This window comes from Cheilinus undulatus, linkage group 5, assembly GCF_018320785.1.
Source record: "Cheilinus undulatus linkage group 5, ASM1832078v1, whole genome shotgun sequence".
Taxonomy (NCBI): domain Eukaryota; kingdom Metazoa; phylum Chordata; class Actinopteri; order Labriformes; family Labridae; genus Cheilinus; species Cheilinus undulatus.
In genome coordinates this window covers 12,909,537-13,031,432 of record NC_054869.1, presented here as the reverse complement: position 1 = coordinate 13,031,432, position 121,896 = coordinate 12,909,537, and the positions used below count along the sequence as shown (strand labels likewise).

The window sequence follows — 121,896 nt, the reverse complement described above, 5'->3', positions numbered from 1 at the left end:
GTGCTGTATTATACTTTGGCCTAATCTCTGGGGAGTTGGGATTATCCTGCAGTATCATTTTTTTGGCTGTCTCAGTGAGATGGGGCATGTTGCTCGGGCCAATGAAAGCAGAAAAATGTGGCAGAGAGGAGAGGGGGATGTTATATCAGTAAGTCTACTCTATATGATGTAAATAAATTATTTAGGAAGTGTTTGATACTGATAAAAAAAAATGCTTTCACATGTTTAAAAATTTGCACTTATTAAAGGTCGAGTTTGAGATTTAATTTTGTGAAAAGTGAAAATAAAACAGTTGTTATTTTTCGATTTTAGGGGCCCTCAGGCCTGTGGGGCCCTTCGTGTTATCCCTTTTTGTTATTACAGCATTACACTGCCTGTTTGCCTGCAGTAGGAATATGCATTTTTAAAGTAGGAAAGCAAGTGAAAAAGTGCAGAAAACAGAAAGACTCAGCAAAGACGGATTGAATTACAGCAGTTGCCGATGTGCAAACCTTCAATAAGCTGATCCAGGAGCGGTCAGTGGGTCCGAGGACTGCAGGACGATGATCTGCCCTCAAACCTTCTGACAGCAGCAGGATTTCAAAAAAAAAACTCCAGTGGGAAAAAATAAGATTATTTATATATAAAAAGTGTTTAAAGCGCTAGAAAATGCTCTGCTGCTGCTCAAGAAGCTCGATTCAACTCTGCAGCGAAAACATCAAGTAGCTTGTGTGTTTTTTCTTCTAAAAGAAGCATCATGGAGAGCTCCGAAACACTCATTAAAACATCAAAGTGAGTTAACTATCAAAGTCCTGCTGCCCTGCAATTTAAGGAGCCATTATGTCTTTGCTTCTCCTCTGAGCATGAAAAGAGTTCTACCCATTTTTAACAAGGTATTTATTTTTTAATACTTATCTGTGCGCTTTGATTGTAAAGTGTCATAATTTGAAGCTCCCAAATTATAGATACGAAATAACTTAAATAGAAGTTTGTTTCAGTCCACATACTCGCTCTGATATTTGAAGGGTTTATGTGGAGGATTATTTCTCGGTGCATTGATCAGCCTGAGGCTCTGAGGCCTGACTCACTCTGAGTTATGTGTTTTTTCTCTGAGCTGATAATGAATGGATCCTACGTGGCTTGTAAACAGCGGGAAGTTAATGTAATTAAAGCGGATAAATTGTCTTTAAGTTTATATTCTAATTTGATTGATGCGTTTATTCAGACGAGGCATAAATTTAACGAATTAATTATTTGGTTTATATACTGCAACAAATTACCTAGGCTTAGTTGGGTTTTGTTTATGCAGTATTTCAAAATAAGTCAAAAGGACAAATTCAAACATACCTTAAAACATAATAAGACTCGTGAATTTTCGTACATTTCTTCGTTGTCTTGACACCTCTCCAAACTCAACTTCAAATCTGTCAATTTAATAGGCTAAGCAGGAAAAAATAGCCAAATTCACGCAGTTTTTCCGTAACAACCTCTATATTATTTAAATATACAATTTCGCCACTCCCTTACTCCAATTCCCCCCTGCGACCAGCATATTATCTTTATCAAATCTTATTTTGAAAGCGCGTAATCCAAGTGCAGCTGTCCGCGAGACTTCAGGATCAGGAACGTTGGCAGCTTTGTCAGCGCGTGCTCTCTTACCTCTCCGACAGACGCGACAGTTCTGCTAACTTTAAGCTAAATTGCTAAACTTTAATAGAGTGTTTCTTTCTTGGTTCACACCTGCTAATAGGCCCTATGTGGTGTTTTTTTCCGTCTCGTGAAGAGGTAAGGTATAAGGGGAAGGAGGGGGTGTCACGTAGAGGCTCATTAAAAAGCCCGCGAGCAAAAGTTGGCGGATTGATTTATTGAATGAATGTATGATGTCCTCATTCACACAAGTGACCCGGCTGATAACTTATCAGTGAATGAGAGAGCTTAGGGAGGATATGAGGGGTAAGACGGGCTTAATATGTTTTAAAAAACTGTATTGATTATTTTGTATTGATATTGTTCAGCTCATAATGCCCCTTATTGGTATTAGATAATCCAATATAGTGCGCCGCGGAGGGAATTGACCCCATGCTGATAGAAAAGCAGGAGATGGAAGAAAAATCTAAGCCGGGGGAGGATGACTTCATGACTGTCAGGTAGCCTATGGAGTGATTTTAGCTAGCAGGGAAAGATTGGCTTACATCTGTGTCCTTCCATGAGCTTTTAAACCTCTAATTGTTCAGCACTCTGTGCTTCACTTTTCTTTAATAGCACCATCCTTTTAAAATGTGACTTTTCAAGTAAAAAGAAAAATTCTGTCGATGTGAAAACACTGGTTTCCTGTCTGTTTAGCGCCTCTGTATCTTTGCTGACCAGCAGGGGGCGTAGCTAGCAGTGGGAGCTGTGTTGTCAGATCTGGGCTACAGGTCATCGCCTGGATGCTTCACAAAGAAGATCAGAAACAAAACAGGCAGGCCTCATAGAAGGTAAACAGTGATACAAACTCCATATTAATGTATAGAGAAAAAAATATTATCATCCCATCAACTCTGTTACGGTTATTATTTGTCATGTTTAGAATTTATACTGCCTTTATATGTCACATGAATGCCCCCACCTATTATTATTATTTGTATTGTTATTTTTAATATTGTTATTGTCTTGTCAGTCACAGCCATCCTTTAGAGTCGGTTTCCTTCTTACACGTGTGCCATTCTGTGTTTAGTTGAGCAACTTCTGTAGTTTAGTATGAAGGCTATTTGTCCTCAAAGTCAATGAAAAAAAACCTTCAATGATCATGCAGCATTTATAGTTTCTAGCTATCATAATCTGTGCATGTAAAAATATATATGTTGTATTTATAATAAGTAAAGGTAACAATGAGTCTGTGGTGCAGCCTGTCAGTGAAGCTGTGCACAGTCCCGTTAGCAGCCTTGTTATTTCAGACAGGCCTCATATCAATGCTAACATCTCGATTACATCATGAGAAAAAAATCCAGACTAGTGATAAAATTTCAAACCATAGTTATTTTTCCATTCGCTATTTTACAGATTTAAAAAAATATAACAAACAGGCTGGATGTAAAAACTGTGTGCACGTAAATAATTCCACATAGGGAGATTCAAAATAGCTGTAAGAAGATCTTAAAGAGGGCTGCTCTGCGAAATACATCAAGCACGTGATCATCAGTAGTATATATTTTTATCAGCAATACTTTACATCGTTATGACAACCGAGTAAAAACAGATAGCCCAGACGTGCATGTGTCCTACTGGTCCTGCTGGTGCTGCACAGAGCGCTGTTATCACTCTGATCACCAGGTGCATCAGCTGAAAGGAGACAGCTTCTAATGAAAACAATACACAAAGAGAGAAAAAATGCATGAGGTGTACGTCTTAGTTTCACCACTGCGCCAAATCAAACATTTTATCAATAACAAATCAAGATATTGTCTATTTATAGGCGGCTCTCATTAGTGAGTATTTTTGCTAAATACCCATGTCTCCAATAAATGCACCTTTTTTCACTGAAAGTATAAATATTGGCAGTATTACTTTGATTAAGTTAAGTTTGTTCTAATCGTTGATAAATTTAGAATTTGTCATTATAATTGCAGTTGTTGTTATTGTTATGATGTGATTGCATTGCTGCTTCAGTATCTGTTAAATATCATTTTTCTGTCTCTTTTCTATTGACGGTCGGTTGCCTCGGTGTGTGTGTTGTTATTGGACTGTGCGCAGCGCACTGTACTCTGCTCCAATCGCATCCCAACGGCGGTGAATGGGGGAATGAAAAAAGTGAAGCCATGCATGCAGGAGTGGGAGGATCCACCCGCTTCAATCTCGATCTCAGACTTTTGCAGCGACAGGAGGCACAAACCAACCAACCGTCTGCGTTACTTCCATAGAGTTACAGCCGGCTGGGACATCCACGCTCACTCAGCTTTAGATATATATTTTTTTTTTTGCGGGGGGATTTGTTGTCAACTTTTTCTTCTTTCGTCTCATCCTTGACAAAAGTGTTATTCCGTGAAGAAGTGCCCCGCTTTCTTCGGTCGGCTTGAGGAGAGAAGATAGAGCTTCCTCAGTCTGTAATCATAACAGGTGACTGTTCACAGACTTTTACACCTTTATTGTTTGCTCTCTGTCTCTCCATGCTGCTCCCACACATCTGGGATTTGTATAGCAGGCTTAAACTCTCTTTACTTTAGACCTAGGGTGAGATTAAAGTCGTCCTTTTTTTGCATTTCTTCCACTAAAGTTCATTTTCCATTTTCCTCCTCCGAGCTGCAGGCTGAGTGTGTCACGCGGAACCCAAACGGTTTCAACAGGTTTCCAGCTCGTCTTTTTTACGCTTTTCTTCCTCCACACAGACAACCAGGCAAGATTCGTGGATATTTTTTTTTATTGTCAAGTCTGACTTTTTCGTCCTCTTATGGATATTGCAACAGGTCTGGTGTCACTGGAGCGCCTCTCCGCGGGAGAACAGTCCGAGACGTGCATCATGTTGGACGGCATAAAAATTGAAGATCATCCCCTGCGCTCGGGACAGGCAACGCTCGGAGTCATGCTCGGTAAGTCTTTTATTCTTTTGAAAAACTACACATGAGATTTTTGAGTGAAAGAAGAGTGTTATTCCTGCATGGCTTCAGCCAGTTTGCATGCATGCTCACCAATGGTTTGTTTACTGATACTTACGCACGTAAAAACCAACAAAAGTTAATTTTACGCATGCAAATGAATAAAAGATCAGAGATATTAAGGGCAATTGCGGTTCAATTTTTAATGCAGTTGTCAAGGAAAGATGTAGCGTTTCAGTAACCTAAACACTGGATGAGTGATGGAGTCTGCAGGCCTTGTTGGGAAGAAAACATTAAATTCATCCATTATAATCTGCAGTTTTAGTGTAATTAAATACCACAAACCTCTATTAATTTATTCAAGAACCCAGTTGGAAGATATGTTACACTTTACGGCATTTCATACCAAAATTACGTCTCTGGTGAAGGCCTCTTCTCATCCATAACCCCTGTGCCTTTTTTTCCCAGGGAACGACTGTCATCATCCATCCGTGTGTGAAGGATGCCAGCGTCCCATCTCCGACCGCTTCCTGATGAGGGTCAACGATTCCTCATGGCACGAGGAGTGTTTGCAGTGCACCGTGTGTCAACAGCCTCTCACCACCAGCTGTTACTTCAGAGAAAGGAAACTTTACTGCAAACACGACTACCAACAGTAAGCACAATATCCATGCTCTGCTCCTTTCTCTTTCCCCTTCCTGCATTTCTTCTGACGGCTCTGGTTGGTGTGCAGTGATTTGAGAAGACATTGTGATGGCCCTGGCTGGCCTCGAGGCCTCGTGCGTGTCTGTAACTGTGAGTGTGTCATTCTGAAAGTGTCAGCAAGTGTGAAGTGTTTGGATTTTTAGGATTTGATCAATGAAGGAAATAAATATAGAAAATACGACAACATGGAGGCATGATTTAAACCAATTTACTTTAAGTGAGGTTTAGGCGAATTTTACGGTTGAACATCTTTTGCTTTTCGTCAGTGTTTTAAATTGATAAAATGACGTTGCAGAAATATTACATTTAAACATTGTACGGTTATGTGATTTTATTTTTTTAAATAAAGACAGGAAATGTGTGCAGCAGAGTGCTCACGCAGCAGGATGCTTGCATTAGCGTCCATTTATTATTGTCATGTGTTTGTTTTTTATTATTGTCACAGTGGCCCACGACTTTTTCCACATTTGTTTCTGCGGAATCAGAAAAAAAGCTGTGATGCCACAAAGGCCCGAGAGTGTGCAGGCGTGCAGTGTCGGGTTTTATTCCGCTCTCTGACATATGTCTGTCTTTCTATTTCCTGGGTGCGACTTGTGGCCTTTCCCTTTCACTAATATCCGCTTCATATCTACTTAAATATGCAAAACTGTGTTTTGTTTTTTAGGTTGTGATTGATAGTGTATCCTGAATATCTTCTACATTTACGACAAGCACTTTTTAATTTGAAAACCTGATACTTGGCTTTTGCTGAAATTTTAAATTTACCTTCCTGTTCTCCACCGGTACTTTTTTAAAAAGCGTTTTTTCCTCCTCATTTTTAAGCCAATTTTATTTTGTCTCTCTTCATTGTATTTATTATGAGGAAATTTTATTTCAATATAAATCACTTGTTTAAGCACGCGCAATTGAAAATATGGCAATAATTCATCGATTTAATGCAAATATCTCCTTGCGCAAACATAGCAGCTAGCTTAAAAGGCTAACGTTAATAAACGGCATAAATAATAAGCCGCGGTACAGGCATTTGCGCACGCGCCACGCACGCACGTATAATACGTTGAAATAATTTTACACGCATTAATAATTCAATTTTAAATTACAGAATGACTTCGAGAAATTTCCTTTCTATTCTCTGTAAGTGTGATTACAGCAGCAGACTAATATAGTGATGAAATAAAGTTTTTTTAATTCAATAATTTACTCGTATCAAATCAAAACAGCACTTTAAATAAGCTTAATAAAACAGTATTATAAATATTGTAGCTGCTAAAAATAATTTTGTTAATTATAGATACATGATAATAACTTAGGAGTTTCCCCCTTGAGCATATAATTTAATATTGAATTTAAATAAGGTTTAGTATTCCAAATAAAGTCTCTGACAGGAGGTCAAATATCAGCCATTATCTATTTATTGAGATAAATTAGTAAAATTATTGAGTTAATTATCACATAAAAGCAACATAGTGCAGATAAAGTGGACTGAATAGTGTAACAAAAATAGTGAGGGTGGCTGTTTGGCCTGCAAGGACCCTGGGGTGCCCCTGTGTTTCTCATCGCATGAGTGCTTTTCATGCTTGTCACTAAATTTTCAGCTTTTTGTGTGCGGCCTTTTTAACAATTCTACTTCGATTACCGGGACATTATGGCTCTCTGCTAGATACCTTGCGAGCAACAAAGAGTTACATCTATTGCCATGCGTGCCATTCATCCGGCTCTGTGACGGGAGTGTAGTTGGCTGATAACAATGGAAAAAATTCATAGCGGTAACTCAGGGATACCGGCGTCACGGCGTCACGGCTCAGAGGTGGCTGGAAGCTGGGAGTGGGATCTCTTTCTCAGGCCTGTTGTAGCACCATCCACTTGAAGGTTGTTTTTTTTATTTCTAAGGCATGTAGAAAGAGAAGACGGCAGATAAAAACCCCACAAAGATATAAAATAAGTATTTTCACGCATGTTATTTTCTACCTTTCTTCATGCTTTTAAAGCTCCATATTTAGTGCATAAGCTCTTCTCCTCTGCTAAAATCCCTCATTTGAATCCTGTGTGTGAGCTTGTGTGGCAACCTGGATCACCCCATCCAAACACAACAACCTGCTGGGCGACGGCCTGCTCTCACACTCTGTTATCCATCACATCTTTTAATTCCTCACCTCCTTCTTCTCACACTTTTCTTTCCCTTTTCACCCCTCCCAGGTTAAACGCTAGCTGCAGGCTCCCTCCCATCACGCAGACACAAGTATCTCTTTTTTCCTTGTTTATTCCGTTTGCATTGATGGGATACTTAAGGATGTAATTGGCACCTTTTTGACTTTTATGACACCCATTTAAGATGCATTTGTCAGCCCACAAACTGCTTTGGGCTGTGAAGAGAGCTCCTAGCCTTACAGAGGTCTTCGTGCCTAATTACATTCCTACAGCAACTGATTCATGCCCCGTAATCAGCTCTCACTGGCTATAATAAATCAAGGAATTGGCAAGCAGTCTTTTTTGGCACCTTTGGAACAGGTTTAAGTGCAGACGGGGGAAAACAATTGTGTACTGTGTTATTAAACCTCCCACCAACACAGTTCAACACATCCCGCTCCATACAGTGCAATTATATAGTAACAAGATTGGATTTTATTAGCCTTTATCCCATATGTTTGCCTCCTTTTTACGCCGCACGGCTGACCTGTGTTTATCCTTGCTTTGTAGGTATTTTTGTGAATGAGGAGTGTGTTAGATTTAAGGCCTAGAAAATAAATCAAATGTACAGTTGTCAGGTATATTTTCCAGAGGGGGTTATAAAACAAAATTTATGCTAAAAGGGGAGAAACGCAGGGATCTAGAGGAGCTTTTGTGAGAATATTTCAGAGCACATTTGATAAAAATTGAAAGCAAAAAGGCAGAGCTGTCAGTTGGACAGGAGCCATAGCCGTAGAGGAGGAACAAGCTTGAACGAGACGGGCGGTATGTAAAAGGTAGAGTGGAATTACACCACCCCGAGAGAGCTTGTTGTGCCCTGGTGTTTGGAGGTCAATTATACATCATTAGAAAGAGGGAGATCTTTTCCCCAGGGAGAGCTCTCCTCTAACCAAGCAGATGCTTTGAAAGGGGGGCGAGTGTAATAAGGCCTATCTCTGGACAACACCCCTGTAATGGACTGCCTTGTTAGAAAGTGCCACGAGCTCCATCTATAAAAAAACACAACATTAACTAAAATATATTATACAGCCTGCTTTATGCATTCCTCTGTGGATATTTTTCCACGCTCTATAAAGTTTTACTGTCCGGCAAAATGTTATTTTTAAATGTTTCGTTTGTAACTTTTCCCAAACACATCACCATTCACATTTTTTTTCTTAAGAATTTTTTGATTCACGTGCTGTAAGCAGAATGAAATCGAGGTCACGGTAGTATGAGTAGTAGGAAAACACGGCAGTGATGAAACCATAAAAAGCAGCGCTCCCAGAAATCTGTCTCACCTCCCATGCATGCTGCTGGACGATCCCCTGGTGTGCTGAGAGCTGCTTTTTAGAAACTGTTTGGAGTGCCCTCCTGTGAAATTGTTGTTTTTTAATTAGCTGTGCTTGGGACGCTGCTGCAGCAATGTGTGTGTATGTGTGTGTGCTGGAGAGATGCTGACGGCTGCAGGGTTTCTGTTTTAGCTCGATGTGTGCGTATGTGCGTGTTTTACTCGCTCTAGGACACTCCCGCGTGGCCTGGCACTTGGTGAGCACTCATATGCACACCAAAACAAAAAAATGGAAAAAAAGTAAGGATGTAGTTTGTGTTGTCAAGCTCGCCGGGCAGTTTTGCAGTTAATTAAAGACTGTCCTCGGTCCTGCTAAAGTATTTAAACAGCAGCTCTGTGCTGTTCTCTGGGTTTGCATTTCTTTCCTGCAAAGCTTTCTAACTTTTAGCTACACTTTTATTTTTATAATTCTCTCTAAAAAGGATAAAAATGAGTCTTTAGCTACCGCTCTTGGGTAAATAAAAGAGGACCTCTACAGAGAGACAAATCTAATGTTAGAAACACTAAGCTGGATAATATTGCTTCAGCTTGCTGGGATTTTTTTAGTGCTCGGCGAGGAGTTGGCTGGAGCTGGCCCCGCTCCTCTGTAAGGAAGTATTGGGTTTTATGTCAACATGGCTCGGCCTGTCCCTGCAGCATATGAGGATGCATCATCTGTCATCTCATGGTTTTCTAACTCTTCCCCTCCACCCAACCAACCCAATGTATTTACCCATTAAAGGACCAGTTACAGTCGTATTTACTTGCACACTGCAAAACTCAGATCTTACCATATGTATTGCCTTTGCCTTATCAAAAATTATCCCATTACACTTAATGTAAGCCACATTTGTCCAGTGAGTCCACATAAACATCTTATTCCAAGATACTATAAGCTAAAAATAAGGCCTGAATGCTTGTAATGAGAAAGACTAACTGTAAATGCAGCAATCAAAAAGCACTTTTCAGTGTTGTTTTTAAAAATAAGATTTACTTCCAATTTAAAAGAAATCACTGACACGTAAATTTTGATTGCTGCATTGGCAGCCACTTTTACTCATAACAAGTCAAATAAGATGAAGGCTGAGTGATATGGACTAAAAAACAGGAACTTGGAAAATCAGGGCATTGTTGTTTAAAATAAATTTTAGTGATTTCCATTACCGATGCTGATGATTTTTTTCATTACTTCTGTTTTTTTAAGACTCCTAAAATAACAAGATTTTCCCTCATGCTCGACCACAAAACATATCAGGCACTTTCACTTTTACTACCAGATATAAAAACCCTTCAGTAAACCACCAGTCAGGTTTCCTTGATGTCAGCATTGAATTGACACTACACAACAGATAAAAATCTGCTACCGATATCAGTTTATGCCTCATTATATTCCAGTGGGCTGATATCTGTCAGCAGAGCTGGTATGGTCGATACCCATGCTAGACTGATGCAGCTGTGGACCCCTACTAAAACAGTATATTTATACAGTATTTTTAGCTGGATGTTGACATGCAATACACAATATATTTTCTTGTGTGAATAAATAACAAATGATTGTCACAATGCCAGAGCTATACACTTTGATATGTTTGTCACAAAAATGGAAAAATATTAAAACTTGTTTGATACCAACAATGACAGAAGCCCTAGACACTCAATACAGACAAACTTTTCATTTCTCATTATCAAAACATTGCAGACAAACTCCCACTCTTTATTTAAATAAAACAGTTCCACTTTAACTTTTAACTCATGCATGCAACTATCATGTAAATATTCACAAGTGATATTAATATTAATAATAAAACACCAAACTGTTTTGTTGTGATTAGATTATCTATGTATCTAGCTCCACTTATAATGCAGCTGTAACATTTTGTACTATTGTATTATATAGCACTATGTACACTTCTGTGGAGATAACTGGCTGCTAGTAGCATGTCAGTTTTCTTCATTATATGCCACTTTATTTACTGAACAGAATATCAATTATATATACCTCCTATATTTTGCTTTATTGATGTCACCTACCCTTATTTGAATTCTATTGTAGTTTAACCACCATCTTTTTTTGTCTTGTGTTGCTGCAAAGTCAGAATTTCCAGTCTGGGCATATCTTGTCTTATCCTACCTGCTGATATCGGTATCAGCTGATACTAGCTTTAAAAAGTGAAGTTTAATATTGGCAGATATGACCATTTCTGCTGATATTAACAAAGGATTTTCTGGCTGTAAAATCTGCCTATTTCAGCTGTAAATATTGGCCACAAGAACAAAAACGTTAGTGGAGTTTTCAGCTGAAGTCTTTTTCTTTATTTATCTTTAGATTTCCTTGCATTTTAAGATGTGTTTTATGGACTGAACTTTGTTCATCCTCAAACTTTAAATTCTTTGTGTTAAGGACTGAAGTTTTAGGTCTGACCTACATTTGAATATCATTATCAGCTAGAATTATTATGTAAATATTGGCACATTGGATATCAACTGTAAACTGATATCTTGCATCCCTTCTTATCTTATCATCTTATCTTATTTCTATGTGATGAGGTTGTCAAACATAACGTGTTTCAAAATTTTAAAATCTACATTATTTTATTGATTGGTGGCATTGAAAAGTACAGAAACGTAATGATTTTCAGTCATATTTTTAAACCAAAAGAGAGAGCACTGTTTATCTCGCACAACTACATTGACAACATTTGGAAAAAGTGGGTGGAACTGGAGAGATGCAAGGGACATCCTGCAAGTTTGTCTGCATTTTTTATGATAAAAATGAAAAAAGTCCCAACACTGGGTGTCAAGGACCCCTGTATTTGTTGCCCTGGTATCAAACAGACATCAAAACAACTTGATTTTTTTTCTGATGATATAACTTAACTATAACTTAATCTAACTTAAATGCAAAAAAAGAACAATGACAATTCTTCATGTAGACGAAGCATTTCAGCAGATTTTATAGTGGTCAATAAGCATATTATTGTCAGTACTGTAAGTACTGCTGTCTATATTGTCTTTTGCTATACCACATTTGAAAATATATCAATATATCTTAAAAGCTTGATATTATTACCCAGCCCAAAGTCCGACCTATTTTGTGTTTGTGATATTAAAAATTAAGATGTTTGGATGCACTTTTTGAGTAAAACAGAGGCAAAGTGGCTCATGTTTAGTGTAATTTGATGTTTTTGATAAGGAATAGGAGAAATACTCTTGGTATCTTAAGCTACATCTTGACTTTATTTTTTCTTTCTGGCTGACTTGGTTTTGATTTAGTCTGATATAAATTCACTCTAAATTCGTGCATGAAGAGTTTACCAGTCCACTGTTTCTATTGACTGCCTGTTTGCTGGGATGCTGCCCGTAAACCTGAAGTATTATCAGGTGAATATGTGAAGGTTTATTTTTGTAAAGGCATTTCCGCTGTGTGTTTAAACAGAAATGAGTGGGTGTGTTTGGGAGGGGGTTGGTGGGGGGCTATAAGCATACTATAGTGAAGCAGTTGGAGCACAAAGCACTTTGCAGGACGCTCCGGGAAGCCGCAGAGGCTCAGCCACGGTAATGCCCATCACCACTTTAGAGGCCAGACTGGTGGCGAGGGATGTGGAGCGAGGTCTCTGCGGCTTTGTGTGTGTATGTGTGTTGGGAGGGGGGAAGCCGTAGTGCCGGGGAGGAGAAGGATCTGCACAGGGATCTGCCTGGTGTGCTCACATTACACTGGATGATAGCAGAGGGGTGCAGAGGAACTCAAGCATGCAATTTGTTGGTAGCCACAATTTAACCTCATCTCCTAAAGCCGGCTGTTAGGCAGCCAGTGGGACATGTCAGTCAATCGGGAATGCTAATCAGTGACGCTGGAGAGAGAGAGCCATCGGCCTCGGCAGCGTACTGATTTTCATTACTGGCTCCAAGTCCTCAGGCCTTCAGGTTTATTTTCACAGCGTGACAACTCTTCAAAACAAAAAGGAAGCCTACCACAAACCATTAACGGCAATTTACAAATTAGATTCTGGCTAAATCTGTGAAAGACTTTAATAGGCTTCTTCTTAAAGCAGACGGCCGAGGAATATACACACTCAGCAAATGTTTTCTATTTCAATTTGCCAGATAACATGTTTGAATCAGAAGAGTGTAACATTTTTTAGGTGGCTGGAGCTTGGCTAGGATGAAGTTTTTCATTTTGAATGCCATTTACAGTGGTAGTATGATTATCTCTGCACATTTTTCACATATTCTTAATCATGTTTCAGATCTGTTTGTCTCATTTTGGCACTGTACTTTGGAAGTAGCCCACACTTGTTTCTCCAGGCGGCCCCCCGGTCGAACGTGCATGAGAAATTGAGACATGGCCTCTGCTGCTGGCTCGCAGTATCGCTGCTGGCCCCAACTGTGTATACGTGATCCCACTCTGGAATGTTTTTCCAACACGTAGGCTTTTCACAGATACACTAGAGAGGACTGGCATCATAGTGGCAAGTGCTGCATTCAGACTGTTGTGTGCCCAAGGCTTACTCTCACACTCACGTCACACATTCTAGCTCTACATGGGAATGGGCAGAGCCTTGTGTTTGTCTACATACACCCCAGGTTTTTGTGAGGGTGTGGGCACATGTGTATGTCTGTGCGTACACTTCTTTGTCTCTAATCTAGGCTTTTTCCACTGCCTCACATTCACTCTCTTCATTTTAAAGACACATTTCAACACCTATTTTTGCTGCTGCTTGTCAAATTTGGCCAAATTTGAAAGATTTTTGTACCCTCAGAGCATTTCTTTGTCTTTTTTACCCCTTTTAATCTTCATCAAATGAGATTAGCCCCCAAATACCGGTATTCCTGCCCAAAGTGACTGACAGAGATTTGCACTTTTATCATTAAGTGTGACACTAAGCTGGTCAGAGCTTTGTCTTGAATGGAGGGTCTGACGGAAACGGGGGCTCCTAATCCTTTTATTTGTGTCAGGCCCAGAACAGGGGGAAGAATGGGGTCGGGGTAGGATGGGGCTGCAGAATGCCATGGCCCTTAGTCCCCCTCCAGACCCCGGCCTCCACAGCCAAGTGAGCATGAGACTCATCTTATGTGGTCTATGCACTCGAGTGGACGCATACACAGGCAGGCACACAGATTTGTGCATCTACAGTATGTTCAAATGTTTGCTCAAGCACATGCACACAGCCATGACACATGCATATGCTCACCTATAGATCCCTACACAATTACAAACACACAAATGCCTGCATTTGATGCATTTAAGAACATGTACCTGTGCACAAAAATTTATATTGTGTGTATGAATGCAGTGGCATGAGTCAGAGTCTAGGATGAGATTAATAAAGTTTGCCGGTTTCCCTGGTCGAGGTCCAACGCTAGGCTTTTGTCCGCAGCTCACATCAGGGTTGTGGGGCTTCAGCTCCTTTTGTGTGTGCACCCTTGTGGTAATCCATCTCCAGCGGGAGTCCCCTGGGGCACTTTATTTACTCATTCAACTGTTTGGAAGTCTGTTAGACTGCAGATCAGATGCAGTGAAACCAATGTGATTACTTTAACCAGAACTTCCAGATTCCTGCCCAGCTTCTCCTCTCACTCTGAGCTGCTGTGCTCAACAGGAGGGAGGGGAAGGTCCGTGCTGCTCATCCCTATCTATCTGTCTGTCCTGTTTACCGGCCTGCTTTGAGGACCAGTCCAATATTCTGCGTTATGAAAATTCTGCCGTCGCTGCTGAACCTCCTGTGCCCACACACTGTAGAGCTGCTTTGATTCTTTCATTATCTTGTTCTGTTTGACTTTGTTATTTCCTCCCCTTGCGTCTCCAAAATACAAGTTCCAAATCTGGCGTCTGACTAAGTTTCTGCATTTGTCAGGTCTCTTTCCCCGCTAGATCATAATTCAGCTCCATAGCAAGTGTGGTGTCACAGTGTAAAAACTAACATCTATGTTTTATTGCAAACAATGAGAGGGATTTGGTTATCCATCCATCAACATAAACCCAGAGCTATGTATTTGGGGCTAACCCCCGTGTTAAACCGTTGCAGGCTGTCAGGCTCTCTGAATTTACTCTCCGTCTCTTCCCGCTGGTGCGGCTGGGGAATTATGGTCGAAATCAGCTGCCAGCACCAGCATCCACAGCCAGGGCTCCCTAAACTCTCTTCTGTTTAGACCCGGCCGCTGATTGGTGATGGCTGTCTTGGCAAGAAAAATAACCCCCGTACGAAAACAGTGCAGATTGGGTTTCTATGTGTCTGACTCGCCCCTGTCCTCTTTGACCGGCCCCCCCACGGCAAGCCAGCATGATTTGTGCATGAGGTCCCGTGACCCATGGAAGCTTCAAAAAGCAGCGAGGGGAAATATTTGGATGATCCTGATGGGGGGGAGTGGAGACGTGGGAGGGGAGGCGGAGACGATGGGGGCTTGGTAAGAGCAGGGCTAAGCAGTGTAAGGCGAGGCAGATGTGGAGAATCTACAGTGATGACAGGGGAGTGTGTGCAGAGGAGACCACTACAAAACACCCACCTCTACCACCATATCCACTAGTGTCCCAGGGGGCTGCTGATAACACAGACATCATGTTTTGCATGAAAAAGGTGGCAAACAGTAGAGAAGACTGTTTGAAAGAGGCATTTTATCACCAGGTAGCTTTGCCATGATACTGATCGGCTGTACCGCACCCCCCTGCTCAGCCCTCTCCTCTCCTTTTACCTTTCGTCTGCTGGCTCTGTATTAATATTTCCCAGAAAGCTCCTACAATACATCTTCTCTGGGAAATTCCACGACTCCTGAGCGCTGCAAAATGATCTGGTGTCTATGAAAGGGATGGATGGATAAGGGGATAAAACATAAAGATTTTTCAAAGTGTTTTTTGTGCGTCTCTCGGTGCTCTCTGGATGGAGATTTCTACTCGCTCGCCTTTGATAAGAAAAATGTGTTGCTGCAGGTAAAGGCTGTGTTGTTTGCTCCATTCATCTAAATTTTCTCCTCCAGCCGATAGTGTTGTTGGATTCAACCTCACAGCACATTATTTATGCACAGGATCTGCCTCTGGGGTCACTTCACCGAACAGAAATAGCAAACCCAACCTCAGCGTTTAAAAAGCAAAGCTTAGGACAGAAGCAGTGTTAATTCTGACAACTGTTTTTACTTTCTCTTGGTCTTAAGGTTGAACTGTTGTTAGTTTTAGTCAGATTTCGGTCATTTCAGCCCTTTCATCTAGGAACACTTGTCACATATTTTAACCATTTTATCGCAAAATGGAAGAACAGTTTTACTTGGCAGAGAAGGCTCAGCACAAAAGATGCTCCCTGGGTTAGTCAAGCTGCATGCTTTGACCCTCCAGGGCCAGAAACCCCCATATAAATAGATACAGTTATGACCATGTGTGTTAAATACAATAGAACTGGTTCAAAAGCAAATAATCCATAGTAGCATAAATCTGAATATGAGGGTGCAGCAAGCATATTGCTATAAAGGAGGAGGCTGGGGTGGAGGAGGTTAAGCTTTGCCAGCAGCAGAAGCAGTGTGATGCATCAGCATTAATGCAAGCAGGGATTAGTGAGGAGGGCATCATATTGAAATACACCAGTGTGTTGAAAGAAAGAGCTGTGATTGGCTGTGGGAGCTGGGAGGCGATAATTGGGATCAGCTGGCTGTCAGCTGATCTCAGCAGGGCGTATGACTGAGCTTTATTTCTCAAAATGAAATGTGGCCCGTGTTAGAGTATGAAGCTTGTGCTTGACTGTATTGCACCTAGTTGGTTCTACCATCCTAATTCTGCAAACAAAACATTTTGACAAGAGGAATGCTTTGTGTTTTTTCATAACTAACTTGAGACAACACTGTCAATGGTAAAAATAGTAACAGCCAAAATCATGACAGCATCTTGATCTCTCACACCCTGAAGGATAACAGCTACAAATAGCACCAATGGTGATTTATAAAGCATATAAGGCCAATCATCTTCAAGCCCCAATACATCTATAAAGTTTAGCAGCTTTGTGAAGTTAGCTCTTGTTTTGTTTGAATATGGAGATGAGCTGTCAGCATCTTTACTCTTTGATGCATTGACCGTCATTCTGGTTGGCGTATGAAATATCATTGACCACCCCAAAATCCTTAAATGATTGGCTTTCCATTTAAAGAATATCTAACCACTATCTAAATCTTCACCTAAATTGGACTGATTCTTCTAACTCAAATATCCTGAAAGTTAAGTATATTTAAGTGGGCCCCACCATCATAATATTTGTCTGTATGTGGCCACCAGTAGAAAAAGTTTGGACACCCCTGCCTTATAGTTTCAGTCTAGTTTTAGTCAATAAATAGAGATTACATTTAGTCAAAACCTTTACATTGATTCTCTTTGCCTGAATCTGGTGCCAGGTCACTTGTTAGCCATCAAAGATCTATTTTTAGGGAGTCCTAGACTTGTCTGTCTCATGATAAAAAAGTTTAGTCATAGTTTTAGTTGATGAAATCACCCCTGCTCTGAAGCAACCCCTATCATTCTTTGGCCTCTACGCTCGTTGCTGGCCTCCCTCTGAGAGTGGGTGGGTTGACTGACCCCCGGGGTGTCCGTCTGCCTTAACGCTGGCCCTGCAGGCCCGGCCTCAAAGGAGGAGCGCGAAGCCCCGCAGGCCGGAGTCGTGCTCTGAAACCAGAGCTCCAAAGTTGTGTTGTGATCCCAGCTGGAGAGACAGCTCTAGCTCTGAGCTGAGCCCTCTCACAGCGTGCGGCCGGGGTCACCGCTGGCCTCTCAACCTTCATCGCTCCACTGTGCTTCTGCAAGACCATGGCGGCGTTATTTATTGGCCCACGGTCTTTTTCTTCTTCTACAACTCGCAACAAATATCAGAGAAGTGAAGTTTTGATGAGGTCGTGTTATCAATTACTTCTGGCTCGGGAGGTTAAACTTCACGAAAATGTTGGTTCGGCTGTAGCAATTTTCTAGATGAATGTTTCGAATGACTCGCACTGTCAGTAAAAGCACTCAGTCAGTGAAAATACAGCGAGGCCGTCATCTGTTATGTCTATGCTGGCCGGTTTCATTTTTACACTTTAATCTGTAAAGTAACCAGAAAATCTGGTTTGAGGAAAAAATGCCACTTTGAGTGTTTGTGGTGTGAACATGTCTTCATGTCTGTTTCTTAACACAGCATGTTTATTTGCTCGCTCATAGGTTCCAGCTTTACTTTGCATTTAAGTGTGTTTTTAGCATTCCTGTGTGAATGTGCCTGCATGCGTGTAGCCATATGTGTGCCCACTAGCATGTGTATGTGTCGGGTCTGTCACCGGGCCAAGCGTTGGACATGCATTTGGCAGGCGACACAGTCTGTGGAGTCTCCTCTTGAGGCAGAAAGCGGTACATGCCACCCAAACCACCATCCACCCCCACCTCCCCCTCCACCTCACCGCTCTCTATCATCAGCGGGCCGGCCCTCTCCCTGTTCTCCTTGCTCTCCTTTTCCTGGGCCCCAGAGCCTGGGCTGTGGCCTGTGGATGAGTGCTACATCCTGGCTGTCAGCACAGGGGTTAGCTGGGGATTGGCCTGTGGTGGAAGCGCAGTATCAGGCCCTGTCTGTCAGCTCCTCGTTCCACTTCCTCCCGCCCCTCAGCGCAGGCTGCCGTCAGTGGCACAAACATACAGTGAGCGGAGACTGACTCAGATCTCAGGCTTGAAAATGAAAGGATCTCCCTCAGAAAAGGCATATTCATAGCCATGCCAATGAAAAGAGGCTGTTTAAAACCCCTAAGTGCTCGGGTGTTGTGTTTTTAAACAGACCGCGAAAGCTTTGACAGAGGGTTTACTATTTCACCCTGTATTTCATTTCAGGTACTGTTAACTGTCGCTTCCGAAGAACGACCACTCACCCACAGCGTGTATCTGCGTACAGTTACAGCTGCCATAAAAGCTTTTTTTCCTGGAAAGACCCATTCACATTTTTAATAATGATGAATGCTTGCAAGATGTCACTTTATGTTCTAATTTTCTATTTGGCTCTTTAACACAAAAAGTCAAGAATATGCTCCTTTTTTTGTAGAATTCTTTATAAACCTAAACGAGCCTCATGTTCTCTAACAGCTGCATGTTTATAAGAATTTTCCAAAAGCATCAGTAGCCCAACAGACATTACAGGTTCAAGTTCTCAATTTGTAGGTTTTTTTTTTTAATGTGTATTTCATCGTCATGTATAATGATTTTAACATAGTTGGTTACGTTTGCAGCGTAGTCCATGAATCCCAGCCAAAGCTCATTAGAAAAAACACATTTTAAATGTAAAACTGCTTTTAAGTCCAGCAGGTAAATATTTTGTAAGGAGGTTATCTCCAAGATAAAGTGGCAGCTAGTAAATTTAGAAAGATGCAGCTAAAAACTTTGTCTGAAACTTTGACTCATTAATGTATGACAAGCCTTTGCCTTCAGGGGCATTATGCTGATCTCAAAGGTTCTGATTTTCTGCAAAGACTTCAACCAATACCTCCACTTTGCCAGTGGATCACATTATCTGATGCACACAGGTACATACATGCTTGCACACACATGGACGCACATCTGTACTGCACATGGTTACAGGCAGGCTTACACATGTCGGAGGATTTGCGACTATAATCAGATTAATTGGTCCATCTCTCCTTGGAAACATCACACACGCACTTGAAGGCCTCTGGTAGCTTTCAGCTGGATGCTGCTTACACTAACCAGAGGCCAGGCAGCAGGCTCAGGGTCGGCAGGGTCACAGCACGCTCGCTGGCATCAGCATCGCTTTATGGCTGACATTTTAGAAAAATTATTACAGCCTCTTTCTCTGTGACAGAGAAGGAATTTCTATCTTTTCCTCCCGAGAGTCCCGGCTTATTTAGGCTGCGCTTTTTTCAGTTAAATTTGACACAGAGAATTTTTTTCACAACATAAACATGAAGGTTGGTGTTGCTTGGCAGAAAACTCAGCCTCTTCAAAGACAGTGGGAAAACATACTTAGCTTCTGCCGTGTATATTATAAGTGTATTAACCATAATCCTTATTAACATTCTCCCGGCTGCATGCAGGTCCTGTGACTCAGAACGCAGTATTTTTCTTTTTGCCCACAAGTATGTCTATGTGAGGGACTATCTACACACATGCTGCCATCTGTGATTTCATCATTACGGCTTTGAGCTTCACCACAACTTGTACTGAGGAATGAATCACTCTTTTTTTCTGTCTGTGTTTCTCCTCTTTTAAAATAATGTTAAGTGATCTCCCATTATGTAATGTAATCTCTTAATAACTTCATTTTCTTCTGTTTGTATGTATTTTTTATTATTCACGTGCTGAGGGTACTAAAGAGTCAACGTAAGTGGTAGTAAACAGTGTTAAGGGTCATGTCACGGTGCTTTAGATCAGGGCTTCCCAACCAGATGTGGGTCTACTTGTACCCAGGGGGTACTTCCTCAGTCACCCAGGGTTTATGTGGGAAGACTGTGGTGAAGCTCATGTAATGCAATAAAATATAAATAAGAGCCTGATTTGAATGAAGTTTCTATCCACATACTGAGTCGGCTGCAACATTTGAGCTGAAAAAGTAGAGAAAACAGTGTGGATGGACCGATACAAGGCCAAGCTTAAGCAGGTATTAAAAACAGCTGAAAGAAATTAGTAAAAAGTAACAATAGTTGAACAGTTTAAATAGATGTATATAGTTAGATAAATATTAAATAGATATTAAATTGTTAGCTCAAAGTTATGACTAAATCATTAGCATATACAAGCTAGTTAGCGATTATTGAAAAATTATTGAAATATATAGCTGAAGTTAGTGTGTAAATACTAGAGGAAAAAGGGTAATTTAGCTATAAATTGATAAATAGTTGTAACAGGAATCTACATACTATTAATAAAGGCTAACTAGAAACTGATTAGAATAGCTAGCCAAAAGGTTGTTTAAATGGTTGAAATATACATTTTTAGCTGATTAATGGTCAAAAAAGCCAAATGTCATGGATAAATGTTTAAAGCATTTTGCTGCAGGGTTTTGATAATAGTGTCTTCAGGCCTGTTGGCTCAAAAAAATTAATACTTAAAAAAAAATAAAGCTTGAAGTGGTTAAAATAGATTTATAAGCTATAAGATAATAGTTAATGGTTAAAAGGTTGCCTAAATGTAATGTCTAATGGTTCGAATATATTTGTAGTAACAAAAATATGGCTAATTGGTTGAAATTTTTGAATAAAAATACAAGTATTTAAATGGTTAAAATAAGGGTACAGATGGCCTGCTGGTTAAGCCCCGCCCCTTGTACACAGTCAACCGGGATTCAAGTGTGGCCTGAGGCTCCTTTCCCTCGTGTCTCTCCCACTCTCTCATCTCTGTTTTTGGATCTATCCACTGTCCTTCTCTCTAAATAAAGGCAGAAAAAGCCCAAAAATATATCTTAATAAAATTAAATAAAAAAATGGTGACAGTGACCTAAAGAGCAATGTACAGATACATGCTAAAAATGCAAATTTTATTGATAAATGGTTGAGATAGGTTAAGCCTGTTATAAACTACTAGATTTTTAAAACCCATTTTGGCGGTGAAGATGGCCTGGTGGCCTGATGGTTTGGAGGTAGGGATGCATGATATTGGGTTTTAGCCAATATCCGATATGGCAATATTTACAGATTGATTTTAGCCCCATGACACCGATATTTAAATATGCTTTTAGACAAGAAATTTCAGTCCATTTGGACACACAGTAAGGTTTGCGGATGACCAAGGAAACAAACTTTAGTCCGGCAGAAATTTCGATATCTGCTGATACTGATACCAGACCAATAATATCTTGCATCCCTAGTTGGGGTGTGCCCCATGTGCGTGGGCGGCCCGAGTTTAAGTCAGATTCTTTCCACTGTTCTCCTCTGTAAAAAACAAATAATGACAGATTCGACTGTTCTTGTCGTAAAACAAAGCACACCACACACCAATAGACAAACTCGCCACTTTCAGACTCAAAATCTCACACTGTCATATGCGATTTAAGAGCGGTGCGATTTTGGTCCAACTCCCCACTTTGTCATTTGAATTGTGGTATTTTTTACGGGACACTCAGTAAAACCCACCGTGTTAATGTGGCAAATCAACAAGTTGGTCCTGCATTTCTGACGTCCATCTTCTTGTATGCCCTACGTTTACTGTCATTGCTGTGGCTGTGTTTGTTGTACTTCCTCCTTCTGTCAGCCTGCTTCCTGATTGGCTGTTGTTGTGACCTAAAATTGGATCAGCCATCTTGTGTGCCCTGCTTTAGTTAGCTCAATCGTCATGAGAATTGGTCTGGATACATAATTACAAGAAAGATAATTAATAGTTTAAATATTCATCTTGATATTTAGCTAAAAGATAGGGGTGGAAATAGGTGAGAACGCTAAATAATAGCCTATATATAAATGATTGAAATAGCCTATAAACAGTAATGCATACAAGTATGCAATGGAGTAATTACCTTAAGTCTGCTGCTGCAAGCATTTGTAAATGTTTTGCCAGCTAAACCATCTCAAACAAGGACAGATTGAATATCTGCTGTTGTGTTTAAAGGTAACTAATACTCAGTTTCATTTTCAAATATGTACCTTGAGAACATGCTGTCCATGACTTTGAACAAGGGTTCATCTGACTTGACTGTGAGTGTGTCTGAGTATGTCATGAACCACTGAGTTAAGGAGTAGAAATGTGATATTTCTGCACACAAGCACCACTTTCCTTCCATAAAATAATAATAGGGCTACGCTTGTATAAATTTTGTGTAGTGTCAGTTATGTTATCCATCTCCAAATAGCGGTGGGATGTGGTATACCAAATCAGAAAACTCATAATATTAGAAAAGCTGTCGATCATGAAAAGACATAATTAACCTTCACATTCTTTTTTGGGATTGTCCAAAGTTTCTGTCCGCCTGCTCTGCTTCATGTGGTAAACCCCACGTTTCTGGCTCTTAAAACTAGCGCAACAAGCCATAAAAAGTGTATTTCATGAATACTGTTCTACCCAGCTCTGGTTTTTTCACACATTCTGGTGCTAATAAGCTCTGACACACCCTAAACAACCACCCTCTCAAAGAGTACATCCAGTGTGGAGCGGCGGTTTGGTGTCCAGGGGAAGCCTGTGGTTCTGGAGCCAGAGTAGGAGTCGTGCCCTGCCGTCCCACAGAGATGACAGGAAGATAAGAAAGAGAGGTGGCCTCTCTGCACAAAAACATCCCACCAGGAGCTAACCTAACCTGGGGGAGAAGTGGAGGGCTTCAGGAGTCTTGTCAGAATCTATCCTTAAGGGAAGAAAAACACAGAAAAAAGTGTTGTTTCTGGGAATGTCAGTCCAGTAGCCATCACTGTAAGAGGTTGTGGTATCGCAAATATCCATATCGAGTTTAGACTACAACAACATGCCGCCATATGTCACAACTTTGGCTTTTTGACATGGCTTCTTCAAACCAACAGCCACAGAAATAAAAGAGTCGAGGAGAGAGGAGGGGAGGGTGGGCAGACTAAGTGCAAGCGACAGACTCTTGGCAGACTCAGCCCCTGCAGTTACAACTCTGAAAACCGCTTATAGTTTGCAATATTTGAGAAGCCGAAGTGAAAAGGTAGCCATTTCTCCCGTAGACGATGCGTAATGAGGGAACCATAGGGAGGCAGAAACAGTGAGCGGTTTTGTAGAAGCGGCACTAACACAGGGATCAGCGGCATTAAAAGAGATTTACACCCCCGGCTCTTAAACAGTTTTCTTTTGCTCAATGGTTCCTCTTTTACAGATATTTCAAGGAAGTAATAAACTGCACTGACAAGCGTTGGAGTGGCTTTGAAACATCCCTCATGGGCAGCACAGCTCCATCACTTCTATCACCGTTCCTTGGCTCTGGATCACTCTTTGTGCACGAGTCAGCCTGTTTCTCTCCGTTAACAGCACTTGGCCTCGTCTTGATATTGCAACCAGCTTGTTGTTGTTTATATCAAAGAAAAGTTGCGTAACTACCTTTAATACATCAAGCATTACGATTCCCCTAAGGGTGACTCAGTTCAGCATTTATCTGGTGGTGAGTGTGCTGTGTGGTTCAGGCCTACAGACTGTTTTCCCTGACGGTTAAAGTCTTTTGAAGCTGTCTACATGGCTCACAGTGAGGCCCTGCACAGTGTAAGATGTCATACTCCCACTGTGCTGACCAACATGCTCTGTAGGCCCTGATGTGCCCATAACATTTAATGGTACTTTGGCAAATACTAATGGAAAATCTTACTTTGCATTGCAATCACGTCTTGTTCTCATCTCTGGTTGCTCTCTTTTTCTTATTTACCATAATTATCCATTTGGCTCTTTGATATAATAAGTATGAACCCATGGCAGAAGGAGAAATATGCATTATCTGCTAATTATTAAGATTAAGGTTTGGATAGATAACCAGAACGAAAGGGAACATTTGTCTTCAGTTCCCTAGAGCGTTGATGTTTGTTGTCTCGCTGGGATAGCTGAACATCACAGAGAGAGCGTCCCTTTGGATTTGGACCCATGTTGGCAAGGTACTAAAGAGGAGGGGGCTGGGGGATAGGTCATGCCGTGGCACGTACACGTCTCAGTGTGAGATGAGGAAACATCTCGACCTCGCACAGGTTCAAGAAGAAACAGCCTGCTTCTGATTAGTCGCTCTGATCTCCAGCGATAAACAATTCCTGTGGTCTCCTGCTCACAGAAACATCGCTGGCATTGACTGCGTGTTCACGGGTGGTTTGTGTGTGTTTGTATGTATGCTCAGACATGCAGGGTCTGAGTGTGTGTTTAGTATCTCACCAAAAATGGCAAGAGTTTTGATGGATCTGTCTGGTTGGATACATGCATCATTTCTATTTGTGCAAGTTTGAAATGGAACAAATTGATGTCAAGAATGAAATACTAGATGAAAAATGCCTTCAAACCCCCCAGAATGTGAAAATAGCAAGATAGGCATCTGTCAAATAAGCATAAACAATAAAATCCCAAACCTACATTCAAAATAAGTCCAAAAACATAACCTAAGGTCGTTCAAGGAGTTTTAAAACTTTACTCTAAGAGGCTCTGTTGTCCTCTGTGCCCTCGCTGGGAACTGGCAACTTTATCCGTTGCTCCACTTCCGTGCAGATGCCTGGCATCGAGCCCCCAGGTGATAAAAACGTCTTCAGAAGGTAAGTGTTTATGGTGAGGATCCATAAGGTTAGCAGGATCAAAGCTCTGTTGAAAGGGCATTAAGCAAAGACACAGGAATAGTAAACAAAACAGCCAGTTAGTCATACCACCAGATTTATGACATTGAGAAAACTTGTCTGGAAGAGGCTTTGTTGCTGTAAAAAACAGCCTTTAAGTCTGAGAAAACAGGCCTATTAAGTAAAAAGAACAATAGCTGCTAGGAAGGCAGGATAGAGTTTGAGATTTCACAACACAAATACTCAGTGGATCTTTTTGTGTGTGTGTTGTTTTCTCATCTTTGCCCAGGATGGAAAAAAGTCGCTGATTGGATGAAAATCGTGTTTGACTTTTTCATTCTTAGGGAATTTTCCCCGTTTGTGGAGGAAACGCTCCACAGCCTTGTGTCTTTCTTATAAGGAAAACTATCTTAGCTTTAGACAAGAGGCTTGTGTGCTGCTTAGCTTGGGTTCTCTCTGTGAATAAGGACGGCTGATTGAGTTGACTTTTTGCTGGGTATGTTTGAAAATGCCACCTGAATCCCTAAGTCCAATTATTTACCTCAGAGCCAAATTACACAGAGGGAAAAGGTAATGAAATTTCCAATTTTTAGACTCTAGGGAAGTTAAATTATAAATTTACTTTGTTTTTCCCCCCACGAGGTGTTTATATTCAAATTTGGCCAGTTTGAGCTTTCTCTGGTGGTCAGACATGCTTTTTTTAATCTTTTCAGTGATAGCCTGTAGGAGTCCTGCAGCAGTGGGAGTGGTGTACCACCCGGGCCTGCCATTCCCGTCTTGTCCACTCATTTGCTCCAGGCAGCAGCGTTAAGTGGGAATTATTACTGTGGAGATAAGTGAGGAGATAAGCCGGCCTTTGCCTGCATGATGTATGAGGTGTCTGGTCAGTGCAGGAGGTGCACCTGACCTGGAAATGAATGGTATGAGGGTACAAGTGCAGCGCGTCGACATCTTTTTTCATCAGACCCCTGACTTGTAATGCAAGTCAGGGGTATCGAATCACGAAGATGCAGATAAAGACTTGAAGAGATTTAAAATTAGATTAAAATAGAAACATTTTGTCTTATTTTGTAGAAGTTTAAAAGACTGTATAAAGGAGTGAATGAAAACACTCAGTGTTTGTAGTAGGGCTGTTAACATTAATGCACAAATTGTGACGCAATTATGATGCATAATTAGTACATAAATATACATATATATATATAAAATTTATCACATTAATTGTATGCTTTATTGTCCTTTTCAGCACACTTTGGTTAAGCCACTGCAGCATCTCCATGCAGCCACAGTGATGTATTATAAGTCCCCCACTGCTCTTAACGTCTAATTTTACTTTGAAAATCCCACAGATGGCTCAGTGGACAAGGAGTCCCTTGCACCTAAGCCCCTCCACAGGTGGAGGTCAGTGCTCTCAGAAAGGGTACAAAGGGTTTTTCAATGCATACTTTCTCACAAGCAAATCCAAAGAAGAAACTGGAGCACACAAGTCACTTTCATGCAGTTTAATCAGGTGCATAGGACTAACGTTTCAATGTGTACTGCGTCTTTATCAGAGTCAAAAACTGGTGCGCATCAAAACGTTAGCCCTCTGCACCTGATTGAATTGCATAAAAGTGACTAGTGTGCTCAATGTCATATGCACCTTTTATCAAACAGCCCTCCTTTTCAATCCATATCAAGTCCCTTTTCCATGGTTAAGTTAATCGAATACTCTTCAATCTACAAAAAGCTCATTTTTTTTCAAAATAAAAGCAGGTACGTATCCAAACAGGAAGTCAGTTACCCATGAGACAGTACAAAAACATAAAATGAAACAATAAAGTTTTCATGCAAAATAAAGGAATTTAATAAAGGAGAAAAATTGCCATTAGCTATGAAATGTTGAGATTAAATTTGGGTAAGAATTGCCATCATACGAAAGCCCTACTTTGAGTTTGACCCTTATGTTTTGCTATATAATTTTTCTGCATACAAACTGTAACCCTCCATGGATTTTGTCCACTCCCCTCCCCTGCTTCATAATAATTGTACGGCCCCTAAATGCTATGTTTATCTTACTGTTTAAAATGTAAAATTTCAACTAATCTTATCTACTTTTTGTTATGTCCAGTCATGTCTAAAAATCCCTAATTTCTTTGGTAATAATGATCATATTCTCCATAAAGGAATGAGATTTTTTGTCCTTTTGTTTTCACAGAGCGAGAAATTGATCATGTTGCAGCCTCACTAAGGTGTGTGGGAGAAACATTCCTCCTGCCTGGTATGTTAATTCACAGCTCGGGGGCCTGTACCAGCCGTCATTCTTTTGAAGTTTCTCCTCGCATTGCCTTCTCCCCATCAGCTGAACTTGTGGCCTCTTAGCATTTTTATTTATTAGACAATCCCTCACATGTAAAAGATGATAAAGTTGACATTTTACAGGCAGCTGACGCCTTCGCACGTTGAGAAGAGCGCTTTGTTATACACCCCAACAAATTTGAGCTTTAAATTTGATGACACTTACATGCCAAAGGAGTTTGCTCATTGGACGGCAGCCAAGGCACTCGAAAAAAGAAGCCAGACCAGATCATTATGATCTTACAGTGTCAGTGAAGCAAAGTACTTACAGGATCATTTGGTATTTACCTATCTCTATCACTTCTTTGATTTACAAATCCCTTCAATTCATTTGATTCATTGTTAAAACGTGTTTCAGGGCATACAGCACATTTCAGCTGGTTAGCTACCTGGAACAATTCCTCTCATCTGCCAGAATTTCTTTATTTCCCTCTTCGGCACTAAGAATCATTGTCAGGCAGACGGCTAATGTCCAAAAAAAGGTCACCCGCTGTTATGATTGAAGCGAGCAGTGGTGCTTTGACCCGGCGCACGAAGAGTTATAGGTGGCCGGTCAGCTTGTCAGTCAGGTTGGGTGGTTTTTTAATCATTTCATCGTTGCTGGGGGGCTCTCCTGAGACCCCTGCAACGTTTAGCAGTCTGCGGCTCAGGACCCCGGGGCTCGTCTAAGCCCTGCCTGTATCCGTGCTGCCATTATTAGCTCTGCTCTCCAGAGCACACCGCTCATCTCTCCCCTGAGAGGGCGGCTGAGAAATGAAGCGCCGCTGCTGGCTGGCTGGGCGCGGCAAGCGGAGGGCCAATAGCCCGACATGGAACAGTAATTACTCCATTGATATTCCTCGCACAATAACACTGTCATCTCTCATTTGCATAACCTCGCTCGGGCTCGCCACAGCAGATGAATGCATATGATCTCTTCAGGAGGCTGCAGGAGTTTTCTGATGGCAGGCAAGCGTAGGGGGTTTTCACCTCCTTTAGGTGCCAGTTTTGTTTTGAACACACGGGATAAACTGTGTGATTCTGATTAGGGAAAGCACCTTTCTATTCTTCAGTGGCTGTCTTTGTACCATTAGAACATAAACAAGAAAATAGGAAGGGGGAAGAGGCTGTGGTGTATCAGGTTTGTATCGGTGTGTGCATGTGTGGGTCCGCCTGAGAGAATAAGAGTGTATTGAGGGGGTGGGGGTGTCAGTGGATGTCATAGGGCCCTGTCTCAGTCCTCGGTTAATGGCCATTGGTCATAGGCTGTCTCCCCTTTATTTCTTTTGCTCTCCTGCTCTATCCTTCCAGGTCTCCCACTGGAGCAGCGCCCTCAGGCACCGCATCATTTATTGCTGTCAGGAGTCACAGGGGAGAGGAGGAGGAGGAGGAAGGGGAAGAAAGGGGGGAGAGAGGGAAGATGTGCTGCAGAGAGAAGCCAACAGAGGCGATGGGGAAAGGCAGGCACACTCGACTGTCAAATCTCAGCCGTTGAATATTTAATGGAGCCTGGAGTGTTTATTTAGTTAGCCTGTCGATTTTTACCGCTCTGTCAATAGCGGCTCCCGTGTAGCCTGCTGATGATCTTTAGTGTCTCTTCCCCCAGGAGAGGCCAGGCACTAAATGCAATTATGGATTTTCCTGCACCGCAATGTGTTTGATATTTTTACTGATCTAATTTGCAATCTGGTAGTTTATTGTTTGGCATTTTAGTGGCGCTCAAGTGGCGAGGCAAATTTGATTTCCCCTCATAATTCTTTATAACTTCATTAATGCTGTTAGCACATTGGCACAGATCTTAAATAAAGCAAGAGGATGATCGCATGGATGAATGCATTCCTCATTTTATTGTCTCCATGCCCCATTCTTTTTACTGATTCTGGTTCTAATTAAAAATCATCCTAGTGGTGTGCTGTCTTTGTGAAATATGAAATCATAATCCGGTTTGAATGGCTCCCTTCACAGAGGCATGCACATTCAAACCAAACGCCCAGATCTGTTGTGGGCAAGAGGAAACAGAATCAAAACAACTTTCTTCCAGTGGCATTCAGCATCTTCCGAGACAAATGAGCGTATTAGCAACAGAGCAACAGAAGTAACAGAGGCGAAATAAAGCGGCTGATTGTCTCCTAGAGAGACAGCTCAGTTCCACGTGTTTCTGCAGAGCCGTAGGATTTCTAGCCCCTATGACGGATGTGTTAGTTAGAGGGGCAGCATTAGCTGTAATGCTGTTAGCATGTAGCCGTGTGAGTGATGTGCTAGTTAGATGCCCAGCAGTAGAGCTAATGGTGTTAGCGTGTTGAGCCTTCAGAGGGATGCAATCGGTTAGGCCGTGATGGATGAGTGTCGTGCCGCTGAGGCCTGCGAGCCTCCTCATTCGCCGAGCTGTCAGCCTCTTAAGTGGACGCGCACAATTAGCGCCGAAATCAGAGACTGCCTAATCTGATGGTAGGCTTAACGTTCGGCAGGAAGAAGTGGCTCATCTAGCCGGTGGTGAGTGAATGATGGCGGCTGTAAAAAGAAGAGTCAAAGCAGTGCAAGAGAGAAGGTTCTGATACACATCTCTCTCATCCGGTAAACTTACAGTAAGCAGAACAAGACGCTGAAACGTGGTCGTGGTTCAGAGGGCACTGATAGAGGACAGCTTTATCCTAAAGCCCTGCTTTCTCTCCATTTAAGCTTAAAATACAATCATCCTTAAAAGCCTGCTTTGGAGAATTGAATGATCTCGCAGCGCTGTAGATCTTTAGCAACTGACTGACTGACAGACAGACTGTCATGTGTCACAGAAAGTAGAGTTCTACCTCAGGGATAATTAAGAGGGCACACCTCAACAAACTCAAGCATGGGACACTTTCACGCATTGTTGAGTTTCCTAAACAAACAGAGGAAATATCAAAGGCAGAGGTGCTGCTCAGCCTCTATCACCTCCTTTAGATCAACACAACCTGTGCGTGTCTGCCCTGGTGCTCTGCTTAGACACATCGCTGTCATTACTGCCAAGATTAGCAGCTTCACTCCACTGTGATGAGAGCAACCACAAATTACATTAAACTGTGTTTGTGATATCACATTTATTCTGCCTTGATCTAATGCTAAACTGACATCTTAAAAAGAAATTATTGTTTTGGATAATTTAATTAAAACTCTGTGGGGGATTTTTATTTCTTGATTACTCTTTCATCAACCAACTAATAATTACTTTGTTGCTTTTCCAAACGATAAACAAATAGGATCTTAGAAACTGTGTGAAGAGAAATGGGATGATTTATGTGCTGAGGCAGATTTGAGCATTTGGAAGTTTGAGGTTTAGTAAGACAGCATTTACTGTCTACTTGAGCTATAAATTATGATAATCCTAAATCAGACTTTTCAAATATTCATTGAAAAGCAATCTTTGAGAACTTTCTGCAGTTTCTCCTTGTATAGTTTGCAACACATTGCTTTTATTTGCAGTAATCCCCTCTAACACAAACTTTCTATTTCGTAAAGATTTTCCTGACAGCACAGATCCCTCTCTAACCGAGAGCTGTCATCAAATCAGCTGCGACTCTTGCCCTTCCCCTCTTGCGTCACTTGCGGTTTCAGAACAACACAAACCCTTTCGGCCATATCTTGATGGCATGAGCCGAGGAGAGAGATGTTTGTGTTCAGGCTGTGCATGAAATCCATCGTCCTTATCAGCTGAAGGGGGAGCGAGGCTGAGGAGGATTCCTCTCTGAGCAGGAAATGTCATTTCTCTGTAATAGTTTATGATTCATCCCTCCACCTTTGACTAAATAATGAGGGATGACAATTAGAGCGGGCCATGGGAGGAGGAATCAAAGGGCTGAGATTCCCCCCTTGGCAGAGTCAGGGCCTGTCTGAGTGCGCTCCCTGCAAACTGGATCCAGATGTCGGGTCTGTGCTGCCATAGACTTCTGCTGCTGCCACACAACAGGCTCTTTCTGCCAGCTAGCGAGCTAGGCGGCCAATCTCTCAGGCTCCATGCTCACAAACATGACAGGAGACTCTCCCAGTGAGAGGCTGGGACAGAGGCCCGGCTTTGAATAAAAGAATACCGACTCCAGGGGCTGCAGAGTATCATTTCTTTGCATGCTGTGATTTATCTAACCCTCAGTTTGTGTCTCTATCGCTTCTTTGTCCTCCTTGATCCTATAGTGTGGGTTTCTTTCTACCGACTGTGCTTGAAGAGGGACAAATATTGCAAATAGACTTTAAGCGTGCATAATAGATAGGCTTGAAATTGTCATCCAAGTACCCACAGATAGTAAATGACTTTGTCATTTAAAGTTGCTGCAGTACTGATGCCTCCAAAATGCTACGATGAAGTATGATGTTACAGTGTCAAACAACAACTCTCCAGAGCTGGCCCAGGGTTTAATGTAAAATAGGGCTATTAAAATGTTTAAGTACACCATCAAAGTGTACTTTTTTATCATGCTGATTGACTTTAATCAGTCAAAGCTTCAGACCAGGTGTAATATTCATTATCCAGATGGAAAGGATGTATTGGAACATCTTAAGTGTATCTGTGTATCTGAGATGACTAAAACTGACAAAAAATAACTTTAGTTTTCGTCAGAATGACTAAAACTAGACTAAAATGTAACGTAGTGTTCGTCGGACATTCAAAATCCATGACATTTCTACACTGTGGGTCAATCTGTCAAAAAACAATGCAGCTGTAGCTATTCTGCCTTTCAGCTCTAGAAAGCAGGGACCCCAGGTTTGGCAGGGTGCACAGAACACACTACCATGATTTGGTACCAGATTTAGGCAAGAGAACAAGTGCTTGGACTAAAAGTAAAGATGCATTTGATAAATGAATTTAATTTAAAGACTACAATTAAAAATAGATGCCAAAATTAACACTGGAATAAACAAGCATATTTATCTGTAAAGAGGAGCAAAGGCTGGCAAAACTAGCTGCTAACCTTAACCACACTCTATTCAACAAACCAACATTACATCATATACATACTAACCAGTGACCCTGTGATGATTTGGACTCTTTTCTGAAAATTTTCACTTTAACTAGTCAGTTAAATGCAACTTAAATGTGTATTTAGCCAAACAGGGAAAAGCCACCTTGGAACATCCCTAGTAAAATAAAAACAGTTTCTTAATTAAGTGGACATTGATGGTTTACTTTGATCAGCCAATAATTCTGTGTATTATAATCTATATCCTAATCAAAGAAAAGGTTTAGAGACCTCTTGAAATCAAAATTTGTTGTTGTCCCACAGATCTACAATGACTTTGTATGTTACAGTTGTTTTTAATGCTGGCAACAGTGTCTGTATCAGCCTCCAAACTTCAGATAAACTACAATGTGACAATGATAAACAACAACACTCTGAAACTGACAGAGAATGTCATGTGAGTTAAAGCTAGCTGGCAATGATGCACAAGACTGGTGTTAGCAGGGAGTGTAACTTAAAGTGAAACTAATATTATAAATCAGTGTTTCACACCAATAAAATACGTTGAAGGGTTACTCTAAACAGCCAGTTCTCAAGTCTGCATATTCTAATCTGTACATAGACCATAGAGAAACGGTTTATTCTTTTATAAGAACTTATTGTTGTCTTATTTCCAACAGGTGCATGTATTTGTTACAGTTTTTCTGTCACTGATATCAGTGTTGGTGTTGTCCTTTAAAATAATCGCCCATGAATTTTTTCTGATTTTGAGAGGATGACTGAAAGTTGCTTGTTATTGCAGTAAAACTGGTGCTGTTATCTAAATCTAGATCTAACATGGTACTGGATCATCTGAAAGATATTTAAGATAATTTTTCTTGCAAAAAAAGTAGAGACTCTTGTACCAGGATCCCTGTAGATCACTCGTAATCAGATGTGTGTTGGTGTTGAAGATGAGGGCTTGAAGTCGTGGGGGGTCGGCTGTTGTCACTCATCACAGCGGCTGAATCAATGGTCCACCATGGCAGAGAAAAGGCCAGCAGCGGCAGCAGCTATTGATATGTTTAACAAATTAGCCCTGATGACGGCAGGTGTGATTGTGAACGCCGCTCCGGGGTCAGCTCGTCATATGGCGGCTAACAGACACGATATTGCTGCGTGTCCTGATCTCTCCATTCCCTCACAATGGCATTAGGGGCACCCCAGGGAAATAAAGAGTCCCACTCCCCTATCCCCAGTGCTCTTCAAATTAACTCCCCAGAAGGTTAAGCTCCCTGATTCATAATTATTCAAGCCCACCACCACCACCACCTCCACCAGCGGCACCAGCAGTCCTCTCCGCATCCACTCTCTCCCTCTCCCTGCCACTTCTCCTGAGTGGCACTTGGCTTTTTGTGGGAAAAGCCCAGGAATTAGATTAGCTAAGCCTGACCTGAGCAGCCAGATGACGGGAGCGGGATTGGACTTGATCTCTGCCTGTCTAGCTGTCTCTCTATTCAATCTAGCTGTCTGTCTCTCATACGCTGTGTTATTGCTTGTGAGCGTCCCTATGGATGAGACATTTTCAAGCCGCAGCTATTCTGCCAATTGCATATATAGCTCTCGGAGGAGCGGCCAGTGTCAGGAGTACATCTCACTTGCATGGACATGATTTGAATGATGGGAGGTGCGATTGGCCTTCAGTTCTCCCTTTGTGGCGGTGACGGTCTCAGTGCTGGTCGGTTCATTAAATAAGTGCCAGCGTCAAACAAAACAGAGTGAAGGAAGAGTGAGAGTCTGCTCTGCAAACAGTCAAATCTACTTTGGGCTCTGGATTCTCTTTTATTAGAGTATTATTAGGTCTTAAAATCTATGATCTTAAGGGGGAAAATTGGTGTCCAAAAGCAATGTAATGTGCTGCTTTAAAGGTGTTTTCTTTTAAATGAAACACCAGGATAATCCATGGTTTTTAAGGAATTGTCATACTAAGTCCTTTGAAATGAATATAAAGACGGTAAAATCAAAAGTATGCAAAATTCACAAGTCCAATTTGTTTGACCTGTGGGAGTGCGCCACACCTTGCTCAGCACGGGACAATTTCCTGGTGCCAGCATGGATAGAAATGGTGGGATTCAGTATGGTACGATTGCTTGTGCTTGTGTAGAAGCACAGGTGCACAGTGTGGATGTGATGTATTGATGTGACCCTCCACCAAAACAATTGTTTTAAACCAGTGGTTCTCAACTGGTCTTTCCTCTAGACCCACCAGCCTCTTTCATGACAAACTGCGACTCAAATTTCCAAAAAACTTCAACAATAGATAGATAGATAGATAGGTAGATAGGTAGATAGGCAGATAGGCAGATAGATAGGTAGACAGATACTTTATTGATCCCAAAGGAAATTCAGGGCGTTTATTTGATAACAAATATTGCAGATTAAATCTTGGATGGAACAAAATATTTGACTTAAAAAAAGAGATGGGACAAAATTGTCACATTTACCCCCCTTTTTTTCATGATAATGTGTTAATTTTTGCCGAACTTACAGACCTCTTGAGGAATTACCTCATTATCATGGGAAAAGCAGCTTAGTGTCTCAAGAAAAGGAGATAATGAGTTAAAATATTAAGAAAATAAATACAGTTAAACAGAATAAAATAAAATATAAGGATGCATGTTCACCAAGGACTTCAGTATTTCTTAAACTTTCTGCCACAAATCCGTGAACCACTGAAAACGGCTTTGTTACCTACTTTTGGGTCCTGACCCACCTATTGAGAACCAGTGTTTTAAACAATAGCAGAGTGTTAGGGGGCATTTTTTACTCAAAATAAGCCAAGAAAGAAAGTTAAGTCATTGTCATACTGTCTGTATTATTCCATTGTGATGATTCTGAGAGATCTTGTAAACTGCGTGTCTCATATAACAACATCATGATGTAGCCATTCCCAGGCTGGGTTGGGCTTGGAGCAATGTGAGCACAGACAGGGGGGACTGAAGAGGGGGGGACAAGCATGCTTCAGCATGGTACAGGGCATCCGGCCCTAGTGTGAGTACGCCTTAAATGAGCTCTTTCCTAAGATGCAAATGTGAAACATCGACTGTACAAACTGTTGTACGGGCATTTGGTTACTGAAAGGGCTTCTGCCATATTGAAAATGCCATCTGTGACTCTCTTTAGATAAACTGAACACAGACAAAGACGTGGCGATGAGGCAGGTCTTAAGTCTCCTGGCAATCATATCAACCATGCCCTCCTTATTATGCATAACTTGTATTCTTTAATGCACAGTATGTAAATTACACCGCCAGGGTGCTCTCAATCAGAACAGTATCACAATATGACAAGTAGAGACAAGTGCTCTTCAGCTCCTTTTACCTCCACTGTGCTGTGTTCAGCAAAAAAGGCTTTCGCTACAGTTTATGTACAGTTAACCTATGTTTTGGTTTCATTGATGTATTTCACATAACGAGGGAGAAAGTGGCCTTCTGGTTCCACATTATGAGTAATGCATCAATGAAACAAAAACGTTTTTTTTTTTTTTTTTGTTCTGTAGATTCAATGTATGGAGTACCTTAAGGCATTGGTTTTCAACCTATGGTTCAGGACCCCCTAAGGTGGGGGGGGGTGTATTTGAGGGGGCTTGGCATTTCTCAGATACAAGTAGGGGGGCTCAAGAAAAATTGCTGGGAACCACTGCCTTAAGGTAATGGTGATGGGCTGAGCGGTGGGCCTGCTTCTACTCAAACTGGAAATGCCAACAATTGTTATGCTTTTTCAATACCTTGTAATATTAATTGATACATCCTCCATTATTTTAGTGTTTAAAAACATCCATGAGTACTGAAACTTTGCTGACCTAGCTCCTTTCCATAAAACAGGTGTGCAGGAATGAAAATAGTCCACCAAAAGTTACAGGCATGCTTGTGTACTTTGTCCACATTGCACAAATATTGACACATTATCAATCTGTTTGTGCAATTAAGACTGCGTACAGGAGTTTGCCTGCAATTTTTATAGTTGAAAAGGAGAAATCAACATCCTAGGACTTCAATTATAACTGTTCAGGGATCAAAACAGTTATCCATTGATTTTTACAAGTATCTCATCAAAGTTTCATATTCTCCTATCAGGATAACTCTACACTAGGGCCTTGCTGACTCCATGCATAATCACCTGTTAATAGTTGTCATAACCTCTCAATCAGCATGGCTCTTCTGTGTTGCAGCCCTGTGCCTCTGAAGTCAATTGGTCTCCTCTTGAGGCTGAGGTAATGTAATGAGGGACCCTTCTGACTGAGGGGCCGGGCTCCTCTCTCCCTCTCTCTCTGCAATCACATAATTAATCTCCTGATTCCACCACTCACCATGTCATGACAGATACGTTTGTGTTTGGTGCATAATGGTGAAGTGTTGCGCCTCTGTTTTGGAAAATGGGTTATAAAAGCCTTTTCCTTTCTGGCCTGCAGAGGGTTACGCACAAACCAATGCTCCCTTTGGGCCCTATTAGAAGACAAAGAGGAACACATACACTTCTCAAACAGGTACCCTAATAATATGTCGGCAATTTAGATAATGACTGGGAGAGAGATAAACTGAAGTGTGCATTACAGGTAATTGGATCTTTGGTGTTGGCTACCTAAGCATATATGGGGTTGTGTATTGTGGGCTGGTTGTTCGGCTCACTAGGAGATGGACTGTCAATGGTAAAACTTCCTAGCATTATGCACTAATGATGGCCGATCTGAGATATTTTCATCCACCCACACCTACAAACATCATCAGAGCCTGAAGCGAATCAGAACCGGCGTCAGACATCTAGCTTTTACGAGGAAGACTTTACATCATTTCTCCTCAGATCCCTGTTTCTCGTCCAGTTAGTCGGAGGATGACAAATAAAGCACCCGCGGCTGTCAGAATGATCAAGTTGAGAGAGTTTTTCCCTCTGAGGTGAAGCCTAGAAAAGTTGGAGCCATAATGAGAGTTGTCAAGCCTGTGAGGTGAAGCGCAGCACATACAAGCAGCGCAGCAAGGGTGCCTTTGGGGGCCTGGTGGGCTGGATCTCCTCGGCCTTTAAAGAGATTACCTCGGCGGTGTAAGGAGCAGGTTTACCCAGAGGGTTCAGGAGGAGATAGGCCAAGTAGGCCATTACAAATACTGCAGAGGAGCCTCACATGCTTCATTAATAATCTGATGATGAATCACTTTAATTGGGCCTTTATAGCTGCTGTCTAATCCCAAATCCCATCTTCTCAACTCTCGTCTTAATGGGCAGGTAGTTTGTTTTTATTTCACACAATAATCATTTTTATAATTGATTAAGTTTTTGTTACTTACTCCATGAAAGATGAGCTCCATAAACAAGAACTGTGGCTAATGGGACAACTCTTTAACGCGGCGTTTATTTCTTTTTCACAAAATGCTTAATTTGCGCCTTTGTTCAGATATGTCCATCTGGTTCAAAGTCTGTTTTTAAGACTACACACAGGGTCAGATTTCTCCCACTCTTAATTAGATGAGGGATGGTCTAATTAAATCAAATTCATTATCCTCAGCTCCAGAAATCAAGAGGCTCTATTGGAAATAAGGTTAGGCTCCCCCTCATCCATCATGCCCTAACTAACCAATTTACAGGCCAGCCGTTTGCATGAGGCATTATTACCTTGTCATAAACACTTACCTTTAAAATCCCCGAATCAAGGCGTGATATGCGAAGCTTTTATCACATTAGTTTGTGCTACTGTGTCAGCCTCTTTCTGCCTAAGATAAAGTAGGCTCCCAATAATTATATTAGCCACATAAGGCGGAGACAGTGCAAACGACTGCTATTTAAAGCGGGCTGATAATTCTGTATAATTAAGACATAGTACAGTTGCTCACACAGACGAGGGAATGGAGGGCTTTTAAAACATGAAACAGTGAAAAACAGAACAAACAGCTCTGTGCTAAGGCTTTTCTTTAACGCAGAATTGCACTTAAGACTGTAAAATAACATTCATCTGCAGGATTTCTCTCTGTTTTGGGTTAGGGTTATTTGGCCGCGACATCATTCCTGCTGTGAGACTCTACATCCACTATCGAAAGAAGGTGGTTCTCAACTGGTGGGTCGGGACCCAAAAGTGCATCGCCGAGCTCTTTCCAGTGGGTCACAAATGAATGCCTGGATAAATTGTGGGAAAAGTGAATAATGTATGGCAACCTTTCCCAAACTTAATTATGCTCCAGTCCAATCTGAGGCCTTTAAATCTCCCAGGAGAAACCCTTATATGAACGTTACATAAGATTCAAACATCAGCCTTTTTATCATCATACTTTTGTTCCATTAAAAGGGAATATAATTGCAAATGTTTTCATTTCAGATACATTAACATGAATGGAAAGTGTTTGTTAGGTCACAACATGCAGTTAATGAGCCACTGACATTTATTTTGTTTTAATCAGGCATCTGCAAAGCTACCTCAATTTACTTGTTTCTCCATAAACATACCTTGTGGCCCAGCAAACTCTTCCTAACTGTATTAAAGTCAAAAGCAACTTATTATTCCTTAAAAGTAGGAAGGGAGAAGCATAGTAGAATGTTTAACAGAGTCACCAGGTAATCCAACCCCAGTTAAACCATGACACTGGTTGTACACACCACAGAAAAAAAAACTATAAAGACACGTGACTTAAAACTTCTGCTTATGTTTCCTCACTTCTGCGACTTAAAATAATAATATGTAATCACATATTTTATATAACTTGGTTTAATGTATTTAGTATTTATTATTGTTATTATTGTTATTATTATTATTTAAATTAATTTGATTTTTAGTTATTGTAAATGACCTCTAGAGGCCCACCTATGGTACCTCTGGGGCCAACCAGTGCCTCACACTTTTGGAAAGACTGATGTATGGAAGCCCTAAGTGGACACTCATCCGTACTTTTTATGTTATTTGATTTACCTGTGATGCGTATATTTCAGTCTCAAGTCTCATTTTGTTAAGATTTCCACTTATTTATCTGATTTTCTTCGGACAACAAAGATGGTTTTCACAAGATAACAAGGTACTTTTTTATGACAACTCATGAGTTTAGTTATATGGTAAAACTAATATAAATGCAGAAAAAACTTCTGTAATTACCTATGCTTTACTTCAAAACATACTAAAGAAAATCCTGTCATTGAATCTGCTTGTGGTTTTACTGATTATGCACAGAGTAGAGAAATATCATGGTCCAGCAGACCAGCACTAATATTTTAGTCTTGTTTTAGTCTCTCCTTGGTCAGAGTATTAATCAGACTAGTCTATTAGTCTAGTCTTCCTTGTGGGAAAAAGGTCATCGACAAACATTTTAAGTCGTAGTTTTAGTCGATTAAGTTACATTGGAGCAGTTGAAAAATGTTAAAAACTTGGGTGTCGATTTCTCATAAGGAGATGGTGGTAAATCCCAGCTCCCAACCAGTTGAGAATCACTGATCTAAGAGAAAAAAGCACTATGAACTTGATTATATAGATCCCAACTGATCTCCTAGAAAGAAGAGCAATTCATCACACGACTAGTCTTTGATATTACTGATGCTGAAAACTGATTAAAACTATATTTCAATAAACTGTCGCAGCACTCCTTCACAGTTTGGATCTTTGCATATTTACATCTGATTAGCACTGGTTTAGCATGCGAATAGTGCAATAGAGATGTGAGAAAGATGTTGGTTTAAATTTATATGGGAGGACCATCGGGACACAAGCCCCTTTAAATGCGGCGCAGTGTTGGAAACACATGAGGCCTGTCCTCTGATCTGTGTTGGAAAGTGAATTAGTAAGCTCCACTCTAAAGCCGCTGATCGCAACGGGCCGAGAGCAGTGATTTGTTGGCGGTGTATATTACAGCCCACGGTCAGGGAGGAAGGGATCTGTGAAGAGAGGGATAGGACAGGGGGCCTTATCACTCAGTGTTTACTCACAGTAAATTGAGTTGAAATAATAGTCTTTCTCTGAGGCCAAACAATGGAGCAGGCTGCAGGCCGAGGGCCCAGGCTGGTGCAGAGCCGGCCCGCGCCACTTCAAAATGAAAGGCTGAGGAGCCCGGGGCCATGAGGGGAGGGGGCACGGCGGGAGAGTGGAGGGGTGGCGGGGGGGACCTTTATGTGGACGGCTACACCAGCCGCAGAGTAGACACCCCTCTGACAGGCACCTGGGTAGGACAACAGGGAGCTGAGAGGAGCGTGAAGCTGGTGGAGGCTGGTGGGAGGAGGGGGGTGGAGTGATGAGGCCTCGGGCGCTGTCATTAGGGTCTGTGGTGAAGAGGAAGACGGCTGCCCTGAGGACAGAGCAGCGACAGGTCCCGGTGGGACAAGGACCACGACCTCTTAGTCCCCTGGGTTTGTACTGGGACTGGTGGGATGTGTCAGTCTGTTAGCCCGCCCTCTCTGCTTCAACACGCTCCTATAACCTCTGGCAGTGTTTGAGCTGCAGGAGTCTAACCTGAGGAGAGCGTGCAGCTGAAAAAGAGAACTGTTAATTTCGATGACTGAAGTATTACTAAGAATGATAGTTGACGCCTTTTTCCATGAAGAAACCAGAATAAGTCTAGCAAAAAAAGACCTTTGATGACTAAAACTCGGACCAAAGTACGTTTAGTTTTTGTGAAGGAGACTAAAATGTAATTTCAGTTTTTAAATATTTTTCCACTGTGGGTAAATCTGTCAAAACACAACGTATCTGAAGCTCTTCTGCCTCTCGGCTGTAGAAAGCAGGGATCCCAAGTTTGGCAGAGTGCATAGGACACACAAGTATGATTTGGCACTAGATTTAAAGAGAATAAATGTTTGGACTGAAAGTTTTGACCAAAATGTAATCACTTTGTATTGACTAAAACTGGATTCAAATGTTTTTGAGTTTTTGTTAAATAAAACTTAACTATGAAGGGTAGAAATTACTAACATGTGACTAAAACTAAAGAACATTTTAACCCTAAGACTTAAATTAGAAATTGCAGTCAAAGTTAACACTGAAAGGGAGTACATCCATGTCGCTGGGAGACCCTCCTCTGCCATTGTTTCAGCGTGTGCTTCAGCTGCACCTCAGCTCTGCCTCCTCTCCTTCATTTATCATTCTGCAGCATAAAGTGCTGCCACAGCATTATAGAAACAGCTGCTTTTTTCAGAGAAAGGGCCGCCCTCCCTGCACACAAAGACACTCCTGGACCTAAAGAGAGTGTAAAATTGGAGGGTGAATACAAACCTTTTTTCCTTGCTGAGAGGGGCTGAACATGGGTGTCACTGTGGCGGGAGACATTGTCACAGATCTGAAGACAAATAAGCGTCCATATCGGCCCGATCATGTGTACAATGAGTGGCAGGGGCACCAGTGAGGTCGGCCCTGTTCAAAGCTAAACATGCATAACTACAGCTGCTGCATCACACTCTCTAGAGAGTTTATATCAGGCTGTTTAAGCAGGCGTTATATGCATGAATCATCTGAGTGGAGGCACCTGTATCCCTGCACTACAATACATTGACAATTTATCCAATCCTGCGCCAAAGGAAAGGGAAACAAACCCTGTCAGCGCTCTGTTAGGGGTCATAATGCAGTCACTTAAGAGCCGCGATCAGACCTCGGAGTTGACTCGAGGTGAAGCCGCAGGGACGTGCAGACACACCGCCGGTTTGGGGAAACCAGACGTGCCGTGCCATGCTTCACCATTCCACTCCATGCCTTAAAGGCTCCACGTGGAGAAAAGGGAATTTTGTTGAACCTGTTCTCTTCCAGCTGGAGAGATGAGATTTTACACTCCACCAACCACATGACAGAGAAACCTTCAGTGTATCTCTGTCTGTGTGGGAAAGACAAGAGGAAAGCAGAGAGAAGGGCATCAGACGACTCTCCTGCCAGACCTCCCGGGGCAAAATGCATGCTCGAATACTTAAAGACGTGAACAACATAGTTTCTGAGTAACATTAGCTGCTGCGATGAGGAGAGAAATTCCCTTCAAGGATTAAAACCACACGCAGACTCAAGCACACAACGCAGGTTGCAGCAAGCCCAAACAATTCATTGATTGTTCTTTAAGGGGCCGTGTGTGTGTGGAATATTTATCAGAGATAACAATGAAGAAATTACCAACAGAAATGTCTGGTACCACAGGTGTTTCCTCTGAAGCTCAGACAAAGACAAAAACACAATATCTCTCTACATACATTCAGATATGAGTTATTTGAGCCTGCAAGACCGTATAAATTAATTTGATGTTTTTGCAAGAAATAGATGAGAAGTAGCGGCATAAAAAGTCCACATAGACGATGTTTCAGTCAATATGTCAACTACACACAGCAAAAAGTCAAATCTTATCATTTCATTTGTTGAAATCCTTTTTGAAGAAGTATCCCGTGCTTAAAAGTCCAGATAAACATTTTTGTTTCACAATGTTAAAAGCAAAATAAAAACCCGAGTTGCTTGTTATGAGTAAAATTGGCTGCAAATGAAGTAAGCAACTCAACTCATTTCTTGAAATGGGATGTAAAGTCTTTATTCAAGAAACCCAGCAGCTATTGGTACCAATAACATTCAATTTATGCTCTATTTTTAGCGTCAGTATCTCTAAATAAGGTGGTTTTCTGAAACTGTCAGATGTATGAGGGTTACATTAAGTGTAATGAGATATTCTTTGAAGGAAGTATGCAAATATACTTGGTAAGATGTTTTAGGGTATTTAAGTGTCTGCTTTAGCCTGTGCTAAATAGAACTTCAGTAGCAGCAGGCTAACTGTGACTTGTTTATGCTAAATTAAGAGTCAAGAAATGTCATTGGATTACATTTTTTGCAGGGTTTTTTTTATCCCTGATAAAATGATTGGATTTGTAATTGCACTTACTTTAATTATTGATGTAAATCAATTTAAACATAGTTTAATTCCTTTCAGGCTTTGTAATAATCACATTTTATTGCATGTCTTGATAAAATGAGAAGGATTTTTGATTAAAACCCGTATTTTGAACATGTAAAGTGGCAACAGTTTTTTAAGAAGAAAAAAACAAATGAACAACAAAAGAAAAGACAATAGCTTTCCTCTGCAAACACTAAAATATCCCAGTTTCTATAAGTGAAAAGAAGTAGGAAGAAGAATAAACCTGTTTAATCCTGTCACTCTATGTTTTAGTGAAATTTTATCAGTAACTTCCTCACTGAAACTTAAGTACCTTAGATGTAAAATATTAAACTCATATAGTAAATATACAAAAAGTTAAAACTAGTGCTGTCAGAATGTTTGATTCATTTTGATTAATTGAAAACAGGGGTGGAAAATGTGATTTAAAAAGTATACTTATTAATCACACTCTGATGCCACCACACAACCAGCTAAAGTAGCTTTGAGATTCTGTTGGAACACATTAAAAACATTTTCTGTGCTCTTGATTTTTATAATTTTGTGGCCTAAATCCATATTCTCCAGATTAACATCATCCTAGATTGGCAGTTAGGCGGACAATCTGTCCTTTGTTTCAACTTCACCTGTGTCAAAAGCTAGTAGAAAGTTTTGATGCCATTCAGAAACGTGTCTTCTTTGATTGTTTTGTTACTGTTATCTTTAGATTTATTAGATTAGTTTTCCTAATCAACAGACAGCACTTATTCAAACACACACACATATTTACGGTAAGCTCCAGCATAATGATCGACATAACAGACATGATACTTACTAAGTTTCTATTATTGGTGGTTTTAATAATAATAGAAACAAAACAATCAAATGGAGCTTATTAATGAACAGCATCCCAACTTTTCAGAAGCTTTCCAAAAAGTGACAGAAATTTGTATGAGACGTTCAAGATTTTACATCTGTAAATGTATCATGTAGATGTAGTTTGGATGAAACTCAGTACTTCTTTTTGTGTTTTTTGTTTGTGTGTTTGTTTGTTTAAGATTGTTTTTTGGGCATTTTGACTTCATTTGATAGAACAGTAGAAGAGAGACAGAAAATATGGGGGAGAGAGAGTGGGGGACTTGATCCCACGACCAGTGCGTCGAGGACTACAGCCTCTGTATTTGGGCCCCTGCTTTGCCCACTGAGCGAAACTGGCACCCTTTTGTGTTTGTTTCTAGAGCCAAACAGGTACTGGAGGAGAGGAAACCAAGGGCAGATTGTCCACTTTACTCATCGATCTCTAATGATGTTGATCTTTGGGATGTATAAAATTATAAGAGTCCAGATCAAAGTGGATGTTTAGCTTGCATCTCAAGCTTTTGGTTATCTAAATCTCCTGCCAGAGGGTGGGAACTCAAATTTAGCATGAAGAGAATGATCAGGACACTGTGTGATATCCTGAGCCTTAGATTTTACCCTCGTGTAATAAGTTAGAGACAGATCAGGTTGTTTGATTCCATTAATTTAACTGGCAACCTTAATATGCTCAAAGTTCTTTTTTATCTCTTAATGAGGTGTTGGCAGGAGAGTGCGATTGATCTGCACGTTTCTTTAATTGCATGTATTTAAGTAACTGAAACTGATAAACCATTTGGACAGAACTGACTTGTACTAAACCTATTTTTGTTCTGTTAGTTTAAGTGTAGCAGATGTCTTTGGTTTTCTAAGATAGTCATATAGTAAAGTGATGAATTTTTATTTTACCATTGTGTCACACATACCATTAAAAGCCCCGCCCACATAGGCTCACTTGACTCAAAGAATTTAAACAAGCCAGGATCGGTGTGCATAGTTGAGAACAGAAAGAAGGAACAGAAACGGAGGATGGAGACAAACTATAAATTAATTAATCAGTTAAATTAACTATCTAGTCTTCTTTTGCGGGGTTTGGGACAATATTAGCAAGTTTTTACACCTCAGATTTAAACAGCTACAGAATTGCAGAGTTTCGTCAAGCCAGCTGTGAGTTATTTTCGGTATATTTACATTCAAATTGTATTTAGAGACTTTATCTCCAAAGCGGCTATAGTTGGAAATGAAAATAACCCTTTCTCTTCAGCACAGTGGTAACATAAATGTATTCAGTTAAGTCCTAGGAATAGCTGTTTATAGTGTAAACTCAGGAGAAACAATCCATCATTTTAATATTTATAGTATAACAATAATTAGTCTGTGGTTTATGAGTGTGAAAATAAAAATGGAAACTGTATTTGTAAAATGGTTTTTGGGGAAAAAAAGGGTGTAGTTTTTTATTATTTATCAGAATAATATCACTGCACTGTTGCAGAGTTAATGCTAAAAGTTCCCTTTTTATACCGTACACTCAAGAATAAGTCAAGTAAATAGCCTTAAATTTAATTAGATGACTTTTAAAGTATGTCTACTGTGTGTACTTACAGATCTGAACAGTGTTGGCTGGATTTTAAAACCTCCTGATCTTCATTTGTAGTAACTGAAGAGGCCGTGTGGAGTGAAATGAGGAACATTTAGTTTAACTAGAGCTTTACATTATGTGTTTCTATTCTTCTCATCTAAATTCATCACTTTAATGCTTGACTCCCTCAGTCAGGAACTCCTAAATCAAACTTAATGAGAATGATTGTATTAAAAAAAAAAATAATGACGATGCAAAATGACCTTTTCCTTCCCTCCCGACCCAGAGATTTCTGGGATTTGTAGGTGGTCTCAGTAATGTAGCTGATGGTCTTTAGTGAAACAGCAGGTTTTTGGTTTGCTCTGTGGTGTGTGTGCGCCCCTCTGTCTGTTTGACACATTCCTACACTGCACCCCTCTGCACGGCTCCTAACTACCAGCCCGTCGCCATGGTTACAGCCATACATCCATGCCAGCCCTTCACACTCAGAGACATATTTGTTTGGCTAGTGTAGCTACGTTCCTGACAAAAAAACACAGCTTTTTAGCATAACACCTGCTAATCTCAGGATTTAGCTCTTTGAAGAGGATTGCTGATCAGAAATTCAAATATATTATTTGAATGCTAATCTGAATGTTAATCCCTGGCCTCTGGGTCTTAAAGCATCCTGTCTTTCAATAACAATGTTTATTTTTCATTTGCTTTGCCTCTTTCGTATTCTCACACCCCCTCCCCCCCGCCTCTTATTAAGCTCTGTAGTCTATTCCCTGTAGGATGGTAAAGATGGACTCATCTTTTAAAGTATGTGGCAATTCAGGAGCATTGATGACTCTGATGCTCCTGCAGACATGAGTTATTATCATTCATTTTGATGGGAATCGAAGGCTGAAATGTTTTGCTATTGATCCTGCTTAAATGATGTTTTCATGCAAAATCTTTCAGACGCTGTCATGTTCAACTTTTGCAAGATCAAACTGAAGTATTTCAAAACACTACCTTTTATTTTTTAAGATACAAGAGCATCTATGTCATATATCTAGATTTGTAGCCCTTTTTGTCAGAAAATTACAGTTTCCATCAATCTCCTGCAAAATGTTTCTTTTCTCTGTGCCATTTTCATTATATTTTTGTCTATTTTCCTTCCAATTGCGTTGCTATTTCCCTAGATGTTATCTGCATGATTATGTATCTGTGCAGCTAAATGTTAGCATCCACAGGAGATCAGTGGGTGTTCTTTAAATCATGTCCTACTTTGGATAAATAAATGCCAAGACAAAAAAAGGAGCAGATAATGAAAGACAAACCAGACCAAAACATATACATCCTTCTAAAAACGATCACTGCTTATTGACTTATGTGAGTAGCTAACATGGCGTACATTGGTCTATAATTGCCGTGCGTATATCCTGATCCAGTGCTTGGTTTTTCTTTTGATATCTGCTTCTATAGAGCTGACTTTTGTCTCAGTTGAGACGCAGACACGGAGAATCAAGGGCAGCAGGATCACAAACACATGAATCCGGATCTTGTGAACAACGTCTAATTCCTGGTTGCCTCACATTCTCTCCCTCCAAACTAATTTTGGGCTTAGACCAAATCTCTATTAAGTAAACAGATCCCCCCTCATACAGGCAGGCTCCTTTACAATGACGTCCAGATCATCTGCGCCCATTAAAACCTGTGCAAACACTTTACTCCCCACCAATATACTAAAGATCGAACAAGGGCTTTTTTTCATCCTTTTCCCAGATTGTCTCTCTTTCTCTTTCGCTACCTATTAATCCAGTATCTTTCAGCCCGGGTAAACTCCTCAAGATGGACACTGCTTGGTTCAGGGTGGAAAGGGGTCAAGCTCCGCTGGCCCCCGCACAGAGCTGTGGAATTTTTCATTAGTGCACAGCTGGGTCACAAGTGGCTCCAAAGCCGTCTTAATATTGTGTAGGCCCAAAGATTAGGAGCGGAGAAAAGAAGCCAAAGCGTGATGCTCTCCACCAGACCCTGTCTTTGCATATTTGCAGACTTGTGCTTTAGAACACCTCATATTACTGTTTGTTTTATTTCTTAGGCCCAGAACCTCTGGGTCAATAGTAATTATAAAGCCCTCCAATCCAAATGTTGTTTTTTAACCATTCCAGCACTGAATCTGTAAGACGAGTCCATTTATTTTCTTACAATAAAGAAAGGAAAGTATCTTAGCGTAGCATTGAACCTTATTTTACTCTATCTGCTCATTATTTCATCTATTTTTAAAAACGTACTCTTATTCTGATGTGAAATCATAGCCGTTTTTAGTCTCTCAAAGTCATTTAAAGCTCATGTAAGAAACTTGAAGGTTAGGTTGCTTTTGGCGTTCTGTGTGGACAAAATCTATCTGGAGTCTTTGCTGATTCTTCTTATACTGTAGGGATGTACCAGTACTGCACAATTAATTTAATTGCAGTCAGGCCATCCAATTACGTAATCGCATAAGAAGCTGCAATGATTTTTGTATCAAATAGTACTTGAAAGGTTTACAAAATGCCTGTGGAAAGGCCTTTAAGTTTACGACAGTGCCACTGTTGCATTTCGTAGTTTTGTAATTTATTTTTGTGAGGAAAACCTTTTAACATTTTCTTTGATAACTGATCATGTAAACTCATGATACCGTTTTTGTGTTATATTGTTATCACAATTGCAAACCGCATTATTGTCCAGTGTAATCACAATCACACATTATTACCAAGTCCTGCAGCAGTAAGATGTACGATATTATCAGCATGATGTTGGTTTCAATGGAGATTATCTTTAAAAGTTCAATTGAAATTGCTAATGAATACATAGTTGAAAATTCTGGCTAAAAAGTTGCTTAAATGCTTGAAGTACGCTTTTTCAAATGTCTGATTGATAAAGGTTTATGATCAAAAAAGCCAAAACTTATGGATAATCGGTAATGGCAATAAAGGTTAGAGGGTAGCTGAATGTTAGCAAGTATGTTATATATATGTGTGTATTTTCAGGTATGTTAGTATGCTAACAGAATGATTGATTGTTGGTTGAAATAGTTACATTAGAGTGGGGGACTTTTTAGCGGATTGACTGAGACTTCTAAAAAAACAATAAGTTATTCTAAAATGGTTAAAGCAGTTTTCTGCAAGCTTTGCATAAATGATTTATGCTGGCTAGTTAGCTAGAAATTAACAATTAATGATTGGAGTAATAGGCTTAAAGTCAAGGATAAGTGGTTCAACAGATTTGCAAAATAAAGATAATGATTAATGGTTTATTAATGGATTGTTGGTTAAAACAGTTCAATTAGAGTGTTTGTTTAATGGCTTAAAATCAGCTTTTAAGCGAACTGATTAAGATTAATGATCTAAAAACCCAAGTATTGTGGACACATGGTTAAAGCCGTCTGCTGCAAGTTGTAGGTAAATAATTGATGCCGGCTAGTTAGCTAAAAATAAACAATTAATGGTAAAGTTAAGGGTAAATGGTTTAACAGATTTGCAAGGTCAAATATAGTAATTAATGGATAAAATGCTAGCATTAAGGTTATGATTTATGGTTTAAGGTTGTAAGATAACAAAAATGTGGATTACTTGGTTGAAATAGTTGAATAAGAGTACTTTTATAATGGTTGAAATAGGCTGATTGATGAAGATTAATGGTAAAAAAAGCCCAAAATTATGGATAAATGGTTGAAGCTGTTTGTTGAAAGCTATTATAAATTGTTATTAAAGCTATTAGGCTAAAATAAACAATAAGTAATTTAAATATTCTGCTAAAAGTTAAGTGTAAGTGGTTAAACTAGGTATTTAAGCTAAAAAACAATGGTTAAAAGACAAGCCAACTGTTATGACTAATGGTTTAAATATGTTAGAAAGCTAACAAAAAGTGTGGATGACTGATTGAAATTAGGGATGTATGATATTACTGACATGCTTTTGGTATTGGCAGATATGTAAATCTCCAACTGATATATCGCTTGTGATGAATACTGCTTATATTGGTGGTGATATTGGCTGTATTTACAAATAAGTTTGTGGGAGTTTATGCAAGACCAACAGACCTACGTCAGCTGAAGCATTTTCTTTGTTCATCCTCATTCCTAAAAACTTAAAGTGTGTTTAAAGGGCTGATGTTTTAGGTATGAACTACATTTATGCATCGGTATCGGCTAAAATGAGTAAGGAAATTTAAGCATATCGGATATCAGCAGAAAACCAAGATCATGCATCCCTAGTACACTGTGTGTTTGGAGAGAAGAAATCCCCCCATCCTTTGTTTTAAATGCCTAGAATGATCTCACAATCAGTCCTCTGTTTGTAAACATTCAGCTGTTAATCAGCGTGTCTGACTCCTACCCCATGGCAGATGTGACAAGCAAATAAAATGACCATACACAAATAACTAATCTTCTTTCTAATAGTCTCATTCACTTTTGTAGTTCATATTAAATCACTGACATTAATTCCAGTCTGTTTCATAGCTAGCAGAAATCTCCTTAGAGGAGCTTTAAGCATCTTAACTTGCAGTCTCATTTAAAAATCACACAAATAAAACAATAAAGCTCGTGTTTCTGTGGGCAGTTATAGTCAGCCGTAGCTCTATAACATGTGATAGCCATTACACTTATTGCAGCTATCACTCTCTTCTCTCTCAGCTCTCCTTCAGAAGCGGCAATCACTCGCGATGGCTTCGAGGAGCGGGCCAAGCTTTTAATGGTGCGGCTCTGCTACACCTCACACAGATTAGCTTGGAAGGAAAGAGCAAACAAAAACAGAAATATGAAAAATAGATCATATACTTGCAGGTAATTTTAAACCTGAATTTAACTGGAGCTGTGGAGGAATCTCTGTTCAGCTCTTGGCATCTTGCTTTTGGAGGGATGGTGTCGTAAACATGTCGCATCAAGATACAAACTGCCTCACTTTTTTAGGATAGAACTCTTTAATTCTCCTTCCCTTTTATTTTTTTTGTCAAGGATCAACTCAGCTTTGAGAGCAGGTAAAAATTATGCTAAAATGCAAAAAAGCTCATGTCCCTCCAGTCCTAGTTTCCTCACCAGAGTATTGTTTGTTCTGAGCTCTCAAAACTGAGCCTAAATGTGATGTTGCACTCATTTTACATACTCAGGAACACCAGCTGTCCAAACAGCATCATGTGTGCCTGCCTGCTTACTGTTGTATTTACATTTGTGTACTTAGCCTCCTCCGCTGCCCAATACACTGTCCTTTTCACTCCATGAGCTTTGTTCTACCTGTGTTGCTGGGGAGGATTATTTCCACGCTGTTTTCCTAGTGACTCATTAGCGAACACATGTGAGTGAGAAGCATCAAGTCGCCTGATGCTGCAAGACAATTCTCAGCATACCGCTGTTGCCTTTGGAGCTTTGCATGAACACGTAGCCCCTTCATGTATTTTTTCTCATTTTTCATATGTTTGGCTCTAACGAGCCTTGTCACAAATTATGATGTATATGCACAAAATTTGCATGTTTTTGCAGACAGTTGGGGCACATGCAACCCCTCATCCTCTCCAAACTGCATTCTAAGTGTTGAGTAATCTGTGAAACACACAGCCCCTGGAATGAGATCATTTGAATAACGACTTAAGGGTTAGGATTTCTTTGTGCAGCTGTGCTGTATAGCGTTATGCACAGATCTGCCTCGGATGTCTGTCTGGCCGGGGACTAGTCTGAGGAGCTGCACATTCCTGCACATAGGAGCTCATGCTGCCATAGAAATAAAGTGGCCATATTTATTTTCACAATAGCCGACGTGTGGGATCGACTTCGCTCCAGACTAACTGTGAGCTGTGTCTTTTTACAGATCTACTATAGTTCTGTGCAGCAGCTTTTACTAAGTGTGCTCCCTCTGAGATGCAGGGCAGGTGCATATGCATACACTACCACAGCCGACACGTCTCCACTATTATCTCTGCAATGCCAAGTGCAATCAGCTCGTCTCATTCCTCCCCAGTGAGCTTGCAGGCAGCCGCTGCTGCACTTCAGAGCCGGGAACAAGCAGAACCCTGTGGCCAAAGCTGTGTGATGAAGAAGGCACCTTTGGGCCATTAGTGGTGTACACATCTCCCGTTAATGTGTTTTACTTTTACCTGCTGGGAGTTTAATTAAAAAACAAAGAGCCTCAATTTAAAGGCCATTATTATGCTAATGTAGTAAGCACGGGATGGTGATTAAGCAGCTTTTAGAGCTGACTGGAGCTGGCCCTTGGGAGCAGAAGGATGGCACTTTTTATTTGGCTTCATTACTCTCCATGAATCTATGCTCCAAAGAGAAACGCTGATACTATGAAACGAGGTCAGCTACTCAGATCTTTTATGAAGGCAGTATTATGGGTCCCTGTTCTTTGTAGTGTACTACTCATGCAGGCTCAAACTTTGTTTTAACCTGGTTTTCATGGAGAAAGAATGAAGCAGGAAATGCTTAAGCTGCCTTTTATTTACAAAAGCCTGTTGTGTTAAAACTTTCTTCCATCGTCTGTCCTTCTGCAAGCAATCAAATCGTTGTTAGCCTAAATCAGAGCACTATTTTTAAACCAGCATGCAGTGCATGCTGCATCTAAAGGACAACAGGTCTATACACAACAAAGTGATTTTCGCAAGGTTGAGACAAAGTTGAAAAGGTTTGCCGTCAACATCTGGGCGTCAAATGTTTTCCTCTTTAGCTAAAGCTCTTGATACTGTTGCAAAGAACCAATTTTCACATCGTGAGGCGTGTCTGAGAAGGGGCTGTGCAACAGTTCAGAAACCGCCGCTGCTTCTATGAGACAGATATGTTTGTTGTCTTTCCAGACAAACACAGAATGAGAAATACCATGAGAAAATGTAGAAGAAAATATCCTCAGGGTGTGCAGAACTTCAAATGTAGTCATTGGAAATTCCTAGAAATGTGGGTTCTTGCTATGAGTTGGATGAGAAAATTAGTATAACTTTCAGGTTGATGTAAAATGCCACTGCCACCAGCTAGTTAGCTTAGCCTAAAAGCCAAAACAGCTAGCTTGGCTCTGTATGAAGTTAACAAGCTTACAAAATCGCATTCATCTAAACTGGGAGACTACATTACTTTAAACAGAGTCAAACTAGCTTAGAAACTCACTTTCTTAGCATAAATTAAGAAAAAAATCTGTTTTACTTAAAAATATGAATTAAAATCAGTTGTTCCATGATTTACATTTACATAAATCTGTTAGCCTGTTGAAAGCACTTTCCATTATGTGTTAGCATCAAGCTAACAAACTGAGATGAACCTCTAAGTCCATCTATGAAAGAACAAGTCTTTGGGAATGGCATGACTCTCATTACAGTGTTATTGTAATAATTTACAATTAGGATGTTCCCAGGCAGCTATATTCCTGTTAGGCTAAAGGCTAATTTAAATCGTATTTAACTGTCTAGTCTAAAGAGGAGAAACTACTTAGAAAACAGTCAATCCATGACAGGGTCATTGTGTCAGTGGGTACGATGTGAGCCTGATATGCTGGTTAGTGTGTGGCTAACATTAGCAGCTAGCTCCACCAGCCTTTGTTCCTATTTATATCTTAATATCCTGCTTTGACATGCAGGAAGGCAGCAACCATTAGCTGAAGCTACAGTGGCGACTAGTGGCGGGAGGCTTTATTATAGTTTTTAAAGAGCGTGTGACCAGGGCCTGTGTTTATAAAAGAAATATTCGTTTAACCGACTTGTGAATCTTGCACCAGCTAATTTGATATAGGGATTTAGCCATTTAGCCAGTTAACCGCATGCATCTCGTATAAAGACTTTTGATTAGCAATTCCACTTGTAATGCACATCCCTAACGAACAGGTTTGAATGTACTGACAATGCCTTATAAATGATTGATATTAGATATTAGCTGATGCTAAGCTATTGTTTACTATTGCTGCACTGGTGTGTCGTTATTGCGTGTTACAAGACATATTAATGTACATATTTATGTCTGGTAACATAATTTACATAATTTTTATTTTTGTTTTATTTTTTACTGCATTTTTTGCCCGTGGTCTCAGCTTTTAGGCTAAGCTAGCTAGCAAACTAGTTCCTATCTTGTTTATGTATTTGTTTATTTTACTTAACTAATCTTACCTTTAAGAATCGTCCACTTTAAAGCAGAAATACTGTATTACAGCTCTGGTCAGCTGTGCTTTAGCTGTCAGTAGCTGTCAGAAAATGAAAATGACATATTCAACATGTAGGCTCGCTGCTAAATCAGATAATATCTGCCAAGCACGTTTGACCGGCTGCTCCACATGCCCTTCGTCCTGCCCCGAGGCCCTTGTCTGACCTGCCTCCCAGGTCTCATCTCTCACCTCAACCATGATTGGCGTGGCCGCAGGTTTCCTGCTCAAACACGAGAGCCCATCTTCAAAGTAATAGCTTACAGCTGCTGCCTAGCTAATCCTCATCCCCTCTGTCTTTGAAGGGATGCGGTGACATAATAGCCCCGGTCTATTCTTCCCTGAATTGTTATGGTGTTTCTACAAGTGTTGTTCAATTGCAAAAGGGGAGTAGGTGAGACTGTTGCATGTGTTGCTAAATGTAGCATGATTATCAAGCGCCATAAGCAGCTCCACTATTCTCTTTTTTTTTTTCTTCAGGGTTTCTTTTATCCCTCCCAGTCCTCCTGATGCTTATCACTGCGGCAGAAGCATTAAATGTAATGTCTGTAGAAGGGAAATCATTGGCAACATGTGGTGAGAGCTTAAGATGTTGTCACACTTTAAGTTGCCTATAATCTGTTCAAAGGGAGAGTGCATAGTTCTCCAAAGTGCCGGGAAAAGGGGGGAAGAAGAAGAGCAGCATAGAGGCCGCGGTCTCTGAGCTGCACTTTGCTCGGCTGAAGTGTTCATCAGACAAAATAACTGTCGCTCCCTGTTGGCTGTTGTCTTCCTCATAATGCTATTTTTTTGTTCTCAGTCTGGGTTTTTCCCTTTTTTTTTGCATTTTCTAAAAACACATCTTGCTGCGTTACAAGCCTCAGAAGTGTGATAATCTGTCACAGAGAGAAAGAGAGAGCCGTAGATATCATGAGAAAGAACAGACAAGGGATTACAGGTACGCGGACACAGGATTAAAAAGAGGGACGTAATGATTCCTTTGGGACAGAGCTATGTGCTGAGACAGACTCTTTTTTCCATTTATGAGTCCAGTTCTAGGGAGGCCTGGGTAAATATTGACAGTTCTCTGTGCTTGAGATGCAGCCATTGATCCACACAGGAGGGTCTCATCACTTGATCTGTGCGCTCAGGTGTGGGAGGAGGGGGGAAGTGAGAGCAAGGCATGCTGGTGGTCTTCTTTGTGGCTTGACTCTGCGACACCGGGAGTCGTGTTACACGGGCGAGCTGAACGTCCAGAAAGTGGATTTTAGTCAGGTCAGAGGGATCAAGCAGAGTCAGAACGAGGTAAATAATCAGTTAAATCTCTTTAAGGCTGATTCCTCTCACACCTACAGCTCTTTGATATCCCAGAAGAGCCTCATAAAGAGCTGTGAAATTTCACTTTTTCTGCTAATGCTATCACCGTCCCCTGTTGATGTGTTTTTCTAGATATAAAATCATCATTTACATCTCTGCCTCTGTCTCCTGTTGGCTTGCTGGCCCTCTGGCCCGCTCTTCAAACCACTAATCAGGTAATGTTGGGGAGGTTGAATGGCGTGCCTCCCCCCTGGTCAACCTTCACTGCTCACACAGTGGTGTTGTTTTAAAGAGCATTCTTTAGCAGCTGAACTTGGAAAGGTATTAAAGTGGGATTAGGCTCCTCCACAATCCACTGCTTGTGTCATTCAGGGAGTTTGTGTTCTCCTCTCCCCGCCGCCACCTCCCCACTCCTCCTCTGTTTGATTGTGGCGAGCCGCAGGAGTGGGACCGACTGTGCCTTTCAAAGGAGAGGGGTAGGGTTAAATCCCTAGTCCACTGCTCCCTGCTAATTCTCCTTGTTCCTTAGAGAAGGATTTACTTCTGCTGCCAGCTTCTCAAAGGCCTTCTCTGCCCATCCGAAAAGTCGCCGTTGCCTTCCTGTGGAGGTGTGGTTGCCATAGAAGGGGCGTCATGCGTGGCTATTCCATCTGAACCCTGCTGAGAAAGGGGACCGGGGACTGAAAACAGGCAGAAAGTCCGGATTAGACGCGAGGACAAAGCAGGACAGGAAGATTCCAGAAGGGACGAATAGGAATTACAGCAGCAAAAATAATGCAAAGTGACAGAGAGGGGAAATAGAAAAATAATGGCTTACAAGATTAGACTCGGCAGAGGAGAAAGAAGAAAGGAAAGAGGGCTGAAAGAGAATGTTTTCATCTAGATGAGAAGATTTGAGAGAGCGGTCGAAGGTGAATGAGGAGTCCTGGACGTATCAAAACCGCACTAACAAGTCATTTCCGCAACTTTTTTCTGCTCTCTTTCTTAGCTTAAGCCGACGATCATTAGCTACACATTAGAGCTAGAGCTGGGAACTCTTCTTGACGGATTCATCACCTCATTTCCCTTATCCCAGCATGTTAACACACTAATCCCTCCAAAAACCAGAAACAACTCCCTGAATATTCAGGAGAGTGTTGACGTCAGACTTTCTTCTTCATCAGCAATGTTGTCCTGGCATTTTTGATATTCAGCATCCAAACTTGGACGTTTGTTTAGAGGACAGATCCAGGTTGGCAGGTCACTTACACCAGAACCCTGCTTGTTTGAGAAACATGCCAAAATTTCTTTTTCATAGGATTATCCTTGAGGTTTTTCCATACTTGAATAATAATCTTCTTAACTTATCGCAATAAATGAAAGATTAAAGGATTTTATGAACCCTATGAGTGCCAGTTTTCTGATATCTCTGTTGTTTTGCTGCTGCAAAGGAAAAAGAGTCAATCGCTGCATTTGTTGTGTCAGAAACAGAACATGATGTGTGAAACTAGTACAATAATCTGCCGATTGATGTAATTAGGCAAACATAAAAATGTAGCTTTCTGGTTTAAAAAGCTAAAGGAGAACCACCTTGTTGCCAGCGTGCATACAGCTGCTCACACAAGTGTGAACACACAAAAACACACAGCGTATCAGCACTCAATCAGCACCTATAACAGCATTACCATAACAAAACCTTCCTTTGGTTTCCCTGCGCTCATATTTACACATTATATTCATCACTATCGCTCATCCCTGTCCTGAACCAGCAGATGATGTCAATCGCTCCTCTCGCTGCCTCCCTCCCTGCCTCGCACAATGAAATAGATGTTCGCCACAAATAGATAGGCGGTTGCCAGCTGTCTTCCAGACCAGGGCAAACAAAGAGGCCGCTAATAAATCCAGCTTTACGGCTGGACAAGATCAACCACACTCCCTGCCTTCTTGCTCTGTTTAATGTGGCTTCTTGTGAACAACAGAGCATGAATTAAATGCCTCTCAGTCACCAATAAAACAATGCAAACATCTTCCTGAGAGCGTATGAAAGAAGATGGAGGTGTTGTCGAGGATATGGAGATAGAGGCAGTGTGGAGTCATGATATTAGACAGTAAGATGACATATGAACAGAGCAGAGGGCAGCCCAGTAGTCAGCAATGAATCATGGTCCCTGATAAGGTATCTGATGCATAGAGAGGGTCCAGGTTATGAAAGAAATGTCAGCCTAAGCTTGATAAGGATCATTAGGATTTTCACTGTGCTAGAACATGATCCAGCCTCTGTTTCAGATGCGTGAGGGGGTCTGGGTGCCCATGACTGAGCTCACTTAGGACAACAAGGGGCTGGTTGGGAACATCCCAGAAATTTAACCAGATGAGCTGCTGCCAAAGGAGTCACCGTCCTGGCTGGCCACAAGATAAGCAAGCCAACTTGACTCTTAATCAAAACACTTGATGGGCGCTCAAATGTGGGACAAAATAAAGCCCATAGAGAGAATTAGTAACTCTTACTGGACAGCAGAACTAACATGTAAATGGTAAAACATGTTTGCACAATTTGCAAAGGAGAAAAGTCATCAAGATGTTAAGACACTCAGTTATACCAAAGAATTTATGTTCAGATCTGCAAAGGTTAGCCCCAATAAGGTAGATGTCACACCAGAGCAGGAGTGTTATTTAAACAGGGAATAAGTAACCTTGCAAAGCAGATGGCTGCGCCAGTTTCCTTGTACCTCACTGGCAAATCCATCTTGAATAGCTCCTGTCTGAACCATTTGGGGCAGTTAGAAAGTGACAGGACCAATCAGCGACAGGGGGCAGTACTTTCGGGGATGACATGTCTACAGTCGCCATGGTTCATGTTATACCTCCATGCTCTATATGGAGTTTATTCCTTGGTAGCTGCGCACACGCACTTTGGTAGTAGTGACGACATCACGTTTTTTGTTGCTCTGATTGATGTAAAGATGTTACAGACAGAAAATTCATCCAATCACCCTCTGAGTTTTTTTTTTCCAAAGGCTCTGCCCTTTCCCAAACGCTGTATATCAAAGGTTTTTCAGCTGGATGTGTGAAACAATAAGATAATAAGAGGTTGTCAATAAATTTGTGTTGCTTATTTTCTTAAAAGATTTATTAAGTGACTTTATAGCAATCCTCTGTTTTATTTACTCATTGGAGGTGGCAGTTGTGGGTTAGATAAGGTACACTAAATCAATGGTTCACAACCCCTCCCCCGCTCATATCCTAAGAAAAGCCACATGGATTAGACAGGGATAGATTGTTGTCAAAAATCAAAATCAATTTAAATTGTTTTATGGACAAAACCCTAAGGAAACAGGTCATATGTATCACATATGTTTATCATGTCGAATGTGCTTGTATAACTATTTAAGTAAAGTTTTGCCATGATCCTAGTAAACATATACGAATCTTATTTTGACAACCTCATAGCAGATAAAGCTGCCCCCTCAAGATCATGCACCCCCTCCCACTTGGGGATCCCAGAACCCAGGTTGGGAACCAATGTGCTAAATCATACTGGGGGCACTGGCAGCCTGTCACTTGCTTCCATGCATGGGCATAGCACAGGGGAAAAAATGGTACTGATTACCCGGGCCCACAGTAAGGAGGGGCCCTTTAGAAGCCTGCAATGAAAAGTGTGTTTTTATCATTTTTTTCTAAGTAATTAGTGTCATTATTGAATCAAAAGCAACTAAATGAATTGGTCAACAGACTGAAATTTGTATCAGACAGGGTGAAATAAAATACTGGGGGTCCCATTCTCCTCCCTCAAAAAATGTCCCAAAGGTGTAGTCCTGTGCAGTAAAATAACGCAAGTAAATTTAATTTAACCGCTGGAATAATATTGCTCATAAATCCAGATATTGTGGTTCAAAAATACATTTAAATGCATAGATATTTGTTAAAATGATGCAACATTTGTTACTTGGCTAGCTGGTTAAGGGGGACCCTGTATAATGTTTTTTCTGGGGGCTCAAATCCCTAGCTATTCCCCTGCTTTCATGCACCCCATGTACAGAGACTGTGATCCAAGTGGCTCCTTTCCTGCCCCACACAGTAGGGTAAGCGATCTTGAAGAGGGTGGGCTCGGTTCATTTCCAGCATGTGGCTCCTTTCCTGCATGTCATTTCCAACTCTCTCTCCTCTTAATTTCCAACTCTGTCCACTTTCCTATCATAAGCAGTCATAGCAGTAGTACTGTCCTGAGTATGCATATTCTCCCTGGCTTCTTCCCACAGAACAAAAACATGCTTTTTAAGTTAATTGGTGACTCTAAATTGCCCGTAGATGTGAATTTGTGTGTGCCTGGTGTTTTGTCTCTATATTTCCACCCTGCAATTGACTGGCAATCAGTCTAAGGGTGTACCCCGCATCTTGCCCAGTGAAAGCTGAGATAGGCTTCAGCCTATCCCTGAACCAAATAAGCAGTATAAATACTGTATGGATGGACACCACTAATGTTAAAAGGAGCTGCACCGCTTTATCAATTTTCCTGAAACTATCATTAGCTAGCCACAATCAACTACGGGTCATACCAGGCAAAGTTAAGCTGTAACATCAGACTCCTGTATGTGTATGACTGAGCAAGGTTGCATTTCAATTTTATTAATTTAACATTTCAACTCTCAAAAAGATCAGCCGACCAATTTATAGCCCTGAAAATATTTACAATTTTTTGTTTCTTAGCTCAACTGGACATCCAACATCTTTCATGCACAAATCCAGTGCATGAAGAAAATTTCCACTGATAGATTTGGATCGATGGGACCATAGGAACTTTATCTGAAAACGGATGTCCTCTGTAAACTTGTACTAGCTGGGTGTGCTTTGATTTAAAAGAATTTAGTATATTTATTCCACCCTGTGTTTCAGGTGTAACATGATGCTTTAATTCTTCTTCACAAATTTAATATTGTTACTTTAAATGCAATCTTTTCAGTCTTTGGCTAATCTACAAAAACTTTATTTTGTCTTTGTGTTTATTTCACAGGTTGTTTGCGACTAAGTGCAGCGGCTGCATGGAGAAAATCGCCCCCACAGAGTTTGTGATGCGCGCCCTGGAGTGCGTCTACCACCTGAACTGCTTCTGCTGCTGTGTGTGCGACCGACAGCTGAGGAAGGGCGATGAGTTTGTCCTGAAAGAGGGTCAGCTGCTCTGCAAGATCGACTACGAGAGGGAGAAAGACTTACTCAGCTCGGTCAGCCCGGATGACTCAGACTCAGGTGAGCCCTCTGCACCCTCTCACACAGGAGCGAGAACAACACCAGGGTGCTATCATCACATGGCACCCGGGTGTTGTATTCTGGGATCTCTGCTCCATCCCTGTGGAAGCCAAAGAGGACATCTAACATAACACACTGGTTTAAGAGCTATATTAGTGCTATTAATGGAAAAAACTGTATTTATTTTTCCTTTAACTTGTTGCCAGGTTTTTGCTTGGATATCTGAGATTCTGTCTTGCATGAAGCCCGCATAATAAAAATGTCCAATATGGCTCCATCTGCAGCTCTACGATGGCTAATTTCCTAGCATCTGAATCGAAGCGTAGAGCGTAGGTTTGTGATACAGTAGGAAGTGGAAACAGGACGAAGCCAAGCCCCCCTGTATTAATGGCTCTCCATGCGTGGGCAGGGTCTGGTGCTGGAAAGAATTAAATCACTGTATCATGGTGAGTGACAGAGGGATTTGGGGCCTTTCTGCAGAAAGCCTGCTCCTCCGCTCTTATCAGCTCGAGTGTTCCTCGCCCGTAGCCTCCACACACAACGAGGCACCTCGCCAAGCCTCACTGTTCACCACCATCTGGCTCACATTTAGACATGCACAAAAGCGAGGGAATTTGTCAAATACATCTGTGCTTGTGTCAACTTTTGTCAACTTGTGGGAATATTTGCTCTGCGTCTTCTTCATTCGGCTTGTGTCCCAGCGTATCGCACAGGCATGTCTTTTGTGTGATGTCTCCAGATTTCTAGACGAGAGAAAATGTCGACATGAGCAGAGGTTAACCTCGGCATGTGGCAGATGAAGTGTAGGTTTCCAGACGAGAAATGTTGATACTTATCAGATAACAATGAGCCATCATGTGCATCTCTCCTTACAGAAAGTAGACCCCAAAAATAATTTGACATCATTAACAAAACTGCTGGTTTTGATTTGGAAACACTTGTTTTCAGCCAAACAAAGACGGATGTTTCTATTACTCATTCATATATTTTTCATGTTATGTTTGCACAACAATGTGGCCTTTATGGCAAGAGGAACTGCAGTTGAATTCAGCCAAAAATTGTATTTTAAATCAGATGTAAAAGTGTGTTTATTATTATTTTAATACCCATAACAAAGTATAAACTCAGAAAATAAAATGTGCATGGCAAGTTTATGAGCTGTACATAATTTTTATGCCCTTTTTAACACAAAGAATGTATTTACCATAACATAAAATTTTAGAATTGCTAATAAAATAGGAAAGTTTATGTGATAATCAATGTTTCCAAGACAACAAAATATGTTAATGAATGTAAAGCTGCAAAAAACAACGTTTTAATTAAAGTCATTTACTAAATATGCTAATCCTACTAAAATCTATGTTATCATTAATGGCGTTTTGTTGGATGAAGCATAAAAGATGCACAGATTGTACCACCAAAACCTGTGATATCCTGCTGCTGTCAGTGGAAGTTTAGCAATCCATATGAAGGATGTCATCATTTTAGAGGGAAGAGGAGTCAGAAAAAGTTGGACTTCCTTGCTGCGTCTTGAGAGATGCATTTCCCGCATGTACTCGCGTTGCCTTTTTCATGTTGCACTTGATGTAGTATTCTTATCAGAGATTGATTTAGTGTAAATCAGACAAAGCTGAGCGCCATAAATTTCATGTGATGCAGTGTCCACTTCAATGACAAATGTGCATATTTCACTGTTCTCTCCAAGAGCAAGAGCCGCAGCCTCCTGTAAGTCTAATCGTACATGTGGCCTTTTCCTTTTGTAATAAATTGATAACAAAGTATCAGAAACACATGTGTCTCCTTTGATTATGCACTTGTGCTGTGTGAATCCTGCAGAATTGGGAACAACGAGAGTATATTTATCAGCAGACTGTCACTGAGTAGGAGGGTGTAGTCGGTTCAAGCGATATAAAAAAAATTATGTCTCCTTCTGCAGAGAAAAGTGATGATGAGGAGTTAGACATCAAGCCAGAGAAAGGCATCGGAGGCCCAGGGAAGGGGGATGATGGGAAGGATCCCAGGAGGCCCAAAAGACCACGAACCATACTGACCACTCAGCAGAGACGGGCTTTCAAAGCCTCCTTTGAGGTCTCCTCAAAACCCTGCAGAAAGGTAAGAAAAACCAAAATAATGAGCTGCAACAACACAAGGAAAGTCTTCTTTTAATAATCTCTGGTTTGCATTTGGATATTTAGATGCAGACCACGAGCCCTACAGTAGTTTCACAAATAAAATTCTCAAATTAAAAAAACTCCCCCACCTCAGAGCGCAGCTTTGAAGTGGCGAGCGGCTCTCTGTTCTGTGTTAACTGAGGCAGGCTGCTGTAACACAGTCCGCCTGCACAAAATATCATACTGAGATAGGAGAACTGCCTCTGTAGCCCCGGCCCTAAAGCAGGCGCTGCACCGGGGCCAACGCTTTGAAGAGCCAATAACCAAGAGGTCCAAAAAGACCACTGCGTTCATTCAAACCTCACTGAAATCAAATCAAAGCAGCGCTGTGCCTGATGGAAAATGTGGCGGATATGTTAAGGAGGCAAAGTATTTCAGTGTGCTGTGAAGTGTTTTGTTTTCTCGTGGGACGCTGGAAAATCGCTTGTTTTGATTGTTTCAGGTGCGGGAGACGCTTGCCGCAGAGACGGGACTCAGCGTTCGAGTGGTGCAGGTGTGGTTTCAGAACCAGAGAGCTAAGGTGAGAGCGGCTAACACACAGGAAGAATCAGGCTGGGTGTCCACATTAAACAGCCTTGTTCCATCTCTGAGTCCAGCTCATAAATCAGCACAACTATGTGTGTTAAACTTATCACTGCATTCCTTTCACAAATGTACAAAAAAAAAAAGAGCACAAGGAGTTGCAAATCTAGCTCAGTCTTGCATTAAATGTCTACGCCCTCCTCTTTTCTGATGATTATCTCCTGAAAAAGCTTTGATACTCGACAATGAAGTGCACTCAGATACCGATTCTGTGCGGTTCACTCGAGGGTGAACAGCGAGGAGCATCCTTTTTAAATTAAAGAGCGCATGTTAGTTTTGGGGGCTCCTCACAACTTTGACTCCTTTCATTTCAGATGAAGAAGTTGGCGAGAAGACAGCAGCAACAACAAGAACAACAGAATTCTCAGAGACTTGGCCAAGGTACCAAACTCCGCTTATCCTGCACACACAGGGGGAGATCTCTGCCTCAGAGCTCTTTGTCTGGGAAGTTTGTCAGTGTCTTAGTCACATCATTTTTATTTTCCTTTTTTTTTTTTTTTTTTTTTTTTTTTTTTACATTTTTCTCCACTTTGAAGTGCTTGTGAGGAGTTTCTCTCTAGTCATGAAACAGACTAAAATTTACTACTACTAATGCATCTAAATGACCTACAAATGCAGACAAGAGCATGAGGAATAACACCAAAATTTCTGTTATTATGAAGCCTGAAAATGCTGCAGTGAGGTCGGTGCCACACATGGTGAGCTAAAGCATGCAGCCTTTTTTAACAATCCTCCACTGCAGATGAGGCATAATGCTATATCTATAGGGGGCGACAAAATCAACACAACTTGAAAGTTCCTCGCAGGACCTCTGAAGTTTCCATCTTATTTTATATTTCACTTGGTTGCATGTGGAAAGTGAAACTAGAACACAGCCTTTATTTTCTCCTGATATCTAAGTTGAAGATGTGTCAATCCAGAGAAAACCCGACATGAGCAGAGGTTAATCTCAGCATGGGGAGGTTTAACGTAGGTTTCCAGACAGCAAATTAGCAGATAACAATCAGCTGTTTTGTTTGTGTCTGTTTACAGAAACTAGACCCCAAATTTAATTTGAAATCATTAACAACACTGCCAATTTGGATTTAGAAATGCTTATTTTCAGCATAACAAAGATGGATCTTCCTATTATTCATTCATATACTTTTCTTGTTATGTTTGTAGAACTTGTGGCTTTTATGGCAAGGGAAACTGATACTGAAGTCCGGCCCAAAATGGATTAAAGTGCTCTGAATCAGATGAGAAAGTTGCTTTATTATTGTATTACCCTTAACAAAAGATAAACTTGAATTAAACAGAGTTCATGGTGAATTTATATGTTACACATGACTTTTATGCTCTTTTCAGTGTGAAGAACATATTTACCATGACATAAATTGTAGAATTACTGATAAATGTTAGTCTGAGCTTACGTATGTTGGTCATAGTTTCGAAAAAGAAGATCTACTTAATTAATCCTACGAAGTCGATGCTGCAACAGTGTGACATTATGTGCCTCCATCTGTCAGTTTATAGTGTGTTTTGGTGTTGCACACCACACCAGGAGCTCCACACACAGAGACATGCACACCGACACGCAGCACTGTTTTCCTTCCTGGCTTCATTTTTTGCCTCTTTGAACCTCTGTGGCTACTTTCAGAGACAGCATCCTGTCACACCTCTAGTGAAGGTAAAATGTCACAGGGGCTAAAATATCACAGCTTTAAATGGCACTGTGAACTGGGCAGCTCATAGGCTGAAATACATGTACAAACAGGACCCTACAGACAAGTACTAATGGAGATGTCAGAGTGAGGGGCTGCTGAAGGAGCACCGCCTCAATAGTCGACGGTTCAGTGGGGGAAACTAAGCAGTACTCAAGAAGTGAACTGCCACCTTTCCAGGTACCACAGCACTTTCCAGACTTGGTCTGACCAGGACTTAACTGGCGACCACTGGTTCCCAACCCAAGCCCTTACAGACTGAGCCACTGCCGCCTCCTGCCCCGTTTCTGAGAGTGAACTAAGTTTGTTTGATGACATCACAAATTAGAGCCAAACACCCTTAAGCTTGAAAATGACTCACTATTCACAGGTAATGTATTTCAGAGGAAGAAACATGGAGAGATTTAAAGTGCCATTTCTGGCTGGGATGTTTAAAACTCCCATGAGGAATTTTTCCAGTTGTTTTCTATGCTTATCTTGTCCTGCATGTTTGTAGGAAGTGTTTTCCCACAAAAGCTCACCCAAATTCATTCAAAATGTCTCTCAATGAATAGAATGGCGTAGAAAACAAAAAAGGCTACTGGTAGAAAGCTGTTAATCACTTATAATATCTATGTTGCATAGTTGGTTTGTGTTGCTGATGGTTTTGTTTGCTTTTGTGGGTCATAAAAAGACATCAGTATTAATTTCAGTCTGTTTCATAACCCGCTAAAAACTCCTCACAGGAGCTTTAAAGTTGTGCGTAATATTTAGTAGCATTTAATGAAGCACATTTAGTAAAAATGGAACATATTATCTATAAGTATGTTTAAATAGTGGGGTTTTTTTTATATTATTTTTGGGGTGTTTTTTTTAGATAAAACAGCTGAAGAGAGACAGGAAATATGAGGAGGTAAAGTTGGGGAAGACATGCACCACACAGCACCAAGACTAGGAATCTTGTTTAAAGTTAGATTAAGCCTTGTGTTCATGCATAACAAGGGTGCCACTCTGCCATCTTGTACAGAAGGGACAAAATAGAAGTTACATGTGTTTTTACATACAAGTCGCAGCAAGTAACAAAGAGCAAGTTACAAAGTTAGCAGAATCACATGAGGAACTAACGAGACTGTGTTTAGCTGAAAAGCCACAATTTATACACTTAACCACGCATTTTATAACTGATTGACACCACAATTAATAAGCAGGTTGTAAGTTTGACAAATTTTATTAGATGTAATTTTATTGTTTTCAGTTTTATTTACTTTTAAGACAGGATCTATCTATCTATATATGTATATTTTTATGTATATGCAAGGTATTACATATTATCAAATACTTGGTGAATATTCTTGTTAGTTGTTTTAATTTTGCTTTTGCATTCATGCCCATAAGGCCTCTTAACTTTTTTCTGGTTAAAAAGGGAGCATTGCAACCCGGAATGAGACTTTAAGTTTCTTGCATTTTCAATTTTATACTCTGTACCTTTTTTCTGCGACTTAGGCGCAGGAAGAAAGTATGACGTCATTTATGTGCGGCAGTATTAAAGAGAAAGTTGAACCATAAAATGCGACCATCTTCTTCCTTGTTGTGTTACATTCTTCTCCAGTGTGGTGTGAGAAAGGATGTCACAACTTCAATGATTACTCTAAATAACAGCTTGCAAATTTTTGTCTGTGTAAACAAGAGCACTTCCCATCAGAATTAAGTTAAAAAATCTGTTTGGAAGCCAAAGACGTCATTTTGAAAAGCCACTGCAAAGGAACGTTCAGGGGAGGGGAGGGGGGTCCCAGTGATAAAGCCACAAGAGTTTTGTGTCCCAAGTCAGAGCTGTGTTTGTGCAGGGAATTGTGGGAGAAGCCGCGTGGGGGAACTACTGTAGGTCTCCATGGGAATCCTAACAGACACAGACAAACAATTCAGCAAATTCACACTGAGTTAAGCCTGAGTGGATGTAAAATGAGCAGGTATGAATGGGAGAGTGCTGTTTACGCCTCCATCGTCCTGCTTCCCCCTCTGGTCATTTCTAGTGCGTGGGTTCATTTACATCCTGCACTCTCATCCCCAGTGGCTCGTGTTTACATTAACGGTACTCTCCTTCTTTGCAGAGGTGATGTCCAACCGCATGGAGGGGATGATGAACTCCTTCACGCCGCTGGCTCCGCCGCAGCAGCAGCTGGTCGCCATGGATCAGAACGGTTACAGCACGGACCCGTTCCAGCAGGGGCTCACCCCCCCACAGATGCCCGGGGACCACATGAACCCATATGGTGAGCATCCACAAACTCCCACCCACCCCTGTCTTTCTTTCTCTCTAGTTTAAAAAAAACACACACACCCACTCTTGCTTTAAAAAACGCACGCATGCCTGTCCCTTGATCAACCTCATAGCTCCCCAGTGTGGGACATGTGCTCTAGCCGCAGCCCCCCTGATTTAAAGATCGGCTTCTCCTCCCACATGAGATAACACCCAAGCTAAGTTCATTTTAAAATCCGTTTAATATGGTTTGAACTCCCCCGCCTCCACTTCTAAAACATGCCACGGTGCTGATGATGTTTCCAGTGGTGGTGAAAACATGTGGTCACTGTGGACAACTTCAGATAAATACAATCCAAACAGTGATTGATGAATCAGAATGTGAAAACAACATTGTGATACAGGAAAGAATTAAAACACAAACAAGTACAGCAGGGGAAAAAGTCAGTCAATCAAGAGTTAGTCCACAGGATGTAACCAGAATAACACATTTCTAAGTGATGTCCTCAACAGGCCCCAGAGGGACCATTTCCTCAAGTTCATAACTTCCTTATAATTTGCCTCCATTTAGTTCTTCTCGGTAGTAAGAACCCAAATCCCCCGTCTCATCACTCGCCTTCGGTTTGGGGAAAAGAACAATATTGGCAAGGCATTAAAAGATATGTCTCAAATCACTGTCCCCATTTTGTGCAACACTATCATTAAGATCCAGAGTGTAATAAAGTTAACTATTCCCTCCAGAGAAATAACACATTGAGGTTTTATGAAAGGCGGAAACAGTTGCTATTAACCAGATCTTTTAGGAGGATGCCCCTTGTTTACATGCTCCCTCGTAGACCGCAATCGTCCCAGCGAGGGCAGCAAAAAGTGAGCTTTGATGATAACTAACACAACACTTCTCCCGATTGTGATGACACACAACAGCCATTTCTCAAAGTGACTATTAGTAATTATAATTTCCCAATGCTGCTATAAATCTCAACTACAAGATTGCATGGGTTTCATAGTCAGAGTGGGGCTTTTTTTTTTTTTTTTTTTTTTTTGATTGACGCTTCTGCCACTGAATCCTGACAACTATCTCCGTATCGTCTCTCCTCGCAGGTAATGACTCCGCTTTCCATGACATAGACAGCGACACGTCTTTAACCAGCCTCAGTGACTGCTTCATGGCGTCGTCGGAAGTCAGCTCCATGCAGGCCCGCGTGGGAAACCCCATCGACCGCCTCTACTCCATGCAGAACTCTTACTTTGCGTCATGAAAGAGGAGGAATAAAAGAGAGAAACATCAGCACAGAATAAACTGCCCATCTCAACCCTGAAGCACGACGGCCGGGAGTCTTTTTCCTCCACGGACTCGACAGAAGAAACACCTCCTCGCAGCGTCTCCTGGTTATGTGCTGAAGCTTACGCAGAGATAGTAAAACCACTTGTTGTAGGACAGTGAAGCTCCCCGGGGGGAAAGACTTAAATATTGTTTAGAGATTATTCTGTAGGATCGTTATCCGTCACAGGAGATATTACTCTTTTCTTTGTTCACTTGAAGAAAACAAGTAGATATTGAAGCCACCTATTACACAAACCAAATAACACCGTGAATTTATACAGTGCATGATCAATTGTAAACTGAATCTTTTTGTAAGCCCCGACCCCCCCTGGTTAAGATGTGGTGTTTGGACTGTTTCTTCTTCACACTACATGGATTCCCATGTTCACCGTTAGCATTTTGATCACTTTCAATAGGTTTAGATATTGTGTTCATAGTAAATAGGTGCAGCATGTCTGCAAGAGTGGCTGTACATTTGTGTATGTATGAGAGTCTGTGGCGAGACAGAGTTGTTTAGAGGAGAAAAAACAGTGCGGAGAAGTGGAGACATGTAGGATCAGTGAAGTGTAAATACTTTCCCCAGGCAAATTGGATGTGCATGTTAAAAATGGAAAGCATTCTATTTATTTAACTATAACAGGCTCTTTGAAGGTGCATATTAAACTGAAAAGCTTTATTTAAAAAGGAGAGCATTTTTTTGTTGAGCAATTAGTGAGTTCATGAGTGTCACAACTCATCTGTATGCCTTTTTAATATGAAGATTAACCCTTTTATTTTGTTTATTTCCTCAGCCAAGCTGTAAATGAGCAATGTTGCTATTTATTTCGTACAGACCATAAACCTTTTGTTGTCATTGTCATATGTGCATTCTCAAAAATGTTAAAGTTGCTAATTGACCAAAGTTGACTGGTTTGATGAATAAACAATGTCTTTCTCCTGATAACACTAAATAAATGCCATTCAGTGATCATTCACACAGGAAGTGTTTAAGTCCCAAATGATGGCCTGCTCCAGTCAGTGATACAAGCCGGTAATGCTGCGCCCTGCCTCTTTTTTAGCACAGTGACCACTTGTGGGATAGCAGGAGAAAAAAATGCCACTGTTTCGGTAAACACGTCTTCTTTTAGATCACAGTAGGGTGGAAAATTAGCACCACCACCAGCCAAATGTGGGTATTTTTAAGCAGTGTCTGGTGAATTTGCTAAACCTAACAGCCACTCCAGTTTTTTTGCTTGTTTCTACCAACTGACCAGAACCAAGCAGATCTGATCACTAATAGAACAAAGGACCCCACCTTCTCCTCCCTGCGTCAGAGCTGCTGTCAAATGTTTACAGTCGGCTGTGTTCTGGCCTCAGTATCAGATGAGTAGTGCTGCAACTTGTCTACCTGCTGAGGTGTCTTCAAACTGATGTGTCTTAGTCCAAGATACTTACACAAGGGCTTAATTCTGGCGTAAGACTGCAGGAATCGTGCACAAAATATTTATTTCTCTTGAGACTTACGCTCATAATAAAGAAAAATGCTGCATGGATTTAGATTGCCCCGTATGCCACACAGGAAACATTTGCATGGAGCGGTATAGGACAAACTGGTTTAAAATGAGCAACAGTTTGGATCATTGGTGCACCAAGTACCACTTAATCTACTGATCTTGATTGAGAAACAAGATCTGTATTATAATACTAAATACTAATGCTAAATGCTGCCATTTTTTATTATCATTATATACCTCATCTACTCATGCTGCTTGTTAAAATAAAGTGGCTGTTACAAATGACAGTGGCTTGTAGATTTTTTAATCCACCAGCCAAAGTGGTAGGTAGGTGAAAAAATTCATTTCTATCCCTGGACCACTGGTTTCCAACCATTGTTCCCCACTTCCATTTAATGGTGCTTTCCCACTATGGGTGTCCCATGAGAGATCACACCTGATATTAATTAGGCGTCACCTCTGGTGGGGTTCTAAGCGAGCTAAACCGATACTAAAATTTAACTGCTAACCACTGAGTAGATTTCTCACTAGCAGCGTCACAAATTGGACGTTCAGCATGGGAATCAAACCCTTTTCTGATCAGCTTCATACAGCTGTGTGACTTCCAAAGCCTCTCCTGCACTTTTCAATAGCGTTATGTCCCACCATGGCTCTGCCGGTCAGCTCTGTGGTTTGCATTGTTGTCTTTGGTTCAGCAGATGAGGGATTTGAATCCCAGTCAGGGCACAATCATTATCCAGTGTTAGCTCTTGGACAAAGTTTATAACGCTATAAACACCTATCTGTCTCAGATGTATGTCACTTTGGACAAAAGTGTCAGCTAAATGACATTTTAACTCTGTACTCGTAACTGTTTCTGGAGTTAAACTCACCTCCCTGCTGTGACAGAAGCCACAGACTGTGTTAGATGTCACAGCAATGTCACGCAGCAGCTCTATGACAACCCCGCCTACGTTTAGGAGGTGCAATTAAAGTATGTCTACTATACTGCAATGGAAAACAGTGTCTGGAACCAAACCTAAGAGTCTAACTGAGTCAAACAGGTACGACATATGGAAAGCACCATATGAAAAGCTGAGCCCCCCTCCCAAATGATAAATGATTAAGCTTAGCGTTCAGTCTTTTAAATAGCTCTTCACCAAGGTTATTATACCTAAAAAAAAAACAAAATAACTAAACAAAAAAGAAAATGAGGCTTTAAAAAGAATGAAAACTAAAACTGTTGTGTGCTTACAAAACCAACTTAAACAGAATAAAATTTGGGCTAAAATATCCTTAGTTTTAGTTTTTGACAGCAGCATTCTGACTGACATCTACACTAAAACCTGGGGAGGGTAAAATGGCCTGATACAACTGATTAAGACTTCCCACAAAAGTAATTTAAGGTCTTGGGTTGTATTTAAACATCACATTTGAATACATTTAAAGAATTGCTTGTTCTAGTGTATCTTTAAAAGACTGTTTCAGCCCTGACAAGTCTCCAGTTTGACTGTAAAAACTAAGGCTAACTCTGAAGTTGATAAATTCTACACTAACGAAGCATTTTCACTTTCATTTCAGACGTAGAAACAAGATCAAACTATCTTTTTTAGGTTCTAATTTGTAGATTTTCCTGTAGCAACACAGCAACACTTGTAGTTTAGAGGAAAAAGAGATTTTTTATCACACCTTTCTTAGGTCTATTTAAATTTTTTCTTTAAACTACAAGAGCTGGTGGAGCTTTCTGATTTCCTCAGGACTTTCTCATCCTCCGTGCATATTGGAAGCAAGAGAAGTTATTCTGCTAGAGTCAGACAGAATTCACTGCCAGGGCCTGGGGAAGTTTACTGATGTGCATATTGAAGTGAACTCAGAGGCAATACTTTTTAGGTGATTCCACCAAGCAAAACTTATTTGAAGATATAAGTGCCAATTTTTGATCCTCTGCATCAGTAAAATAGTTTGTAGTATCGTTTGTAAAATTTAGAGAAACTTTTGAAACTTTTAATATGAATGACGCAATAATAGCTGGTACCTTTGTAACTCAAAAATATAAGCTTTCTGGCTCAGCTAAGATCATGGAACCAAGCAGCAACTTCTAGGGTTAAAAATGATGCCAATGTTGAAATGCACAAAACTTCAGTTCCTGAACTGTCCACCTGTGGCAGGTTACAGAAGCATCACAAGTCACATACACACCCCATATGAGATAAAATAAGATATTCTTTTATTAGTCCTGCAAGGGGAAACTCCAAATTTACAGCAGCAAGAGTGGAGTAAACAAAACACACGAGAGCAAAAAGAGCATTCAGTTAGTACAATAAATAAATACAAAACAGGAAATATAGAAATAAAAATGCTGCTTTTTACAGCAGAAATAATTGTGTTTATAGCCTGGGTCAAAAAGAACTATTGTGGTTGGAATAGTTTGTTTCCTTATAAGAACACACTGTTCAGAGAAAGTCTGTGTTATGTCATTTGACCTTTTGCAGACATGACGACTGATGTGACTCATGGCAGTGGGCAGCAGAAGTCCCACTGTTGACATTACGCTACTGTGCATTTTAGTTGATAATTACATTTGAGGTGTATTTGAGAGCCTTAAAGTAACATAATAGAATTAGATTACTTAACTCTCTTGTCATAAATGAGGCTATAAAACCAGATGAGTCACCTCTAGGGCAATGACAAACAGAAACTTTTGAAGAGTGAACTGAAAGAGGCACTTCTTCATATAAAGGCAGTGATGTTAAAACATGAAAATGCTTTTCTGCCAACATAGCTGTCCATATTAATCCCTCTTTGATTAGTTTTCCATGGAGATGTCAGAAATATACTCACAATCTCATTTGGTTGAAAGTCATCAGTGAACAGGGTCACATTTTAAACCATAACACCTGCCTTTGCTAGCATTAGTACTCGCCTATTCAGGCTTCTGCTGCAAATGAAATGTTGCTATGAAATACTCTTCAAAGAGTAATTTAGCCCCTTGGATGTTTTACTCTTTCATTGATTTTTATAAATCAATCATGGTCAATGTAAGAAGGCTTTTTTGGACAAAAACCCTTTAATATCAAAGTGAAAACAAACTTCTACATAGTAATGTCAATTACATAAAAATATGTGAGGTAAAGTAAGTGCATAAATATTCAACCCCTAAAAAATAACTGATCTAATTAACAGACATCCAGCCAATCATTGCTAGTCTCACTAATAGTGAAATTAGGATCACCCTAATGCAGTTAATGTGTCTCAATGTGATTGCAGTATAAAAAAAACCTGTCTGGAAGGTCTAGTAACTTGTTAATCAATATTCCTGGCTACCATTACACCATGAAGACAAAAGAACACTCCAAGCAAGTCAAAGGATGGGGAGTGATGTAAAAATTTCCCAAGGCACTGAACATCCCCCATTGTTCAGGTAAATCTATCATCAAGAAATTGAAGGAATATGGCACTAAACTGCCTAGATCAGGCCGCCTTCACAAACTGAGTGACCATGAAAGGAGGAGACCAGTGAAAGAGGCCACCAACACACCTATGATTACTCTGAAGGAGTTACAAGCTTCAGCAGCTGAGATGGGAGAGCCTTTGCATTCAACAACTGTTGGCTAGGTTCTCCCCCAGTCAAAGCTTTATGGAAGAGTGGCAGAGAGAAAGCTACTGTTGAAGAAAACTCACCTGAAATCTTGACTTGAGTTCCCCAAAAGGCATGTGGGAGACTCCATGGTCAAGTGGGAAAAAGTTCAAACATCAGCGATACGTACCACATTAAAAATCTCAAATTCAGCTGAGATAAGTTAAATTTTTGGATCATTCTATTTGGTTTATACACAAATGTAGATCAAAAATACAATTCTCAATCTCAGGTTTAATCTAAACTACTGTTTGCCAAAAGGCATGTGGGAGACTCCATAGTAAAAAGGAAAAACGTTCTTTGGTCTGATGAGACCAAAATGGTGATTTTTGGCCATCAGACGAGACAATAAACACTGCATATCACCACAAACAAACCATCCCCACTTTCAAGCACAGTGGTGGCAGCATCATGCTGTGGGGATGCTTCTCAGCAGGCGGCCCTGGAAGGGTAAAATGAATGCAGAAAATAAAGGAAAATCTTGGAGGACGATCCAAATCAGTCTGCAAAACTACTGATTTGGAGAAGATTTAATTTCCAGCAAATCAATGACCTCAAGCACACAATAAGAGCTGAGAGTTTGGGGTTTTTTGTCATAAAAGGCTAACTTTACTGAAAGTGATCGGTTTATAAAATCACTAAAAACATCCCAGGGGTGAATACGTTTTTAGGGCACTGTATCTACTGATGACATTTCAAAACTTTCCTTGTCCAAAATGTGCACTACACTAATAAACTTGAAGAAATTGTGGATTAGAATATTAATGTAGAACTTGCATCCAGTGAGTTAATGTACCCTTTTTCATCCGGGCTGGACAGACATTTTGATGTCACATGTCTAAAAAGCAGGTACTCCATACATAGAGGCTGCAGTCCTGGAAGCGTCAACCGTGGATTCGACTCCCAGCTGTTGACCGCACTCTCCCCTCCATATATTTCCAATCCCTACTCAACTTTTTTTTCAGTTAAAGCAATATGGCCCTGAAAATAATCTTTGAAATAGATTAACATAAGTTTCACTGTGTCACAGCAGAGCCTTTAACACTGCTTTACAGACTCTTAGGACTTGACTGCTAGTGCACTCTGTTTACTCCTCTATCACGGATTTTTTTAAGACTTCAATACCTGACCTAATACTCATCCAAGTTCATAACCGTTCCTCTGTATGAGCTGTCTATGAGGCACAAACATGAACATGTAGTGAGGGTGAGGTCGAAGAAAAGTTCAGGTGACATACCAGTACAGCTGCACGACTAGCAAGAGAGAACCCCACCTATAACCCGAGGGCTCGTCGGGCGGCTGCTTGGAAGTACCATCTGGGTGCTTCTTCATCTCTCTGACAGCTCCTCAATGTGGCCCAGCAAGCCTCCACCCACAGTCTGTGTAGTCACGTGAGCACGCAGATAAACTGTGAGTTTATGATCTTCTTTGTAACTACGACTCAATATAGTCCGAGTGTCACGCTCATGACAGGCTTTAATAATCCTGCCTGTTATTTTTGAGCAGAAGGAGCGCGTGAAGTTGTCAGACGTGTGAGGATTTAGAGCAGGAGAGCCGTGTGGTACATATATATAAATATGTCTCTGCTATCAAGGCTTCAATCTGACAGCCAGGTGTTGGACTTGTTGGCAGGGTTACACCGCCATTCATCTTAACTTGTCACACAAGAAGGTGAGTATCCCCGCTAGCATGAAGCTGTGTCATCATCTGTAGCTGCAGCCTGATTGGATGAGATCATTTGGGCATAAAAACTGCATGGCAATGGATCAAAATCAACCGGCATGGATAGTAGGTTTAATTTTTTTCAGATTTACCTGAAGTCGCTGTGTGACAGCTGAGAAAGCGACACAATACTGAATAGGAAACACTACGTGTGTGTTCCTGCATGTCCATATTACAATACGCACGATTTGGAGGGACAATGAGCAGCTTTACATCAGGTTTCTGGTATATTTCTGGATTAAAGTGTGAAAGACTGAGTACACAAACACAACAAAGGCCTACATTTACAGTAAACATGGACTGGGCTGCCACGCACTCTGTGTTTGCACGGGATAGAGAGCACAATTACCCCGACCTCTCCCTTTTCAGGGCAGGCCAGGTGAGCTTACACAGAGGTGTCTGCGTGTGGAAGAGGACAGAGGGCCGTGGGCTGACAATGCCGAGGAAAATGTGAAAGAAAAACCCTCAAAAAACTAAAATTCTCCTACATGTGTCCTGATACCTCTACTATATTTTAATAAAAACATAAAAAGTATAATTATGAAGAGAAATAAGGTGAAAACAGGACTGTGGTACTGATTTAATTTTGCAGGATTAAACACAATAAAGCTTCAGAGAGGTAAGAGACTTAAAGGCAAAGATGGCAGATCAAGCCAGTCAGAACATGTTAAAACATGCAAATACAAATCAAACAGAACAAAAGTTAAATGATGTATGATTGACAACTACTTAACACTTTGTTCGAAGGTGTGAATGCTTCTCAGGCTGTTGTTGCCTCAGGATTCAGCAGCACGATGGTGAATGTGAGCCTGCATGTGTCCCCTTACAGTATAACTTAGCCAGCAGCGCCAGAATTTTTCTAAATTAGCTTTTTCACTGACTCAGCACCTCATTTTCTAGAAACAAATATCCACTCTGATTCAAGGATGACATGATTAGATCTAGAAGGTTGTAGGTCAAAGGTCAAGCTCATTTGCCCTTAAGTTAACCCCTTCGCACCACATATGCTTTAAGGGATTTTCTTCAAACTTTGCTAAAAGGTCCACTCAGACTAAAGATTTAGATTGTGAAGGTCAAAGGTCAGGGTCATGTTCACCTCTTACTTGTGAACAAAATATGTCAATAATACTTTGAAGGGGCTCTATGTAAGATTTTTGCTTTAAAACTTCCCACTTTTGAGTATATAATGGTGCACACTTTATCCCGATGTGAAGAATGAGGCTCTTTATGTCTTCCTTGTTTGCCTGTATAAGCCTGTGGAGTCATTTCTCTGTGAAGAATTCGGGCTGAATTTTCCGCGAAATCTCAACGGAAGTGACGTCGGGTACTACGTAATGCGCGCACCCCCTTGCTCTGTTTATACCTGACAACACGTGTTGAATGGAGAAGGCTGCTTCCAGGAGTAAACGACCGGCTAGCTCAGCCCAAACACCCACAAAAACTCAGCGAAAACAAAAAACTAAGAAAGTTTTGTCTGCTGAAGCCCGTCAAACTAAAAGAGAGTGTGACCGACGCAGGGGGAAATCGAGGATAAATATCGGTGGAGCATTTGAGAAATAGAGGGAGCTTAGCTCAGCGCTCGGGATAAATACATATCCAGAGATGGTCCTCTTTCTGTTGAAAAGGTAAGACATCACTCCGGACCATGAAATACAATGTAGTGTTTTATGGTGTATAAACCATATGCTACATCACGTTAGCTTGCTTACGAAGATGCTATCCAAACAACAAGAATGTCACGTTGCTCATTAGTGTTTTCTGGATAACATTGCATCTTTTTCTTGCTTCCTGGCACTGGACTCAACTTACTGAGTTTATGTTTTGATACTTAGTTCGTAAAATATCTCCAACACATAATGTCAGCTATCTGCTATCCGTGGTCGAGGCACCATTACAGAGCTAAGCAATGTTAGCCTGTTGCTTCTGCTCTAAAACGCGTCCCATTTAATACACATTACACAAGTAAAAAGACAATTAAATTGGTCAATGCTGCACTAAGTCGCTAAGTTGTTCATTTATAGAAATGGTCGCGAAAATATCGTCCTTTTTTAATCGCCTTTGTGCCGTGTCCGCACTAGAGGTTTAAATATGCTTTATTCATTTTCATTTTTAGTTCGTGGAACTTTTAAGTGTTTCTTCACTTACCTCCTCTGTATACATGATGCCGGTAAATCACCTTGGTCTGCGTGTCTATCAGCTGATAAACTGGAGGCACGTTCATGAGCAAGGAGCGTGCCGTCGTGGACGAGCAACACAATGTTATTGTAGTTCGCCTAATGGCCGGCGGTGTCACTACACTGATATTTTTCTAAATCTTGCATAGAGCCCCTTTAAAGGGTTTTCTTCAGTCTCTGGAAAAATGTCCACTCCGACCAAAGAATGATATGCAAAGATTTTGGAGGTTGTGGGTCAAAGGTTAAGGACTTACCTGCAATTTCCACATACAGTGTTTGCGCCACAATCTGCCGGCAAATGTACTGCAGAGCAAATCACTCCCTGTCTTGTCAATCAGAGTAGTTCAACTGCCCCCAATCCAGTCCAGCACTGGCGAGCCCCTGAATCGCCACTCCACTGCACTTTGCTGGAGATATGCTGCAGGTCTGTTTTCAGTGCTGGTCACTGCCAAAGTATTTACTTTGGCTGTAGTAGCATAGTTATATGTAATTAATTACAATACTTTTCAGCACTGAAGGTGCCTTGCCACATGTGTAAGCTGACCTTGCCATACGCATTAATGCAACACCATACCATCAGAGATGCAGGAGCTTAAACTGTGTGCTGATAACAAGCTGGATGATCCTTTTCCTCATTAGGCTGCAGAACAGGGCATCCTCAGTTTTCAAAAGGAATTTCAAATTTTGATCCATCTGACCACAGAACAGTTTTCCATTTTGCTTCCATCCATTCTAAATGAGCTTTGACCCAGAGAAGATAGCTGCATTTCTGGATCACATGGCTTCTGCTTTGTATGACACAGCTTCGACTAACATTTGTGGATGACACGGTGATCTGTGTTGACAGACAGTGATTACTGGAAGTGTTCCTTAGCCAGTGCAGTGATTTCCAGTACAGAATCAGGCCTGTTTTAAATGCAGCGCTGCCTGAAAGCCTGAAGATCATGATCATCTAATACTGACCCTCGGCCTCGTTCTTTGTGCGCAGAGATTTCTCCAGATTCTCTGAAATCCCTGATGACATAGTGTACTATAGATGAGTGGGATATTCAAAGTTGTCACAATTTTACATTGAGGCACCTTTTCCTGAAATGTTGATGCAGTTTTTCGCAGAATGGTGAACCTCTGCCCATCTTTACATCTGAGAGACTCTACCTCTCTAAAATGCTCCTTTTACACCCAGTCATGACTGGGTATAAAGCATGACTGCTCCTCCATCTGTTTTTCATTAGGACCACTTTTCCAGCCTTTTGTTGTCCTGTCCCTACTTTTTTTAGATGCGCTGCCATCAAATTCAAAATGAGCTAATATTTTTCATGACTGGTAAAATGGCTCATTTTCAGCATCTGACATGGTGTTTATATTCTATTGTGAATAAAATATGGGTTTGTGAGATTTGCAAACCATTGCATTCTGTTACATTTTATACAGTGACCCAACCTTTTTGGAAATAGGGCTGTAAAAGAACAAAATATTCACCAGTAATCAAAGATGAGATTATGAATGAGTGAGGAGAAGTGCATCCAGACCATCTGTTACCCACTCTGATAACAGGTAAAGGGCTGAAAAATAAAATTAAAGGAAGCAGATCCCCCCCCCCCCATAATTCCTGAATGTACAGTAGGTATAAGGCAGCACTGTGGACTCTACATTCACTACATGTAGATGTATAAAGAGAAACACTAAAAAAAGGTTGCACAGGATGGATTTAATTTACTATTTTTACCTTCTCTCTGCTTCCTCTACCCGTCCCTGCTTTCCTCACGTCAAACCTCCAGTCTGGCAAACAGTAAAAGGCAGCGAGTGAACCCATGTCACTTCTGCTTGTTCACTGGCACTGGGCCGTGAATCGGCCAAAGACGACACTCCGACACTCAGAGGTTGAGGTAAGCGTGGCCGCGGTATGAAAACAGTCGTGCTGAAACCTGAGCTGAAGACACACACACGCAAAACTCACGGAGAGTTAAGAGTCGGCCTTCAGTAAACTGTTCACACATTTACTCTTCTGCCGTTCTGGCACCACATAGGAAATGAGTCTAGAGACAATATTTTCACTAGATAACCAAAATCCTGAAATTTTCCACCCGAGACACAATTGGAGGTTTGTGATTCGCTTTCTTTCCTTTAACTGTTCGCCTCCCCAGCCCTGCCCATGAATAACACATGGAGCTGGATTTGTTATTTGTGGTAATTTAAAGCAAGATTCTCACCAGCCGCCCCATTAAAACACAGCATGACCTCAGACAGAAGCTAAGGAGTTAGCAACATGAGTCAGGGAGTGGCTAATCAAAATTATGCAACGCTTTTATTTCAAAATGGCCATTGTTTGAAATTTACTGAACTTGTAATTGGCATTTCTCAACTCCACATTTGCATCAGACCAATATAACATTTTTTCGACCAAACCAAGCCCAATTAATTGTAGCTTTGCAAAGACACTCAGACGTCTGTGGGTTCAGTACAGTCTAGATTTCTTCTCATGATTTCACAGAGTTCACAGGAGTTCACAGTGAGTCCCCAGTGGGAGTCAGAAAGGGGGGGGAGAGGGGGGCTTTTGGGTGTTTTCGTTGGGCATTTTCCATGGTGTGTGGTTAATTGTTGGGGGAGACTTTTTAAAGTGGCGTCTCACACATTTTCTATGAGCCTTCAGGGCATGTGCATAACCAAATGGTAGAATGTAAGCTGTGGTTTTGGCTAAAAGAGGGGTCACCGCCAGATATCCAAGCATATTTTCAGCTGGTTCACCATTTTCCTTATTTATCTTTTTATACAAAATAATATAAAATGCTGTTTTATTTCCCAAAACTGTGTGTAAAAGAAAAAATATATATATATATATAGGGTTAAAAACATACATATCCATGTCTGGAAAAATGTGACACAAGTAAAGGAGCAGAGGAAATTTAAAGGCAGAGACACTGGATAGGCATTCTATACAGTGTCCTTAAAAAGAATTCACCCCCTTGGATGTTTTACCCTCTTACTGATTTTTATAAATCAATCAAGGTCAAAATAATTTGGCTTTTTTGACCAAAAAAAAAGCTACTTCATTGCCTAATTGAAAACATATTTCCATAAATTAATGTTAATTAAATAACATTTTTGCAAAGTAAAATAAGTAATTGCATAAATATTCAGTCCCTTTAAAGTGACTGGCCTAATTCAATAGATGCCCAGCCAACTGGTGCTGGTAGTCTCACAGTTATTTAAATGTGGATCACCTGAGTGCAGTGAATGTGTCTCAATTGATTGCAGTATAAAGACACCTGTGTCTGGAAGGTCCAGGCACTAGTTAATCAGTATTCCTGGTTACCATTACACCATGAAGACAAAAGAACACTCCAAGCAATGCAGAGAAAAGGTTATTGAAAAGTATAAGTTGGAGGATGGATACAAAAAATGTCCCCAGGCACTGAACATCCCTCAGAGGTCAGTGAAATCCATCATCAAGAAATGAAAGGAATATGGCACTTATCTGTCTAGATCAGGCCGTCCTCACAAACTGAGTGACCGTGCAAGAAGGAGACTAGTGAGAGAGGCCACCAAGACACATATGACTACTCTGAAAGAGTTACAAGCTTCAGCAGCTGAAATGAGAGAGACTCTGCATACAGCAACTATTGGCTAGGTTCTTCACCAGTTAAAGCTTTATGGCTGAGTGAAAAGAAAACCAGTTTTGAAGAAAACCCATATTAGTCTCTCCTTGAGGCATGTGAGATACCCTACGGTCAAGTGGAAGAAAGTTCTTTGGTCTGATGAGACGAAAATGGAGCTTTTTAGCCATCAGACAAGATGCTATGTGCTGGCTGCATCATGCTGTGGGGATGCTTCCAAGCAGCCAGCCCTGGAAGGCACATAAGTATTCAGTAGATGCAAAGGCGCTTCTACTGAATACTGACTTTAAGGGGGTGAATATGTTTGCAGTCACTTTTTTTACATCACATATTTTTATTTAAATGACATTACTTTGTAAAAGTCTGTTTTAAATTTGTTATTAAAGATGTTTTTTTTTTTTGTTAAAAAACAAACAAAAAATATATTGGCCATGATTGATTTGTAACATCAATAAAAGGGTAAAACATCCAAGGTGGTGAATACTTTCTATAGGCACTGCATGTGGCCTTATTTTGTCAGTAAAAATCAGAAACACTAGTTTGCATGCCACAGATCCATCAAAGATGTAGTCACGAATTATTTCAATGATTCCATAGCAGGATTTTTTTAATGTCCACAAGTGATGCAGTACATTCAGTGCTCATGTAGGAAAAAGCAGAGGAAATCTTATAAAAACATCCAAAAAGGCAGATTTCTCAGAAATTTCAGATGAATCATTCATTCCTCCTGTTTGAAAAAACATGTGACCATTTGAACCTCTCCGTAGGCACTTCTGGGACGTGTAAACATATTGCTGCAACTGTTTTTTGACCTCCTGCCTCTGTTCCTGTGCTGAGAAAAAGATGGTGTGGGATTCACCTCTCAGCGCCCAGGGGTGCAGATAGAGCCCTGGATAGCGCTCAGTAATCCCCACCACTATTGGAGCCCATCTGTTTTGGTTTTCATTTTTCTGCATTATTAGTGCTTATTGGTACATGGTCTAGGAATGTAGCCAGGGTGTTTGAAGTGAGGGAGGAAGGTGATGCCAGGGGCATTAGTCGAAGGAATGATGACCTTAAAGGTCTAACACAAGCCAGCACTGCTAACCTCCAGGAGCCTCTCCCTTTGTGTTGGAATCTGAGTCCTGCAGTCTCTCCTGCCTCGGACGCCAGGGACTCTGCAATGTGCCATTTTGTCTGGCAATGGAGAAATTTCAAAGTCATAAGTTGTCTAGTCAGGAGGTCCTTAAATGTTTCTATATTCATAATAAAAAAAACTGTTTAAAAAAAATCTACAAAACAGAGTTTTTCATATTTTAGCAAGCATACTCTGCTGCCTTTTTAACATTACATTTACATTTTTCAGGAGTGGTGACATTACAAAAAAGCTTGGAGATATACCTGCTGTTTCATCCTGTGTTTATGTGTGAGTACAGTATTTTTGCCTTGACATGGTGCATGTTCCTGAGTTTTAACTCTCATGCTTCCACAGTGCCATAACCCAATGTGAAACAACAAGCCGGGCCATCTACCTTATATGGACAATTAAAGTACCAGGCTGCCTGACCATTACACCAACAGGGACTGTTTTACGTGGTCTTCCGCTATGTGGCTGAGTTGCTGTTGTTCCTAAACGCTTCCACTTTCTAATAATACCACTTACAGATGACTGTGGAATATCCAGCAGGGATTAAATTTTACGAACTGTCTTATTGCAAAGGTGGCATCCATCACAGTACCACGTTTGGAGTCACTGAGCTCTTCAGAGTGACTCGTTTTGTATCACAAATGTTTGCAGATAGAGACTGCATGGCTAGGTGTTTGATTTAATACACCTGTGGCAACAAGTCTCGCTGAAGTACCTAAATTTGTTAAATAACAGGTGTGCCTGTATACTTTTGTCCATACAGTGTATGTAAAAGCATTGTTGATGCAGTACAAAAGCATGATGATAGCCGGGTCCTGCCACAGAAATGGCTTGGCTCCTGACTATCCATAAGCACCCAGTTCTGTTTTTTTAAAATACCCGAAAATCAATAACGTTTTAGCTTATCGATACTGCTATCGAGTCTCGCATGTCATTTTAAGATAAGACTGGTGTAAAAACATACATCAGTTCTTTCAACGGGGAACATACACTAAAAGCACATCAACACTGTGCATCACATTAAACCAGAATGTGGTACCTTTAACTGTCGGCTTGAGGAATAAAGACGCTGCCTGCGAGTCACATGCAATCATATCCACCTGTGCTGGGAGTAACAGGCTCTCATGCCACTCTCTTCAGCTGCTTCAGGACAGCTTTCATCCTCAGCTGCTCTGATAAATGCTGAAAAGTGTTCCAAAACTTTGTAGCAAGTCCTGTTTGTTAAAAGTATTAATCCAGTGTAGAAATCTGTGGTGGAATTGGCTAATTGGTTAATTAGCAAACTTGACAAACTGAAACAAGGAAACTATGATGCGTTCAGGTAACCTCAGTAAATCAGACAACTGTATTGTATATATTATGATGTGTTCAAATGTCACGTAAAAATGGGAACATTTTAGTTTTTGGCGAGAAACTTCAATAAATACAGTTGAGAACATGAATAATGTGTTTATATTTGAGGGATACTCAGCTATGACCACCAGAGTGTAAATACTTGTCTCCATTTTGTTTTTCCACCAAACTGGAAAAGTATCGATAGTGGTATCAATAAGGACTTGGATCAATAAGGAGTATGGATAAGGGTATCAATATCAACAAAAATGAGCGATCCCCATTCCTACTCCTGACGGGCCAAGTGAGTAGGCCTGTAGAAAGTTTTGCATGAAGCCTGAGTGATGTCAGCCGGTTGGTGGTCGAATTTTTTTTTCCAAGCCAATCTGGGGCGGTCACTTGGAAATGCTGTCTCAGACTAACTTCAGATCAACAAGAGAACGGATAAAAAACCAAAATACATGAGAAATTAATCAGCATAAAGTTCCCCCCTTTAAAGACATGAACTATTCCAACTAAGATTGTTTTCTAAACCAGGCTGTACACATGGCTATCACTTGTGTAAAAAAATGTATATATATATATATTACATATGTTGTATTTGTGACTCTTGGTGCTTCTGCAGTCTTTTGCACTTCTACATTGGCTTCATTTTTCATCCACAGAGGTTACTGTGTGGCTAAAAAAACAATAAATTTAAGAGAATATCAAATTTTACCTGGTGATGGCACCCTACAGGAAAGTTAAGAGAATTTATGACAATTCATCCCATAAATATTTAGATTTTTATTTCAGCAGCGTGGTGAAACTACAAAGAATTCAAGAGCCAAATTTTGTACAAATTCTACTTGAATAAGGAGACACTGAGGATCATCTATTAAAGCAAAATGAGCAAAAATGAATCTTCTCAGGACAATGATTGTAAAAAAAAAAAAGAACTGGAAATCCATTTAATAGTTTTTATGACATTTTGGCTCTTAAACCAAAAAAGTTGACTCAGCGAAAAACTTCTTTTGAGGGTAAGGATAGTTTTGTGTTACATCATGAGAAAAGTAGGCTATAAATGCCTCACTACAACACCTACGGTTTCCATTTATAAATAGTGGCTGCACATAATAAATTTAAAAACACCTGTCCATGACAGAGGTTCCCTGCTGTCTCGAGTGCACGGCTGAGGGTGAGCTGCATTGTTTTCATGATTTAACATCGTGGACTGTGAACATCCGAGGCTGCATGATGCAGCATATCTGACACTTGCATCCTCTAAAGAAACAGTTTAAATCACTCAGAACATTTAGACGCAAGCTAAGACCCTCAGAGGACTGAGCAAACATTGTAAGGTTTAATGGAGAATTTGTTTTTTAATCAGTGTATCAGCTCCAGGCAATGCAAAGGTGTATTAGCAATTATTGGGATAATCATTCTGTCCTTTACCTGAGGCCCTACATTTGGTGTTTTATGCTTTCTTTTTATAAAATAAACCTCACTGATCAGAAATATCAGTCCATTTCACACATACAAAGATCGCTGATCTACCGTCTTTGTGGCACGCACAGCCAACCGATGGCGGTATGACTTTACTTCTATAACCTGCTGACAAATAGACAGCTCCGGCTTTGATGGGTGAAAGTTTTTGTCCGTTGTGTGCTGCTTACATATACATCTGTCAAGCTGGAGCAAAGAATTAAATCTGTCAGTGAGGTAGATAGAGGCAGCAAACATGGTAACCACAAGAGCTGGAGAGTTGGTTTCAGGTTACTCAATTATTTAATGTTGTCAATAATGATCCACCCTAAAAGTCCCTGTTAAGCAATAAAAAATATTTGTTTTAGGTTTGTTATAACAGGATGTTGTGTTATTAACCACCAGGCTAAATTTTAGTTTTGAAAAACATCTCTGATTATGTAAAAATACGTTTCAAAATCATACAAAGTAAGGCGGTAATAACTGCGGGGATTCACTGTGCCAAGACCACACCCCTGCTCTGTAAACTTTCAGGTTCTCCTTCAAAATAGCGTAACATCTGACCCTCTTATTTTGAAAATAGACGTTTGGTGCTGTGTACTGGAGAGGGGCCTGGCTGCAGACTGCAGATCTCAGACACCCACAACTGTAGACCAAAACTATGAGACACCACCTCTGTCAGAACCAAAGTGAGATACTTTAATGGTACGTTTAACAAGTTTAAATTCAGCTTTATTCATAAACAAAGTCTGGCAGTTGCATTTGTAAAATACCAAAATTAGAAACATTACAGACTAAGCTACATTTTATAAATAAATCAGGAAAAAGGTTGAGAGATCTAATCCTGGAATATGTTAAGTATCAACCCATTTAAGAAGTAGTATCATAAATGTTTGTTCGTTGTTACTTTATTAGCCTTAGCTAAAGCTAACGTAACTATGCTAGCTACATCGTTAATGTTTCTTCAGAACTTGCTAACTGGAGGTTTGATCTGATTTTTTAAATTAAATTATTTATTTATTTATTTATTTAAGTTTTAGTGTGTATTTCCATTCTGACAGATGCTGTGTCTCATAGTGGTGGTCGGCAGCCAGACTGTACTGAGCTAAAAAAGTTTTGTCTTTGTGTTGACACAAGTCAGAATGTAAAATGTAAAAAAACAAGCTCTTTTGAGTGAGACAAGAAAAAAAAAAGAAAAAAAAGTGAGTGACAGAGGAGCTATTGGGATACTACAATACGTATCAGTGTAATCAAGCTGGTTTTGTCGCTAATGCTTGCTCATATCACATGAAATTGGGACAGTGCAACTGAACTGTTGCCATGCTAGCTGTGAGCAGGGAGCCGCTGCTTTGAGAGAGACACAGCCATAGCTTGCTTCTGTTATGTGATATGTCACTAAAGATATTAATACCTGCTGTGCTTAGTCCAACTGACATAAAGACAGCCACCTAGAAATTAACCTGCACCCACAAATAATGCACTGTGCCCAGAGCATGGCTGCTTGGCTTTGTGTCAAATGTGGGAAAAGTAGAGGTCAGGGATAATATTTTCACTGTTTTCTGTCAGAAATCACTCTGTTAGCTTGCTGGTAATAACTCGCTCACCACTGTGTCTGGTAGGTGTGGCAAATTGAGCCAACACTGAACGAAAACACAACATTTGGCTGGCCACAAATTTCCAGAAAAGACAGTTAACATTCAGTGCTTTTATATCAGTGTGCTACAAGTTTTGTGGCATCGTTAAATTCCTTCATTTTGCATTTAAAACTGTATTTGTTTCATTTGGATTTTTGTACTTTCTTAAACTAAGAGTAATTTACTTCCTGTTTAGTGCAGACCTGTTTTTATATCAAAAGAAAATAAGAAATTTTAGGTAGATCCAATACTAAGACATGAACTTAACTGCAGAAAAAAGAACTTGTCACAGATTGAAAAGCAACTAATGGACTGGTAAAAAGGTAAATGTTTGAGAATACAAGGTCCAGATGACCTTTGACTTGTCCATTGAGGTGTTTGTGAGTTTTTAAAGTGAATGAGAAATTAAGGAGCAGCGGTGGACTTAGTTTACATCACTGTGGCTGTGGGGAGACATTTCCTTAATAAAAGTGAGCTGAAAGGGACGATAAAGCATGTGATTAATACAATTTTCAAAAATGAATGCACTAACTAGGACTTTAATAGCATTGCAAATAATGCAGAAATGCTAACACCTTGTTAAAGTTTGACTTTACAGTATTTTTTCTCTCTGGGTGAACTTAAAGAGGAGAGCAGGCAGTTTCTCCTGGTTCAAACATGGCTTTAAGCAGAGAAGCTGTTCACAGCCGCTCCTACAAACATTGCCTCTGGATGTTGGATACGCTGCAGGACAAGGTGAGCCCTGAGCCGTATGTTTAAGCCCCTGGATGTTTCGACAGAACTCACCTGTGAGGCTGATAAATCACTGGCAGTGTACACTCAGAGCTGAGCGTGGACAGTAAATCTGAAAGTCAACAGCGGGTGAGGGCTAAACCAAACTGTTAGGAATTCTGTATTTGGCACTTTTCCTGCGTGTATATTTATAATATACACTAATGACTGCAATGAGAGGCTTTCTGGAGGCCATCAGTGACTTTTAAAACATAGATTTGCTCTGAAAATAAAGCTTGACCTCTGTCCTTTAGTTATAAAAGAAACCTGTTATATATGGTTGTTTGTTTATATAAATTAGCTCCAATTAAAAGGCGTTTATGAGCCAGTAAATCAGAATCTAGTGATTGCTGCGCTTGCTATTGCACAGAGATGGTCTAATGACCACTGGGCCACTTTTGACCTCCAGCTCTGATGTGATAATCAGTATTTTTAGAAGGCAGAGGTCCGGCCACTCTGCCCTGATGTGACCTTTTTCTTTGTGGCATGAACGGCCATGATTATCAGTTCATGATGAAGATGATAATCCATAAAGTTACATATGAATATCATTTGTCAGGCGTGTCTTTCTGTCCAATCCCCTCTGGAGACAGGGGGTCATCTAATAGAGCTTTGATTTGCGGTGCATTGATTAGCCTCATGCTCTCCTCCAGTTAACAGCACACAATCATCCTTTGTCCCCAGCCCTGGCCTTTTGCTGTGTTTTTGACAGTTTTATTATAAGGACTACAACAGGGCCCAAATAAACCACAGAACAGCCTCCTCTCGCTAGCTGTTTCAAAAGGTTAGTAAATTTCACCATATAGATTTTTTGGTGTCTCTCTCCAAATGTCATGGCTTAATTATTAACTGTGGGGCCATTTTGGAGAGAGATTTGCACCTTTACAATATTGTTGTGCCTGGTGAGGTTAAGTGTTGAAAGTGCAAGGAAGGCCATTGTCCCTCCGCCGTGTTTAATGAAGATGGATTTAGAGATGAAATGTTTGGGTGTAATAAAGACAGCGTGACCTTTAAGGAGTTGTCACAAGTAGGAAAACATGCTGATGGTTTAAAAAGACACATAAAGCTAAGGATTTTGAGAGTGTTGAGCTGAGTAACTTATTTAGCAGTATTGAATATTTGTTTTACAATGCGGTCCTGTGGTGCCATCATTGAACGCTTTGTTCCAATCGTTGAGTTCAGTGAGTTTTTTACCTCTCCAATAGATCAGGATCTGTGAGCTCTAACTCAAGATTACAACCAGTCACGAACACAAAAAGGTCACAACCTCCCAGCGTGGCCGTTATGAGTAAATATTGATTACACTACAGTCAGTCAGCTAAGTGGAGCCACCGGAGCAGAACACAGCCATGTACTGTGGTGTTTTTTGAAAGGAGTAATATCTGGCTTAATCCCAGCCGCGGCCCTGCCCCTCGCCCCGGCCGGTGCACTCCTCTCTGCTGTGCATATCAGCATGTGTGGCTCTGCACCGGGCTCAGGTTTCTCAGAGCTCCTGCTTGGTGCAGCGAGGCTCGCACGGCGCGGCGTCTGAATAGACTCCTGAATCTGAAAGTCCCAGGCTTCCTCTGGCACTGACTGCTTGGCTCGACTCCTGAGGTTGGTACGGCAGTATCTGAGTTCACATGTTCCTCACCTCCGCCTTCATACATGTCATCAGACTGGCTGTGCCCGCCTCGATGAAAGCTCTCTGTTGACTTCCTCTGCTGACAAGCCAGACCTGACCAGCTTCGTGGCGTTGAGCGCTAACCACTGAGCCAGGTCCTGAAGGAGAATAAGTAAAAGTCTGTTATGAAGTGTCTTACGTTGCCAATTTCATGATATGGGCTTTACTGTGGCTTTCTGTGTTTAATAAGATTCTTTTTTTTTTAAAGTAGGCAGTGATGTTTGATCCATGTGAGACTGACTGCTAGCCTGTATTAGAAGAGCTTTAAAGACATAGCTTGACATTTTAGGAAAAACCTTTACCCACGTCCTTTCTGTAAGACTAAAATAAGATTGATCCCACTCCTGTGCCTGTGTGGCAATTAAAAAGCCTAATACATTCTGAGATTCTTTAAACTAAACAGAGGACAGGCTAGCAACAGCATGCCAAAACTTAGTATACACTGGCATAGCATGCAAAGGACAATATCAATCAACCAATGAATACCTTTCTTTAGCATAAACACTCAATACCAGTCTACCTGGAGTCATCGTACATTAGCATAAAGAATGAATGAAGGCTACTACTACTACTGGTAGCAAGTGTTACTTTAGCAAGATTAGCACCAGCCTACCAGGAGTTATTTTACTTTAGCATAAGCAGACTAACACCTGGTTATGCAAAAGTACAACACCTGTAATAAATAAAGGCTAATACCAGACTACACATAAATACAGTGCCTATTTACCCCTGGGATGCTTGACCCTATTCTTGACTTTAGAAATCAATCATGGTCAAAATAATTTGGCTTTTTTGACAAAATAATTAAAAAAACCTCTTTAATGTCAAAGTGGAAACAGATTTCTACAAAGTGATGTCACTTAAATAAAAAGATGTGAAGTAATATAAGTGAATACATTAATATTCAGCCCCTTTAAAGTGACTGACATAATTCAACAGGGGTCCAGTTGATTGGTGCTAAAAGTCTCATAGTTAGTGAAATGGGGATCACCTGAGTGCAGAGAATGTGTCTCAAGAGATTACAGTATAAAGTCACCTGTGTCTTGAAGGTCCTGTCACTGATTAATCAGTATTCCTGGCTACCATTACACCATGAAGACAAAAAAAGACACACTGGACACATTTCCCAAGGCACTGAAGATCCCTTGGAGTTCAGGAAAATCCATCATCAAGAAATGAAAGGAATATGGCACATGTATAAATCTGCCTACATCAGGCCGTCCTCACAAACTGAGTGACCGTGCAAGAAGGTGACCAGTGAGAGAGGCCACCAAGACACCTATGACTAATCTGAAGGAGTTACAAGCTTCAGCAGCTGAGACGAGAGACTCTGCATACAACAACTGTTGCTCTGGTTCTTCACCAGTCAAAGCTTTATGGAAGAGTGGCAAAGAGAAAGCTACTGTTGAAGAAAACTACCACATTAAAACTCTCAAATTCAGCAGGAATAAGTTAAATTTTTGGATAGTTCTGTTTGGTTCATACACAAATGGAGATCCAAAATATGGATAAACTCTCAAAAAAGACAAAGGTCAACAGCAATGAAGACAACACCAGAAGATTTGCAGCAAGAGAAAAGCATTATATTTGTACCAAACACACCTGGTGCAGGTGCAGCACAGAACTGACCTTTATGTATGGAATATGACTGTCATGTAAGGGTTAGGGTTACTCTTCTCTTGTGTGTGAAAGGACTAAACACTCCTCGAAGCTGTTAAAAGCAACAAGAAATATCCATGATAGAGTGGTGAGTCATGCCTGTCTTCTGGATTAAAAATCTTTTTTTATTACCATAAGGCTCCAAACTGTGGTTTATCTTACTGTTTATTTGAGCAATTCTCAGAGTGGAGTCTAGGGACTGTCAGGGGTCAGTAAGGGACTTACGGGGGTCCCAAGTTAATAATCAAATAAACATTCTTAAATGGTTTTATTAATTTTTCAATATTAATATATCAAAAATTATTAGACTGAGCACTGTGTTGTAATTTTTTTGTGTGGAGGCTATGTTTTGGGAAAGGAGAGGTTTATTATTAAACTACAGATCAAATACGTACTTCTTGCTTTTACAGTACAGTTATGCATACACCACTGTGGCACCTAGTTCAAAACAAACTATAGTGTTACTTTTATGGCACTGAAAAAGTTTGAAACCCTAGGTGGAAGAGCCAAAACTTGGTTTATAGTCCAGGTTCTGAGCACTGCATACTTGTGTGTGGCTGTATTAGGGTCACTCTGTACAATTATTCCAAAACACTTGGTCGGTGGTTGGGTTTCTGTGCTTGTTATATGTCCAGTTTTTGGTCTCGTCACATTCTGTGCTTGTTTGCAGACAGGAAATCATGACAACTGACACCAGGCACATTTTGTTGGAGCTGTCAATATTGAGCAGAAGAGATGAGACAAATGAGGCGATAGACTGCTGAACTTTGCTTTTGCTTTCTCTGCCACTAAAAGACATCGGCAAGAAAATTCACCCAGGATATCTTTGGATGCCAGCAGGTAGATTTGATGAGCTTGCTGTTGTCTGCAAGCATTTACCTTACACCAGAGTGCACATAGGCCTAATATGCCTGTAGACATGACTTGTGGGGTGGCTGTCACCCAAAGGACCAATCACAGGGCTTGTGGCCTGCTTTGTTTTAATGGGTAGGGTGGTTACATTTAGGAGGAAGTGCACGGTGGGCTACATGCTACTTAGCTGTAAAACTAACATGTAACTGTTAAATGTTCAAGATCTCAGTCAAATGTCAGCTTTGGTTTAATGGGTCAAAAGCACAAAATGGAGACCTTGGATACTGTTAGATGCAATGTCTTTCTTTTTAATCCCACTTTTTCTAGTCTTTGTGGTAAAACATTCAAAAGACAAGTATCAATCTTCTCGTCTAACTCTCAAAAACAAAGTAAATGGGCATATTTTTTCCAAATTGTCAAACTGTTGCTTCAAGTTGTTGATCCCACTGTACATAATGATGAAATGATTTCATCATTTTTATGAATCACAATACAAAGAGAGGATTAGCAGCCGCGCAGCAGCGGTGTCAACCATTAGATTGACAGACTGGTCTGATTTTCTTCTTCAGGTGTTTCAGAATTGGAGGAGGCAGCAAGCCCCAACAGAGAGCTGCCACAGCAGAAACCTACCCACAAACCCTTGCCTGTGGCTTGCCCTTTGAAGGTGCATGTCTCTTCTTGATATTTCTTGTCAACTTGCTTTGGGAACATTGGATTTTGTCCTCTTGGTCCACAGGTTGAGTTCCAAGTGTCTGAGGTGAGGCACAGACATGAACCACATCAATGTCATTTAAGGGAGGTACAGAGTCATTAAGCTAGAGTAAATATTAACTGTTCTTTAAAATGGTTTGATTATGGCTTCCTAACAGTGTGGTGTGGCAGCTTTAGGTGGGGTTCAAAGCTCTATGATGCATCATTTTTATGCCACACCCCTGAAAAAGCATGGATAACTCATCAGAATAGTCACAAGATGAAATTTTCACCCTAATATCTGTGGTTAAATTTATTACCAAGGCATAACAGGTTACACATACCAACATGAATTAAAGAGTTGATAGTAGAAAGTAGATACCTTATTTCAGTTACACAATAAACCTGAGATATTCTCTAATCTAAGCACAACATTTCTCAGACTCAGAAAATGCCAAACAAAACTTTTAAAAGTTTAATTTCAAATGTTCTATGGAGACAAATGTGCATAAAAACAACATTACTTAATGTGTTTTCAACATTCTTCTCACTAACTCCATATTAACATGGACAGTACAACTCTATCTCCTTCTACTGTATGAAAGTGAAGCCAAAATACTCCCCCCCCAACATGGTATATATTTTTTCAAGCTTCACTCCCAGGAGACGATTGCTATGTCCGTCTTAATAATCTGGTCAATACAATTATGGTTGCTCTTGGTAGTGCTTTGGGTTTACCTCTGCACAAGACAGGGGTTCCTTTTGCACACAAACCTCTCTAAAATTTAACTTTAACTTGATCAACATTCTACCTAACACTCTTTTGACAGTCTTAACTGATTAGCAAGCTTTTAAAAGCCTAATTAATTGTATCTAAATGACACAATACTTGCACCTTTGCAGGGGTAAGGGATTAGGACACGTTGGGGTCATGGCAGTGGCCGCCAACAATATTGATATCAGTCATTTTCTGTTGCCACTGGAATTTTGTTCTACCAAGTTGATAGCTGTAAATGTTTCTTGAATTACTACTTCCTGTGCCATGGCCAATAATGCATTGCTATGACGTCAACTTTAGTTGATCTGTGAGCTTTGTTAGATGGTATATTAGGATTATTAATATTAGGATATAATAAAATAATGGACACTTTTTGTTTCATAGTGCATAGTTTCATCCAACTTTCAGAAGCTGCCACAGCCACACCCTCTGAGTTTTGTTCACAAGCCAGTTTTTTGTCACAAAGTTGTCTTCTAGCAGTAAATCAATTTTAAAGTCAATCACATCACAGACCTCTGTGGAGTTAATCCTAGAAGGATCCTGGAAATCACTAACTCTATCCAATTTTTTAAGCAAATTTCAAACTGTTGAATTTCCTGTGGAGTTGAAGACATGGGTCCATGAGACTTTTTTGTAGATCTTGTCATGATACTTACACCTGCCAAATTTTAAAAGCTTACACTAAAGTGCTGTGGGGGCTGATTAAATCATTAGTCAGGGTTGGCTAACAGGTGATGCTTTGAAGCTGTTTGCCAGGAGGCTAGGTATGCCTCTGCTTTACCTAACTGCTTTTTTCTAGACTGACTCACACTTAATGTGAGATGGCATTTTCTTTTGGCAGAACCATTGTAGATTTCAAAACTCTTCTTCAGAAACCTGTGGTTAAACTCTCCGACTATTTCTTAAGCATTTCGTTTCACCTGGACTTCTTGTCTTAAAAAGCTTGTCAATCCTGTGGTGCACAGTCAAGCTCTAAACACCCTTTTTTTCTCTTGAACCTGTGCTTCAAGAACATGTGTGCTACAATAATGTCACTTGAATTTTTAAGAAGTCATGGGACTATAAAGGTAAAACAAACAAAAAAATCTGGTGACCAAAAAGTGAAACAAAAATCATTCTGTGACAAAAGTCTTCAAAATATTCACATAATTACAACACATCCTTGCGCCTTTTTAAATTAGCTGAATTTGTGCCATTACTTAAAGCAGTCGCGGTCTATAGTGACACAGAGGGCCACATCACAGACTCTATATCTTTCTCTCCATTATAAGCTGTTGAGGCTGTCTGCATAATGATCTAAGAGTAAAGACATGCACAGTTTGGCAAAGAATGATGCAATGAAGGAACAGTCTGCCATTGAGATAAAACAATATGGTGGATAGCATTAGCCACTAGCAGCAAAAACAATCAATAGATTGAAAACTGGATAAATAGACATTCAGTGTTTGACTCACAAGTGTGGATTTAATCTTTAAAGACCCCGGAGGTGTGGCTAGTGTCATTAGAACCAAGTTATTCAGACACCAGATTCCGGTAAAGAGAATAAATGCTTTGAAAAACACAGTCTATGTTGTCTTGGGGTTTCTACTTTGGCATTAAAAGCATTACGAGCATCCAGCAAGGCGGTGAGCTGTCCAGCATGTTTTTCATTACATGAGACGAATAAATCAGCACCGAAGATAAAGGCGAGCCAGCATGTTGGTGAGACACTACGACGTTTTGCTATGGCTACACAGATGCCGATCGAGGTACTGACATGTATTTGAGTGTATTAAACCACATATAAATCCACTAATCATTACGCTTTATGCCACTTCCTGCCTTTGGTTCACAAGTTGGTCCGCTTTGCTTTCACACCTCAAATGAACCACACCAGGCTTTGTTTGGAAGCAGACCGAGACCCGTTTTCAAGCGGACCTAGAGTCTGCTTATTTGGTTCACACCAGAGAGCTTTCACACCACTCCAAACGAACCAGACTATCCAGGAAAACAGACCAGAGTTTGTTTAAAGCGGACCTAACAGCTATGGTGTAAATGCACCTCAAGGCTAAAATTAAAACTAGTCTGCAAAATGAAGAAAGACACATTTGCACCATGAGTGAAGTTATCTGCTGAGTTACAGTTTAGTTAGTATTCTTCTTTGGCATGAATTTTCTTGCTATGAGGTTGACTCTGCTTTGTTGGAGAATATTTATCATTTTCAAAAGTGTAGTTTAACTGTATGTTGCGTGGACCAATAAAGACATTTCATAAGTGTTAAGTTGAACTCTTTATTAGTTTAATTAACAATGTCAATTTTGCTGTGTATTTTCCTTTATTATGAGTGTGACTTCACCTGAACAATCTGGTTAGAGATCCATTCTCTCTTTTTTATTGCCAATAGGAAAAGATCATATTTTACTATTCAACTCCTCAGTAACTCAGTACTTAAATAAACTTTAAATTGAATACTTTTTACTTTTACTTGAGTAGATTTATAGACCAGTACTTTACCTAGAGTGACTGTACTTTTACTTGAGTATGATAATTGTGTGCTTTTTCCAACTCTGATCCTTGGTGTTAAAAGTTTGGACACCCCTGGTCTATGGTGAATACCATGATTCCCCTCTGATTCATGCCAATGCAATTGATTTCAGCTTTTTAGAGTAAGACCTTACTGCAGATTAAAGACAACATTAACATTATAGAATAAAACATCTTCAAGGACTTTAAGTACAAAACATTTTTTATTTGTTTTACTTTTTCATTGCTTGGCCCTTATGAATTAGTATTATTTTGTTAGAAATTTAAACATTCATTACATTCTGGTATTTACTAGGCCGATTACAATCACGGCAGACTATCGCTGTAGTGCAGTTTAGTTTGGTACATTTAAAAAGAGGTTTACTTGAAAATTGAGATGCTGCAGTGCACTATAATTGAAAGATTTCATTTTTTCTGATTTCCACTTTCCACTTTCTCCAGCCTGTTGTTCTCTGCGTGCCTGAGCAGACAGACACACAGCAGAGCTGACGGGGAACATGGCATATTTGTGTCACTGCAGCAATTGGAACAGAACAACATTAATAGACCATGCCGGTTGTAACACAATTAAAACATAAATATGCAAAGTACACAGGGGTGCCGCTGTTGTGCTGTATCTGCAGAGACAGGTGCCAGCCATCTTTAGTGTTTACCACAAAGATCCTCCAGCAAATGGCATCACAGTGATCAGCCTGGATTAATATGTGATGTCTGGGGGCTTGAATTTCAGCACGACTTCAGCTGAAAACAATCTAAAACGGAAAATGATCTCAGCAGGAGCAGTTCTGGTCTGAAACAATAATGAAATGTGAGGCGGACGTCGTGTAGAAAAACTCACATGTCTGACTCAGTAAGTATGTTGTAAACTGTCACCACTGATCAGTGTTGTATGAATATTTTTTAAACATGATGGCAAATGAAATCAACACTTCCATGACATCTTCCCTCTCTGTTTTCTTACAGATCAAATGAGTTAATGATATTTTCCATATTCTGTTATATGTCTTTGATATGAAAGGAGGTGCAAAAAAAGCCCTGCATGTCTGAACAGAAAGCTTTGTTTGCTCCAAGGCATCTGCAACCGAAAGCCGGCGTGTTCCAGATAGTGAGAGCTGACAGAGTCCTGTCTGCTGAACTGATTCTGGCCCTCTGACACGTATACGAGGCTCTGGCTTTCTCTTTCATCTGCTTCATTCTTGTGGTCAATTTGCCTGATTGAGCGGACGGCTCCAGTTGCCGCCTGGCAATATCTACAGATGTACACAAATTGTCAGTCAAGCAGAGACTGTTCAATAATATAGCCTTTCCAGCCGATGCCCAAAGACCTGCAGGCCATTACAGGGCCATTACTAGTGAAATCCCTGTCTGGACAAGTGGAGGGAAACTAATGTGTTACTGTGACGAAAGACTCTCATTGTGAAGGCTGCAGCAAGAGTCGAACAGGGGAGATAGGATCAATTGCAAATTAAGCTTTCGGCTGTGTGTATAGGGAGCATGTGCAGCATTTATCATTAAAATAGAAAGTTGTAATGTGAGGTTGTCACTGACTTTGACATTAATTCTTCAGGAATGCTGCTATAGCTTCCCTGTTATGCTGACAGCTGTATTTGTTCACATTTGTAATAAATATCTGCAAAAACATTAGCGATGCTAATGATCATGTCATGATTTGTGGATTTGTTTTACATGCATCGGATGTAAGCGTGTATGATGAATGTGTTTGAGAATAAAGATTTACACAGTAGCTCGCACACACTTGAGTTTGGTGAAGAAACATTCAGCCGTATGTTGACAGCTGCTGACAGCTCGAGCCAACAGAGGAATTATGATTAAGACTATAAAAGTGATTTAAAAAATTTAAATGACAACAAATCCGCGCTGAATAATTCTTACTGAGCAGGCTGGATAAACTGAAGAGATCACTGTTAAATTAATGTACAATAGATGGTTTTTCATGGTAGAAATTAGCCGTCTAGACAACCTCATTGCTGCCACTGTTTCCGTCATGCTTAATTCTAAACTTCCACATCTGTCTTTATTTTCCTATGGGTTCAAATTCATGTCTATCATAATGTGGTTTTCCAAAATTTGCAGGGTGTTTCTCAATGTACCCACACAAATCTTTCCTACTCCTATAATAAATTTAGTTCCTTATTTTTCTGTGGTTAACCATGCTCTCCTCCAGATATTCATTCACTGAATATCTTAACAAATAAATGTTTTAGCTCCTTTATTCTTTAAGTACAAATTTTCTATTAGGCATATTGTTGATAAAAGTCTCCCTAGGAATACATCTGTGTGCAGCCTAAGTGACCGTGACATTAGCGTGTGTTAGCACTGGCTGAAGTGAAAATGTTTGGTACTGTGGGGGGGTTGTGTCTTGGATTAATTAAGCGTAGAAACTCCCAGTTTGGGGAGCTTAGCATGTGCAGGGTGATGTTTTCTTCAGAGCCTTTTCCACAGGGATAGGTTTGCACTCATCTTTGATAGTTAACCCCGCGTGACCCTTCCCTAGAGCCGGTCCCACTCCCACCTCACTGCTCCTGCTTCTCATTAGAGCCTGTCCACTCGTCTGACTGGGTCTAAGCAGGCCGCCACCCAGGACACTGACGCACCGGTTCCTCCAATGTCAGACATGAAACGAAGCGTGTGGGTGCGGACTCGCCGTATGACTGTGAGTTTCAGGGTTTGTCTGTGATAGACGTCAGTGATTCAATCAGATAAGAAGAAAACTTTCATGTTAGCATGCATGCATATGGCACTGAAATGACTATCTTAACAGCATCTTTAGCATGAAGCAGCATTAGAGTGATGTGTTAATTATTTACTAGTTTTGTTTAAATAACATTCAGTTCATTGGGTCAGGCAGAAGCAGTGAATTGATTCAAGTGGTTCAAATGTCCTGTAAAACAGTGGTTCTCAGCTGGTGGGCCAGGACCCAGATGCTGTTTCTCAAAGCCAAGGAGGGATCCTGGAACGCCAGGACTGTTTCACTGTCGAGGATCCTCAAAATCGTTCCTTCAAACTGAGAATTTTCAAGGATGCATATATGCATCCTCTGCCTGCAGGAATTACTCACAATCCAATGCACACTGCCTTCCTTCTCTAAAAAATAAAATAAAATTGTGCAATATCAGGAGGAAGCCAGGTCCTCGACCACTCAATACCCTTTTAAATGCTCATTTTGTCCTGTTTCCATCATAAATATCTCATCATGATAATTTTATTCCATCAAAATAAAGCTAGGCAGCTGAAAGCAGCACCATAGAACATGATTATATGATTATACAATTATATGATGAATATTAGATCATTATATTCTACATATTATGATGATATGAGACCATATTAGATAGCGTTTGGAAAAAGTTGTACAACGCTGTTGTAAGTACATCTCCATATGGATTTCTAGAATGGACATGACCATTTGAATGACATAATCATGCTTGCCTTTTCCAAAAGAGTGTTAACAGTTGTCAAGAAGGACTCCTGCCTCCATGGGACCCAACTTAGAAGCGCCCTTCTTATAGAGAAAGGATCCTGGACTCTGAGAAGGACCTTAAGAGGGTTGCAAATGTGTGCGCTGAAAAACTGTGGTAAGAAGTCTGTGATGTATGGAAGCCCTAAGTGGACAAATTTGGTTTTACAGGGTTTTACCTCGTTTATGAGTACATTTTTTATGTTTTCTCAAGATCCTTCCTTAATTATCTAGATATTTGGGTTAATAAATACAGTGTTCTCATTTTAATGTGTTAATTTCTCAAGCTCCATAGAAAAAAAAATGTTATCATTGGAAACAGAGTAGAATAAAATGTAAGCTAGAATGCCTTCACAGTACCTTTGCAATGATGAGCGCTTGAGTCTAAGTCATATTTTTGTCCCATCTGAGGTCCAAAATGCCACATTCTTCATTAATAAATTTGATTGGTAAAAATTTCACAGAAACTGTGGTCAGTCCCAGGGCTAGACCAGTCGCCAACTGCTGCTGTAAAAAACAACATATATCACATGTAGAGCACTGTACAGAACTTTAGGCATGTTTGGGCCTAATGAGGCTGAAATAAGGCCTGTAATGGTGAGTAAGCCCGCCCACTATTAGGAAGAAAAGAGGACTGACAAATCCAGGCTGTGCTCTGGATGTCCTTTCATATTACCAGGGGTAGGGGAAAATAACACAGTCCTTACCTTTAGGTCACATTAAGGGGTGGATGTGGGGAGTAAGCAAGGCCTAGGGTTCTGTCCAGGTGGGTAGAATGGCTGCCATGAGCCCCTGCTTCCCGGGCGGTCTCTGGGCCTATCACCAGGGGTGAAAAGGCCCAAAAGATGTTCTGTTAAGATTGACCTAGGCTGCTGAGCGACACACACGTGTCAACATGTATCTATACTGTCTCTACCGTCTCCTCCCACACCCTCTCCAGCCTGGGCTGTGGCACATAGGACACTCTGATGAATCTTTCGTGCCCTACATGCCTAAAACTTACACACATGACTGCATGTCTAAATTATTTTAAATATTTAGAATTAAAGAAACAAAAACATCATCTTTCTGCTCAACAGGCATTGCAAGCAAGTTTTGATTTAATTCAACTGGCTCCAGTTTTCTGCAATTTAAAGTATATATGACAAACTGAATTTCCTTATAATAAAATATATCTACTCTAAAAAACATGCCTGTTTAGTGGACATTACAGATGAGCTTTGATTATTCAAATGGGTCAAATTTTCTGCAGTTTTAGTTATTTCCACATTATATACAGTGCTTAACAAATTTATTAGACCACCTGTCTCAGAGACCATCCAGCATCATGAAGTGCTCTAATGCAGACTCTTTCATTTTCAGTGAGCTCTCCACATTTTACCATTTTGAACAGGAATGAGGAATTTCAAACTGAATTCAACTTTTTATACCCAAATTTGAGCTGGCTCACTGGGATTCTCTGAAAAGTCAGAAATTCATCAAGCATAACATTCAACCACTAAAACTCATTTTTCTGTTCATGAATGCAAGTAAATAACTATAATTTGACATATTATTCAAGAAATAATATGTGTTTTACTATTTTTTCAGTTTTTTTTGTAAATCGGTAAATTTGAAAATTCATGGATAACAATAATAATTATATTTTAGCATTAAAAATATCATTTGGGTTAAAGAGCTTCTACATATTGGTGTATTAACCATTGCAGAAACATAAAAAATGATCTTGGTTTAACCAGTTTTTACCAGTGCTGTTAATTTAGGGCAGCTGGGGCATAAACCTTACTTTGGGCGGTGGTCTAATAAATTTGTTAAGGTATATATATATATATATATATATATATATATATAGCTTATGATAAAGGACTGAAAAAATATATATTTTCTGTTCAGTGGACATTACAGTGGAGCTTTAAATTTATTTCAATGGTTAAATACCCAGTAACATTCAGGCCTATCACATATATACACACATTTTCCAGATAATAGAAAATATTCTATACCTATAATAAATTAATAAAAAAAATCACTTTTCTGTTTACTGAGCATAACTGGTAAGCTCTAGATTGATTTATGTGGCTCAAATTATTCACAAAAGAAATATCACAATTGTGTTTTTGTATTTAAAGTATCCTGTACCACAAAAGGACAGAAAAACTTCAGAGCATTATACGCATAAAAAAATGCAAAAAAGTCTTGCCAATAAAGGGGATCAATATTTGCTGATCGTCCCTCATGAGATAAGCTGTTTTGATGAATATTTCTTGCAGCAGAGGCGACAGGGTTGAAATTGCAGCTGAGTCATTACCCTGTATCACTTCTATCTCAGTGTATGATGAGACGTGAATTTGTCTGACCTCCCTGGGGCAGCACAAAGGCCTGAATTCAAAGCGGGGCACCCAGGGGCCAAGCTGGCGGCGGGCCCAGCTGAGGAGCACCAGCCAGCCACCACCTGCATACTGCTGCTCGCCCAGTCTCCCTGGATATGAACTCCTCCCTCCCCCCCCTCACCCTGTCACCCCCTCCTCCTCCTCCTCCTGCTCTGACAAGCCTCATCTGCATCCCAGTCATATCCTACTCCCACTCCTAATATCTGCCCACTGCATCTGATCTGTCCATCATTCAAGCTAAAGTCAACGTGACGGCAACACTATGGCCTCAGCTGTGAACGCTGCTTTTGTTCTGTCACTGAGCTGATCTTCAGATCCTGCAGAGACAATAATTTGTGCAATCTTTTATCTGCCTTTGACTCGCCTTTTTTATACCCCCTTAATTTAAATGCCCCCTAGATATGCAAATTAGCATTTGTTATTGGCTGTAATTTCTTTGCATTTATTTGTATTTGTGAATAAATCTCCACAAACCATTCCTACCTCAAAGAGTCGAGGTGTCAAAGTAGATAACAGTTCTAAGATTTCTTTAAGAGATTTTGTCATGCTTGTCAAAAAAGCTATTATCTTATCCAGCTTGACAGCGCAGTTTTTGCATCACTTTATTGAGCAACATTAACTTTATGTGATCAGACTCTTAAAGATCGTATCTTCCCATCCAAGCATTTAACTTAAAAATGTAAGGTGTGGTATGTAAGCAGATTGGTTCTTATTTCTTAAAGCTGTGCCAGTCAAACAATGAGGACATCCTCTTCTAAATCTGACCATTATTTTAGCTGCTGAATCAGTGAAAATGATGCAAAATATCAATGTTTTCAGTAAGGTTTTGACTATATTCCATTATACTTCTAAGTATTCAGGCTCTACCCAGCTTCAGTGTTTCTATGTGGCTTCATGAGTGTTTCTCTCTTAGTTCAATACTGCCCCCTGGAAAATAATCAGTGTACTGCATCAAACAGGATCAGGATGTAAAAGATGGCAGCCCCCTGGACTCATCATTCGGTCCTCTCATCTGCCTCCAGCGTACTGGTAAATATTAGCACTTTAATTTAGAACATTTTAATAGCCTATTGGCTGGAACATATAAAAAAAAAGTAAGAATGCATTTAAAAATTAGTCATGTAAGATTTTTTTATTAGCTGCTAATGTGAAAATTATTTTAATGGGGTTATAGTGCTATCAGTGCATTCTCTAAAAGCCTCTCTCCAGCCACTCTGTTTATTCTGTCAAACTAAACTGCAGTTTACATTTTCACCTTTATTATCACCACTGTTTGCAATTCATTTCCCGTCAAACTCAGATGTCACTACCCACCTGACCCTTGCCCTTGAGCAAAAACAATATCAAAACACTGAGTTGGGAGGACGACAGAGCCAGACAGGCAACACTGGGATGCCTCGGACAGACAATAAGAGAGTGAAACGGAGGATAGTAGAAATTCTCCTCCCAGCTGTATACCTTGTCGGATCCCTATCCCGAATTCCTGAGCTGTCTGGAGGAGCCCTCGGGGCTCGCAGAATGGCAGGGTGCGTAGTGGGAGTCTGTCCTGTTTCTGTAAGCCCAGGCAGGGGGTCGGACGGAGGAGGGGATGTGAGGGGGGACTGTTTGATAACGCTGCATTTTTGACCCCCTAACGCTCCTGCTGTCTCTGCCCCAGCGTCTGTGGCATCAGCAGCCCTTTAGACCTGTCTCCTAGATTCATGCCAGGGCTAATTCACTGGCTTGTTGTCGGCAACGGGGTTTGACACCCTGCATCAGCTTCCAAGGTGGACTAATGGGGGAGTTCACGGAAGGTTAAAGGGTTAGTGCGCTTTTCTACTGCGCTAACCTTGATCACTGAAGTAATTATGGGAGAGGGAGGGACTGAGAACATGCCTCAGGCTATGTGGATGAGGTAGAGAAGACAGGCACATATGTGTGCCTAACTATTTATACATGTAGATGAGGAGGGTGTGCACATATTTGCAGTTCAAATGCAACCACCTGAGCACACAACTTAACATTTAACAGAGAAACATGTAAACCTTGAATGTGTTAAGCTTATTTATTGTTGCTGTCTTCCTCTGACTTCACGTTCAAGTCTGAGGTACAACTGTTGTTTTGATGCTGCACTGCTGTATTTCCGGTAGTTGACTGTTTTTATTTGGCTCGCCTGTTCTGATTCCCCCCTCCTTCATTAATGAGCAACTTCAAATACAACTGGAAACCAGCAGGGATACAGCTTCAAGCTGAACTAAAGTAGCCACAAGGCTACTGTGTGACCACAGCTTACAGAAGCACTCTGCCTCTTCCTATTAAACATATTAGCTTTGGATTCCCCCTTTTTTGTTGTGCTATGTCCATGCACTCCTGTTTAACATGAGTTAGCTGGAAATTCACACTATTTTCTATAGTATCATTTAACTAAACAATATTAGCATTCAACCGCTGCCTAGCTAATATCACATTCGCTTTGTATTCCCCCTTTTTTGTTCTGTTGAGTCAAAACCAAATGCCTTTGAAAACTTCTTGACGTAAGTTAGCTTGGATTTCATACCTCTTTCTATTGTATTTTTAAGGCTAACCAGGAAATATTAGCTTTTAGCCGCTTCCTACATTGTTAGAAAGCTAATCTAACAAACTTACTGGTAAACTCCTATCTGAAATTATGTGAGCTTTGAATTCTTTCTTGTTTGAGGTCTGTAACAAATTAGCTTTAAGCCACTTGGTAGCTAACTGTGTAAAATATAAAGTTCATTTCCAACACAACCTTGGGTAACAAGTTAGTTTTCAGCAAACGTTACTTAGCTGACATTTACCTTTGAGCTAACACTACTTCTTTCACTTAGCTTGGAGTTCATTAGGGTGTTTGAAATCTAACTGTTAGTATACTGTATTTCAGTACACTTACGCAGTACACTTAATGGTTTAACCGCCTCTGTTTTCTTCTTCTATTTCTTCAACAACAGACACCTAACAGACGTTAGGCGATTATAGTCAAAATTTTATGTCTATTTGTGCTCACAATTTAATTCATGTCATATGTATTTTATTTTTATATTATTCCCATCATTAAAACGAACTTATTTTGCCTTAAATGCCTTATTCTTGATTAAAATGTGCTGCCGTTGCTAATAACATGTTGCTAGCTAGCGGATGCTAACGTTAGCTAGCATGCTAGCATGCTGACAAAACAGCATCTGCAATGTCACAAAGTGCCCATTGTTCTATAGTTACTCAATTCTTGGACATTTTTGAGGGCCACAGTGGTATACCTACTGCATTTGAGTATGTATCTCAGCTTGAAGGCATTAGCACATTTATGTAGCCTACTCAGTGTTTTGTATGGAAGTATGTGAACTGAGACACACTGCATGTCGTTACTGTGCTGTGTAACAAGATAGCATGTGTTTTACGTTAACAAAAACATTTCTGTGTTATTTTTTGCTTTTAGCCTTTGTAAATTCCTGGCTTACACTACAGGTTAGAAATGACCTATTGCTAATTCTTGTCCCCTTAGCTTACAAACAGCCAGCGTGCTGCCCAGGTGAACACAAATGGGCAGCTTGAATGAAGTGAATTGTGGGCTTTAACTATGACCTTTGGCTACAACAACACTGATGTCCAAAAGTCAAAGAACAAAACAGTAAGGCTAAATTAAAAAGATATGATGAGCTAGCATTAGCAGGATGGAGTTAGCTATAACATTAGCAGCAATTAGCTAACTTACAGTAACACTAAGTAGTAAAGTTTGTTGCAAGGTGATGTTATGCATGATGTTGGTATTATAATTTATTAAGTTAAATTCGTCACTTTGCAAAAAATTTTGCTAACACTATGTTGCCTTACCTTAAAGCCTTACTTTAAACCACCAGCTGATGACTCCAGCACTACAGAAGAGGAGCAGTTCATCGATGTCGCCTCAGATTTAACGATGTGGTTGCAGTTCAACTTTGGAGTGGGAAAGAAGACCCCCTGTTGGGCCGCAGCGCCCTAGCCACACTCTTATGAAAAATCCCATCTGTGTGATATAGGGTTCTCTGCTGTTGTCCAATCAAGACAAAATACAGATTAAAACTGGACATTGAAAATGAAGTGAGAGTAGCAGTCTCACAGCTGCACTCAAGACTCGAGAAAATCTGTAGCACAAAAAAATCCCACAGTAATCACTGAATATATTGCTGGACTGGGGGTGTATATCTTAAAAGATGTTCACTTCATTTTTATTGTCAGGGAATCGTTTTTCTTCAGAGACAGATTTTTCAAAATCTGTTGATGTTTATGTTATAGTTTGCAAAAATCACAACTGATGGTGTGTTTGTCACACATTTACATATTTTTGCATGCTGATATGTACCTTGAGGGGTAGTGGGAGTCTGAAAATATTTTCATCTACTAAAGGGGGGCCTGGCAGAAATAAGTAGACTTGTTTTGGGGTTTTTTTTTTTCATCATAAGCAGCAGTTCTCAACTGGTGGGTCAGGACCCAAAAGTGAATCGCAGAGCCATTTCAGTAGGCACCACTCATATGCACAGCGTCTTAGCTTCTTATTGATTTCCTTATGAAGACTTGATACTGAGACACATTTGAGTGTGTTTTTTGTGTCTTTGTGGCTATGCTGTGAAAAAAAGAGTGCCTTGGAGTTTATCCGTGTTGATTCATGTTTTTAAAAAATTGTCTAATTTGTTCTATCTCTTCTTTCTGCCTTATATTTTGGACCATTTGAGGTCAAAACTGCAGAATTTTTCATTAAAAAAATATGGTTGAAAATTTATAAATAGTGAACTGGATAAAACAGTAAATTTTCTACCTCCTCAGGGTTCCTAATATCGGGGTAACATAATTCGACCATTTTTCTAAATTAGAACTGTATACATTTAATAAAACTGCAGGAGAACTACAATTCCTTATGTTTTGAGGTCAATGAGCCTTTTTTTGGGCTTAGTCGTCGATTAACACCTTTTTTATGGCATTGTATAATATTAGTAATTGGTTATATAAGCTTTTTAGCAACTTCCAAGCAAATAATGACAAGCCAAATGCTAAAGCTAGCCTTTTGTCTGATTATTGGATTATCACATACTGCAGTGCTGTTTTACCCCCATGCAAAGAATCAAGATTTCTACTAATATTCATTCATTATGTCAGTTGTGTTCTGTGACAGGATGTCCCAACAACTAAAAGAAAAAAATGGAAGTTGAAAGAGAATCACCGTGGGACGAGTGAGCGAGACTACATGAGGTGAATAGGGAGATTTTTGTGCTGACTTTCAGGGTCAGTTTTCATTTTAGTAGCTGATTGGTTATGAGCTGCAAAACTGTAAAGACTTTTTGGATTCCCCATTTCACCCTGAGTGATGTCAGTGGTCACGGTGTCACCCTGGTCAATACCATAACAATTAAAGGTTCTATAATACCAATCAGCACCAGTTAAAAAAAAACACAGAGGCCAGTTTTGCTCTGGAAGTTGAAATGATATCAAGCAGAATTTAAAAGCACTGAGCGGTCACAGATGTGTGGAGATTTTCTTGCAACTGAAAGAAAAGGCTCAGATGGAAACTAAATCCTTTGCATTGCTGCTTCAGCAGAAATATCAAACAACTGCAAGAAACTTGCCAACACTTGGCAATTGGTCTTTGCCTTTGAAGTTCCACATGCTACTGTACTACAATATGTAAAGAACTTTGAGAAAAGAGTGGTCAGAAGTAAGTTTGAAGGTGTAATACATGTCAAGAATTAAAATCAGACACATGGAGGTCACATTCTTTAAGGGAGAAACAAAAGAGAGCCTTCACATAGCTCACAGTTTGTTTGAGGCTGTCAGACTACATGAAAGCTGACATGTCATATCATGTGTGTTCATCAGCAGGCTGGAGAGCTGCTCCGAGCCGCTCAGTGCGCAGGACCAGTTCGGGCTCTGAGGAGGCGGTTCTGGAGGCGATCCATTATCAGTAATGGGTCAGGGTCACACAATGGGGGCACTTTGTCAGATCTGTTGGGGATGCACTGCGGTAGGCAAAGGGCTCGCTTTGATCTCTGTGCGTATGCTCACCGAAGTGTGCCATGTCTGAAAGCTGATCCGCTCTCTGACATTTCCCTCCCATAACCATCTCAGGATCTGTATCAGCTCTCTGAAAAAAGAATCAGGGAAAAGAGATGAATAATGCTGAAAATTAACTCTGACTTTAAGAATAAATAATCATCCTGCTAATCCAACAAGTGGTGCAGATAACATCTTTGTCTTTGCTATTGTCTCTCCATTGTATCAGAGATAATGGGCTGTTAACAGTTGGTGTGTGTGTGTGTGTGCATGTGTGCATGCAAGTGTGCATCTGTGTGTCTCAGATAGGAGCCTGGACAGCTCAGTGTTTGTAGTTTTTGTAGTCCTCTGGGCCCCCGGTGGGTGTGCTCACTTTAAAGGGCCCAGTGAACTGTGAGGACTTGAGACATGAGACCGTGCCGCCCAACTGGCCCCAGGACACGGGTTCACCCGGAGAATGTGGGCTGAGGAGGGGAACTGGGCTGAGACGGGCTCCCACAAACCCTCGCTCCATTCCTCAACACAGCGGCCCCATCTGAAAGAGCCAAGTCTGGCCTGTCAGAGAGAAACTCTACCTCTCTGTGGTCACTCACTGGGATCTGATTTACATCTAAATCTGCCATCTTTGTCTGAATTGGTGTGTTTATCAGCTCTCTTCTTCACACATTATATTCTAATTTAGTGTCAATAAATGTCATAAAAATGAGGAAAATCAACAGTTACCTGATGCCAGTAGCAGGTTTCTTACATTGTCAGAGCCTGATATATCACATATACCAGTGACACAGATCTCTGCTGTTGTCCAATTATCATTATAAATACATAAGTCAGGCACACTGCTCCATTAAACGACATTTATATGCATTGAATGAACATAGACTCTATTTAAACCATTTTCATATACTTCATTCTGCTGGTACACAATAAATCTGTATTCATCTTCAGCTGGAAATAAAAGGAGCTGCATGGTGGTCCAGCAGTTAGTCCTGTCATGACAGGGCCTCTCTGTGTGGTGTTTGCATGTTCTCCACATACATGCATGGGTTCTCTCTGGTTCTCCAGCTTCCTTCCACACACCGAATACCTGTGATTGGCAGGTGTCCTGTCAAGGGTGTACCCTACCCGTGGCACAATAAGAGCTGGGATTGGCTCCAGAACCCCAAAACCCAAAATGAGAAAAGCAGTATGGATGGATGGAAAGATAAAAAACGGAACCGATTTTGGATAAAGTTGCTTAAATCTACATTTTTATTGGTTTTGGGATGGATCTTGGCATTTAATAAGAATTGAACGATGTTTTTGCTTTTTTTTTTGTAATTGTATTTTTATGTAAAAAAGGCAGTCTCACAAAGTGTACAATATCCTGAACATTTAAATATCCTGAACAGCAATACATTTTCTTGTTTTTGTCAATATGCATAAAAAATAGCAGTTTCTAGCCACTTGGCCTGAGTAGATCCAATCATTCTAACTTCTGTCCATCGGTTTTCCATTAATACTTCAAAAATTGTCCATCACAACAAAATCAGTTAAATTATATATATATATATATATATATATATATATATATATATATATATATATATTTGTGTCTGTGTGTGTCCGTGTGTAACTTTTAGTGACTTTTTTTTCAAATATTTACATCTTATATATATTTACATAATAATAATAATAATAATAATTATTATTATTATTATTATTATTATTATTATATTGGTAACGAGGTCTAAAACAATAATCAAACATAAAACAGTGTGCATAATACACAGAAGTGATATAAAACCATACAGATGCACAATAAAAGGCCTTTTGTACAGGTAGGTTTTAAGCAGTGACTTTAAAGAGGACACTGAATAACCTCAGCTCCTCAGGTAAGGAGTTCCAGAGTTGCGGTGCTCTCACAGAAAAAGCCCTGACACCTTTAGTGACGAGGGGAGCTGTGGGAACTACAATGTGACTACTACCAGAGGAATGTAGGCAGCAGCTAGGCTCATAGGGTTTCAGTGCATCTGGGATGTACATGGGGGCGAATCTGTGCTTTAAAAGTAATCAATAAATGAAAAGTTAATTCCTTGGATGAACGAAACATCTTCATGATTTCATAAGGTAAAATGTTGCTGTAATAGTGATTCACTGGGGCGACTGTGGCTAAGAAGGTAGAGTCACTCATCCAACAATTGGAATAAATTGTCATTTCTGACTGTTTTAAACAACTAATGTGCATACTTCTGAAATTATTTAAAAGTATGCTCCTAAACTTTGTTAAAGGCCAATACCAGAATTTTTTCCCGCTGGTTGTTATGAAGCAGACTGAAATCCAATGCGTAAATTCAGCCACCAGGGGGTTCTCATTTAAAACACTAACAAAACATGAACTCAACTCCATCCACCTCCACGGCTCAATTCTTTGTTTGAAGCGATGACTCTCATGTACTCCATACGATGTATTCACTTAACAGTAGGTGCTTTTTTGCTAGATCCATGAATTTCATATAATGGGGGAGAAAAGCTGCTAAAAGTGGCCTTCCTTGTTAACACTGTGAGCAATCCAGGAATGCTTTCCAAGGAATCAAGAAGGCCACTTTTAGCATGTGAGTAGTACTTGGCCTGGAAATGTCTAATGAAGCCACAATAGTAACGGAGTGGGGGTCCGTTTTGTGTGGTCCTGGGACATTTGGACGACAGAACTCATCGTGGTCCATCACAAGTAAGCAGCAAAAAACATGAATAAGATACAGCAACAGAATGGCAGCTTCTACCAGCAGTTTCTGCTTCATTATGTGGCAGTCTTTTGACAGATTCAGCATTTCTGAGTAAATGTATTTTATCAGTCACAGTGGCTCCAAGACAAGATACATCCTGTTTCAACTATTAAAATGAATATTATTCCTTGCATTAAAAACAGTTGAAATATCAGCAGTAATACAAGCACTCAGCTAAAAAAATCTGTTAGAAATAAGAGGTACTGCTTTTTCCATAGGAGGGCCAAAAACTGACACAAACTTGAAGTTCCTCTTAATTGCTTTAACATAATGGTGCATTATCCTACATTAACGGTAAAAATCATAGAGAAAAGAAAGCTAATCTTTCTTCCATCTTACATCAGTTATGTGGACATTTTCACAGGATTTCTTCTTAAACTTTTGACACCAGCTGTACTGTGCGTCTGATTTATTTTTAGCCGTGGAGATAGTTTGAGGAAGCCCTTATACATTGCACCCTCCTGGGAGAGAAAAACAGAGACTGCAGAAGTGAAGCGAACCCCCGCTGTGTGTCGATATCAGGTTATGATGTTTGCTGTTTTAACATGAGTCTCTTTTCTCTTTTCTCCTGTTGTTTCTTCTGCTCCTCAAGGATAGACAGGCAGACAGAGCCCGGGGGCTCTACCTCCCCAGCTGGGATCTTAGGTTAAGCTCTAGAGAGAGAGAAATACCAGCCATGTTGTTTTTTTTGGTGCATTTCCTTTAGTGCAACTTTATTTTACATGAGAAACTTGACAATTCCCATCATATGCTTGTGTTGACCTAACTTGGAGTGAGGTTCCTTTAATTAAGGCACTTTTTTATGTGACGTTAGTTCAGTCTTAGGTCAGGGGTTATGGAAACACTGGAAATACAAGCTGCCAAGCTGTCTAAGTGTGTTATATAAGACACAATAGGAAAAGTCATGTCATGTTTTATCCCATTGTCATTTTAATCACACATGTAGACAATGATGTGAAGTTCTGTTTCATTGGTGAATATAATAGGGAGATGCAAAACAGCCTGTGGTCACATTAAAATTTGACTTTAAAAACTCCAACCATAGCAAGAGTATTCTTCTCATTTCTCGTAAAAAAATAATAATGTAAGCCACATTTACCTGACAAGACCAGATAAACATCTTATTTCAATACTATGCAAAAGATAATCTTGCAATGTCTTGAAACAAAACATTAAATCTTATTCAAGAGACTATATCTGATCTTAAAGGTCACATATTTTACCCCTTTTTTTTATATTGGTCTCAGAGGACGCCAAAACATGCCTGTGAAGTTTGTTTCTGAACACACCCCAGTATTGGATTTTTGAAACACTGAAAAATGTTTTAGGACATGCAAAATGACCTACTGCACTGATCAAAGCAGTGCAGTAGATCTCATTCTTTCAGCCATTACCCAGAATTCATGACCAAAGGTGAGGGTTGGGAGGAAGATTGACCGGTAAATCAAAGCTTTGCCTTCCTGCTCAACTCAGTGGAAGTATCTTCGGGTCTTGTTCATGAGTGAGGGTAAAAGGGAGCATGAGATTGACAGGTGGATTGGTTCAGCGGGCGTTGTGCCAAACCGTTGTGGTGAAGAAGGAGTGGACCCTTCTGAAACCCACTCCTCCAAAATTACACCTACAGAGTGTACGCGTTACACAGGAGACTTGGCACACAGAAGTCCGTCATTGCTATTGCAGTGTTTCATCACGTAGGACGACATGCACGTTCTTTTTCTCTATTTTCCATATCCGAAACATGTTATCAAAAGTGGCTGCAACTGCGGCTGCTGAGTGAGCACTCCTGAGTGTGGGACAGGCTTTTTAAGAGTGAAATCCTCATCTATCCACTGAGGCAGTGAGGCTCAACATGCTAACAGGTTGGACACTTGATGTCCATATAACCGTGGTGAAACTAATATGTTTAGCTTTAACGAGGAGCTTCTTTACGTGACTGAAAACGGAGTTTTGCAATTCAGGTAAGGCTGTAAGCGCCTGCTAGGTATAATGTAGCGGGGCTTTAAATGCATCATTAGCCTGCCCGTATATTCTACCACGCTGAAAGGCTCATTATCAAGAGCCTTAAATTCAATGATTTTCGTGTTCAGCTCCTTACCTTTGGGTGGTGGCTGCTGTATTTCTTAGCTTTGTCAAATGACTTAAGTAGAGGCTGCTGATGAGTTTTCCCTGGCACGGAGTGTTGTCATTCTTTATCTTAAGAAAGTCCTTGTAGTCATCAGGGTGATGGTTATTTGGATGCAAAATAAAGGCGTGTCGAGCTCCTCCTTGCTACTTTACAATCAATGCAAACAGCTACTTTGCCGTCTTTTTCCCACAGCTGTACAGATCAGCATAAATTTTATTATTGGCCAATAGTACTGCTGATAATATCGTGCATCCCTAGTTTCCTTCATTAATTTTAAAATATCTCCACAAATTTCCATGTGTTTTTAATTTTAATCGGAAGTTTTAGGACAACTTTGACACACACTTTTGTCATATACATTTACCATGCCATGCCATGGGCAACTTCCTGTATAGGTCTTACAGGCATGTCCAACATGTAGGAGACCCTGGGGCAGACCCAGAACTCTGTGGAGGAATTATATAATACGATCTGTCCTGGGAGCACCTTAGAATACCTCAGGAGGAACTGGAAAAGGTTGCTGGGAAGAGGGATTTTTGGGTTGACTTACTTTGCCTGCTGCCATCGCGACATGACCACAAATAAGTGGAAGAAGATGGATGGACGGACGGATGTATGTCTCTATTAATGAAGACCATGTCTGCAATCATTCTTATACTGTCGTCGATCATTTTGAATGATTTGTTTAATATGTTTAATGTTTTTCCAAGTTTTTGATGTGCACGGGCGTCCAGAACGTTCATCGCCTTGGACATCCTCTCTGCCTTCACTAAATCTTTTGTGCCATTCAGACATACATGCACATGACATACAGTGTTCCCCTTACTCCTCATTTAATGTACGAAAAGATCCTGCTGCTGTTTTGTTCAGTTTCACCAAAAATTTCAAGTTAATGCGTAGTTCAACTTTAAGCTAATCATCTTCACAGTGCATAAAGTGCAGCTTGTGCACACAGTATTATGGTGAAAAAATAAGCCTCAGAAAAAGAGATAAAAGTATGCAAATAATACATTATATAGCACTATTAATTGTTTGAATTACAGCTGAATGATACCATTCAAAAACCATTAAAAAGAAAAAACAGGCTAACAAAACCCACACTGTGATTAGCTGGAGCCTTGGATTTTCATGGAGACACTGACTGAGGAGGAAAAAACAGCCACAGCATTTTTTTTTATGTGCACCGAGCAGCGTTCAGGTGGAGCTCTGGGTGAGGTCTGACGAATGTCAATTAAAGGGCTATTTAAATATTTAAGCAACAAAGTTTGCAAGCTCTCCCTTGGGTGCAGTTATTTTAGGGGGGAGGGGTGGTGGGGAGGGTAATGCAGCCTCAGCTCTCTGAGGAGCAGCTGAATGCCAGGCAGGCAGCGTGGATAGTTGGGAGGCATCGCTGGGGCGGCTTGGGTTACAGTGTGAATTAAAGCTGACACTAAGAAGCGCTCCTCACAATGACCTGCAGAAAACAGCAGACAAAAGGGCCTATTTTAGAGCGGGACAAAGGGGAGGTTAGTGGAGATACCTGAGCCCGCGTTGGGCTAGTCAGCGTGTCTGTGGAAGGACAAATGGCTGGTGCCGAGAGACCACCGCAGCCAGACCTCAGCAGGAGGAGGAAGGCGCAGAAAACACATTCCTGCACAGCCATACCACCAGAAAATACAAGACACACACATAGGCACACAAGGATCTCCTATGCACAAGCTGTAATTTGTAAGACATCATCTTTGGTATTAATAACAGTGTTGTCATTGGTGCGACTGGCAGTGAGCTGGGTTGGTGGTCATGCACACACACATAGAAACACTCACACATGCAGCATGATTTCATAAGAGTTCAAAACAGAGAGATTGTCAGCGATCTGTTCTGCTCTCTGGAGGACTTTGTCATCTGAAAAGCACATTTAACCTTTCAGATCTTTTCAGAAATGTAATTTTCCCCGCAGCAAAACTTACTCAATCATTACTATTGACATTTTGTGATGAAATTTACATTACCAAAAAATACTTCAGAGAGCGCCCCGGCTCTCTCGTAGCAACCCTCGCCTCCCTCCTCCCCCGCACACCCCTCGTCTTGTGAATTCCACAAGAGTTTGCGCTATCTCCCTTCATCTGCTGTCACCATGGTCCTCATGCATGCTTTCACCTCCATCCTAATCCCCCACTTCATCTGAAAGTCAGGATGACAGCTCTGGCTCTTGTCCTCTCTCTGTGGGTTTGTGTTCGCTCTTTCGATTTTTAACAGCATCCACCTGTTCCTGGAGTTAAGGCTGCAGGTAGGGCTGACTGAAGAAGAACCTGGAACTATTGTGTGTTTGTTCATATCATTATCAAAGAAACATAATGACAACCAGTTTCATATTAAGTTTTTGATTGGCCACACCAGTTAATTATTGAATTCTGCTGTTTCAGTCAGACCTGTATCAGGTGTATAAAATCAAGCACCAGCCATGCAGTCTCTTTTTCAAACATCTGTGATCCAAAATCAGTCGTTCTGAAGAGCTCAGTGACTGCCAGCATGGTACTGTGGTGAATGCCACTTTTGCAATAAGAATGTAGGTGAAATTTCATCCTTGTTGGATATTCCACAGTGAACTGTAAGTGACATTATTAGAAGGTGGAAGAGTTTAGGAACAACACCAACACAGCCACGAAGCAGAAGACCATGTAAATTCACAGAGGAGGTCAACGTCTGCTAAGGCGCACGATGCATAAAGGTCGCCAACACTCTGCAGATTCCACTCGCATCAATGTAAGCACAAAACTGCAGCGGGAGCTTCATGGAATGGGTTTTCATGGCCAAGCAGCTGCATACAAGCTAAACTCACTAAGTCCAAAGTCAAGTGTCAGTTGAAGTGGAGTTAAACAAAGTGACACTGGATTTTGCAGCAGTGGAAACGTGTTCTGTGGAATGATGAGTCATGCTTCTCTGTTTGACAGTCAGATGGGCGAGTCTGAGTTTGGCGGATGCCGAGTGAACGTTACCTGCCTGACTGCATTGTGCCAACTGTGAAGTTTGGTGGAGGAGGGATAATGGTATGGGGCTGTTTTTCAGGGTTTGGACTAGGCCCCTTATCTCCAGTGAAGGGCAATCTTTGTGCTTCAGCATACCAAGACATTCTGGACAATGCTATGCTTCAAACTTTGTGACAACAGTTTGGGGAGGGCCCTTTTCTATTCCACATGACTGTGCCCCAGTGCACAAAGGAAGGACTATGAAGACATGGACTGATGAGTTCTGTGTGAAGGAACTTGACTGGCCTGCACAGAGTCCTGACCTCAACCCCACTGAGCACCATTGGGATGAACTAGAACAGGGATTGTGAGCCAGGCCTTCCTGTCCAATATAAGAGCCTGACCTTATAAATGCTGAACAGAATGAATGGGCACAGTCGCCCAAATCTCATGGAAAGCCTTCAAAGTGGAGGCTGTTATAGCTGCAAAGGGGAGACCAACTCCATTTCAAAGTACATGCATTTGAATACAAGGTCATTTCAGTCCTTGTTGGTGTAATGGTCAGGCGTCTGAATGTTTATGTCCATGTAGTGTATATTACTGCTTTGCTTTATGGAGGCCATAAGTGGACTGCCACTTTCTTGTGGAGTTAAGTGTTAGATATAGTGTGGAATATGGCTGCATGATTGTGGTCAGGCCTATCACAGTGACTACCCTATTGTTTTTTTCTCTAGATCTCAAGAAATTTATCCCTTTATCACAGGAAAAACAGCTTTGTTATCCTGTGAAAATAGAAAAATATGTCAAGTTCTGAAGCAGAAAAACTGAACATAACTGAATATCACAGGAAAACCAGTATCATCGTATAACTGAGAAAAGAAAACACCTAGAATTGTTTATTATCAGAAAAGGGAGTTAAAAAATGTATGGATACATGCCCATCTTGAGCTATTTTTTCCACACAATAGATCATTTGCTTCTAGCTGGGCAGACAGCATCCTGGTTGGAGTAATTGCTTTCTGCAGACATCTCCCAGGGTGCAAAGTGTCCAGACGACAGACGCATTCTTAGACCGGCACTCTCAGGGTCACAGCTTAGTCTGGGACCAAACTGGACCGTTCAGAATACCAGTTGAAACACAATCTTTGCATTCAGCGTGTCACTTTCTCTCCAGAAATATTTAGATAATACTCTCGGCACGTTCTACAACAAAGAGGAGGAGCTGTAGGATTGTTTACAAATGCCTTGAAGTTAACCACTCAGGGTGCGGTGGGAAAGATTTCATGTTGGGAAACTAAGACAACTGAAGAATGTTGTTACTATTAGAAAGGAAGTTACAGGAAATGTGGGGGAAGATAGTGGAAACCAAAGGGTCCTATGAGTCTATAATATCATTACACTGGATTTAAATCACAAAAAGGGTCAACAGTTTTAGATTTCAATGAGTTTTGCATGGAAGATGAACTATTGCCTGAGTGCTTACACATATTAGATGTGAGAACTCATGTATGTTGTTCACTGGCACCAGCTGTTGAAAGACAAACATGTGAATTAAAACTATGATTCTCGCTGAAAGAATTTGAATAAATTCATTTGTTGGCATGAGTCCTTGATCATATTCCTAAAAATAATGACATAAATAACAAAACAATTGTTTAATTTTTTCACATCTGATGGTTAATAAAACACCTCATTCATTCACTGAGTGATTGCACAGAAAATAAAAGCTTGTTTCATATCATATTGGAGCTGTAAATATTAAAGGGTTGGACAAAAAGAAAGAAAATGGAATAGAAATAATAAAGAAAAAGATTACACGTCTGAAATAAATTCTGGTCACTTTAATGGTCACTCTGGTCTTGTAAATCTCACTTGTAAGTGATAACTGACAAAATCCACAGTCCTTGGAAAAAAACTCAAAAGCAGTAAGCATCACTGTGACTCATAAATGTTTAACAGGAATATTTTAGGATGAAATTTAAGCCATAAACGTTGGGAAATTATCCTATAATGAGAGCATTGTTTTTAAACTCTTAGTGGGGCATGGAACATATATGGTCAGTTCCACCTAATCAGTGGAGATCAGGTAACGTCACGAAAAGTGACATCACAGCATCTGACCAATCAGTAGTGGCCCAGATTGCCTCCAACATCCTGTTTCCTCCAGATCTTGCAAAATGCAGCTCTACATCTCTCTTGATTCCATACAAACGGCACTAACATCATAACTAACCATGATGAGTTGATGAAAATCACACATTATAAAGGTTAACAGTAGTGCTAGATGCCCAGATGGTTTTGTTGTGCAAAATTTATAGCAATTACTAGTACTTTAGCATGAACAATTGATGCACCATATTTGATATTAGGCACATTTAGAGGTGTATAACGGTCATATTAACATATATGGCCATTTCAACTAGCAAGCCATACTAAGGCTATTTCTTGACAAATAACTCATTATATTGAGGATAACAGTATTCTATAGTGAAATTAGATATTTCCACAGGTTTGTAAATAAATTAAAGACTGATCCACTGGTAAATCTTATTATAATTTTGTTTTATTTTCAAGGTATAAATAGTATAATAGGTGTGATTTTTGATAGGCTTTGTAGCCTTACAACAGTTTTATTATACCTTTGTGTTTAAATATCAGTTTTAATTTTCACTGTGGGGCTTACTTGTGCTCAAAATCATGTAGACATTCATTATAAATGATTTTTCAGATTTTCAAATGGAACTATAAGGTAAAATTAATGGTATAGTACTGAAATATATGTGATATTAGTCGGTTTATAAGCATATACAAATTTTATTGTACTAAAATAACATAAATATATGTTTGTATTTCTATTTTGAGTCTCCTCCTGATAAAATTCCCTGAATAATCCATTTTTTTCTGTTATTTTCATAGATTTCCTGTTGAATTTGAGAGATAGCCAGTCATGCCCTGTCACAAAAAGAGGTCAAATCTGAAGGCAACAACACCAACTCTGATGTCCCCAAGCCTGTCAGGAGATACTTTAGCCATATTATATTCAAATGAATGTTGAATGTGTAGTGAATACTTACATTTTAATATACACACACTTTATGGATTTTTATCTCTAAATGGGCAATGAACCATTTATGGTCACTTTGTTGCAAAATACACATATGAAAATATTTATAAGAGCCAAAAGTAAAAAAGTCTTGGGATGCCCACGAATAATGTTATAGAGTTCAAATTTTGAATATCCATGTGTTTCAATAACAAAGGGTTAAGTCATAGTCTTTCATTTTACCCTGTCAAAAGTGAACATATTCCTGTATTACTAGGTTATTTTTTTTTTTTGAGTTACACAGTGAAGTGTATCATCTTCTTTGTAATGTGTAAAGTCTATACAGGAAGATATTAAAATAATATCTCAGACATATGCGCACAAAAACATGAGCAAAACAACATTTTACACAACAGACCAGTGATTTCTTGCAGCAGGAGAAAACAGGTTTACATATTAAACTAACATGACTTTGTTCAGCCCAATAATTACAAAAATACACTGAATGATTAACATGAACTCAAGTGAATATTTTTCAGTCAGTCGATATAATGGCACTAAGGCACTTCTTAATCATTTTAAGGGCGACTTGTTTAATCAGAACTTACTAATGGGATTTTTTTAAAGGTGAGTTTGCAGTGACACAAGCTTTAATATGAAATGTTGGGCCTGGTCACAGCTCACAGTCAGACGGAGCAGCAGCAGCAGGAAACCAGCAGCTTATATGTCTCCGGTCTCCACTGATTAACATGGATAACTCTGACCCTCTGAACGGGTGAGGATTCCTGTCTAATTGAATTACTGTCAGTCTCCTCGCCTCCAAATATTGTCTTGAACTTATACCCCTCTCTGTTGCCAGAAACTATTTACATTGTATATGTTGAAGAGTTATTTTTTTCTTTGGACTTAACTGCAATTTAATTTAAGACACCGAGTGACAGAATGGTTTTACTTCATTAGCAGCCAGATAATTAGGTTGTATACATGCGCTATTATAAAAGACTGACAAAGATTTTTTGTTTTCTTGTGTGCTTTCCTGAAAGAAAGTGAATCGGCTTTTACTTGATTGCACAGGCTAACACCTGCTAAGCTTTTACCATGAAATAGCCACACTGACTACTATAAATGCTCGATAGCGCACATGAGGGCGAGGGTGACTTTCATCTAGCTGGGACTGAGTGGAGAGAGGTCAAATGTCAAAAGAAAGCTCATCTTTGAGAGTGAGGCTCATTCTTACGTTGTGTCACTTATTGCATTGCTCTGGAATGAGGTGCAAAAACATGGCTGCCAGCTTTCTTCCTCACTCCAGCCTTGAAAAAAAAATCCTAAAAGCAGGATTTAGGTGACGTTCAATGCATGTTATCCATTTTGCATCATTGGAAAACACATTAAAGACCCCTCAGCAGTCCTGGCTATGCTAGCACTTGTTAGCATCCAGCAACAGCTCCCTTATATTAGCCACATTTGACTTGGACATTCAACTCACACTGACATGAACATTTGATTAAATATGCATATCTCAAGTGTCCATGTCTGATTCCAAAGTGGACCGCCAGAGATTTATGGCGCCATTGACCCTCATTGCTTTGCTGCTTCCTCGAGAGAAACCTGCCACAGGCAGCGTGCCAAATGCTTTAAAATTTAAAGAGGTGATGAAGAAACTATCCAGAGGAGACAAAAACACATCAGTTCTGCCACAATAAGACTTTTCTCTTCCTCTTGCTTCCAGCCTTTCCTTTCCAGGTGATCTGTTTTACCCTGAACGCTCATTGGAAGCAATGGAAACGAGTCGATGACCAGCTATTCAAACTTATCGAAAGTGTGGGAAAATCAGATAAACATTTCTCTGTAAAATCCCTAATGGACTGAACAAAATGAATAAATTCTTGGCTTGGCTTCTGTAAGTGGTGTTTTAATGACCGAGACATGCCAACACTAAAATTATTGGGACCTTAATCGCTGCGAGTGCAATGTGAACATTTCTACCTCTGCCTTTTCACAGACTCCACCGTGACGCAGTCTAGGGGTTGTAGAGGAAGCTTTTTTTCTTGTCTTCAGGCTGTTTACTGCAAGCAGAACACCTGCATTCTTTCTAGGCTCTTTGGAGGACTGTGATTTGACCTCAGCGTACGAGTAAAAGGGTATCCAGCTCCTTCAAAATGTCAGAATGCCACATAAATCTATCGTTCGTGACATGTTCTCTCCACAGAGGCTCAGATAAAGAAACACCTCTCTGAAAAGTGGTGAGACTGACATACTTTTCAAAGAGCGATGGAGGAGAAAAGAATTCCCATATTCTCACTGCAGCTCTCTGATTTGTCCACGCTTACTGGTAAACTGATAAAGCACTGTGACAATACCTCTGGAGTGTCTCATAAATGCTCTGTATTGACCTTAAAGCATTTGCTGACCACAAACAGAACAACGAACAGGGGGAGCGTTTCTCCTGTGGGGAGGCGATGATTTACTCCGGCAGGCACACAGGATCCCTGTCTTGGTTTCTCTAAGCTGACCTTCGTCAGACTGCAGCACCTTGCATTGCTCCAGGCCTGAAAATCTCTCCTCTCTCCTGCAGGATGGATTGGGTTCCAGGACCCTCTCCTCTCCTGGGACTGACCCAACCCGGGGGAACAGGGGGCTTTCATAGGAGATCACAGGTGCTTATATACAAAATGGCAATTTTCTTCTTCCATAATTCCATGTTACTGCATTACCAGATCTTATCATGAGGCCAGTATCTCATTCCTGAGGTTTTAGACGTTAATGAAAGATGCTTTGCCTCCGGCCACAGGGGGCTAAATCAACAAGCCTAGGATTCCTGTTGGCCTTTGTAGGGGAATACCAAAGGCGGAGAGCGGACCGCGAGGAGGTCAGAGACAAAGCAACGGGCTGAGGATGGAAACGCCGCACACAACAAGCTTGGACGCGATATAGTGAAGCAGTTCTCTACCTTTTTGTTCTCTTTCTGTCAAATAGTCAGGTATACTATCAGTGCCACCATCTGCTTTGTTTCAGATCTGTCCTGTTGAACTGGTTTTAATGATTGTTTTCATTCAAGAATCCTTCATTTGTGGAACTTTACTTAGTGATGCAAGTGCAGAATATTTCCCCCATTTATCTGCTAGTTTTATTTGTAACTCTGTGTGCCACTGAGTTTAAATTAGCATTCATGTTTATCATAAAAAAGACTCTTTTAACTGTTCAACCTGCTGAATTAAGTTTCCTTTTGTTATTGGCTCCTTAAAGCTATATTTTTAAGCTTTTCTTTTCATTTTCTAGCTAGTAGTGATGGGAAGTCCAGCTCTTTTTAGTGATCTGGGTCATTTGGCCCAGCTCACGAAGAAGAGCTGAAATTCCCATCAGCTCCCAAACGGCTTTTTATTTGGTACCACTTTGGCTTCATTTGACCTGCCAAATTTGGCAATGTCATAACATGTGGTTTATATTTATGCTGGTATTTTACTCTAATTATGCTTAATTTATTTTGAATAATGAAAATATCAAGCAGTTTTTTGGGACTTATACCGTTTCACCAAAACACCAGTGGGTTGGATGAAATTTGACTGGGCTGTATGACACACTTGATCTAAAAGAGTGTTACACCATCAAGCAGGAGTCTTTGAGTCTTTAATGTGCGGTCTGCCTGCAGTAGAGTGTGGAGAAAAGATTATCCCTGCAAATCAATCACATAATATACAGCGCTTAACAATTTTATTAGACCACCACCCGATGTAAGGTTTATGCCACAGCTGCCCTAAATTAACAGCATTGGTAAAAATGGGTAAAACCAAAATCATTTTTTATGTTTCTGCAATGGTTAATACACCAACATGTAGAAGCTCTTTAACCCAAATGATATTTTTAATGCTAAAATAGAATTATTATTGTTATCCATGAATTTTCAAATGTACTGATTTACAAAAAAAAACTGAAAAAAT

The 121,896-nt window shown here is 40.4% G+C and overlaps 1 protein-coding gene across 3 annotated transcripts; it reads left to right on the top strand.

Moving 5' to 3' along the window:
• Nucleotides 1-1,633: 1,633 nt before the first annotated feature.
• Nucleotides 1,634-68,984, top strand: lmx1bb (LIM homeobox transcription factor 1, beta b). 3 transcript variants are annotated; one of them, XM_041787925.1, is made up of 10 exons: nucleotides 1,634-1,764; nucleotides 2,350-2,456; nucleotides 4,422-4,544; nucleotides 5,019-5,205; nucleotides 59,835-60,067; nucleotides 62,004-62,179; nucleotides 62,681-62,758; nucleotides 63,135-63,201; nucleotides 66,611-66,772; nucleotides 67,861-68,984. In XM_041787925.1, exons 3-10 carry the CDS (start codon nucleotides 4,475-4,477, stop codon nucleotides 68,016-68,018), a joined length of 1,131 nt encoding a protein of 376 aa, XP_041643859.1. In that variant the 5' UTR covers nucleotides 1,634-1,764; nucleotides 2,350-2,456; nucleotides 4,422-4,474; the 3' UTR covers nucleotides 68,019-68,984. The 3 variants fall into 3 exon arrangements, with proteins under 3 accessions (XP_041643859.1, XP_041643858.1, XP_041643857.1); XM_041787924.1 differs by lacking the exon at nucleotides 1,634-1,764 and adding an exon at nucleotides 2,098-2,126; XM_041787923.1 differs by lacking the exons at nucleotides 1,634-1,764; nucleotides 2,350-2,456 and having other exon boundaries at nucleotides 4,406-4,544.
• The last annotated feature ends 52,912 nt before the right edge of the window (nucleotides 68,985-121,896 follow it).

Coding starts and splice junctions, on each gene's coding strand:
- lmx1bb (XM_041787923.1), top strand. CDS start 4,406: ATGGATATTGCAACAGGTCTGGTGTCACTGGAGCGCCTCTCCGCGGGA. Junction 60,068..62,003: donor CCCGGATGACTCAGACTCAG/GTGAGCCCTCTG, acceptor CTCCTTCTGCAG/AGAAAAGTGATGATGAGGAG. Junction 62,759..63,134: donor TTCAGAACCAGAGAGCTAAG/GTGAGAGCGGCT, acceptor CTTTCATTTCAG/ATGAAGAAGTTGGCGAGAAG.